This window comes from Osmia lignaria, chromosome 10, assembly GCF_051020975.1.
Source record: "Osmia lignaria lignaria isolate PbOS001 chromosome 10, iyOsmLign1, whole genome shotgun sequence".
Classification (NCBI taxonomy): Eukaryota; Metazoa; Arthropoda; class Insecta; order Hymenoptera; family Megachilidae; genus Osmia; species Osmia lignaria.
In genome coordinates, this window is record NC_135041.1 from 5,202,052 (window position 1) to 5,317,247 (window position 115,196).

General features: G+C 40.1%; 1 long non-coding RNA gene across 1 annotated transcript; it reads right to left on the reverse strand.

Annotated features, from left to right (window-relative positions):
- Positions 1–450: 450 nt before the first annotated feature.
- On the reverse strand, positions 451–95,109 carry LOC143305772 (uncharacterized). Its single transcript, XR_013062918.1, has 4 exons — positions 94,393–95,109; positions 57,499–57,592; positions 41,564–41,668; positions 451–1,143 (listed from the first exon to the last, which is right to left on the reverse strand). It is a non-coding gene; the product is annotated as an uncharacterized LOC143305772 (long non-coding RNA).
- Positions 95,110–115,196: the final 20,087 nt, after the last annotated feature.

The following is a 115,196-nucleotide window of genomic DNA, read 5'->3' on the forward strand; positions in this document are numbered from 1 at the left end:
ATTTAACGCTTCCATTACATAATATTAATTATGATCGATACGAATAATTAATGATTATATAACTGATAAGGTAGAGTATATCACGTCCTACAAATTTTTATTTACTAAAAATGTGTGACTTGGATATGTCTGAAAATTTGTAAATACATTAAGAAAATTAAAGAATAAACCCGAGGAGGCTTCTGTTTAATGAAGTTGCAAAGCATTTGCAGACGTAAAAGAAAACGTCGGCAAAGTACGAACGAGTTTTACTTAATATAATTAACGGATTTCCGTGGATCGTCTAACGAAGAAACTTTCCGCGTTTCAAAAGGCGTACATTCTTTTCAGCTGTAAACACACCGCGCCATTGAAACAACTCGTCGCGTTAATGAAACCGAGAGATATCGAGAGCTACGTCTTTGCACGTTCGTTACAAGTTTATTCTATCGATTTACAATATTCCCCCACGGTCGACGTTGTGTATGCAACGTGCCAATACGATTCGTTTTATTCACATTTCGACGATCGTCAACTTTCGTCGCGTATAAACATCACGGCAGGAACGAATGTTTGCTATGAGCAACGGAATATAAACGTTGCCTAAAAATTATTCATGGTCGACGATATTAAAAGTTGGCCGACGAACTCGCCGGGGAATCAATTGCCGAAAACGTCGATATTGGTTCGGGCTTGGAAACGGGATAAATGCTAGACTGTGGTCACAATGGGCCGAAAGACGTGGCAAATTGAAAAATCGCCTGTCGGTGAATATAACGCAAACGAGAGACAACCGTTCACGTGTACGTGAAAATGGACGAGCTTTCTCCAATAAATTTTCACAGATAAATTTTTCTTTCCAATATATATCGCGTTAATTGTCGATTTGTATTTGTACGGATTTTATTAAGTGAACGTTGTTGAAATTTTAAATGTTACTTACCTTATAGTTGCACGTTTCGTTATAAGTCGTAGTTGCTCGTAGACAATTTTCTTCCAAGTTTCACTTTTTCGTTGAAGTTTAACGAAGATTTCGCAGTCTTTTTTAAACGAAGCGTCTCTTCACTTCATGTCACGGTAATTGCTGTCACAGAACACTTTTTCCCGGGCAAAGTTGCATCTTCCTGATTTTCGACCGACAGCCTTCGTTCGGAGTTACCATGTCTGGAAAGAGAAAAGAGAAAGTTTTGAAGAGTGCTTTAACGAGCAGAGAATACGTACAGGGATTTAATAGTGAGTTAGTAAATAGATTTTAGAGCAGATAGAGAAAATAAATGTGTGGTGTATAATTTGAAAATTTGTTGAAAAGAAAAATGTTAGGTTACAACGTTAAAATAAAATATTTCATTTATGAATTTTAAATGTTCTATACCTTATGGGAAGAGAGTCCCATATGATTTTGTTTCTAAATTACTTTTAATATTAATATCGTCAAAATTAAGATTTCGAAAATTCCTGCTTCCACCATAGCGCCGTTTTCCCTGAGGAAGCCTACTTTCCTCGATGCTGTACACGATACGAGTAGTCTATTCTACACTCTAACAACTTAAAAAATTATTTCCCGTTTAAAAACGAGGAAGCAACAGAAACTTGGGCCATAGAACGAGAAAATTACTCGTTCGACGCGTTGCCAGCCATCGTGGTGGAAAAAGCGAAGGACGAAAAAGAGAGAAGGCAAAAGGGGACCGACGTAGACGAGGACGACCAAGGATCGAGGAAGTTCGAGTAAAAGTTGCGAACCCGAGGGAATGCTTGAGAAGCTTTATAACTTCGACAATCTTAAATCGACAGAACTACCATGTTGGACGGCGGCGAAGGGTGTCGGAGAGCGGGGTACGAATAAAACGTACGGAACGAGGGTGAACGGGATGCTGAGGACAAGCAGATAGAAGAGTGAAGGGGATGAGAACGAGAAAAGTAGCTACGTGTATTACTGGCGGTGATAGGAGCAGGGGTTGACAGGGCGACTACGCTTTGACACTGTCCGTTGTCTTTTTTTTATCACCTCCCGTACACTCGAGCGAACTGATTCGAGGGTCGTAGCCCATGGCAGACTTGTGTATCATTTAACAGCGAAATAACTAAATAATAAATAAACTGACAAACGAAGAATTATATAATTATTCTTTATCACCATAAAAATCCATCTTTATTTAAACTATTTCGCGTTAATTTTATTCGTAAAAAACAGATTTACGATTCGAATGGATTTAAACATAATACTGTCGATCTCTCGGCAGAGTTTGATTAGGTAATAACCCGCGAACGGTATTATTTTGATCATTCCACGGTACTCGGAACGAGATTATTAATGATTTCCGATAATACGTGTTTGTATTATAATTAATACACACGTGACAACTTTTGCAATTAATGGCGTTATACACTGATTGTGAAAAACGAGAATACTTTGAGCGGGAAACTGCTAATTAGCGGTACAGTAATGAAAACTGAAATAATACACTGAAATCTAATTAAATCATAGACAAAACACGCCACATTATAATTTTCTGTCTGACGTAGATAAAGTGTGTTTTAACCTCGAATATAATATAGTCAAATAATTAACACCTTGTCCTTTTTTAATTATATCCTAATGTATCCACGAGTACTTGTTAATCTTTTCTGCATAATTTTATAGAAAACACAATAAATTTAACGCAGCCACAATACTCGGTCTGCGGATTGAAAAAATTCCTTTTTTTTGCACTCAAGGAGTTTAACTTCCGCAAAGTTTCTCGAGCAGTTTGGGAACCGTTGGTTCGTGGGCTGTCTGGTCTCGAGCAACGCCATTAAAAGCGTACGTGCGAGCACACGCGTCCGTCTGAAACGCTGGAAAATAATGAATACTTAAACGGCGCGTGTGCTCCTAACCAAAGAACTAACTTTTTATCTGACGCGTCGTCAGTTGGCCGGGTAACAGGATCGCGCGTGAAAAAGGTGTCTGCCAAAGAAATCGACAGGCCGCGTTAATTTAATGAAAAATTCATGCTCGCGCGACGCGATCGTAGCGTTGTACCAACGCCCGCCTACCGTTCCTTCGCGAGCTCGAGAAGAAGCGGCGAGGAGTAACGAAAGGAGAGAAGAAAAAAAATAAAAGAAGCGAAAAGAAGAATGTGTGGAATTAATGACGGCGTTACACCCCCTTGTCTTCGCGTCGTCTACCTCCCTCGATTTTTCTGTGAACCCATGGTCGGCATTCCGCCGAAGGCGCAACGTATCGGTAGACAAAAGGGAGCTGTCTCGAATAACGTTAAAACATTGCAAGCAACCGGTGTAGATAACAATCGAAAGGAACGAGTGTGACGGGATTGCCGGCGGTCCCAGGGGTAGGGGAGGGGTGGAAAATACCTACGCACCCCTTACACACCGCCCGTTCTCGCCTGTCTCGAATCGAAGAGTCGCGTCGGGGGTCGCGATGCGGCCTAACCACCCTTCGTTCTCCTCTTCTCTCTCCGATCAACGACTCGTGCAGAGGCTGGTGCTTCCAACCCTCGAAAAAAAAAAAAAAAAAAAAACTCGGCTTGCATTTCAGTAAAGAGCCAACCCATCCGCGTGCATGGACAATGGGACCAGACGCCCTGCTAGACAGCCGACAACGCCCTTTCTTTTCGACACACGCGTGTCTGCGTTTATGCCAGGCTCAGCCGACAGGGAGTATACAGTGTCTTTTTCTCTTCCCTCGAACCTCTTCCGTTTCTCTCCCCTCGCTCCATCTCCGTCACTCATTTTCCTGAGACCTTTCGCTCTCCTCACGTGTGTCTGACTTCTTTTTTAAGAGAACTACACCTCCCTCGCTTCCTAGTCGCGTCGCGTGCTTCCCGACACGGCAGCGTGGAAAACAATTTTCTCTGCTGCGAGAAACACGGCCGAATGAGGGCTGGCTGGTACTCGTCCAGCCGTAAGCACAACATCGTCTGTATAAATTATATGAACCGTCGATTTCTCGCTTAATGACGCGAGCCACTGCTACCGTTACGAGTAATTAACGGGGCTCCCCGTGTAGGACCAGTTATCTCGCGGAGAATTCGTACGTAGCTACGTGTATACATATTTTAATCAAGCGGAAAAACGAGCCGGGGAAAAAGTTTATCCTTCAGGGAGGTTTGTCCCGGATGCTTTGGAACGTTATTAAAGCACCTGATGCGAAAATTGCACGGCTCGAATGAGATTTTTTTGGCGAAAGTCAACGGATAATCTTCAACGACGCGTGCAAACTGGTGCTCGACTATTCGCAGCGGATTTCTCCGAGACTGTTTAATAATTTCAACCATTGCAGCGACGGCGAGAAGGCAACGAGCGTTTACGAGTACGCTCGTGTTCGCTCGACGCTTCGATAAGAAACGAGGCTAAGACTGCGAGACCGTTATTCGAATTATAAACTCGTGTAACAATGAAACGTTACACTCTTGCCCTTTCTTTCGCTTTCTCGCTCTCCTTCTCTCCTCGTCGAATTTCAGCCCGAGGGGGAAGCCTCCATTCTTCCTCTTGCTACACCGGCTCAGCCAAGCCGTACGAATCAGCCGAGTGCATTTACCAAAGTACCCGCATTCACACCTTCCGCGTACAACGGGCGCTGAGCAACACGGGCTCAGACTACGAAACAGGAAGTCCCTGAATTCTTTTGTTTCCGAGTGGCGGCGCGCCTTCCTGGCGGTCTCGTAGCTGCTGGCTGCTCGTTAAAAAACGAAAAGGGTTCGCTCGTTTGTCCAACCTTTATTTTCATTTCATCCCCTTTCCCCCTTTTCATTCGATGGTCGCTCGTTTCGAAAATAATATGCTGCCGCTTAATAATAATATTATGTCTGGGATACGTGCACGTCGGGAACGGGAGAACCGAGCGAGACTTAAACAGCGCGAGGGTGGCTGACAAACAATCTCGACTGGACGTCGAGGATTTTAGGAGGGTGAAATTTCTCTTTATTTCTCAATGAAACAAAACTGTCGCTCGCCTTGTGCCTTATCCTTCTGCGCGGCCATCTATGCCACTTGTTCCCGCTTTTCCGGTCTGCAAATTTTCCTGCCGGAACGTTTTCTCTTTCGAACAATACTAGCCGAATCGCAAGACTCTTTTGTTTGAATATTTAGAAGAAGGCAATCGGTGGGTAACACCGATCGATTCGATTTAATAACAACAAGAAATCTTTGCAATCGTGCTTACTTCTTGTATACTTTCGAAGACAATGGTATTAATTTAAGTGGATTCGAATAACGAACGTAATTAAAACGTTGGCTCCGGGCTGGAGATTAAGTATTGCTAATGAACAAACTTACTAAAAGCTATAAAATACTTAATAACCTTTAATTAGCATGATAATTAAAGTTCTTAGTATCTTTGACGAGAAGGAAAGCTTCAGGCAATATTTGCTTGACTTCCATCGTCGATTTAGCTCCCTTTGTTCAATCCGGTATCAAACACATCGATCACATCGCGATTTCTGTGGAAACGAACACGAAACCGCTGGAGCACCTTCGAAAATTGCACCGTGAAATCGGTATAATGCAAAACAGGCAAAAGGAACCGCAAGAAAGGAAAGATATGCAGCCGAGTGTACCCGAATGCGAATTCGAAGATCGAGTGGAGGTCGTATAAGTACAACGAACGTCTATTCATCGGTTTCTTCCCACAGTAGACCCGCTCTCCGCTTTATAAGCGGCAGAGAAGAGGAGAAAACGCTGCCATTGTCGACGATTCCCGCAATGTAAAGTAATGAGTTGCTTGATTCAACACAAAGAGAGGGAAATAGTGAAACGTATGAAGGGTAAACACGACCTTGAAGAACCTTATGAAAATCATCCCTCCTTCTAATAAACCAATCAATTGTATTCATTGAGACTTCGATAATTGTCTTGAATTTCATTGAAAATTAATTCTGAAGTGTATATATAATAAGTAAAAAATAAAGTCTATGATATAACAAAAAGTATTATGCACTTTTTACATACGTATTTCTTTTCTCTCGACAAACAATAAGTAGAACGTTTGTAGAACCAGAGAAAGGACCTGGAGAATACCTCCTGGGAAATCGCATTTAAATGTTCCATCGCAACGCGTTGAATCGCCTACATATCTCTGAAGCGACTCCCTTACATTGCCAATTTTATCTTGGGGAGAAGGAAGAACTCAGCAGGTGCTAAATCTGGCGAATGCGGGGGGTAACTGGTGATGGTCATATTTTTTTAGCCAAGAATTGTGAAAGGACAATCGACGAATATAATATAATGTACAAGCACATATAATGTAGAAAAATAAATCATAAAAGATTTGAAAAGATTAATACTCTTTAATTCCAGAATGAATTCGATTATGGAGTTGTTAGAATGTTTTTAAAAAAATTAGAAGACACCAAATTGTGGAGTAATATTGCCAGGATCGTAAAAGTTGATAAGAATGATGTAACGACTGCGCTAAATGATATTACGGAACAAAGGGCGTAGAGGATATCGGTGGGGACCAATATCGAAGATATTTGTAAGCTGAGAATCGACGTCGAAGACATTAGAGACGTTGGTGTCGATACCGAAGGTACCAGGTTCATAGGGGCTGATATCTGGGTCGTAGAAACCAACACCAAGGACAATAGGGTGCTGGAGTCGATATCGAGGACACTAGAGGCAAGGAAGTTGATACCAAGAACACTAGCAGCAGTCTACGTCAACATCTGGATCGTGAACGTTGATACTGAGAAAATTTAACCCCGAGGGTAGATATCAGGAATTTCTATGTTAGAGAAAACAAATCTCGTGGAGATGTTTTACAGTTTCTGTCGTATGATGTTTAAGTAGAAAAGTTACCGTAGAGTGTCAACTAATTTCGATTAAGCGAAAAACCTCTGCATTATTAATGATACCGCACTTGAAGGCTATTGTTACCGGGGATCTATCACCAGGGATTTTGTGGTTCTCTGTCAGGCTATCTCTATAATACCCAAACACCCCTGCGTTCACCTCCTGCCGCCCCTTAACAACAGTTCAATTAGTTCCGACTTAACGGCTTTCAGTTCCGGTGACTCGTGACTGGAATCTTGGACAATTATTCGTTGGGCGGAAACTGGGTAGCATGAATTTTCACCCTCGATGAATAAATCCTTCCTGCGTGATAGGTAATTTTCCCTAAACGTAAGATTGACGATTCTGTATCATCATATTACACCCTTCAATTATTCTAACTAAAACTTCGCGTGTATCAATTGCTCAACGAAGAGAAAATTGTTCGTGACCTATCACCTATTTATCGATGAAACTTGTGATGCACAAAATTCATTTTATTAATTACAGCCAAGAAAAAAATGAATCATTGATTTTTATTTCCTTACGTTCTACACGATAATGAATAATACCTTTGTTGAAAATATTTCACAACGAATTAATCACGAGAGGCTGCGAACACACGCGTACACGAAACGCTTTGCACGCGAAAGGCAATAAACGAGTTATGTAACAAGCATCGTTCAGCTTTCGTTCGCGTGTAAAGAGGCGAGGTTTAAACCTACGAAAAGTTGAGCAGATTTGCGAGCGTTGAGGTTGCAGAGGCGATCTCGAACGCATCGGTTCGAGTGAAAGTAGCAAAAGGGAGATCAAAGGGCGGGAAGAAGATCGTAAAATCAGGCAGTCCGGAAAAGCCGGGATGCACTGGCGATAGCGGGGAGAGCTCGAACCGGCTTAATGTGTTTGCGCGAACAAATAGCTATCCGGAAGCGTCTAGGAAATGAAATACCGTTGCGTAGGTAAACGAGCTGACGGAGTTCTCACGAGTAAATAACTAACTTTCTTGGCTCGCGGAGCGCCTTAAACCGTCGCGAGCAGCTCGTTACGTGCTCGATGTCCTAGGCGTCGCGACGCGACGTACTCTTTGCACGAACGAGAAAGCTAATGCCCTGATTACGAACCGTCTACGACTTTGCTGACTAGAATCGTCAAGTAAGTTATAATCGCCGCGCGATGTTTGCACGATCCGATTTGCAAACAGCGTTAATTACCCGGGAGTAGCAGTCGCCCTTGTAACGAGGCCACCGTTTCTCGCCATTAAATGGAAACGTTCCCGACATCGATCGAACGAAACAAGTAAATATCATTTCGATCTACATCTTTCAAACGTTCCATAACTTTCCAAACATCGATGGATCGTTTATGCGCGATCTTTGAAAATGATTAAGGAAGACGAAGGCCGAGTTGTCTTTCCGGAAGAATATCTCTCGCGATGAGTATTTTATGAAGAAACTCGAAGCAGAGGCAAGAGAAGAGTGAACGAGAAAAGATTTTTCTAGTGGCAATAAAGGGACTTCACCCGGTCGAACAAGACAAAGATTTACGACGGGAACGTGATCTTATTTTGCCCGAGTCTCGCCGAAAAATTCTCTATAATGGAAAAAATGAAACGCGACCGGAGAAGCTTGTTATCGAGCGTAATCAAGTGAAACAACGTGCCTTCAAAATTAATAGCTCTATTTCTCGATCGAATATATTTAATCGCCACCTAATATATTTAATCAAAATACACGGTACGAAACTTGCCTGAAAATAGAATAAGAACGAAATTGAATAACGCGCAACTACTTCACGGAAATAACGAAATTCTCAAGAACAATAGAAGAATATAGTTCTGAAAGTGGCAACGAATCTGAGCGTATTAATATTTCATCGGGAAATCGCACGGGGAAACGTAATTCCCTCGTTCTCAGCTTTAGCGAGCAACTTTGAAAACTACTGAAGGTTTAATTTTAAACGTTTGAACGTGACAATACGCGGACGTCTGAGCGAGTAAACTCGTTGGCGAAGTTTTATTAAAATAGCTGAAATTTATGTCGGAATTTCAAGTATCCCCCGATTGAAAATAGATTCGCTGGTAACGAGAATATTGTTACTACAATCTTCGTGCAGCTGCTCGATTTTTCCCTCTCGTTGCTAAGAGGATCATCTTTCTCTTGTTCCTTGGCTCTTTATATCCTGACCGGTCTACAGTAATCCATTCTCAACGATTCGCTGGAGAAATCATAACTTAGAAACCTCAGTTTAATTTATCACCTTGCTCCCTGTCGCTTCCCGACTCTTCCCTCGAACCGTGAACGAATTACGCGGCAGCGAAAGTTTTTTTGAATCAATCAAAGATATTGTCCGGCGTGTGGCAAACGGATTTGTTAATTCAATGATTCTGTCCCGAGTGACGGCAGACGTTGGAAGTTTACCAGGGAGCGTCGTTCCAAGTTTTCGCCAGTTCGCCACCGATAAGAGGCAAGCGACTAAAATTGGATTCACAGTTTACAGACTGCATTTCCGTAGAACTTAACTTTTCCATTTAAGACAGCCACCTTTTCCTTTCGCAGCCTAATTCCCTTCTGAAAACATCCATCTTCCCGATGGAATTCGACTCCTTTTCCAAGCTTTTAGTATTCACTTTTTTGAGATAAAAGTCAACGAAAGTGACTGCGATGCAAATACCAAAGTAACTGCTTGATAAAACTACTCAGATCTGTAAGTTCTGAACTTCTGAAGTTTTGTTAATTATTATTAATACCTCTTGAAATAATTAACACTTGAATAGAGAAACCTCGGTTGATCGCGAGTCAAAATTACAACACATATACAAGGATATTAAAAGAACAGTTTGAAATTTAAAAATGAGGCTCTCTCCAGGGTCCGTCGTCTGAGGGTTAAACCTCTTCCATCAACTTTTTCTTAAAAGAAGCTGATATTCCTGGTACTCTGTCAATGAACAATGAGAAAAGTAAATCAACAGTCACTGAGACAGAACTCCGAAGAGATCCACTTTCTCTTCAGCAACCTTTATCTGCCATGATCACAAAGGACCACTGTAAATACTTTTTAAAAGAAGAAACGCGGAAGGGTAATCATATGACACGCGGCAAGATGAAAGGATCCGAGTACAATTGCTTCCAGGCAGAGATAAAAAAAGCTAATACGATATGAGATTCGACGTAGACACATGAACTTGCAAGCAGGGTAAGAGAAGACAGGATTGAACATTAGTCGAGGTGGTGCAGCGTCCATAGTGTCCGTGAAAGACGGGAAAAGAAGAGGACGAAGGGCTAAGAGGAGCCGGCTTATGGATTCTCTTCTTTCCCCTCCGAAACTTTCGTATAAAAGGTTGGGTGGTGTCAGGACAGTTAGGTCATCGACGTGACCCAAGAGTTCGCCTGGAATAACCTCCATTTGTACGGGGAATTACATCCGCGTAGGAAGAAGAAAAAAAAAAAATGTTCCGATGCTATCCTGACGCCAGGGGCGGAAAACAGCGACGGTTAAAGAATTACAAAAATAAAAAGTATGCAAATTATAAAGTTAAAAATTACACATTACTCGCGTAAAGGATTTAGTACTTTGACGGCTACATGTTTTGTGGAATGAATGGCTTTTGTAACTTTATATTTCTTTTGTGTCGAGGGAGAGATCATTGTGAGATTTTATAATGCGTTTCGCAAAGTCACCAGCTTTCAAATTGAAATTGGTACACAATGCAACGAATTGAAATGAAGTGAACAACGCTGGTATTAAAAGTTACATATCAAAGTGAAAAATTCGTGACGCCAGCTGTCAAAGGGTTAAATGTTGATGCTACGTGAAAAGCAAACGGAATATTAATTCACGTTTCGGTACATTTGTATATTTTCAAAGTTTCATATTACAAATGCTGTTTAAAAAATGTAAAGCACGGAAACGTGTTGTATTTTAGCACGAAAAATATTCCGCTGTATATTTAGAAGCAGTACAAACATTTAACAATACTGATACTGTCAGATTTTATATTTTCATACAGATGTATAGGATCGGGGGTGTAGTACTTTTTAAAAATTCAATTAAAATCGGATTTCTTTTTTTTTTTATTTTCCCACCGGTGTGTAACGGACTTAGCTGTTTTGTATTGCAGATGGATGTTATAAATCTCTACCCCTCTCTTTTGTACTGATTCATAAATGAGATTGCATACGTTTAAACAGATGAATATAAAATATTCCAAATTTCAGACATAGAGTTCAATAAAAATACTCGTATAAAAATGAGAAAGATTCTACGGCTTAAAATAAATCGAAATTGTAAAATAATTTTTTATCATCAATAAGCGAAGAAAATTTGCTTTTCATCAAATTTCATCGAGATCAGTGAACGGAAAGTTTGCAAGCTCCCAAAAAATCGCGTTACCATGTCTTCTATCAGAATTCAACAGGGTTGAAAAACGGCGACACGTATAGGAATTACAATTTGATTGATGGTTACAGAGTTTTCGCGGTGTTTGTAATATGCACGAAGCGAAAGAATTACAGGTCGTAACCTACGCGATATTCCAAACCACCGTAGAAGAGCGTTTACCCCTTCGGTCCTTACAACCCCTGTCTGCTGGCACCCCTAGTGTGATTTTTAATGACCGGCGTTAGGATCTTTGTCCGCGATGAAAGTAGTGACAAGGTAACCTCGCTCGTTGACTACGATTTATGAATGGAAAGAGAGATACGTACCGTTGGTATTTATAAAAACAGCAAGAATCGCGATCCACCGTGTACGCGGCCATAAAACGTTTATTTGCTCGGACAATACGCTAAGCAAACACGTCCATTCAGCAAACTTGCTTGCACGTTATCTGGCCGTCGTGTAACTACCGTTGTCCATCACGAGGGACAGTATTATTCGAACTGTTTCGAACGTCAATATCACAATCGTTGCTATTTTTTGTACAACGATCGTCGTGATTAATTACCAATCTATCACCGAACGAGTAAACTTTAAGGACGTTGTAGGTATAACGTGATTGGAAAGCGGTTGATTGCGGCTAGCTGTGTAAATTTACTCGATGCAAAAACCGATGAAAAAACTATGATTCGATGTTAAAGCGAACAAAACGGCAGAAAGTTAAAGTCAAAATGTCCAATATATCATTTTTCAAGATATTTGTTAATTCAGCTAAAGAGAGCAATACTGTGTAGCATAGTAATATAAAAAAGAGCAGATTCTTTTACCAGCCAATTTTTTATCGACAGCCCTTCAAAGACAGCTCGCAGATGCTGTCGACACAGTCATAAACAACTTCGACTACGATCCAGCCCCATTCGTCTTCCCAAACACAATTAGACCCTTTTCGGACCCGTTCAAACCTTTGATCTTCATATAACGTGATATATGAACTCCCGTGTCACGTGTATCGACGTTAATCGTTCCCCTTCGAATTCTCGCCGATAGAGAGAAAATATCGTCTCCCATGGCAACAGGGAGACTACACCACTTGGGAGGAAGGATCATCAAATCTTTTCTGACCAACATATGATTTAGAATTTAGATTTAATTTTGCAGCGTTTGAAAATTTCATGACATTATATAAGTGATAGGTTGTAACCCTCGGATGACGGACCATGGAGAGAGTCGTCCAGAATGGACCGCGGACCCTATAGTTCAATGAAGATTTAAATTGATGATGTTGGTTATCAATGATCCCCACGGCAATCAACGTGTTAACTAACGTTCGTTTGTAGCTCCAGTGTTCTTGGATGGATGTTGGAAACGTCGGCTAAGCCAACTGTCAGCTTCCAGTGACCAGGGAGTAAGAGCCATATTTTATAGTATCAATCATAGCGAGCAATAAACGGGTCGACGGGGGTGGGATCGGTGGGTTGCTAAGATACAGAAGCGGTTAATGGCACTATTACGTCTAGGCTGGGCAAACTCGAGCGAGGCAGAGGCCACGACGGGGTTGCGGGCTGATAGAAGGGGTGGCGGAAAGGGTGGACGGGTGGATGATGTCGTCGCAACGTGCTACCAGCTGTGACTTATGACGTATCACGACGAACGAACAACACCGTGCCCTGTTGGTGGGCTTCAAAACGGAGTCGCGCCCGTTCAATAAGCCATGATTTATCGAGAGACGCATTACGCGCGGGGTTTAAATTCTTTTTGCCGTAATAATGCGCCACCGGAATGCGTTCAGCCCGCTACGAAACGTCGCTATGAAGTCGCGAGCAGAGAAAATAGCCTGGCCGCGATGAAAGATTAATTCCGCCCGAATGTTGACTTTCATTCAACGTTCTACATTCCGATAATACGATTACGCGCGGTCAAATAAAGAACGAGTAAGTGGATGAATAATCAAACAGACTTCTGATTAAGAGGGATCGTTTTAGCGTGAATTAACTGAGGACTAGAGTATCTCTGATTATATTAATACTACAACTACCAGCATTGTGATTTTTTATTAAATTTATTTTAATATTAAATGATTAACGAATAAAAATAAATTTGAATTATTGCAATACGGAGAAGATTTTATTACTATTTAAATTCTAAGTGTTCATAATAATAAATAAGGTTATGCTAATAATAATAATTGATAAATAAAAGAAATTTTGATTTCTGTTAAAACACGATAAATTCAAGCAATCAAATGGCAGGACGTTTTATAATAAGGAAGCAAGATCGTATCGTGGCGCGTAGTGATTCGATTATTACAACCCTTAGAAGGCGAATCAAATTGCAGAAATAAATTCGTTCTAGGACGACCCCGTCTTTACGGAACTACGAACGAGGAGTGGAATAAAAACGGCAGCAATGCCAGAGAATATTATCGGCAGATTAAACCGCCGTTCATTTGCACGTCAGCTACTTGAAAAGTAATTATCTCGTTGTCATCGACAGACCACCATTGAGCCACGGGGAGACTCAACAGCTGCGAGGGTGAACCTCTTCATTATTTTCCAATACCTCCGCACTCGTGCCGCTATCTCGGAAAATATAAGTGCCGGTTTTATGCACAAATGAACGAGAAAGAATTTCGTGAAATTAACTGGACAATTATCTGTTATATGCTCATCTTCCCAGAAGCAAATCCCTTCGAGCGTGACTTCAAAATTTTGATACTAGATGCGAATGATCATTATAAAATTGTCGAAATACATATATTTTAGGGCACCATGAAAAATGAAAGATTGATCCTACACCTATGGTTCTTAATTAATGGAATGCGGATAATTTGTCCAATATACAGTATAATAATCTTAATATTGTTTGATAACCGTACAGTATTGAACATGGCAGATTTCTTCTTTTCTAGATTTCCACCCCTCACAGTAGACGGCCCCGAGGAGAATGACAACAAAGAGGAAGGATCCGATATACATATATGTATAGGCTTCTGACCCCCCAACCTGTGTATAATTTGAATTAACATTTACTTTATTATTCGTACTTAATATTTAATAATTAAAAATCATATTATTTTGTTTCTAAGTCACTTTTAATATGAATATAATATAATAGTAATATCAATGGTACTGGAATTCCTAAATTTATGAAAAGGTTGAGAATCGCTGATCTACATGAAATACTGTGATAATCTAATAACGGATAATGTATTAACAGAAATAAAGAAGGTTAATTGGTATCAATGAACTGCACTTGCATTAGTATTACTAATAGAGATACTTATTACAACGATGAATAGTCATAATTGTGGATAATCAATCAACTAATCAAAGTACCGTAAACGTAATTTCAAAACCGTTCTAGTAAATAAACGTGCTTCATATCACATTAATGGAACTAAATCCCTTTGAATTTCTGAATGAAGTAACTTGCATTTCGCACCTATCAGAGCTTGCAAACTAACCAGCTTTATGGAATGTCAATTAATTGCATTAATTGCGTGTTACCAAAGCAAATCTAACGGAATAAAATCTAATTTCAGAACATAATTGCTGAATCGATAAGGGTGATCAACCTAACAGGAAGAAGTCAATGTTTCACAGAATGGTATTTTTACAAAAGACTATCTGGCTGTTAATTTGAAAATATGAAGCGAACCAAGAGGCAGTAATAACGTTTTCTTTCAAACAACTCTCGTCGTTTTTCAGCCACGGTTGCAATAATCCCTCGGTAGAGATTATACGCTGTACGCTCGTGTAAATAGTAACGTTCTTACTGTTCCCAAACGACTCATAGTTTACTCTCGCCCTCCTTCGTCTTCCTGCTGTGTTTTAACTTCAACTCTCATGCTTTCTCATTTCTGGATAAACGCACGAAACCAGCGCTGTATTTCAACTGGTTGAATAATACGAATGCAACTTCCCTTTTGTAAATTCAATCTAGAGATAAATCGGATACTCCAAGTGAAAATCCGATTTACATTGATATTCGAATACACCAAACGTTTCACGTTTCATAACAACCATGGTCGGAACATGCACACTTCGAAGTTGTTCCTCGGTTAAATACCCTAACGGCCAAAACAGCTCCGTGCACACCACGCTGTTTTCATTCAAAACACCCTCGAATTGTATTTAGAAGAGCTTTCCTGTTTGAGCCGTGAAGATTGCCGGTCGTCCGATTATTATTAGCATGTTTAAATAGCGAGCAAGCGTCTGACTTCGCGCCAGGTGAAACGATAAGCCGATCATACGGCACTGACCACCTTAATAGAATGAGAAACTTCTGTCCGGATTCTCTCAGACGATTCATTACCAGATATGCATCAAAGTTGAATGAAATTGCTGGTAATCGAGTTAATTTAGCACGCTCGGATGCATGGTTTCGCGATGTAATACGGCCAAAAATCGCTGAGCGCCACGATAATGTAAATTAACAACGCGAACGGAGTAAAGCTGGTTCTCGCGTGATCGTTCAAGTTAAGCTACATCGTACACAGTTTGGTGATTACGGGGCTGAGTATTTGGAAACTCTGCATTCACATGGGTAGGTGAATTGGAATTCACCTAAAATTAAGTATCTCTCAGGGGAGGGGGGGACATAGAGAGCAACTGATAATTTTTAAAAATTTAACTAGGTTCTTCTGCTTCATGATATAGAAAATTAATTTAAATTCTTCTGTACTTTTAATTTCTTAAAATATTAAGAAGAAAAAGAAAATCAATATTATTTTACAAATGCATGAATCTAATCAGCAAAAACTGGATCGTTCGTTACTCGTGTAATCCATTCTTTTGAAATCAACATTGCGACATTAATGTGCTGTAAGTGTAATGAGTTTACACCGAGATACGATCAAATAATACGTTCCATGGTTTCTAAAGGCAACAAACGCGTTGCACTCGGACGCAATCGCGGACCTTTATGCGTCCACTGATGCGATTAGATGAAAAGGAATAGTTGTTTCGCTTTGGATCCCCTGCATACGAGGGACCAATCTCTTTATGGGGAAGTTTATCGTGCAAGCATGACGCGTAATGGCATTGCAAATTTTACAGAGATTGCAATTTAGGTACTGCTTTTGTTGGCGATATGTCCTCGTTGCTTTCCCAGCGGCATTAAACGCGGAAAACAAAATTGCAATTATAGCAACATGTCAAACATCGTGTTGTAACACGTATCGCAGTGACGTGAATTGTTTCAAATTGCAATTACAACCTGTCAAATGATGTATTGTAACAAGTAACGAAGTGACGAAAATTGTTTTAAATTGCAATTACAATAACACGTCAAATATGGTAATGCAATGTAGTTATTCAGGAAAAAATATTAATCAATCAAAAATTCTCTTTTTAATTAGGGTCAATTTAGTGATGTGATACACATGATGCGTGGAAATGATAAGCTAAAATCATCGAAAATGTGTCTGTTTGTAATTAATTATTTCAATATTAATTACAGCATTAATTCACATTACCGTGTATTTTCACAATTCCGCAGTTCCTGCAACTAATGTGGATTTAAACACATCGGTGTTTCATACATACTATCATATTATTATCAATACAACGAGAATGAAGTTTGGCTAAGAGCATTAAACACTCAATTATGTACAAACTCCTGAAAGCTCTTTCCACTTGATCGAATTACTTATCTCGTTACGCGAAATATAATTTTCCGTATTAAACTTTCATACAGTTCACACGATGGAAGTAAACATTAATACCTAAATATTGTTTGGCTTCGCTGCAAGCATTTTGTTGCGAGATATTATTATAGTTAATATGATTAAATTTCGAACTGTACTCGTAACTGTATGAAACATTGACTGAAACAACGTATCGTTATAAATAAATTTCTTAATTACAAAAGAGTTACAAAAGGTGCGACAATGTTATGTTTTATTGTGGTGCAAAAATGGAATGGAATGAAATGTGAAAAATACATCTAGTATGGAAGTATGACTTTGAAATTACATCCAGCGAGTTAAACTGAAAATTGAAACGATCCTTTCTGAGTGATTGCAATTAACGCATGCCGCACGTTAAGCGAACTTTTTCAATGCACCAGTGTTCGTATCCAAAATTTCACGTACGAATTAAAACGCATTCGAGTAAAATATCCAGAATCGTTGGCAGAGAAACGTGGAATTTAAAGGCACGATCGTCAGATTTTACAGAACGAATAAACGAGAAAAGCTTGTCTTTTCCTCAATCAGAAAGAAGGCGGCGGCAGAAGCAATTTGAAGCGAAATCGAAGCGAAGCCTTGATTACCAGCTTGACTAACGAGACTTCGTTCTTACTAGAAAACGGGAATGGCTGTTCGTTCGTACCTACCTATCTCCAGAGAATCGATTTAGCCGGCGTGCCCCGCCGATTCTCCGACAATGAAAGATCGATTTCACATTTGTAATCGGGCGAGCGCGACATCAGCCACCGCCATCGGCCCCCACACCTCGGGGATGTGAAAATAAAAAAAAAAAAAAAGAAACGAAGACCGAAACGACAGCGCGACCGAAACGAAGAATTGACAAAAGCCATTGTTAACTTGAACGTAATCGACGAAGCGAAAATTCGCGTCGATAGAGGAGAACAGAGGGTGACAGACAGAGAAGAAAGGACCGCGGAATGTATCGATATAATGGCTGATACACATTTTTATTTACTCTTGCGTTGAAAATCTGTATAATGACGTTTGAAAATTTTTCAAATAAATTGGGTCGATTTTTTCTTTCGCTTAATTTTTATTTCACTGCGCTCAACTGTTTTTATTGTTTAATATTTGTGATAAATGGTTTTCAGTCCCAATTTTCACTGATATTTGGATCCTTTTAACGTACATATGTATCAATTTAGAGAAAACACATGTAAATTTTTTCGGGTTCTATATTGCATCAGAATTGCATGAAAATTGGTGTGTGTCAAATGGATGACGGCCCTTGTGAGTTATACAAAGTGAATTCGATTAAACGATATACCAGGAAATATTTGTATCGAATGGTCCCATTTATTTCTTTTCATTACAAAAACGAATGTATGATTTCACCCTCGGAAAGCTTGTCATCGCGGCCAATATACTCGTCGACAATTTTATTTGCCACTGAAAGGTTCGTTGCTCCGATTATTGAACTGATTGGCAAGCAATAATGTTTATACCCATGATTCAAACGTGGCCTTAATTTTCTTCTTTTAGATGCTATATGAATAGAAAAATATCCACAGGGAGCAACAAAGGTTTTCAGCTTTCCATCATTCTTCTTCGATAATTTGTATTCGAGATCGATTCGACGCGATACATACTGCTACCTCGTTTATAACATATGTAGATAGGCGTGTATATCGATTACTTTGAACGATGGACCCGCGATATCGAAGTAAAAGGATTATGCATATCGACAGCAGCAATATTCGGTTACGGATATTTTGACCTCTGCGCACCGCGAAATCGTGAATAAACCTACCATAATAACGAAAGATACGAATAGACTAAAATTTGAGGTAACTTTTGGAAATGAAACAATTGATCAAAATATTTGTCCGAGGCTATGAAAAGCTACCCTTAACGTCAAATTAAGAATGCTATTTTTATCTAATAAATTTTAATTTAATATTCCGAACTCTAAATCGATCATTAGATGTATGAGTACATTTGAGTATAATACCTTACCAATTATTTGCAAACAACAAGAAGTGATATGAATATGATAGACGTAGAGCATAGAATAAAGAACGATTGAAACGTTGAAGGGACGGAAGAGAAAATAGCGCCAAGTAATGGAAAGTCCATGAACGTTAAAGCGATCGATGGAATAAATAACCGAGCTGTGCACAAAGGGCATATACACGGGCTGGCATGTCCTGCAGGAACACGCTGACGCAAGGACGTAGGACCAAAAGGTAGTTACAGCCGAGTATATTCTTCTTCCCTTTCCTACTTTTCGTATTCCATTCTCGGTCCGGGGTATGAAAAGCTTCGATGCACGCCGCCGGGATGGGGCCATTTAATACATAGGTACATATGTCAAGCAATAAGCAGAGTAGATATACTGAAATCTCATATTCGCCCCGAAGCATCTCCACCCTTTCCGCTACTAGAAAGGATACCATTTCAATAGATGCTACTCCTGCTCCTGCTCGCCCTTCACTGACAATCTCGTCCATGAGTATCGCCTGGATAGTGTAAAACCAAACGAAACCGTGGAACCATCATGTTTCATTCTTCGTTACCGTTATTTATATACTAATTATTTATATGCTTGTTCTTTATCATACGAGAAAAGCGATTAATCGAAATCGCTTGACAGAGCTTTGAATAATCATGATTGTACGAGATAGTGGAGTTAATGAGGTATTACACACTTAGAATATTTGCGAATATTTAATTGGAATTCAGACTAATTCCAAGGAAAAGAGAGGACACGTATCGCTATAGGCGCAATGCGACATTCCTGAATAAATACTATTGGTTATAGGAAAAGTTATTATTTAAATACATAGTACAAGAGTATCGTTTATAACTAGTTTCAAAGTCAGCAATTTTTGTTTAGAAGATACAAAACACCACCATGGACCAATCGCTATTGATAATGATTGCAAATTTGTCTTATAATTGTAAAAATAGAACCTACATTAAACAGTTAAAGAAAACTGATATTCTATGTAATTAGATAAAGATTTCACCTTGGTTTTACTATTGATACTAGAACAACCACATAGCTACCTTCAAACTGAGAATAAAACGCAAAAATGAATAAATAATGATGTTAAATAAATTAGCACGTATAATGATTTTTAATCTCAACAACAAAAGTAGCTTAATAATCTCTGTAATTAAAAAGAAAAAATCTGAAATCTATCATTCGTGGATTTAATTCTTTCGGTGTTAAAATTCCAGACAAAAGAACCTGTTTATTATAATCGTTCAATTTAAATCCACGCAGTTCGTTCTCAAAGTAAACGAAGGTGAAACGACTTAAGAGGGTCTTTTGCTTAATTAGAAATTTCCATACCTTGAGACCGTGTTCTGCAACGTGTCCCAGCTACCAGCGGCGTCACTCAATTATGCAACGTTTGTGAACCACTGACGGCGGTATGATTAATTAATTATGTAACCTAATCAAGGCAACGCGTTTACGCGCCAAGGGCTGGCCGATTGGTGTACACTATCGACGCAATATCAGGGGTTGCATACTGTTTAACGATGCTATCGTCGATATATCGATAACGTAGCACTGGCATAAACGTCGCGAAGCACGTTGCATCAAGAAACGCAAGCACGTTCGAAACTCCCGCCACCGGTGACCCGGTGTTTCTTACCGGCTGTCACGTGAACATCACACAGCCACTTGCATCCCTAATAAATCAACCTGACGTTGTTTCAACCCTTCCTACATGCATATCACGAGGAACCATTAATAAATAAAACTGAAACACCCCTGGTCAATCATGAAACACGTTAACCATCAACGTCAAAATCACTGAGGATCACGACGAGGAACATCAATTTCCCTTCCGTATCGTTTTTCCCGCACGGTGGCTTCATGCTCCATGAAATAACCACAGAGAATTTCCTTCTTCGCCTCCGCGTATCGCTGTCAATATTTAACCAACTGTTTGGTTACTTTCACAGAGTACCATAAATCACGCACTGAATTTCATTGAAGTTGATCAGAATGCACAGAATCGACGTTTTGTAAATCCAGAGAGTAAAGTGTTCCCAAGCATCCGGTGCTAACGACACTACACAACGCGACGCGTACACATGTGACCGCACCGAAACTGGGCCAATCAACCCGATCGCAATGATTAAAAAGGTTACACGAGATTTCGTACACCGACACTGGCTCCTCGAGCTGTCTCGAAAGATACACGAAAATGGGCGGACAAATTTCGCGGTGGATGAACGATTTTCGAGCGACAAGAGGGCAAACGACACGGAGAGAAAAGGCGCGGAAACCCTCCTCTCGCGAAACGGCCCGGTGACTGAATCGAGGTAGACGAGGGACGAGAGGCGAGGAAAACAGGCGAGTCAGTCAGAAGGGTGGGGGTTAACTGGAAAGGGTAGTTGAAGATACACCCTTGCCGAGCGCATGCGTACAACCCTCCTTATTTCTATATCTCTCCTCGTCTGTCTGTCCTAACTTTCGTTCTCCCTTTCACCGACGCGATCGCGTTCGTTTCCTCGCGTTCTCTCTCTCCCACTCCCTTTCGTCTTGCCGTTTTCCCGTGCCATATCTTTTCTCTCCCTTCCTCCACCCTCTCTCTCTCTCTCGCTTTTTATCTACCTTTCGTAGGCACACGGGGTTCCTTAGGCTCGCTACGTGCCTTTATTACTGCTCATTATTTCTCCGGAACGCTGTTAACCGTAACACTACGAAATGATAAATTAATTTGTTCTCGTAGCAACCGAGGCGGGAAAGTGTATCACGCCGATGAGGAGCCGGCGCACGTTTTCATAGACGGGGAAAGTTATAGGGTGTGCGGGGCAAATGCGTACCCGGGGCTCGATATTGCCGGCTAAAACTGAAATATTCCCTCCTATTTTTATGGACCACTGAATTTTACCATCGAACCATAATCTTCCGTTCGTGCAACGAGGCTCGTTTAGTTACGAGCGGAGGCTCTTAATGTATAATAGAATAGAATTTCCAAACTTGCGACTCGTCTTCGAAAGATACGGAAATATTACATAATTTCATGATATAAGAATATTACAAATTAGCACTTATGATATATCAATCTCAAATTTAATATTTGATGAAAATGACTTCTCTTGATATTCTTAATTCAGATTCTACTGAATTAAATTAAGGCTTACAAGTTGGTTTAGAAACATGTCAAAATATTTCTAAAATATTGTAATACACAATGTATACGTATTGTTCATAAATACAAACATCCTATCGATACTGACATAAGATACCAACACTGATTCTTTCCTCGAAAGAAAAACACACCCTTAAAGAATATCTTTGTTCTGTTTTTATTAACCGTAACGTCAACCTGGATAAATTCCACTCGAGTAACCTTCAAAGCAATCATTCCTCCACCTATTTTTACATCGCCGTAATAATAAAACTACTGCAGAAGCAATGATTAAGGCGGATCTTTAAAACACCCGATAACAAACTTTACTGTATTATTTTAATAACAGACAAGTGATAATATTGTTTAAACGTTCCAGTCGATATGAATTTATTATCGTCGAAATACGACGATAAACAACTGGACGCGTATAATCTTTATCGCGTATGATTAAATCCGGCCCTCTATCAATAAACGGCACCGATTGAATCAATTCATTTACGTTATTCGCAAATTCGGTTATTGATCAACTTGTGACTCGGTAAATTGCACGGTGTATACATCCGTGGTCCACGTACGCGCAGTTTGTAGCAACAACCGGCTCGTTACCAACATGTCTACTCAAAGCTGACAATAGAGCTTCGTTTGACAGCGCCACTCTATGTTCCTCACTGCCTCTCGTTCACCATACATATACTATATATATATATATATATATAGCGTGATAATCGTAATACAACGGATGAAAGACCGAATGCATAATGGTGACAGCGTTGAGAGCGTTAGTCGCGGTTGACGGAACGTAATGCGTGCTGTTCCGCTTAGTAATCGATGGCTTGCGAGGCGATCGCGTTATCACTTTTCGTTCTACACAATACCAAACCAGGATCCACCGCAAATGTAGGAAACTGACATGGCAATTCGCGCAACGAGACTTTATGGGGTTGCTGTTACCATTTTAAAATGGTGCTGAATATAAATTCGTTTGATATTCAAAGCGGACAAAACACCCTTATTTTTTATGCAATACAATACCGTGATTTGAAAAAATCTTAAAAAAATTTTAATTAAGAATACTAAATGTTCCTGATTAAATAGAGTTTCTATGAAAATGTTTCTAAAGCTAACTGTAGCTTTATCCTACGCGATTTGATCGGTGATGTCTTTCAGACAAAGCTGGGAAATACAAAATCATTTACGTTAATGAATCGCTGTTGTAGTGTACGTCCACACGTGAACACGTTTCGTGCAGATAATTCTAACATTAATTTATTATAGCTAGAAATAGATTTCCTCTCTGTAAATGTTTGAAGTTGTAAACGCTTCGAAATTTTGAAATAGAAGATATTTAGAAAAAATTTGATATATTGTGTAGGCGAGATACAAGCACTTCGTTTATTTGTTTCGCGTCTGGCGAGTGATCGGTATCAATCAAACTGGCGATACAGACGGAAGGCATACGAGACTGTACTACGCGTCGTGAAACGGGAGAATGAAAATTTTCTTCGTCTATTCCGAACGAATATCGTTCGGTACTACAGCAGAGAGATATCTTGGATTTTATTCCCGTCTTTCAATCTCTGCTCCGCTGTCGCTTTTGTACGGTTCGGTTGGAATACCGCTAGCCGTGATGAAGTCTGCAATTGGGAATAAAACCATTCCGGTAACCGGGTTCGCTCTGTAACGCGACAAACGTGTGCCGTTTCGACGACCGCGAAAAGTGAAGTACGCGAAACGAAGTAGGTAACTCGACTTTTAATTAAGCCCCCGTTCAATTACAAACGCTCAACCCCGTCTCCTCTATCTCCGATTGTCCGCTAGTTGCAACGACCGCAAGCACTCTTCATCGTTCCTCAACGAAATAACGCGGTTATCCTCTTGCATCGCGTCATCTATCTACCTGCAATATTCCCGTTATACCTACCTTACGGAACCATCTACTTCCACGTAACATTTATCGCTCGCAGTTTCGCGAAATTTCACCGGAAAATACTGTGATACCGTAATCGCGTTTTACGCGCGCAATTGAATTAACGTAACATTGAAACGATTAAATTTTCCGCGCTCCTTTCGCACAATTGTGCTACCTATTTCATTTGTACGTATCAATTTGAAGCTAACGTGTCTTCGGTTCATGATCCGCCAATTGGACGTAAATTTACCGTGTAAAAGTGAAACGATACACCCTCGTGAAGTAACCTTTACACTCGTCCAAGTGTATATTCATAAAGTTCGTATTCCTGTGGTAACCGCAAAGCTATCTGGATTCTGCACGATTTAATGCCGCTTGTCAGACAGTTTACGACTTCTGTTAACCGCAACGGACGGATGCCCTTTTTCCTGCTCCCTCGATCTTGCCCCGGACGCTGATTAGGTAAATAGCCTAAAGGTTCGACCCTTACGCCAACGTATCCGTCACTGTACACGCTCGTACAGAAGAGGAATGTGATTGCATATGTATTGGCGGAGAAGCTAGTAAACTGATAGCCCTCTTCCTTAGGGACGTATCAGCGTGGAAAAACATGCGATACCCGGAATGAATGCGGGATCCGGAATAGCGATTTCCAACTTTTGCGATTTCACCCTCTCCTTTCGTTCGTGAAATATGGACCAAAAGGACGGGATGATCTCTTTTTCTATTTTCTCAAATTATAATAAATCGTGTAGATTTTCAGACAATTTAAAGAAATTGTTATTCGAATTTTGATTTCGATTCTACCCAAGGTTCTACCTTGATTTCAAAGTAGCCATTACGCAGCAATCTCAATGTATATAACCATTATTTTAACCGGAAAGAAAGCAGAAGGTGGTGCAAATGCAATTACCCATAACGAGGACTGAGAACATATCAAGCCGGCTTCGTGGCCCATGAAACTCTATTTTTCCAACAAGAACCGAGGGAAAAAACTGCGCTCTCGTCTAAACTCGTCCCCGATGGTCCGACATCTTTCTTTCTCCAGTTCTCTCCCTTGGTCAAGCAGCAATTCCTGCCAACATCCCCTTTTTCCTAGCATCCCAGTCCTCGGTGTCGGTATTTATAGCATCGAGGAACCGCAGAACACCGGGAAAGCTGCTCAGCAGGGTTGAAACCACCCTGACCAAATCCACAAACCATTTCTTCTAGCATGCTACGTCCGTAAGTTTGGCTTCTTCAGGCCGCACACGCATTGCAGGCAACCGCCACACGGACACGGTATTGCGGTTAAAAGCCTTAATCGTTGTTTCCGCGTCTTTCCTCGATGAAGGAGAAGAATCGGTCTGCAACTTCTTCGAACCGTCCTTCTAAACACGGCTCCTTCTTTTCATCGAGCCTTCTTAATCTTGACGGGTGTTGAGTCGATGCCACGCGTTATGGCTCGTCCACTGTCATAGATCATCCAACTTCTTGCGGTACAAGCGCTGAAAAGTTTCTCCTGGCTGGAGCAGCTTTTTGGAACTTTCGAAAAGCCACGTCCTATCTTTGATAAATGTTACATGGTCGGTTTACACGCTTCGTGTCGCGAGCAACCTATACGCTGTCGCGATATCCGGTGGAAAAGAGAGGATTTTGGAACAAAAAAAAAAAAATAACGGTGGATCACCTCACTTTTGCGAGCAAACGAACCTCGAATTCCGAACCTCGTTTACGCGTTCCCGGAAGCGGATGATGCGGTTGTTTCCGAGAGATTTTTCAAATTGCTTTTCAATTTGGCTCGCGGTGAAAATTATTTTACCGCGCAACCTGCAATTTCGTGTTCTCCTCTCACTTTTCCTTGCTTTCCTTTTTCGTCCTTCGATTTTATTGCCTCCTTCTGTGCGCTTCTTTTTTTTAAGCGCGACAGAATTTCATCGATACACCGGATGCACAAGGTATCCACTTCTTTATCCAGAAAAGTCGTTTCCTCTGCCATCCCCACGAGAACCATTTCCTTTCCATTATTTTCACCGACATTCCACCGGTTAATATTGGAATCCCTCCAAGTATTTCACAATCCAAGCGGCATCTTCGATCCCGCGTCATCCATTTCCCGGCATCGATATAAACGACGCTTTTGCATATCCCTAATTGCACTTTCGTTGTACGGAAAAGTTGGAATTTCTTAATGAACCCATCCTATTATTAAAACACGCCGTGTTTTATGACACTACGTTAAACGCTATCATGGTAAAAAATCTACTTACGAAACGATCTCGGAAACGGGCACGCAAACATACCCGCATCCGCTGAAAAGAGGCAGCGAGGGAAATGCATTTATTCCGTCTTATTTAATACACGGATCCAATCTCTCTCGTTCGAAATACGTTCGCATAAACTTGGGGAAATTTAAAGGGTAGGAAAGAGTGGGCAAATAAATGCACACGGAAGGGAACGCTACGTTGAGAGTTTCTCCGCATAGCGTGCCACGGAATTATTTGCGCGAGAGCGACGAAAAATCATTCGGCTAGGCAAGGAATTTTTCCGGCTTTCCTTTTTTCTACCTCGAGACTCGATATTACCCCGGGGGCACACTTCACGAAGCAAGTTTGACGCAAGTAATACTTTATGTGTACGTAAGGCACATACGTCTGCGCGTCCTTTTAACGAGCTGAAAGTAGCCAAGATACGACGGCATGATACGCTTAGCGACGTATTGTAAGCCGACATTCATTCCAGCCGTGGGTGTACACGTAAGCGTAGTACACGCGAACGAACACGGGATGACGATAGCTAGTGGTAGTTGCAGACGTTTTCTCATACATACGCTCGCACATGATCGTGGCACCATGACAGCAACGCTCGGACTAACAGACCCTGGGCTATCGTAGGGCCACTCGAGACGGCTGTTAGCATGTTGACTTAACTACCTACAAGAATTAACAAGCCAGCCACTTTTTGTCTGGCTACTTATTTTTTTCTCCTTATCTTTTGTTTTTGCATCAGATTCAAGGGTGGATCTTAACACTAGAACTGGCAAACCAGTCAAAATGACTGGATTCAAGTTTCTTATTTTAAATTATAAATTTTATCAAGGTACTTTTCTTGAAACGTATGTTGGCTATTAAGAATGGATGTATATATTAATACGTTGAATGTCACTGTGTAAATGGGCATTTGTTATGGGATGTATGGAAGCTCTAATTAATAAGAATACAAATAGTTAATTTTCAAATTTCAAATTCCCAATTTTTCACTTTTTATTTTATATTATTTGCCAAACGCGATATTATTTAAAATAATGTTTCTCTACTGTCTTCTTTTAATTATTCAGGTATGTGTAATTTGAGGTACAGGTTACCGGTAACCCCCACGACATTCAACTATTTAATTTTCTACATTATTTTCAAATTAAAAATAAGTGTATATCACACGTCGGTAGTTCTAATGTTAATTACGAACTCTGTACACATGTGACGGACTGAATAATTCAACCGTGAATTATAATGAGTTATTTTGAAAAAAAGCTGTTCATTGTATCATGCCCTAAGTACATTCGAAACGCTCTTCTTCAACACCGAGGAAGCACACGTTTACGTCAGGGTCATAAAACACGTCGACGACGTGCATTAAGAATTGCCGTTGAAAAATGTCCGTACATAAACAGAGAGTCGACGAGCGAGCAAGTTTGCTTAAGTGTCCTCCCCCGCTGCTACCACGAGCTAAAGTTTCACGGACAAACGACGAAACCGATAAGTTCAGGCCTCGACTCATAAATTACGGGGCTGATTAAGGGTAACAAAGCTCCGTTCCTGCTTCCTCCATCCATTGTCAAGAGCCAGTATACGGCAGGAAAGTTTGCCGGTTGAAGAGAGTTGGTCGATAGTTTGGAGACAAAGCGTTACTTATAGGGCAACACTTTTTTTCCGAATACACAGAAGGGTAAGAGGAGCCGTGTTCAGGTGCACAATCCTTGGCGAACACGGGAAAAATGTTGAAGCTTGAAGCGGATGGGCCTGGGTTACCGATGTTCCCATTGGGACTCGTCGAACCGACGGAAAGATGGGAAACCTACTTTTCCAGAGGCTCGAATGTTTCCGCGTTCCCTGAGGGACAGTGATAAAAACCGAGAACCGTCAGCATTCGACAATGAAACTGCCTTAACTTCCAGCCTTTTTTTTCGACAAAGGGTCTCAGCACGGGCTGACGGAGACGAGCCGTCGACAACTCGTAAACTCCCGTCAATTGTCGACGATCGGTGAAACAAGGGAAAATGACGAGATCGAAAGTTGCCATTTTACTCGGGATCACCGATGCAAGAGAAAGAATGAAATGAAGAAAAATCCTCCCTGAATTCCGCCTTCATAAATTGGGTGTCTACTTTTCAAGGATCTCTGAACTGTGCATAGCAACTGTGCTACGGTATTTTCAGATACATTTCCGATAAAATCGTAACACGGACGTGCGAAACGATCGCGTTTCCCGCCGATATTGTGTGGCCGCGGTTCCTATCACAATTCGTTTAATCAACGAACAATGGGGGTTCGAAAACGAATTGTCATACAGCCAGAAGCGTGTTTGACGCTATCGAAACATTTCAGAATGGTAGCAGCAACGATCGTGTACTCGCCGCCAGAGCAAACATGACGGATTAGAGAGGCATTGTTGTAAGGAACCGAGGGATGAGAAGACCTCGTTCGTTTTCGCGCAACGGGAGAAAGTGAGCGAGAGAGAATCGAAGTGGATGGGTCAGGTAGTTTGGGATTTTGATTGAGGTCGGAAGTGCGTCGAAGGGATGAACCAATATCCATTGTTAGGTTTGTGAAAGTTTGGTAGCATAGCTTTGCCGATCACGGGTTACTTTGCGCGGTGCACAGTAGTCGCACGATTGTCAGCTTCGTTCGCGCATTTATTTGTCTCCCGAGCCCGTTCGTTGACTGGTAGAAAATTGCGTTGACGAGCGGAACAACACTGACTGCCTCCATCGATCAAGTGACAATGAAGCTTTTCGAATAAAATAATACGTCGTATATATATGTACGCGTATCTGTGCTAGTATGCAAACATGGAACTGATGTAAAACGTAATGGAAATTCTCTGCTTCGAAAGATGGGTTTTGGTTAAACAACCTATCTGTCATGATCAATATTTCATTGAAGTTAAATTTTCATTCGTATCGTCGTTTGCGTTCATCTCCGATAAATATCATTTAAGTGAAAACTGAAATTGAACGCTGCTGATATTACAACTCTATATTCGTGTCAACATTGTACAGGACATTTAAAATATTTCTTCTTTTTCATAATAAAATCGACTTCAATTTAGAAAATATTGGCTCTTTTTATTTTAACTTACTGTTAACCCTCCAGATATTTATTTTTACCAATTAAAATCAAATTTGATAGTTTTCAGGAGATTCATAACGTGAGTAAATAATACTCTATCATAGAAATACATTGAGTCTTTCTCTATTTGTGCAATTTTCCTATCTATGAGTCTATGTACATTGAAACGTATCGAAAATACTTAAATACATCATACAAGACCTTTAAAATTTTTTTCCTTTTTCACAATAAAATCGACCTCAATTTAGAAACTATTGACTCTTTTTATTTTAACTTACAATAAACTCTCCAGATATTTATTTTTCCCAATTAATCCTTTAATTATATCTTAAAGTACAGACTTCAATAAGTATCCCTGAATTTTTACAGATTTTTTGAAAACCAAGAACAGTAAGAAAATCAGCCACGAACTTAAATGATCTTGAATGCAGATCTCGTCACTAAAAACAAGGTTTCAGACGAAAGATTAACGCGTACCAAACTTTACACGACTCTCATCGAAGAATCTTTCAACTACCTTCGATCAATATCGAAGAGTTGTAACTTCTATAAAACTGATGCACGCGCTTCATCGTGAACGCAACAGTAATTAAACCGGCGTTCGTAGGTAAGTTTCATCAGAAGGTTAAAGGTAGAAAATCTCGACGAGCGCGAAGATACCACGGTATCTTATACAAACGCGTTTCTAAACTCACGCTACGCTAATATTCTTGTACACCGTACGTTTCAGCGTACACCGATAATCCTCAAGATAAATAGGTAATTAATCGTGGTTGCCTTCTATCACGCGACCTAGCGTTGCGCACGCATAATGCCTCGGGTCAAAGCACGCCGATCACCGCCCTCGTATAACGCAGCCACCCTATAAATAGGGAGGCGAGAAGTGTTTCTTGAAACAATATTAACGACACGAAGGAATCCGTGCCGCTTCTATGTCTCCGAGCGACTCCTACTCGCTTTGTTAGCCGCCGCTTTCAATCTGCTTCGATCGTGTTTTCTTTGTGTCACGCTCCACAGGTATCGTAATGCCATTGTCGAAAGGAAAACCAAGAGCAACGAGGAGCTACGACACGCTCTATCAGCTTCTTGCTGGCTATCGAAAATGTATGTACATACACGGTGTGATGCAACTAAAAAGTAAATGATTTTACAGGAAAAATGATCGTCGATGATAAATCTAACCCCCCTAATCGCTAGATCGAATTTGAAACGAACCGATTGAAATTGGGTCATAAGTTAAAACGCCATCTCGACTGCAATTCCGAAATAAATCCAGCCCGATTTAATTAAGTTCGGTCGTGTAAGGCGGTCGGTAGCCTCGATGGAGTAAAAAACAAAGGAGCGGAAAAGAAGCGTCCGAGAGGCAGGAAGAAAGAGGACGAGGCGGGATAAAAGTCTACGAAGGACCGTGAAGTTTTCCGATCGATTCGAGGGGCTCGCTTCCGTATTCCTTTGTGGAGAATGAAAGAAGTGCACCGTCGCCGAAAGCACTATTCTTGACTCGATATCGGTCCGTCTGAGAAAACGTTGGTCAGATGTAATCGGTGTAACAAGCACGAGTGCTCTCCACTCGATTTCAACGATTCGGAACGCTACAGAAATCTACCTGGCTGATTTATTTGGAAACATCGTTATCTCGCTCTGCTCACCTAGATTAATATTCGCTTATTTATTTATCTACACATTTCATCTCTATATACAACTGGAATTTTACCAGAACTCATTAATTAATTTACCATCAAAATACACATAAATCATTTTTCTATAAACAACGTTTCGTTTCCTTTCCTTGGAAAGAAAATTTAATTAAAGGGTAGAGGCATGCATTCAAGGTGATTAGCAACGAAAATTTTGAAACGCCCACTAGGTGTACAGCGTCGAACGCGCGAAAGCAAGCAGACAGATTTCAAGCTACGATAAACGACTATCAAGTGCTTAGTATCACGCTGGTAATTTATTGCAAACTGTAATGTTATGTTCGTGCGTGGAACTTCGAGTAAGTCTATATAATGTACCGTCACTTAATCATTATCAACAATTTTGAAATATATGCGCAACAATAACGTGCGTGTTTAGAACGTTTAATTTGAAACAAATTTGTACCTTCCTTCTCCATTGATCAATCGGTTGGTTTTCATTTCTAATTACGAAGCTACAGAAATGTTTTCAATCTACCAAACCTGATAACTAGATTTTCATTTGGAGAGCAAAATTGCTATGTTCTTAGAATTGCTATGTCAAAGAATGGTCCAAAATTCGGACGTTTCGGGGCCGTGAAAAATGACAATGCCGTGGAAATAATGAGCACAAGAAGGCACCGTTGTGAGATATAGTCGAGATCCACGCGCGCCTTCATCATTCCGCTCAATGACGCGTCAAACGCAATCAGAGTGGAGATTACCCCGACGAGGCCTGGGGCTTCTCACTTCCCATAACCATATCCCACCGATAATCCAACCAATTATTGTAGTTCGTGCGAGAGCACGAAGGAAGGCTGGATAGACGACGTCTGAAGCATTATTTCCGCTTTGTCGAGTACGTTGGTGTCTTCCTTTCGTGGCACTTAACACGAGATCAGTATGTGTGTGTGTGTGAGCATGTAGCCGTAGAAATTCATGGAGGGTATACGAATACATTATCGATCGGAAGTATACGACATTAATCAATTTATACACTTCGTTAAGGCGAGTATTGAATTATCGTCTCTGCAATCCTCGTTTCTACCCAATTCTCCGCTCTTCCTAGTACTCGTGTAGTTTTGTGTAATTAAATCTAACGACGTCTATCGCTGAAATACCTACTTTCCGTTATAGTTTTTCACGCTTTCTCTCGAATCGAATTGATTTGATTAAACTATGAAAAGAAATCAGCAAAACGAAATCCAATGAAAGCCAGAGTAAGAATTAAAGCGTACCTGTTTTAATTACCCGCCTTTAATCAACCCTTCCTATTCGTCTGTTTATTTAATTATTTTAAAACCTCGCTTTATAGAAAAAGTATGAATAGTGCAGTAGCTAAATGATACCCGGGACACTAAATCCGATGAAATATGTAATTATGTAATTGAAACAAAAGTTTCATTAATGCGACTAAAGATATCAAGTACTTTATTCTTTTAGATAAAAAATGTTAGTTGATTATTTCAACAAATTTCGCTGCTGTAATTGTACACCAGCTTTTCGTAATAAATATATATTTTAAATTAAAAAATGTCCTTTCTTCTACAACTGGAGATTCTAATAATTGGTCAGAAATTCGATTTTGTCCACGTGGTCGCATGACCACTTTGCCGAGATGTTTTTAATCCTGTGAAAGCGACTTAACTGAGTTATCCAAGCTGATTTCTCTTCCAGTAGCCTAATTGACCAAGCCGTTGGTTGATTGTGCCATTCTTCCTGGCTCGCCAATTGCACCCTCTAACCCGCTAGTTTCCCATTTGACCGTGTATCCACACTTAATCATATTTGTATTCTGCCCTCCGTTTCTGCGGACACTTAATGCCTCTCGTGATTTGTTTGCATTTAATTAGGAAAAGTGATTTTTGTCGCGAAGAAAATTCTACAATAAATTTTGTTTCCGTTTCCTATTTTAAGGACTTTAAAAAAATGAAATGATCGAAATTTCTAAATGAGAGAAATTATTAAAGCGCCTTTGTTGTCCTAAATTCGCAGAAGCAAAGTTATCGTTTCTCCCGATAACAACGTCGGTAGAGAGCAATTAATCGTTATCAAAGAAATTCTATTAACACGGTAGAAATATTGGAAGGATGACTTTGGATCAAAGGTTCGTTAGAGAAATTGAAGCAGCGTGTCGTTGCATCGATGCACCGTCTAGTATCTAAACTTTTCAGGTCATCCGAGCTATCTTGACCAGCTGAACGAATTCGTGTTGCGCAGACTAACGAACCGTGTGAAAAGATCTTTAAAGTCTATGGAAACTAACTGAGCCGAGCGAACGATTCAGCTTGAATTCGATTCAATCGTGGCTGGATTCGTGCGAGCAATATCGTTGCGGAGTTCGAATCGCGTTAACGATCGGTCTTCATGTCCTCGCTGCTGGTAACAACCGGATTGTTGGAACGAATCGATCGAACAGGGATCGTCTAATTAAATTGAACCTCTTCGCCCTACCTTTTCTTCGACATCTCGCACTCCCCTATCGCGGTAATTAAAAGGAACTTTCTATAATTTCTATCGTTGCCAGTTCGCGATCTCGGCATTGTCGTTCCTTCTTTTATATCTACTAAATTTCGGTTAATGGTGAATTTCTGAACGCGTTTAATGGCAGAAAATCCGCATCCAAATTTTTGTCAGAAGAAACTATTCTAATTTTAAAATTGATGCTGTATATTAAAAATTTGATTAACCTTCTCTCGCGATAGCAGAAGTATTGCCTCAAGAACGAACCAAAATAAACAAACGCAAAATAACTTTTCAGTAACCGCAATGGGTTCAGGTAAGTAGTTGTGCTATAATACTCGAGTATTATAGCACAAGCAACTTGCAAGATTGCTATACCAAGCGTTGTTGGAAATTAGAGCCAAGGTGTGTAGCTAGTCGCTACATTTGCCACGTCATGAGTTTGTGACGTTTCATTGTCTGCTGACTAGGAGGATGCAAAACCAAAGACAAACACGAACAATTATGAACATCTGTAGATGTAGATATTGGTTAGCTCGGTATGAAAATAAATAATTGAACATTTATCAAAGGAATCAAAATATGCGCTAGATTGCTGTTAAATTCAGAGTCCGGTGGTTACCCGTCACGTGGAAATTTAGAGGGAACCGCGTCTCTAATGTCTACGTTACAGCCAGCCCATTTACGTGACAAGTCTAATGTAACGTGGCCTCGCGCCACGTTCCATTACAGTAGCTAGAATTTCAACAGGCGCGAAATGTCTGCTGGTAATGGTACCTTTGACGATAATTGAAACTATCGTGGCTACCGTACGTTGAACAGGAGCATCGCGAACGGCTACAACGCCTTGAGCAAGTGGCAAGCAACGCGCGATTGCAGCTGGTCACATGGTAACTTAATTAGTCGCGAATCTAATTTGCAACCAGGCTATTCCTTATTCGTCTCGTTCAAACGATTTCGATGATACAAATTTACTCTCAGACGTTGCAATTCTGTCGAATCATTGTAATTTTAAGAGATCTAAAGAAAGGATCTCTTTGATGTTTGATTTGGAATGCTAGGATAAGATACGAGAAATCGATTCAAGAACAACGTAGTTTCATAATATCATCGCTGTTACATGAGACGCGATGCTTGGTAAGCAGATTTTCCTGTCTGAGCCACGGACTAGTATTGTTGCGTTATGGGGACGAAAATCGTTCCTCCACTTTTCTGGACATCAACGAATATTCTCTATTATCATGCAAATAGATTCTCTTTGAGACGTTTCAATGCCATATTAGTATCCGCATTTGGATGATCTGCTATCGTACCCTCGTCTCCTCAAAATGTTCCATAATGGAAACTAGACTCCACAGAATACACATGTTTTACATTTAAAACGAATATAACCTATTGAACTATCTAATCATTTATTAAGTGTACAAATTAACTCTGTGCTTTCTTTTTAATTGAACATTGATTTTGAAAAAGTCATGGTAACTTCAATTATTAAATTCTCATTTCAAATGGATTTAACCCATTAAGCTATCAATCTAATCATTTATAAAATGTTCAAATTAATTTTGTGCCTTCTTTTTTAATTAAACATTTATTTTCAAAAAGTTATGGTAACTTCAGTTACTGAATTCTAGTGCTAATTTTCAAATACACAGAAACTATTAAAATTTAAAATAAGTATTAGTGAAGAATGTCTAATGACACAGATATTCAATTAATTTATACACCTAATATGTAACAAATTATAAAAGATTATGGAATTAATTATTACCGAATTAAAATAAGTTGCACGTGTCTCGTAATTTTGGACGACAATGTACGTATAGTAGTATATCTTTTCGTTTCTCTCTACCTTGCCATTTTTCTCGCCACTTTCGCGATCCATCGTACGGTAGCGCAATCTCGCCGACATAATCGCGTGTAATCGCTCACGTGTAAAGTCCACGAGTAGCACATGCACGCATCGATGCACGCTACGCGGACATACCAATAGATATGGGAACCACAGACCGAGACGCTACTCGAAAACGCTATTCCATTCGATGGTTATTCATGCGCTGGTAAATCAGTAATCGAGCGTGCGCTGGAGAGCTGAAATATGAGAGTGTAATGCGCATAAAGAGGAATGGACTCCGAGCGATTTACTCCAGGCAACTGGCGCGCGTCTCGTGGAATCCACTTCGTTCAGAGATTTCTTTTCTTCGAACGAAATAACAAAATCCAAACCTTCCGGTTGATTATTCACCAATCAACTTTCAATCTGTTTGCTCTGTAACTATGTCGACCGAGTTAAAATGAATTTATTCAAAAATTGTTAGATAACTTTTAAGAATTCTACACCAACAGACTGTACTTTTAAGTAATATGAAGTTTAACCCATTTACATCGTACCAAATAATGGAGAATATGCCCTTATCTTAATTTATTTTTCTTATTAGGTATGTAAATTAATTCGGAGCCTTTAGTATTATGATTTCTCAATTACTGTTTTTAGTTTCAACATTTTCCCACGCTTCTGTGTATTTGAGAATATGATAACCATAAATATTACCTCAATAATTGGAATTACCATGATTTTTTAAAAATAAATGTTCAATTAAAAACGAAGAAAAGGTACAGAATTAATTAGTACACCCAATGAATTAAATTTACAATTATTTCAAAAAGTATTAAAAGTTTAATATTCCAGTGACTTTCGAAGCGATTTGATCAAATTTGTCATTATAATAACGAAACTTGAAACTATCCGAATTACAGTGAAATAAAAAAAAAACATTTTAAAGATTTTATCAGAAAATCTTGTAGCTTTGTAACGAACAATCTACGCGTCTTCCATGAGCTCATCAAAGGGGTGGTTAGAGTATACCGATATTTCATGACTTCTAAACTAATCGTCGCGATTATCGTGACGCGGTGTGCAACTATAGCAAACAAACCGGTGAAGCGTAAACTTTCGATGACTTTGGCTGCACGCTCGCGGCTCGTGTGATTACATTTTACACTTGGAGTGCACGTGAAACGCGATTAAATCCATCGTTGCCTCCTTCGCGGATTCCTACCAAGTTACACGTTTAATCGATTTCGAGTATAATTAACGAAAGGACGCATCTCCGTTGGATAATAATAAGACGGTAGCTGTTATACCTTTGATCCCAAACTGACTGACGCGACGGCTGGAACAATAACAAAGACACGATAGACAGCATCTAACGAGGAAATCTGCTAACGCTTGTACCTGTGCACCATGTTAATTAGCGTACCGGGTATCCTCTCATTTCTATCCCTACCTGTTTCCACAATTCCTAATTCCCATCTGCTCTAACTCCCCGTCGCGTAACCCACGTCCAATTAGCTCGACATTTGCGCGGCTTCTGCCTTGCATTCCAATGTAACAACGCTTATGATTCATGAAAAGATTTGGTAAGAATTTCAATCTATTAATACTTAGAAACTATAAACGAGCTGCTTTCATTCTTTTTACATTAGAAGAGGTATCAAAATAGAGATTTAAATTTAAACTCGAACAAACGCGCAACTCGAAGAGATTCTCTATGCAAATGAAGGACTTTAGGCTCGATATCTTCCAGTTAATTTCCTTTCGCGAGATATACGAACATGGCCGATTAAAAGGAGAAGAACCTAAAAAAGATTTTCGATGCGAGAACCGCATCGTTCCTAAGACTACGTACGAATCCAAAAAGGTTGCAGAAACTGCTGAAGGCTAGGAGGAAACAAGAAGAAAAGCGATGTACCAGTAGAAAACGTGGTGCACTTAACAGGCTGGCGCCAGGCCAACTGCAATCCCTGCGCAGGAACACTAAGCTTCCTGCATTTTAAACGCACCTGGACGACTTCCGCCATTAATAGATTATCCGACAACCGTTCGCCTTAGTCTTCTGCTGACTCGTCTTATTCCACCTGCGGTTTATCGAGAGAGGATTTAAGAAATACGACCATGACGGAGGTCCCAAAAATATTCAAATCAAGTGCATGCAGGACTTTGCCATTTTATCTTTTTCTTCCAATTTTAATATTCGAAATTGAGAACAGGAAATGTTTAAAGCTTTTAAAGTTACTTTTAATTTTGACATTTACTTCTTAACACGAAAGGTAAATCGAGCTTCCTGAAAGATGCAACGATATTCTTTGAGTCCCTTTGTGCTATCTCTGTTGTTCTATTGTTTATTTATGCTCTCGAATCAAGGGAAAGTAGTTAATGCAATATTAAAAGGTGAATAATCAGCGGAGTTATTTGCATCGAGAACATCAAGCGGTTTTTGCCTGTTGCTGCGCGAAACAGTCTGCATAAATTTTCGATGAACTGCCTCGCAACACATGCTTAGTAATGTCCGTTAAAAAATGACATGGCATCTCTCACCTGTTGCGTCGGAATAAGAACGTCCAGTGTTTTACTTAATCCTACAGCTAAAGAGCTCGAGGGAAGACCTTCGTGTTCAGAAACGCGGCCCGTTTAATAATATTACCCGCAATCTGCGAAGCAATGTATCATGCGCTTTGTCCTCGCCATCTGATTAGCCGGGAAACCATTTCTCAGTGCAGATACGATGGGTCGACGAACAGTGGCTCATTGTTTTGATGCAATTTCAGATACGCGAATCAGGTGAAATTTAAGATATATAAGTCGAAAAATCATCGAGGTTAACCATTGACCAGCGGAGACCGGGTCAATCGTGGCCCAGATTTATAAAATATATACAATGGTACTAACGTGAAGTTAAATATGTAATGTTTAAACAAAAAAGTTTCATATATTGGAAGGATAACGTAAAGGAACAGTGTAAAATACAGAAAATAAAAATTAGGTTTCTCTTCATAGTCTACCATTTGGAAATAAAATTAATTATAGGAATGTTTACCAAAGAGATTTTAAGTAACATATATTATACTATTTACGCAAAATATCAAATGAAAGGGTTATATTGAAAATTGAAACTATTCTGAAAATCTACACTGAAATATGAAGCTGTGAGAAATAATTCAAACCATACACGATCGTTTCCAACGTGTTAACAAGGTGTTAAATACTTCAGTGAAAACGGTCCGTTTGCTCTACAATTTCAATACCATATCCTACAATCAAAAGAATTTCTTTCCAGCTGAAACACTTGTCAAGCTTAATAGAAAAGTCGGATTAATCAATCGTAGTATCCGGCAGAAATTCAGCAGGCAAAAATATTTCACCGTTTCTTCTATTGCCCCGGATGAAACGAGCTCGTCAAGCCCTTGATTCCCGGGGAAATAGAATCCGTACGAATCAACCGGAATTGTTGATTCAGAATCACCGTACAATAGGATCTGATTCGCGAGATTGTGAACAGCATCACGTGCGCGGTTTTATTAAAAGAGATTCAGAAGCGTCACGTTAAAGCGACAAATCTCCCCGTTGGATAAACTTAAGCCGCGTATATTACGTGACAATCGAGCCACACCTGGTCCCAATCGGGCCGCTTCAATTCTCGCCCGCTTTTTTTCAGTCTGGGATAAAAGCAACCAAGCAAGAGACAGGAGCTTGCTTTATCGCGCTTCTTCTTCACCCTTCCTATCGTCTCTTCTTTTTCAACGTTCCTTTATGTCAACACGGAGCTTGCGCACCGGGAATCCGGTCCCTTACCACCCTTCAATCAGCCTCTTCCATATTTATGCGCGGACCGTCACTCCTCGCGGAGAAATTTTCTTCGAGTTCAAAACGGACTACATTATCATAATCTGTCGGAAGGTACGACACCGGCCAACGACTCGGTAGCTTTAACGTAATTATTAATCAGAATCCAAGATGATGACGCTGCGGGGAATACCGGTCCCCTTTCGAATCCTACTGTAATGCGATTTCGATTATGAAAAGCACGTGCTATTCCCGTGGCTATACGTGATTCAACCTCCAAATCTAATAGGAGAGTTAGATCGGCTTGATTGCATGCTTCGGTATTCTATTCTATTTTACAAGAAGAAGGATGTTAAAAAATGGCCACTTTTTCCGAAACCTTAAAAGTGTTTTCCAAGAAACAAAAATAGACTCCTTATTGACTTGCCAAAAAAAACTATGGGAAATGTCACGGCTGTAATTTGGAAAATTTGAAATCCATGAAACGCTTAACTTCAATTTAACGTCAGAAAATAATATTTAAAGAAGTTTTGTAATAACAGAGATTTCCGCGGAACAACTTGTACAGACACGACATTTTTCACGCGGATTTGTAGCCGTCGAAAAGCAGAGATTCGCTATTTGTTAAACCGTACAGTTGCTTCGAAGTTGTTCGTCGAAACGGTTCCAAGGAACGTTCCCAAGCTTCAATCGTGTTCGCATTTAATGCAATTTATGAAGTTTCACGGACGAGTTGTAGAATTTTATCTCGCGCACGTCCGTGCACTCCACGGTTCCTCGATTTTCTTCGCTTCGCTTCCTCTTCGACCCCCGCGTTCCCTCGCGCATCCTATTCCCACGTTCCTTCTGCTTACGTTCCGCAAAAACTTTACAGAATGCAATTATACCGTCCATTTTGCAACGTTACAGAACCGAGAAACGTGTTTCGTGAAAATAAATGAAATTCTTTCGCGTTAAGTTAAGGAACTTTCGCCTGGCTATAGATCAACGAAGTTTATTGCATATCAAGTAGCTCCTTTCGAAATGTATACCCGAAATACTATTTTTAATGAGAAATCTAAAAAATTTCAAACATTGCAACAATTTATCTTACCATTCCAAAAGTGAATCCACGTTTACTTTGGAAACGTCAAAGTAATTTGGCAAATTTATAGCAACAAAGTTCCTCGAACAGCTCATTATCGGATCAAAGAGACGAATACCCGTGTATCTATTTGGTAAGCACCGAGAAGATTAGTCGCTACGTCATCGTCGAGGTAACAACGCGACGACGCCGACCACTGCCTCGTTGCGTTCAACCCTTTCATTGTTATTATCTTAATACGATAGTGTAAGGTCTGGTACCGTCTGACCCGCTCTCGGTTTAACGAGATTAGCATAATACCGCGAAGCCCTTCTCAGAAGTCTGGGTCCTCCCTGCCTCTTTCGTCTTTACCCCCCTTCTTCGACGTTCAACTTGCCACAGCTTTATGTCTGACATGGACTTACCCCGAGCCGTTAGTCGAAGTTGCTGGTCGACGCGGATAGACGGATGGCCGCTCGGCTCGGGCTTCGTGCAACGACAGACATTCGCGCCGGAAAGCGGCCACAAAACACAGGAAGGCATGAACTGACATTAAACATTCCAACCTTTTTCGACTGCACAGGAAACTGCAGTTAAACCCCACTCGATGTTTAACTGCAGTTCTGAATTCTACCTGCCAAGTTTCACTACTAAGTTAGATAGTGTCGTTTCCGTTATGTCTGGATGATTTTTTATGAGAACAATCAAAATGAGGTTCGAGATAATCATTCTAGGGTTGCAGGTACTTCATCAGGGTCTGAGGACGCATCGATACCGATATAACTAGTTGTCTATTTCTGTGGGGTAATATTTGATATCATTGACGATGGGTAGATTCGTTCCATTCTACTCGAAGACAAGTTTTGTTATTATCTAGCACTCGGCCAATGTGATATCTACCCTCGTCACGTGTCGTCTTAATTCCTTCTGACCTATTCTAATCCTTCTTCATCCAACTGGATCGTGCTGACCCAATGATCGTGGCTAATCAAAAAACCTGTCAGGTTCTGGGTCCTCGGGTGTTCAAATTGGATAGTTTTCAGGAGATTCATAGGAGATCGTAGAAATATATTGAGCCTTCCTCTATTTGTGTAATTTTCCTATGTACGGATCTATGTGTATTGAAACACATGGAAAATACTTATCGTGGTATTATACGTAATTCAGTTAATCCGACCGATACCATACGAATAGTATCCGCGACATGACGCGATTTGAAACGTCCCCTCGACAAACCAGACGGCACGCGGCGTTGTTCCCCTGCGAACCTCTCTAAGCGAATACGTGGAAATAATGCATACAGAACGTGAGACAGAAATTCTGCGGCGACCGCATGAAATATATTCTCCGAGTGCCAGGCCATTCCATTGCCTAAATTATTCATGGCTTGCGGGACACTTTGCTAAAATTAGCATGCCGGCCATAATGTTAATGAATTTTTCAAAACACCGGGGGTAAAGCCGAGACAAGGCTTCAAAGTGCGTGGGCTCAGGTAGCTTGTGCGCGCGTGCGTAATTACATCCCCACGGTATCCGCGGATGAAAACTTTATGAGATTATTTAAGATTGCCTTTACCTTTTTATTAAAGAGCTCGATGCGTCCGTATTGATGGCTCGATCAAATATGGCAGGACAATATGTAAACTCACGTCGAAGTAGTTGCGCAGAGTGGTCAGAATACCTGTTGTAAGAGTGAACATACAGTTAGTTAAAGGAATAAATATAGTAAAGTAGAAATCTATGTTTAAATATGAATTAAAGTTGTAAGGAATTGAGGTAAGTTAAATAAAAATGCATGACAGAGGGAATAGAGTCTAAGTGCCGTGCGTCGCCGACCTTCCGGACGAATTTTTGGTACTTATAAAAGAACATCGTGCTAGAAAGACTCTGGCGATAGAGAAATACAATTTCTAAGTCGAAATTCTATTTCTCCAATAGCACTGAAAGCCCTAAATCTAACTAAATAGCAAAAAGTAGCTAGAGAAATAAGTTTGAATTAACTTGTACACGTATGAATTTAATACTAATGTTAATCTCGTTTATATTTCATCAACCCTCATGATCAACTTCCTAGCTAGATTAACAGGGACTAAATAAGCTTCGTTCTGCCCTTACGATGCCGTGCTTGGCGTTCTAATTAAAACATATAAAATAAGAAGAAAAATTAAGAAATACGCGTACAAGTTCCTCCTTTATGAGCACCGTAAAGTCTGCCTTCGCTGCTCCGGTACAATTAGAAACTGTCCGCGTTAACGACAAGGATGCACAGGACCCATTCATCAGTGGCGCGTTGAACAGGATTTCAGGGATAACGTGTGAAAGCTTCGAAATAAAGGGCCATGTTGAAATTTTCATCGTCGACTTGGAGGATATTCGCGGTTGCGCCCTGCGTCTTTTCAAACTTTTAACACCCACGGAACAACTTTATCCTTATTATCTTTCACGCGCTAAAAACCGTTCCTACTTCCGCTGTAATTTAACGTAATAATTGATCGAAGGATAATCGCTCGGTTAGACGGAATACAAAAGCATCACGGATCCTCTGTCGACTAAAAATTGTGCGGTACAAGATGAATCTCGGAACGAATAACAATAAATTGTGCTATCGCAAAATTCTAAACGATAACGTCCCGCACTTTAACGGGACTAAATTGCATTCGGTTAATTATGCTTGCCTCGTTTCGCAAAACACGTTCGAACTTACATGCCAGACGCAGAGAAAACGGAGTCCCGAAAGTTTGCCGGCGGTTGCTTGTAATATATGTACGTAAACTGGTGCGCACACTTTGTTAAGTTAATCGCGGACCTCCGACAATTTAACCCGCCATTAGCCTGTTTATTATAAGCAGCGACGAGGGGCATCTTAACCAGGTTCATTCGGAGTGAATTTTTCGAAAATCACACCAAACGTCTGCCGGTACTCGAGTCCTTCTGATTACCAGGATATTCGTGCCGACGAGAAAGCGAATAATAAACGAGACGTAGCGAAAGAACCGAGCAGGAAAAGGAGGAACGCGTTAATTACTGTTCATTCGTAATACTCGTTCGCGCGTTTACGATTCGAGTTCTCTTCAACTCGCTGGAGAACTCGCTTGGCTCGCAACGAATTTCTCTTCCTCTCCTCTCCCGTCAACCTACTCGCGAATTAGTATCCAGTAATGTGTTTTCCTTTTATTATTTCTACTTGGAATCGCAGTAATTTTGCCAATTAACCGTGCACCGTCGACCAATCAGCCGAGATCCAGCTAGAGAGTTTCGCAGCCGTGCCGTGAACGAAACTGCGAGAGATTTTATTTCGTTTCTTTTTACCGAAACTATTAAGGGCGCCGTACCAATCTAAATCGTCCCTCGTTTTCAGCGAGATTAAATTTCCGGGGTTAATCGTCCCGACGGACTCTTAATTCGTCGCCTTGATTCGTCGCTCGTCCAGAACGTGGAAAGCGTCTCTCTTCTTTCTCCGCTCTGCTCCGGTAACGAGAGCGAACTAGGACGTAAATAATTATATAAGCCGGCAGGACTGCTACTGAGAACGTTTAATAGAGATTTAAGCGACGAAACAGAAGGATTCTGAATTACTGTCTTCGAGTATTCGACACGCTTCATTACCGCCTTAAGACGTTAATGATTCCCATCGAGATACCGTCGTTCTTTTTATTTATCCGAGACAATCATTTTTGATCAAGTGAAAAAGTTCGATGAAAATTAACAGGTTGCAATTGAAAGAATTTCTTAAGAAGAAACTGCTTCGTCGAAATTTGCAGAGAAATAATTAACGTTTATTAAAGGGTAACTCTTTAATACGAAGAACGCGTTTAAAGTAAGAACAACTTCATAAACTGATTTATCCTGGTGGACTTTCTTTTTTATTATTTCCTCTGCTAACTCGGCAAGAAAATTTTATTCGATTTCGAAACGTATTTTCCTTCTACCTTTCGACGTTCCCATTTTCATTCAAGGAAAGTGGTCGCCGATAGACTCGCGAACACTCTCGATTCGCGTCCCGTGGAAATTTACTGATTCTCCGGTCGTCGAAAATCTTTCGAGCCCCATTTCGATATCCCATTTTCCCTTCCCGCCTCCTTCCTTCCGAGCTCTCAAATTTAACACATCATTTCACGTGCGAGTTCCACGAATAAAGATTGCCGGCGAAGAAATTTCCCTTCCTTTGACAGTGACAGTCGATTTAAGGATTCGCCATGGACGATCTAGACGCCGTCAGAGAACGAGGGGAGAAAGTTATCGAAGAAGAAACAGATACTTTTAAAGGAGGCCGGAGAAGAAGACTGAGCCCAACAATTTCCACCCCTTCTTCTCTCTGTTCGAAGCTGAAAAAAGAGAGAAGGAAAAGGGAATACACTCGATTTCAAGTGCCATTCAAACACTAACAAAAGCCGCTTCACGTGAAATTCTCCCAAACAAGTAGCCTAAGGTCACTTCAGCTATCCAACGTTCCTCGAGTGTCTAATATAGAATGATTTTCCTGATTGCTTCCACGTTTGGATACGACTATTGTACCTTGGAAAATAGAGAGAGGTCGTATACATAGAAAGGAAAAAAAATTGAAACGAACTTGCGCTTTGGGAAATGTACAAACTTCCCGTCATCGAATGCAATCGTAGTCGTCGAAACAGTCGATGGAGCGCGTTAACAAGAAAATCACTCTGTTTCAGGGAAAATTTCCGGTGAAAAATGCACGAGGTAGGTTGGGTAGAATAAATGAGAGGAAAGTTACGGGTGCACTGAAACACGTTCGATACTTCACGATGTCTGTGTTACGACACTTGCCCGAGAAATACCGAGGTTCCTAAGTGTTGAGCAAGTGGCGCGACATCGACTTCCACTTCTGTTCATTAATTATTTAGCCAGACCGGTACAACTGTCACGGAGAAGTCCACGAATGCCGCGAAAAATATGATACATTCAGACAGTAGTTTCGTTGCAACTTGAAGCAACCCATTCCGTCGGAAGACGAAAACAACCCCCGTAAACGACGATCGTTAACCTACTTTCCCTCTACGCCGCTCTGTTTTCCTATTCCGCAACAGCTGCCAAATCTGTTGTCGTTACACGAATTTTCCTCGCCTCCTTCCGCAACGCGACGAGATTATTCACAAACGTCTTATCGCAACGCGTCTGCTTATTAAAGTTTGACACTTCCGGTCTCACGGATATCTCATGACGAAAAGTAGTTTTATTTTTAATTACATTTAAACTTTTTCTCATATACTGTAAAAGTGGTAATTGGTATCTTAAATTTTGTATAATTGAATTATTTTAATGTAGGCAATTAACTTTATTTTTGTCAGGTAAAAGAATTCTTTCTAGGAAGACGGACCGATAGGGTGCGGTTATAATTATTAACTATTCACTTTCGCGAAGGATTTGGAGAGTTCCTTTATTTTAATTGTATCACCTCGCTTCGCACGTCAACTATTGTGTGTATGTTCGTCGATGATCTATAACCGTCTAGATCTATCGCCTAAATCTCTCGTCCTCGCTTGCGGCCGGGGGGGGGGGGGCACCTGAGAGAGGGAAAAGAGAGGAGGGAGACACCGCGATAGTAGACTAATTTACCTACATTAAGTAGCAAATTAAAAGATTCGCACTATATACAGTTATTTCCACTGGCACACGTCAGAATCGAGTGTCTGAAGGTGCTCAAAAAGAAACGAAAAAAAGAACGAATAAGGTAAAGTCTAGGAAATTTCTCGGTGCCACGATTCACCCCAAAAACGATCATTTCCCGTTGGACGGGTGGCAGACGCACAGGGCCGGTAATTTCCGTGAACGAAAGTGAAAATCGATCTGCCCGACGCGTCTGCGTGTTCATTGGCCCACTTTCCTTCTTTTTTATCCCCCCAAGTGTTTCTACCGCGAACGAGCCGGTTGACGTATCACGTGCCAAGGATATTCGACAAGGCGACACTGCCGGGGTGAAAAGTTGAAGAGCCACTTCAGCCTTGAAATCGTCTGTCTTGGTTTCTGAACGATGGATCGGACTGGACGCTCGATTTTCCTCGAACGTGTAGAAGTTGCGTCGACGTGATACAGTGAAAAGAGATTTAACCCCCTCTCCGTCATACGGTTTGGACCTGTTTTATAATGAAGACCGATGACGAACGGGGCTTGGCCCGGAATCGAGTGAAATGTCGGGGGTGGGCAAAGTGTGTCGGCGTAAGTCGGTTGGGATACGCTCAGGCCACTAGGCGAGCCCATTCATCCTGATTAGATGCGGTCTCCCACGGGGACAGGCCGAGAATCTCTCGGCAAACGTGCACGAGTTATTTGCAGACTGCTTGGGGAAAAAAAAAAAGAACCAGTCAACCTCCCTCGACCAGACGACTGCTACGACGTACAAAGGCTCGTCCACCAGTTATCGGTACGGCGATCAAACAAAATGGACAAGGTAATATTCGCAGGATTGTGCGCGTACCCGAGATTTCTTTCTGGCAGACTTTCAAGAGTGTCAACAGTCATTTATTTTTCCTATTTGCTAGATGGATAAGAAAACAACGAATCGTACTCGATTTTATTTAGAAATTATCCATCTATTAACCCTTTCACTATTGTTGCTACCTACAGTCACTTGAATTTACGTATAAACTAGATGCGTGAGCCCACTGCACTTTGACTGCATAAGGGTTCGATTTACAGAATATTCAGTCGAACGGATGAAATGCAAACGAACGATAGCGAATTATTGCACGATGAAATTTCATACTTCTAATTACGCATACTCCGGAATATCGACGTGAAATCGAAGCTTTGATATCCGTGATATTAATGCATCCTCCATAGAATTTATTTTTCCCTCTTTCGTTTATCTTGCATAAACGTTCCATCTGTGTTCGGGAATATTTATTAATTACCGGTGGAGATGGCCGAGGTGGATTAATCTCTCAATATCTCTTCGATCCATATCGTAAAGTATATTTGTTAACTGCATTAATATACAACTGACAGATCTATGGCTGGTATTTATCCAAAGCTGTGTGGATTTCATTTTGTACCGCTGTTCGAACTGTTCTTGGAGTATACAGAATACCAACAATTTTTCAAATCGTTCGAGCGCGACAGGTAAGCCCGAAGCGAAATATAAATTCTAGTTTTATCCTCGAAAATCTCCATTTCTTTGATGTTTACAAATATTTTTATAATTACACTTTAGAAATTAGGAAAGTATTTTTGCTAGGAGAACTTAAAGAAGAATCTATGCACCTCGAAGTTATAATTGGACTTTAATTTTTACACAAATCCCCTTTCTAAAATTTCACTTTTCAACTTCAACGTATCTCCCCTGCGACCGGTAGATCGAAACCAGAATTTAAACAAGAGTTGAACTTGTTACGCCGTTATTAAATGCCGTTGCTTCGTGTATTGTCACAATTTACCTCGCTGTTATCGCGTACGCGACGATATTTCGAAACAGGACGATATTCCAAAGTAACTTCGTGCACGCTTAAGTAGCGTTACCTTGAACGTCGATGGCACAAAAGGGCGTCGCCTTTGCGTCGTGTTCCTCCGCTGTGTTCTAGCAAGACCGCCGCCAGCCAACCCTTATCGTTCACCAGCTCGTGGCGGAAACTCTTGAAAAACAATAACGCTGTCGTTGACTCTGAATTTTCCGCGGTAGCGACTCGCCGTTATTTCGTTCCCGCGAACGTCGGGCAGGGCTCTAAGATTTTCGACCGTATTATTTCCCCAGCGGCATTTTCTCTACCTTCCTTATTCCGCGCACCGTCTTGAGGGAACCTCGTCACCGTGACGGAATTACGCGTCGCGACTTTTCCACTTGTTCGGTTAGGCTGGAACGAGAAAAGTAGCGAAGAGGCGAGGGGAGGATCATCGGCGGTGAAAAAGCGAGAACCGAACCGTCGCGGTCGGTGTTAACTTTCGACACTTTCAAGTTTGATGGGATTTTCCTTCTTTTTTACCGTCTCCTGAGATAACCGTGGTCGGCGAAAATAACGTCCTTCTATCGTCCCTGTATTACATAGCCAGACCTCATTTCCCTTTACATTTTACATATTACAGCCGTGTAAAACTTTCCACCTTCTTCTTACGGATAACCGGAGTAAGTGAATCTCCCGAGTGTCGTAATTGCGAGATGCACTATTATTTAGAAGTATCGGACACCTCCGCGTTATCGAAAGAATATAAAATTTCGAGCGAAACTATTATAATTATATTTATTATCAGCTGGGACGAATAGAAAATAAATACGACTATTGTCATCGTGACTTCTTGAAACTAGATTCCCATGTGTAACTGAATATTGAGAACATTCGATTGGACACGTCATGGTGAAGTGGCAACGTCGAATGGATTCTAATGGGAACCGGATTATTAGGGAGAACGTTGATGACTTCCGTGTCGAATGTGGTGGATGGTTCTGATTTATGGTAATGGCGATTGCCTTCGTGATACTTCATTTTGTACTGAGTTACAAATACGAGATGCTTGATCGATGTTTCCTAGCAGTAACGCGATATCTGATATCTTCGTATTAAATTCATATTTATTTTATAAACGTGTAAATTGAATAAACTTTCTCAGGGCACGAATTTGATTCATTTACCGTAGAAATTAATAAAGCATATTTCGTATAATAAGAGAAAAGTCATCGAGTGTCATTCAAAATATTGCCGAAGAATGATTACAGGTACAAATTTAATTAAAATCTGAAATAAATCGTTTGCGTGCGTCGAAAACACGAGCGAAGCCTCGAATGAAAAGTTTCGAATTGCACCGTTGATCATAAGCGGAGCATCGTTTGCATAAGTACGGCTCATAAATGCTAATTAAAAATGTACACGATACGTATGGACCATAAATGTGTCTGCCGCTTAATTTGCCGCCAACGAATTGCACCGATGCGATGCTCGCTCGCCGCAGTTCGAACCGATACCGATCTAATTTGCATACATACATTCCTAATATCGAACGGTGCGCTCTCATTTTAATCAAAGAACTACCCGTTCGATGCATCATGATTATAAACCGCACGCAAGAACAATGAAGAATTTGTACGCGTTTCGCACTTAGATTCGATTGATTAATCGAAATAATTAAAACGTGGGTGAATCAATATGTTATTGGCTAAATTGAATGATCGAACATTATCGAAATGAATTATTCAAACTGTACATTACGAATCAAGGGGATACGTGATTCGTTTTGAAAAACCATTTCATTTATTTGCACCCATATTTCATTTTATTTTAGAAGTACCATCGATGGATACCAATTTTTTTTGGAGCAAAATTCTTCCGCCACTTCAAATCTCATGGATGGGTATTTTATTTTTTCCCCATGCACCTATTCGAACGCATAGTGCGTTCGCAGTAAATCCAAGCACAAACGTATCGGCTGTAATCGTTTGTAACTTTCGGTGGCAAATTCCGGACCGATTTCGTGGAAGCAACGCGGCGGTACAGAAGTGCGTCCACGTTTCCGTCCGTCTTAAATTCGGTTTACTAGCTTCCGAAAGCTGGAGGCTCGCTCACGGAGGTAGAAACTTTCATCATTAAGTAAACGGTGGCTGGGATTTTCATGCTGATTCTCGTGCTTCCCAGCGTTTGCGTTTTCCTCTCGCAACCGCCTCATTTAAGATACCCTTCATCCAGCAAATCGTTGCGAGTAACTGATCTTCTCCCACGTTTATCTCCGAGTTTGAGAAACACTGCGAGTTAGAGCAGCTTCAATTATCTGCCTAAATACCTCTTTTATTAATATTCTCAAACGTTACACGGAATGGTTCATCCCAAGTTCGAGACTGTTGGCAAGGTTTTATCCGATTCCATGTACTTAAAGATTAATATTTACGTAACTTTATGCGCACCTTCAGTGTCGCGCAGTAATGCCATAGAAAATCCTATCAGCCACGATTTACCCCATTCCAATACGAAGACTCGTATTTATTCATCCGCGAAAGTTCCCATACGTCGATCGCTGATTCCTAGATGACCAGATTCTTCCTTTCCACCCTGGCGGCGATGGTGTTCGGCAGATCGTATTTTTCCCGAGATTTAGCGCTTCTCCTGGTCGTTTTTTAACGCGTGCCACACAGACGAACTGGCGCGCGATACACAGATACGGGCGGAACGAACAAAAGCGCTTTTTAAAACAAATTTATTGCTGTGCGTCGGGGGTCGCCGCGAACACGACGCTTACCGACCAGCATTCATCCCCCGCACCAGGCCAACCGCGCCGTCAGCCCGCTGCGACCCTCGTGACCCCCCTGATTGCCGTGACCCCTGTTTCGCGACCCCAGCCCAGGCACACAGTCTGGACATTTACGAGTGCGTCCCGGTGCATTTTTAAAACCGTTCCGCCGCGCCGTTGCAACGGAAACATTAGCCCCGTCGCTGTCAACGGCCGAGTATAATCCGGACGAGACTACATCACATAATCGGCGCCGGGGATAAATTTTTTTCCACCTACGCGAAGAGCGAAAAGCCGGCTGCGCCTGTCATTCCATAAAACGTAAATCCGATTAGCGGTCCGTTCGTTGACGAACGTTCCAACGATCGACGGTCATTCGGCTGTACGCGTCGTGTTTCCATCGATGCGCTCGTAAAGTAGGAATATGTAAAAAATAGAGTGGCGCATCCGCTTTTGCATACGGCTAGCTTATTCCCTGTGCCGTAATTATTACGTTACAACTTTCATTTATAATCTACGGGATAGCCCCGTATATAAAATCAGAAACGCAAAGGTATTTAATAAATAGTTTCAACGTGTTTTCTCGGTCACGAAGCGGTCGAGCGATTTCGGTGTTGCACAGGCACGGTGAAAAATCCACTCGTGCTCGTCAACGTGCACGAACGCTCGTTACCCGTGTACGTCTGGCTTCGTCTGCGAGAAGCCGCGAGCACAAATTGCGGAAACGGTAGACACGTTTGCAGGCTTGAGGCGGACGCTCCGTGCGAGCTCACCTTCCGGTCGACTGGACTCTCGTTTGCACCGGGGGCAGCAACAGTGCGCGAATAAAGGACACGTAATACAGCCGTCTTTGTGTATACGCCGGAACAGGTGGATTCTAACTGTCGCTCTGGGCACGAAGGAAAACGGGTATTAGACGTACCGCCCTCCCGCCCCTCGCCGAACCCCTTTCGAACCCTTGCCTTGTCCGTACAACCACCGACGCGAGAATTAGAGCGTGAACGTATCGTCTGTCTTGAGAGCCGAGTCGTTGATGAGCGAACGCGGACGTGGAATAACGTGTAAGCAGAAGCTGGCGAAACCGTCTGAAAGCAAACGGGAAACGAGCGCGTCGGAAACTGTCACGATTTCGACAAAGCACCTTGATTAACCCTTAAAAAAAACCGACCCAAGATAGTTTCGGTAGAAAAATTCTGCACGATTCGTCGTTTCAATTTGAGACCATTTCATTTTTCACATACTACGATCACTAGATTCGTCTGCTAATCTCTTCCGATTCCCAACGAGTGCAGATTCAACACAGTCGTAAAGATAATGCATTCCGGAGAGCAGAGGAATTCTGAAATACCGAGGGAAGGAATTAAAAGTACGAGCTGAATGCTGTAAAAGCTTTGAGAGCGAACAAATTGAAGAGCACCGCGGAGATAAAGGTAACGCGGTTACCGTGTCGTTTGCGAAACGAAATTAATGACCCCATTCGGATGAGTTATGCCATCGGGATGTTACGAGTGATCATCGTGTCATTTCCTTTGGCATCCCGGCAAAAAGTTCACGGTAATTAAGTCGAGCACAAGAACCGGAACAATGGGCACGCTCGCATGACATGACGTACTGGCACGGAAAGAAAAGGAGAAACTAGAAAGAGTGCAACGTCACAAGGATATATGAATTCTGCACATAACGTTTGCATTTCAATGCGGAAGCGCAGCGTAAGAACATTCTACGTTTCTCGGGAACAAGCCAGACCGCAGGGAAAAGAACTTTGTACATGTATATTGTTACAATATTTTTGATATTCCGCTACATTCTTTTCTTTCTTCCTTGATTCCGTACCAGGGAGAATTGAAGCATCAACGTGTTACGTGCCTTCAAGGACGACAACTGTGATCCACGTACATGTTACATAAAATATCATGTAGGAAAGTTATAGAATTAGTTAGAAATTTTTCGCATATTTTTCTTTTTCTAACAAATTAGAAAATACAGATATGTCCTATGGATGTCAAGAATTTGTCCGGAGAGTCAGCGACGCACGGTACTTTGGCACTGGATTTGGGAATTTGAGTATTTCAACCCTTGTTTTATCAAAGTAACAAAGTAGATGTAGAAAAATAAAAATATGGGAAAAATCTCTAAATCTCTACTTTGTTACTTTGGCAAAGCAAGGGTTGGAATACTCAAATTCCCAAATCCAGTGCTAAAGTACCTTGCGTCGACGACTCGCAAGATGCAAATTAGCAGTAGAAAGAAAATTCCAATTTTGTATTTTGCTAGTTTGGTATCTATAGAGAAGCATAATACAAGAAGCGATCCACCGATGGGAAATATTTCCAAGTCATTATATTATTTTAATGAAACAAGAATTCAATAATTACAAAAATAATAGGGTATACACAATTGAATTGGAAATACTATGTAGTAGAAACGTAACTTCACGAACAACAATTCAAGAATACAACAGGAGTGACACAGCATGTTAGCTAAAACAGTAATCCAGGTGATCTGAACGTGGCGAAGACGAAACGACAGAGGACGAAGAAACCTCCGGAGAAGCATGGAATTGTATGTTTCAAAAATACCTTTCGCCGAGGATACTTCGTGTAGGATTTGAAGACGAACAATTCGATCGTGAGATAAATTCGATATCGTTCACGGACCAAGGAAGTCGTTCGGAATTACGAAAATTGCATCAGGGAAAACATTTTGTGAAAATGTATCCGATGTTATATATTTTTATAACAAGAATTTTGATTCCAACTGGCTATTCGCCCTTACGTTTGTATTAGATAATAGAGACTTCGTTTAGATGCCACAGATAGCTACCCTCTTTTTATAGTGTCGTTTCTGAAGGCAAAGAAATTGGAGCGAACAGCTGCCACGTGTTGTTCGCCGCAAAGAATCGAAGAATCGTGGAACGGTGGACGGAAAGATGGCGGAACGACGGATTCTCATATGGATGAAAGATAGAAAAGGTTGGAAGAAGGGAGGAAAAATAAGGCACATTCAGCGGCGAAAAAAGAGAAGAGAATCTTCGTTCGTACGTGCCTCGCGTCCATCCATCACGGAGCCGACAACTTGCCTGCTCTGACCTGCCAGTTCTCCATCACTCCGCGTTTAGATTATCTTTACACCGTCTTCCCTCTATCACTACCTCGTCTGGAAAACTTATTTTTCGTTTTCTAATATTTCCCATCCGTATCGATACTTATTGAATCGATTTAAGGTACCGCAGTTGAACGGTTCTCCGGTAAATTATTGGGTACGGTTTGTTTTCTTTGCGCTGCGACGGTCCGATTCGTAAGAGGAAAGATATTAAACGTGTTTGCCGACGACGAAAGGAAGAGACGCAACAGACGTTGTTTCTCAAAATAATAGAAAGTAATGAGCGATCTTCGTGGTGATCGAAGAGACGAGAAAAAAATCCTCGTATTGTTTTATACGGTTCAACGAACGAAGGCTTTTATCAGTGCCGAATGAAATAGAAATTCGCTCGTCTTAAACAGATTTGAACGAAACGAAACAAATGTTATTTGAAAGCTTCGCTATCGCAGTTAATAAGGTTTCGTTCTTCTAAAGCGCGATTATTAAAGATGTAATTTTGTTCGTAAATGGGAGACTCGTTATTCTCGAAAATTTTCTAGACACAAAATCGTCGGTCTGCCTTATCAGCTGTTTCCTTAAAAGTCGTTATCAACGACCGTACGGATTTTAATTAATTCTACGTTCTCGTGTATCCTTCGTGTTTCTCTGATACCCGCGCTCGCTACATCCGCGCTCGGTTGTTTCAATTAAACAGGCCTCTTTTGCGTACGTAACATTTGCGTTCCGACTTAATTGCATTCTTTCATTCTTTCGCTTTGCTTCTATCATTCCACCTGTGGTTTCGTGCGTCGAATTATGAGGAAAAAGCCTGAAAGAGGCTGAGAGAGCCGGCCAGGTTTAGCCGTGGAAAAAGAAGAGAGCAGTCATAGGACGGCGAGGTTGTTTGTTCATACGGCGAGGATACGCGTTTCCGAGCCGAGGCCCTTGTGGACCGTACAAATAGGGTGGAATGATGGATATGATAAGCTGTCCAGATAGCGTACGAGGGTTGTTTTCAATACATCAACCCTGGTTAACCTTCCGGCGAGATGCGGACGAGAGGAGTCTATGAAGAAGATGCAGGCGAAAAATATGAAAAGAAGAACAAGAAAATTGGATGGGTGTACCGTGAACACTGTCAATTAAGATTAACCGCTAAACACGGTCTAGCAGATTGCAGGATTCCTATCTTTTTAAAGAAATATTCAAAATGGAAGAAAATCTGAAGTAGATAGGGATGTATGGGTACCTGAAAATTCGGAGTGGACGGGAATATTTTCGGATTCGGGCGGGACCACGAAAAAGGTATAGCCAGGTAAGGTAGGTAAAAATATGGAAACAAATCGCGTTTCTTCAGATTATTTGTTCGATTTTTCATTTTTTACAACTAGGATTTGCAAAGAATTTTTTCAGAATTTCCGGATGTTATTAAATAGGAGAAATGGAGCACGATCTGGCGTCTCTTTTGCGCCCCCTCACTGCACCCCTGGTTAAGATAAAGGGTTGAAAATTGGTGTACAATATTTTCTTTTGACATGCTATCAAATGACGCATTCTGAATTTAATTTGGTTCTAGGGCCATTTTGCCTACCTTACCCGGCTGTACCCTTTGCCTAGAACATAAATTGGTTCGGGTATTCGTAATTTCGGAAATTTTGAGTCTCAAGTCGAATTCGGGTCCTGAATTGATATTCGGATCCTATAATTACAGATACCCAAATGAAATGCGCTAGATGAATTTCTGAGGTGAGATACTTGCACACCCCTACAAGAGAAGTTTAAATATTTAGCTTTCAAGATACGAAACACATAGGAAAGTCTAAAAATTTTGTCGAGAGATTCAATTCAAAGCCAGCAATCCGGGTCTGAGAATCCTGAAGGTAACGAAAGTCATATGGATATCCTGCGTCAAGGTCCGCGCATCTCACTCGATCCCGAAGGAAGAGTTTCTCGCGCGGTTCACTCGTATGCAAATTCTGTCAGGTATAGAAGAGAGCCGGTCGTGCACCGCAACGAACAAACAAAGAGGATGCGTCGCATCAGCCGTCTGGAAGAATTTCTACTATTCTCCCAGCTCTTATATACCTTCCTTTCTCTTTCTGCTTTTCATTCCCTGCCTCTCCGCAGCGTTACACCTCCGAAGATCCGTCGCGTCGTCGGGAAACAGATACGTCAAGAAGAAAGTCAGAATCTTATTTCCCGGGATGCTCCTTTTCCGAGCCTTTTCTTCTACCTTTCGCCTTTACTTCCACCCTGAAACCACCCTCCGCCGGACTTACCCTTACCTCGCCTCTATCTCGCATCACCGACGATGGAATAGAGTATCAAAACTGGAAGACGAAGGACAGAGAGCCGACGGTTGACAGTCTTTGCGGTATAGGATCACGTATAGCCAGGATCGCAGACGTCTCGTGAGAATTCCGTTTCCGAAATAAGGAAAAGAGGATCGTTTTTCACGCTCGAACGGTAAGCGGAACGAAAGGTAGACTTGAAACGAGCCCAGACTGAAAATTCTTCCAAGGAATTCTGCTATAAAATTACAGAAATAGCCGGAATAGCAAAAATAAAATCGTTATGAAATTCATATTTTATCGTTCAACAACCAAGTAGATGCTAACGATTAACGAAAACTGCTTTTGCTATGATAACGTGTAATTAAGTTCCAATTTAAATGAATTATAAACAGAAAGGGTTCCTTCAAACGAAACTGATGATCGTCGAGAAAATTTATCTTCTGCTTTGCATTCTTTACGCTTCGCGTTAAAGAGTAATTTAACGTTATTGGAGGCTGGCGAAAAAATTCATCGTAAACTCGATAATTGTGGCAGTTAACGAGGAATTTTTAAAGAGCGATTTTATTCTACCGGAATATTTAATTAAGCGAAATTTCAGGGCTCTTGCAGCGAGCTCGGTGTATTAAACAAAATTACATCTCTTAGCCGTGGCGCATAAAGCTGTTTTAAATAAGCCAGCTCGTATTAAAAGATACCGCCTGTTTCTTTACGCTCGCCCGTGGAAGACGATGTAATCGTAATTTAACTTTCCTGTAAAATTCAGAGCCTAGGTAAAATCGAAACCTCTTCGTTACAAGCGAACGCAACACTGTCGTTGCATTTTTTCTTTTTACCGTAAAAACAGTAATTCAAAGGTTGTATTCGTGACGTTTGATTTATTTTGAAATTACCTCCGGGTAAAACACAGAGTATGAAAAAATTAGTACGATCTTTATAAACGAAAACAAAATTTGGACAGCTTGATGAAGTTAAATAAATTCAACGTCAATTAGTGCTATTTATATGAAGAATTTGATACTGAGATTTTCTAAATTATTTGTTACGATTTTATGATATTTAAAAATATAATTACGAAAGAACAGCGAGGCAAATTTTAAATAATGGGAATTATTTTAATAATATCTTTAAAGAGATCTCTTTGAAGGGTTTAGTAATTTTACTAAATCTTTTTTGTTTGTAGAAAAAATAGCATTAAATTTTATAACGAGTTTTTCCGTAAAAACAAAAAAAGCATTGTTAAAAGCAAAAAGGAATTATTTTAAATTAATTCCACAAACTTTGTTGCAGCTCAAACATTTAACATATTTTTAATTTAACGTCAATTATTAATTAAGTGAGACCATTGAATAAAGCCATTCATTAATTAATAATGAATTTATCTACCTCCGTATCATTAATTATTATAATTCTGATTAATTTTAAATGTAATTTCCACGAATCCATCACAAATAATTTAATATTATCCAATTATCGATGAACATATAACTTGCAATATTTCTTGAGATAATTCTGTTTTTCATTTACAACTTCTTTTGATATATTAGTTCCATTATAATAAGAATGAAATAAATTCAAATTCCACGATTTATCAATCAATCAATCAATCAATCCTCGATCACCTCTTGACTCCAATTCATCAGAAGCACGGAACATGAGTCACGAATTAAACGATCCTGAATAATAGAATGAATCGTCAAAGCTAATTAATAGATCGAATTTACTGCAGTGCTGGTTGCTCGAACGGCACGTAACACATTTCACGAAGGTCTCCCATAGACAAGACGCTGTTCCGTATATCTGATCACGCATTAATCCAGGACAAGCCGCAAGAGCGGCAGCAATTCGGCAACTTAATTAAACCAATTAATATTGCGAGCGACCGGAATGACGAGCGATCGGTATCAGGCAAACGCTTCCGATATCTGAGAACCGTTACATCCGCAGGTTTGTTGAAGGATTATAGATAGCTTACCCGTAGTTACATACGTGTATCAACGTAATGGATGTACAGGTAAGACTTGCCCCGTTGCCATAATCGCGCAGGAACGTGATGAATAGCGTTTAACCTGTGTCAGAAATTAATAGGCATGAGCGACAAATGTTTTACTACACTTAATATGTTAATCGTTTACAAATATAAATTAGGGGTGAATGAAATTCTGTGGAAGTTTAACCTTTGAACAGCGAAGCCTGGGTCAATCGTGACCCAGTTAAATATGTAAAGTCAAAGGAAAGCCAAAGTTAAACACATAATTTTTAAACGAAAGGCTTTCATATGATGGAAAAATAATTTTCAAAGGAACAGTATGAAATTTAGAAAATGAAAATGATATGGAATATATAATTAAATTAAAATTGAGACTCTCTCTATGGTCCGCTGTCCGAGGGTTCACTTATCGATATGAAAGCAAGGTGGTATCTGAAAAAGTTTTCTGATATTTCAAAGTAATAACCCTAACCATTTTCCAAATGTAAATAGTGGTTTTTTATTGTTACAAACGTCAATGTTACGATTATCGCGAAATTCACCATCCGCTATCGATCCGCAAATTGTCGGTGTTACTTTTTTCCTGGCCAGACGAAACGATCGGGCAACAACGAGGACCCGAAGCAGGTTTAATTGCCGCTCGCCAATTGCCCACGCATCGGCAGGAATAAAATCCTCTTGTTTTAATTAGTTCTAGGTAACGATTTCTGCTCGAACAACACTCTCGAAACCGTAAACAAATTAATAATGTTACACGGTACAAATTAATCTTTAAATTATATAAAAACCCTACTCGTACCATCGTTATCGAATTAGTCTTAATGAAATAATAAAAAATTGTAAAAATTATACAATGTTACAAATTATGCGTGCACTTTAATGGACTTCGCGGAACAAATTATCGATTAAGCGAAGTACGATTAAACGATCGTGTAACTTTGTACGGGTCCTGGCTGAGCGTTTAGCGGATCAATTCATTTCACCGCTGGCAATTATCGAGTCAAGCCCCGATGCACAACTCTCGACTCCGGTTCTTGCGTGAACCAGGGCAGCACGACGCGGCGCGGCGCAAACAAACCTATTCCGCAATTCATCGAAAAGTGTACTTGCAACGAGCCGATAAGATCGATGCCAATCGATTACCGATGCGGTAGTCTGCGCGCCAGAGACTACGAATTTATCGTCTGTTCAGAAATCGATAAAAAAAGGTCCAGACATCGAAAAAATAAAATCACGCCGCGTGATGGACGGACGTTCGAATAGAAGCGTATAATCCAGTGGTAGTCGTGGAAATTCACCGCATCTTTCAATATCCGGCTTAACATCACGAGTTTTCTGTTCGTGTTACGTAAATTTGAAATTATCGGCTACAGCATTTCGAAAAGCCAACCGCACGCTACCCGACCTATGTTTAACTGATTATCATCGCTGATATTTTTCTTTCATTTCTATCAACGTGGCTGTACAAACTTGTACAAATATTTTCGATGATAAAATATACAATATCCACGTCTCTATATAAAAATTTCAAATCGACATCACGAAATGTTTATTGTAGATAAAGTTTGATAAGGGGAAAATAAAAAAGTTGAGAATAGACGAATTTTTATACCGTAACAGTTGGAAACGAGAAATTCTTTCGCGACATAAATCATTTCCTCGGAAAATGTTGGGAAAATTATAAAAACTCCGGTTGGATGGAAAAATATGACCATACATAGTTATAACTCATTTAGTTGCAAATTTTCAGTCTCATTTCCTGCGGGACGCGTATAAATCCAATGTTACATCTAACAAATCAAGACAACATATTTAGAATTCGCAAAATGTGTGAAATATGGAAAATAAAATGAAACATTTGTTAATATCAGAGAAAATATTACACATAAACGTGTTTATAAACATCTACTGTGTAATTAAAGGCAAAGCCATATTTAACTTCATTTTTTATAATTCTCTTTGCATTTCCTTTGAAGTGTCTATGGGTCTGAGTTTAAATACAATTAGTCATTTAAGTCTGTAATGTGTTACATGACAAAATTAACAGGCAAAAGTACGTGGATCATCGGACGTTTTGCAATTTCGTCTGTTTACCCAACGAACGCAATAAGCCCATTCGGTATCGCGACTCGGAAACGAGCGATTAATAAATATCCGCGCGTAATTAATTGGATTGCGATCAGACAGGACGAACGTGCGTTATTAAATTTTCACCGTGACTCGCCGGTAGATCGTCGTGGATCGTTCTCTGGTAATTTCGTCGGACGCGTGTACGCTTGCTAATTTACGAGCTTCAATGTCGTATTAATGTATTTCTTTCATGACACGGTGCCGGACTATAATTGCATAGTTAACGTAACAGACGTTTGCCGGGGCACAAAGACCGAGAGTGTAGAAAGCAAACACCGCGAACAATCGTTTCAGCCGTTCCATTCGAAATCCATGCAATTCACTGCGTATTTCCAACTTCATCAGGAAGCAAAAACACCCCTGTCGATTGTTTCGTTATTCTAAAACAGTTTCTATCAATTCTATGCCGCAGACGTTAAATTTACCAGGCACGTTTCAATAAAACTTAAGGAAACTGACTATTCTTGATATTCAAATATTGATAGAATTAATTGTATCTTAAATCTTCCCTTTTATCTCCATTTGATGTAATGACACTATTAATTTAAACTGGGAATTCGATTAAATGCACGACTGAGGTTGAGTTGTTTTATACACAGCGACGTAAATACTTGACATCCCCTGTTTGTATCACTGTCGTAACTTACAATTAGTCGAATGACCCATGCACGATAAAACTGCTTGGCAAGGCCGAGGTAATCAGGGCCCTGACCAATGCGAGTCCACGTGAAACAAAGGGCAAAAGATGGAAAAGAAGAAGGAAAGGGGTCTACGACCCACACCCTTCTAATTCTATGTTGCGTGTTATTAAAGGGCCATTAAAACTCCGTGCATCTACTAATTACCTGCACGCAGTCTTTGCGCCCGTACGGTTTAATCAATATTCGGCTTTGTTGCGTCTACGAAAGGAGCGTGAATGATATTCGTCCCGAGGCCTCCTATCGGAGCCACCGTTGTAAATGAGAATTTCTCGTTCGTCCTGTACAATGGAACGAAACAAATGGAGAAAATGTGCACTGGTTGAGGGCGGGGGAAAAAAAAAGGCGAAAGTCAGGAAAAACGGGCGGACCGCACGTGAATTTTTGCAATTCCGATGTCGTCGACGTAGCAGGGCCAGCAATAGCAGCCCTCGTTTTGTCTGCGGTAACGACAAGTGCAGTAACACGACGTTCCCCGAGTGTCCTCCACTTTTCTCCCCTTTTCTAATCGTTGCCCGTTGAATTGCGCGAACCTCGTTAAATCATCGACGAAAGGAGTTACAAATTTTATAGAATCACGAATCAAATGAAATTGAAAATACAGAATAATCATAGAAGCTTTAGGTGCTTCTAAATGTTCGAAAAGAGAGAGAGAGAACTCGGGAAACAAATGGGAAACGTGCTTGAAAACCGATAAAGGAGGTAATGGAATATGGCTGATCGCGATAAATTAACTTCTATCGATTGAATACTTTCGCGATCGAGTGCAACCGATAACGAGCTGTCGGAACGTTTCACCGTCAGCCAGTTAACAAAAGGCTTCCACTAGGATCGTGCAGGAATTACCCGACTGATGGATCAAATCGTCGTCGGGAACGAATCCTGAACTCGCGTACCGATCGCGTCGCGTTTTCCCTTTTTACTATTTCTCCTATGGAAAAGAGGCGTCTCTTGATAATTTAATACTTCAATTTCACAGATCGATCGAGTCCGATACGACGCGACGAGCCGGCAAACATGAAAAAGAATTTCAATCTCCAAGCCTGGTCTCGTTCGAAGCCTATCCCGTCATTAGAGAAGATTACATCTTGCTATCAAATTACGTTCCGTTTTATGTGCACGATGCATTCTCGATGATTCGAGGATAAGCTACATCGAACGGGCTGCCGCCATGATGCTTCGTTACGTGTCAGACGGCGAAACGGAACGGAGCAAAGAAGAAGAAAAAAAAAAGGAAGAATCAGAGAAAAAACGGGAAATTGCTTCATTCCCGTAATTTCCATATATCTTTCACCGATAAACGCGTACCTATCGAGAGAATGAGCCACGATGCCATCGACAAACGAGAGCGAAGCTTTCTTTATCTAGGCCAATGAAAGGAAGGGTTTAGTCTTTCGAGGAAAGTCGATAGTTCGATAAGTCTCACGGCAACGGGAGTGCTTTACGAAACCTTAGCACGCAATCATAAGCCCTTCCTTTTTTTTCCCGCGCTCTCGCCCGGATGCCGAGGAAGCAAACTTTTATGACGTTCGATCGATCGGGGCCAATCAGTACGTCCTTTGATGTAACGCCATCTTATTTATGCAGATACTGAAAGTTCGTAGCCTCGATCGATTCATCGGCACGACGAATAATATATTCAGATATAAACCCTCTTAGCTCCGCAAGCTACAGGTGCACCTCGAGTGCTTCTTTGACATAATTTCCTAAATAACTTTTTTCAATTAACCAAGATGATTTAACATTTGACTTATTAAAAAATAGACAAATTGGTAAAGCAATCATCCAAGGAGTAAAACAATTTGTAATTTTTCGAAATTACATTATGAAGCAGTTATTAATTACCGTACCAGCGTAGAACGACAACTGTCTGACTAATAAGGGGACTACTTCCCTGAGCGTCTGACCAATGCAGACTACTACTGCTGCCGCTTTACCAATTCTTGCACCTTCCATACTTTTTATATTAGAAAAGTGAATCCGTAAATTGTTAACGTGTAATAAAGCCGATTTATTATTATCCTTGTTATTATTAAATATATTTTCTTCTATTTAATAAATGCTATTAATAAAAGCTATTGTTCTACAAGGGTTTTCTTATCTGATATTTCGTAAAAGAATTCCGTAAACCATATCGTCCATCATTCTTTTTCTCTCACAGCGATAAAACACAATTGGAAGGTGAACAAATAATCCACGACCCATAACGATATCATCAGACGGAACGAGAAAAATGATGGGAGATAAATCCTTTCGGATTGCGTAATGGAAGGGAAACATTTAAAAACAAGGTATAATCCGATGATTAACGCAAGGCCATTTCATACAGCAATGGCGGCGAAGACGAACGATAAAGTTTCGCGAAAAGATCGTGGTGTAATTTCAATGTGTATCCCGTTATTCGCCATTATTTCGTCGGCAGGAAACGAAATACGTTAAACGACGCTTGGCGCGGATGAACTCGTAAAACGGCGAGCTGTTACGCGCCGAAGAAACGTCACTTTTGAATACATTTGAATCTCATCTGAGAACGTAGAATACCTATAACTGTCACGAACGAATGCGTTTATGCTAATACGATTTAGCGAACTGCAGAGAATTTTGATCGTTGCGTCAGTTTCCAGAACTTTTCGTTTCTGCATCGCATTACGGGACGAGCTAAAAATCCATCTATTCAAAGAACAACCGTATTTACAGCTTAAAAACTCATCAATAAGAAACGTATACTGTTCCAGAACGAATAATTCAAAGCGTCACGTCGCGTGGGTACGTTTTCTCTGCGAGCGTTATGCGAAACGAAATTCTCCCCTTGCAGAGGAAATAAGTATAGAAAAAAAAAAGAAGGGAAAAAGAAATGAAGCGAAAGAAAAATAGACGAAGGGGTAAGAGTAACGAAAAACACGGAATAGGAGGGCTCGTCATTAAATTCAAATATTCGCAAGCGGCGAAGCTTGAATGCTGCTGCTCGTCGGGAATTAACTTGGTCCTCTGAAGTGTTATCGAGCGTCGCGTGTGCCACGCCATCTCGAAAAGCGGAGCTTCCCGAGCTTTTTATCTGTAGTAGTAGAAAGTTAGGGCGATGATGATGGCGGTGACGGCGTCGACTGCGACGGTGGTGGTAGCTGATATCGGCGGTGAATGCTGGTGCTAGCGGCGTTGGAATTTTCCTTGCTTCCATCACCGTGGGAAAAAGCAAAGAGCAAAAGCAAACAGGGACAGTCTACCACCCCCCCGGCGTAGCCCCATCTGTCCCCTCGTTCCTTCCAGACAGAGAAAGAGAGAGTACCCCTTTACCTCTCCTTCCTGTTTTTCCCGCCCCTGGCGCATCGGAATCTGTGCCAATGGATGCTGCCGCGTCTCGCTGCTCCTATTCACCAGGAACGGGCGGAAAATGTGAAAAATTCCTATTAAGGGATTCCAATAGGGTACCGCGGCTACCCGGGCACATAAAACATAATATTATTTCCGGAAAGCGGCGCCGCGAGAATTCAATTTAACCGCACCGCACATAATATAATACTCTTGTTCGGTGAAAGCCTATCGCCACCTCTACTTTCTTGTCACTTTTTCGTACGCTTCTTAGCTTCTTCCCATATTATCCTACCCTAGACAGTTTTTGTTTTTTTCCTTTCGTTCGAACCCCGTCTCGAAACGATAGAGGGCCACTGATTGGTCGTACAAGAAGCAGGAAGAATCGGCTCGTCTTTTATCCGAAAAAGGATTCAATCGGTGCGAGCGCAAACGGTAGCAGAGCAGAGGGCCGTTTAATGCCAACCGAGCCTCTCTCGATTGCTCGACTCCTCTCTTCCATCCCATCCTCTTCTTCCCATTGCTGTTCAACGCTCACGGATTGCTCTCACCCCTTTCTCTTTCGTGCACTCGAGAATTTCCGGGTGTTGGCCGATCGGTCGATCTCCAGTCGGAAAGCCTGTTCACCGTAGGTTCGCTGCACTGCGGAATCCTGATATCCGGCGCAGCCGTTCTCGCCGCTGTATGCATGTGTGCATCCGTGACCGTGTGTCGTTACCTTTAACGGACATGACGTCCGCTTAGAACCGGAGGTAGATTTGACATTCACCGACCAAACGGCCACCATGTGCGGTCAATGCGGCGTATACGGCACCGAATCGCGGCCTCTCCGTTAAATAACACGCGCCTAATAATTTCCAAATTACCTAGCTAATTTCCGAATTTAATCGACGCACCACGTGTTCTTGCATCGTTTTCCGGATCTGTGTCTTGCTTTATTTACAGATTTAATTATTATCTTGGCGATCCAGGTTTTTCCTTTTTTTTCATTCGAAATCTCATCAAGTTCCGTCATCTGGAGGACGATAAAGTTTAAAGATACACGGTGATCTTACCGACCTGTAACTATTCTCGTGACGCTCCGTAAATTTCGATCCGGGCATAAAGTCTCGAACGGCTTAACTGCTCAAAGACCACATTATGTATTATTTAGGTATCTGGAGGCCAGGCGAACCAATGAGGAACCGGTAAGTTCGAGAGCCAGGCAAACGTACTACTGGGAATCGAAGCCATTAACCTTGCTTCGAAACGACCCTGCGGCTTACGCGCCACTAAATAATTTCGAAGCACATCTAAGGGCCCCGTGGATCAGTAGCGAGGTTATCAAGAGAAGAATCTTTGAAACGTTCAAGGGTGGCCTTCCTTTTGGGGATATTGTCGCACCCTCGCTGCTAATCTTTCATTTTACCGTCCCATTTGCTCCGTCGATTCGCGCCGTGTGGAGAACACCTAACGAACTCGACGAAAACCCCCAAGGATCTCTATTTCAACGTAACCGACAACTTGCGTACGATCGCTTCAGACAGATCTTGTAAAACTTGTTACAAAACTTTTCCTTTTCCCGCTGTACGAATAATCTTGTGTCTCTAAATACGTTACTTTTGACTTGATAAATTATAAGGGATTTTATCCTTGTAACGAAAATGCTCGAGATAAATAATAGCAGTCATATTTCTTTACACTCGACTTTCACAATTTTTTTTAACCCTCGAATGGCGGACCATGGAAAGAGCCACAATTTTAATATTACTTCCATTTTCTAAATTTTTTACACTACTTTTTTAAAAATTATTCTTCAGATGTATGAACACCTTCGTTTATAAATTATATATTTAATTTTAAATTAATATACTTGTATATTTGGGTCACGACTGACCCGGGCACCGCTGTTCGAAGGTTAAATAATTTACAACGTATCCTCTTTTTAATGTAACAAAATTCAAATCAATTCATAAAATAATATTTTAAAATAAATTCTTTAAAATTTCGCGAAATTCCGTTTTCAATATTTTCCATTTTCCTTCCAATCACGAGGAGATAAAGCGCGCGCGAACAGCCAAACATTTAATTTTCTCTTACCCTGATTTCAGCCCATTAAAAACCCCTTTATCCGCATTCCGTCTGCTTATCGGATAAATCCTTAGCTCGTGCAGAAGCGTGAGATTGTCTGCAGTCAGTATGCAGGCCAAGTGCCAAGACGGCCGTGATTCAGGACTGGGAGAGCAAGTAGAAGAAACAAAACTATCCCGAGGGTAAATGTATACAGGAGAACGAGGTAACGATGTATCAGGACGGAAGACGTATTCTAGTCTATTATTTTCAACAGAGGAGTCGTTCTTTTCTCGTCTTGCATTGTACTTTGCTTTCTAGTTTTATCTTGCTCGCAGTAACTGCGCTTTATCTCGTCCGATTTCTTCATTTCACAGTTTCTCGTCACTGTCTGACACGTTTGCCGCTGTTTTTATCTGAATCGTTCCATTTTTCTTTGTCCTTTTGTTCAATGGAATCGACGTTTCCCAATTTTGTACCAATTTTGTACCAATTTTTAAATGAACAGTATAGTTTCTATTAAAATAACACAACAAATTAACGCGTTCCTCTATTACGTGTACCATTACTTTCTACAAATTGTTCATTTCCTCGTAAAACTTTCTAACGCCGGACGAACAACGGAATGGTTCGTTGAAAGTACGAAGGAACCTGTATAAGCGCGCAGACCGAGTGTAATGGAACTTTTACAGGGTGCCCTTTGTCTGAATTTCCTTCCATCGTGTGAAGCGGCTACACAATAAGCAAGCGCGAGCTTAGTACATGGAGAAAAGTTGGCGGACAATTTGATGTAAGATTTCCCGGGTCAACTGGCCGGTAAACTGCGAGAACACGGCGAAACTTATAATGAAGTTTTTTGAATTTCGTTACACCTACGTACTAACTTACCAGCACGACACCGGTTAAGAGAGATCATCAAGAATGTTGACTGGATTGATGTAAGAAAAAGAAAAATTGTAGAAGTTCGCTTCAATTACCAAACTGTTGGTAAAACTTCGTTTTCCCGCGGGATGAAAAAATTTTTAGCGGTGAGAGAAATTGTTGTTGAAATATTCATGCAACGAGTAGCTTAGAATCGTTCTTTTAAGCTGGCTGAATAATCGAAAAAATGTGGAACCGTGTGAAAAAGGAAATATCGTCTTTTAATCCTTCGCGACGAGCACGAAGCGTTTCTGACCATTAAGCGGCCGGCACTTTGTAAACGTGAAAACGTGACGTAACACGAAATTTCACTGAATATTGCATGCGAACTTTTTACAAATTTAACGCGACCGGACAGAATGAATTTTTTAAATATCCACTTTCGTACAGAACTCGATTCACAGCTTCTTAAGCGTGACGCATTCATACGCGCTTTTCATAAGGAACGAAATAGCCTTTCTGTCTGTAGTTACTATACTCTTTGGTATCCAGTGAATGTACTTTATGCAGCCTTTCAACGAGCATCAAGGCGACTGTCTAAAGAGAATTTTCGTCAAACGAAGAGATTTTAATATAAGCAGAGCACACACTTCGCATACTTGCGAATTACCAACTTCTAAACCTCTTTGTTCCCATCAAAACTGAATTGTCTTAAAGATCGTCCTCTTTACAGTGAAACAGTGTGTTGTATACTTTTTTCAAGTTGATGCAATTTTAATTTTTAATTTAATTTTCACTTGCTACCTTATGTGATTAATATAGCCCCCAAGACAGCAAAGGTTATAATTACAACTAAGAACTAGAAATATACAGGAAATTACCAGCAGTCTTAATAGGTCTTAATAGGTCTTAATAGGTCCAATGTTGGATTTAGGTTACAATAAATCCCTTAAATGGTTTAAAGGATAATCTCTTTACCAACGGCGATAACAGTATTCACTGGTTTCAACTTTTTACTTAAATCCAGCAAACTTTCGCCTGCAATTAATTGCATCTAATTGAAAACGAGTTGCCAATTATTGGTATTCATTGGTCGTTTCTCGAAGAATAATTGCAAATCGTTTTCATTCACAACCGAGGAATCGATGTCCCGATAAAAGTAGCCCGAGGAAAATTGCGAAAACATGAAATATTATTAAGAGAATGACCGAAAAATACGGGTACCTATCTAGAAGTTCATCGATGACCTTTTACCTTGTGGCCAGATTTGACGAAGAAAGTGGATCGCCCGAAGCAGCTTTTACTTGACCAGAAAGAAATATCGACTTCCGATAGAAAGGAAATCGTGCTCAGAGGATCTTTCACCACGATATAAACGACTTCAACTTTTACCCGGAGCCTATTGAAACGAAACGATTTGACTTTTCTCAACATTTGTTGTCCGATTCTCCTAACTATACATCAATTTTATGCAACATTTTTACTATGCCGCGGAGCAATTCCAATTTGAGAACTGGTAATTTTTCTATATAAAATAAAGTATAATAATGTCAGACTATCGATCTAAATTTTCTTTTATCACCTTTATGGAAAAGATTGTTCACTGCTTTTCCTATGAAACTATCAGTCGACATTTCCCTAATTTTCCTCCGACGCTCCTAACGGGGCATTAGAATTTCAATTTCTATAGAAAGTTAGAGACGACAACGCAAGGAGGTAACGATTTCAATAAGTGAAATACATCAGAATCCGAGCTCCGTGGCACACGCTGGCGATCTACCGCTTTTCGACTCCTCCTCCGCCTTTTCGTGTTTTACAATTACGGTAGTTTTATGAGTTTCAGCCGCACCCGCTCCCTCTAGACTTCTGCCAACTTGTGATTGCGCAAGTTTCTGGTTTATGAGCGCGATCTGCCGGCTTATCTCTCGGCGATTCTCCTTTCGCGATGATTACGCGCGCATCTCTACGTTTACTGTTTACGTAAATCGAACTGTTCAAATTCGACTCCCGTAAACGTAAGACTTTATCAATAATAAAAAAAAAAACGAAAATTTCGATCCATGCGAGTACTGTATTTACTAAAAGAGAATTGTCATCCTTAGTAACGAAAGGGTTGAATCAATATCAACGTTCAATACGTACTCGAACTTATCGCTCCCCACTGATTCCTCCCCGACAGTCTAGACGCGAGACGATTGTGTCTCGCGTATTTTTTTATTCCCTCGGTCGTTTCCGCCGGAAGTAGCTCGCGAATGCAACGAACAGCTTTGTTTAGCCAACCGCCGAATCTTTCAAGCTCAGCCGACAAATTGCTCGACGCCGATCGCGCGTTCTTTGTTCCACGATGATCCCGACGTCGGCCAGCACTAACGAAGCGGTGGCATAATGAGGTGTGACACGAGAAGGTGGTAGGTAGGCAGCCGCTCGAGAGAAGGAGAACGAGGGCGGTGGAGGGCTGCTTCAGACACCCCAACCAGCTACGCAGACGTCTGATGGGGTTCGACGGTGAGCTCCGCGGATTTCCATTCTGCCGCACCCCCGTCCTGGCGAGGCCACAACAAGGCAAAACATACCGGGCGACGTGTACTCACGTGTGCTCACGTGTGCTCACCTACACTCCTCACTGCGTAAACAAGATTGTGCATTCGTACACGCGTCAGCAGCGACGGGTCTTCGATGCAACGCACGCGAGCTTTCGATCGAATTAGTCTGTCGAATGTCTGCGCTTCTCTTTAACAACACCGGATGCTCGACGAATTTTTGGTACGATTGAAAATCAACTCGACGATCGAGGAATATCGAAACTCTGATTTCAGAGATATATAATATAATTTCGTAAAATATCAAAGGAGAATCAGAAATGTAAATAAGATAAAGGAAGATGTCTTTGTTTGCAAATTTACAGGAGAATTGCCTGTTTATATTTTTCGTTTTGACGCAAAGTTTGTCTATGCACCTCGTTGCCGCGAGAAACTCCGGGAATTTCGGAAATTTCCTAAACTTGGAAAATTCCTGAGTACACGGTAGGAAACTTTGACCGTAGGTAGGAAGCATCTTGTTCCCATCGCTGGGTAGAAGTGCAATTCACTCGAGAGAGCGGTTCTTAAACAGCTCGTTCGCACACAGAAACGAGGAACCGCTGCCTCGATGACGCGCCGCGCCGCGCCGTTCACATTCTCCTAGGCTGTGCAGGAAACACACGAGGAAGCCCCAAGGGTCCAAAACGACTCGACTCGACTCGACTCTACTCTACTCGACACGCCGCGGCTTTACCACACTCTGCATCGATACCTTTCGATAACATCAACCTTCCGCCACCCTCGGTGTTACTCACCGCTACCACTTGTCTCGCCCTCTTTCTCGCAAATCCTTTATCCCTCTGTCGCGACCCAACTGATAAGCCCGACTGATACGTGATCGATACAATCTTAGGCTGTCGCGTTTAATTACACCAACGAACTTGCGTATCTTCCTTTCAATATCCATCCTTCTTCTACTAATCGATGTCACTGCTCAGTCGAGCGTAACAATTTATAACCCAAAACATCGGCTTCTCGCTTTCACGGACCTCTCACTTTGCGGGCGACTTCAAACAAAAAAGAGGGGATAGAGATTTGCTTATTTCAAGCCGGAAAATTGTTGCTTATTACGGATCAAGACTGTATTGAAAGGAAAGAGTTCGAAGACGGGAAATTGTAGTTACATGGTGAATCCCAGATCGAAAGGAAAGTTCAAAAGAAATGAACCTCCGAAAGGCGAAGCAACGGACATTTTCTCATCGAACGAAATTGCCGCTCCCGGAATTCTTCGATCCGTGTTTGCAGACGTTGCTACGACCACCTGAGACAAAGGTGCATCTTCAGAAAATGCGAACACTGCTGTTTTGTCCATCTTCGTCCAACTTTTGTCCATATCCGTAAACCCGATTTGATGTTTGCATCGGAAGCTCTTTCGCTTTCTTGAAATCGTAAAACGGACGCGTGGACCGACAGAAAGGAGAAACGTGTTTCTAGGAATTCTTCAGCAAATTGAGACTGAACATTTTTCCCGTTTCGGTGACAAACGTTTTTCAACAGTCTGGCAGGATAAACGAACGGTAAGAATGGTGCACGCGAAACAGAAGTTTTCCATGTCTGCCAACTCCATTTAAGAGTCGAATGGGTCTGGCAACCTGTATTTAAGATTGCACCCATAATAGCGGCCGTTACATGAAATTTACAACGGCACCAAACATCGTTTCAATTCTAAATCTCGTTACGCGGCTCGTATTCAGCCTCTCTGTTACGCTGTTTAAATCTCGTGGAAAAAAAAAGCGACGGGACATCACGGGGTAACGCGATTCGAAAGTTTAGATTCGACGGTGTTTTTCACGGTTCGGGCATTGAATAAATTCGTGGGAGGAAACAAAAAAGTGATAACCGCGGTTTGCCGACCAGCTAGTTTTCAATCCCTTTCACAAGAGATAAACGCAAAAATTGCGAAAAACACCGGTCAAACGCGATTAATAAAAGTGGAAAGCCATTGCGGCTAGGCCGGAAATACAGAGAATCCAATCCTTTCGGTTTACCACGTTTCCGCGTGGCGCAAAACAAGGATTTTGAATTGCGAGTTTCAGCAGGCCAGCTGAGCGTGACAAGAGCGAGAGTTTGCATTTGTCCCGGGATCGTGGACACGCGGCCAGAGAACGAAATGTCTATCGGTCGCTAATAAAATTGACGATACCGCGTCTCGTAAAATCAAGCCCACCGTACAGTTTTACGAGCGGCCAAAATAATTGGCAACTGTAAAGGGACAGATCGATCCTGGACGTGGTAGGCTGTAACGAGGCCGGTCTCATGGAACCCCATGACCGATCTATTGTACTGTGTTCACAGTATTGTCACGTTTTTACATTGATATTGGTTCGCTCGATTCGACCACGATTGGTTTTAATTTGAAATTCCCAAGCATTTTTCGGAATGATGTTGTTCCATTGAAATTCGAAATGTTAATCACTCGCAAAACGAACCGAAATTAAATTACATTGTGGAGGAAAGTGTAGAGGCAACAGTGATAGACGTTTACAATCTAAATCTATTTAAGAAAATTTATCGTTTTTATACTAAATTTCTTAAATAAATGTTTCAATAAATTATTCTAAAGCATAGTCTAAGTTAATTTCAATCTTTTCTGTAAAAAATCCCTAATATTGAAAAGGGATCCAACTCTGTAACACTTTTCCTAAACTATCATTTTTGGCACTTTTTGAATTCTAAAATGCTTTTCACTATAATTTTTACGTGAATTCTATTAAGCCATATTTTTAGAAAACTAAAACCTATCTTAAAGAATCTTTTACTGTTGAATAATTAATTTTTATGTTATAAAAAAAATCAATTGGAATTTTTTCACTTTCCTCTATCACAGGATAGATTTAAAATAATTTTTTTTATCCTAACTATACAATTTTAATACAGACATACCGACTACAATTCATTTTTCCTCTTGTCCCACAATCGTGTCTAGAAAATTCGAGTATTTTCACGTTTGTAATACATTTACAACGAGCCGGAAATCGTGGACCGGTGCTCTGCTATTACACGTTCGTACGTGTGTTAATTAAAAATTTCCAACCTTCTGAATTTTTCCCCCGTTGCGCTATTCTTCACGTTCTTTCATTGTTACTTTTCAAACCGTCGAGGTGACATTTATAAATCGGTAATTTAATTCATCGGACGATGTGAAGGTGATTTCGTCCCGGTCCCTGAGAGGCGAGGCCAGTAATGAGACACTTTAATTAACGCACCTTTCCCCACTGGCTGCGACGCTTTATCCCACCGAAATGTCGATAGCTTTTGATCTCGTTGCTCGTTGCTTGTCCGGGAATCAATATCTCGCTATCGTTAAATCGATCAAATATATTGAACCCTGTCAAAAGTTATTCTCTCGTGATTGAAATAAGAGTTCATTTCTCGCTATCTGAATAATAAACTTTAATTTGTAATGAGGTTCGTTTCGATATCAAGGTTCATTAAATGCTTAATTAAAAATTGGTCTGAATAAATCAAAGACCTCTATAATACAATTAAAATGTTTCAAATTTCTGTAGTATAATATAAATTATATATTGTTTTGAAATGTTTCAGAATTCAATGAAATAATAGAAAATTAAGTAAATTTTCAAATAATTGTTCGACTATCTGTGCTTATAAATTTCGTCTTTCCGGACTAGCCTTTGAATTTTTATTTTTACTGCAAGAAGGTTTGAACTTAGGAACTGTAATAAATTTTTTTAAAACCTGGCGCAACATAAAACCAGACCCAGTTTGACGGCTGCATTAGTGAAAAAGAGCAAACTCGACAATCTCATATACTCTAATCAATTTCAATAAAACGAACAAGGAAATAAAATCAATTCACGAAACAAAATACAACCCAACAGGTGCTAAACGTCTGAACAGAACGAGCTAATTTTTAAAGCTATTCGCACAATAAATTTCACATTACGAGTCCCGTTATGACGGCTGACGACGTTGAGCCGTTACGAGCAGTTTTCGAGCCAGCAACGAGCTGTAGACACAGGTAGATGGACTTGTTCACGCGATATATGTCAGCTATAACAACGGAAACGATCGCATTACGATAACCGTTTGTACGACTGCTGTACTCTAATATGGTATTTACCGTATAGAATCAACTGTCGACCAACTTTTATTGTCGTTCAAGGATTGTAAAATAGAGAATCTATGTATTATCAAAAATTAAAAAAAAAAAATTTTTTTTTAAATGAAAAAATGTGAGTTCTAAGTAAATATTAAAGATTAAATAACAAAATTAATTGTTCGGAAATTTTAAAATTTCTGAAATTTGGTAAATTGATAAATTAGAAGCAAAGTATGTATTATTGAAGGAGAAACAGATTGCTACGAAGAGCTTTTAATTCCCTTTTGTGATCCGCTAGATTACCACGAACGAAGGCCGCTGACGCTAGTCCGAACAGCGTGATTTAGTACTGCGTTATTAGCTAACACCAAATTAGTACATAATTAGTAGTTACGGGCCGGCGATATTAAACTGCAATCTACTTGACGAAGTAAATTTGCTGATGCCAACCGTACGGCATGTTTAAACGTAATCGTATAATCACGAGTAAACAACGGCTGAATTTGAGTAGTTAAACAACGGACGCTCCCTTTGTTCGTAGACGCAAATTCGAAAATTAAGAACATTATCGATTCGTTCGTGAATGCATCGAGTTCGAATTTCACGTTTACACGTTTCTCTCTTTGGAAAAATGAAATATCTCGATCTGTTCAATTTCACGGAACAAAGAGCAATTATCCGCATTCCGCGTGATCGCCACGATATCAATACAAGTACATACACATTTCATTTCCTTCAAGTTTTTTGAAAATATTCTATAATGTATATATGTATAGTACAATTTTTTAAATACTTCCCTTATTTGATATTCTAGAAATATTTAAAATTGATTCTTTTTGGGGTTGAAAAATCTTTTACTCCATTCCTATAATTATTTAATGACAGATGATTGAAAAATTTTAATTCACGTTGCAAATAATAGATTCTCAAGTTTTATCTATTTTAAGTCGCTTTAGGGTGATGCACACTTACGATTAAATCTTCCCTAGGCAAGCAGGAATTCTCAAAATCCTAATTCTGACAATATTAACATTAAATGTAATTTAGAAAAAAAAAGATATAACATAAAATTTAGTACATAACTGAGAAATATGAATAATAAATATATGATAGGGCCAGACCCTAATATAATATGGAATCATTTACCCTACATTGTAATTCTCCTCGCAGATACCTAGGGGGAAGGACGAGAACCCGAGGCGAAACCATTTTTCTTGAAGAAGTCTGATTTGATCGCGAGTGTATACCGTCACCGAAACTCGGTCATCGGGGTTGATGCATCGTGAAGTAGGCGAATGCGATACCAACCACCATCAATGGTCAACTCCAACCACTGTGAGAAATTTGTAGACCAGAAAGAATCGATACTCTTGCCTCGCACGGTTCTATACACTCTGAGTTACGACGTCTGATCGTTTCACCCTTAACCCCCCCTTTCTTCGTTTCTCTACTATCTATCCTTGCCTACCCTTTACCACGATCCTCTTCTCTTCGTCTCTCAGAGACCCACCTCTACCGCTGCTATTCCTAGAAATGATAGTCACGGAAAATCCGGGTCGCGCGTAAATTTCCGGAATCTTAGCTGATTTATTGCCGTTCGAAATATAGGTTGCCAGTAGGGAGGATTCCAGTTTGCCCCGCGCTCCGTTCGTGGCACAGTTTACTTTTAACTTTTCACCACCGCTTCCGATACGGCTAGCAACTGGCCGTCGCTCGGTTTTCAACCATCCATCGACTCGATTTTCCGCTACGTTTTATACGATACGCTTTCATTAAGCGCAGTGTATCGATATTTTCCTGAAAACGTTCAAAGACCGAACCATAGCTGTGGTTATATAACTTGCAACGGTTTAAACGTGTATTTTTTCATTTGAAACGTGATTGTTGAATTATTAATTGAAAAATGAGTTTCATTAAGAAATGATTAAATATCGAATTTCATTAGTTATATAAATAATTCGAATTTTTCTAATTATTGATAGTGCACCCATACCCTCGACTATTAATTATAAGGATTAATCATCTAAAAAGGGTTAAATATCGTTGTTGATCACGGAAATGGTACGTCGAAGCAGGAAGGGCAAGCGATTTCTATCCAAGGTGTGCCAGTGTTTTTGCAAGGGGTGGAATCTGGCGCTGGAAGCGGTGCCGTAGGTGTAAAGGGTAAGTCTACGAGGCGTAGACCTGGCTAAGGATTTGTTACGCAAACATCATCCTGACGTTACGATAACAAATCACTACGTGTTGACTTGCAGCAGTAGCGAAAGGTCGGACTCCAGCGCCACGAATTCCCTCTGTTTCTGTTTTCCTTTCAGCACGAATCAGATTTCCGGATTTCAAATAAAGCCTTTTGACAATATGCCAATAACTGTTTCCATTTTCCTTTTTTCCTCGCGCGTTTTCATATTTATACTCGCTCTTTCCAATACAGTTTGTTGTTCGTATTCGTTCATTGAAACTGGATCTCGTATTTTCTACTTCGAGCATAGTTTTATTCTTTTTCGTCTATTTTTTTTTAAGCAGCTTTCCAGCTGATATTATTTCATAAATGTAAACAGGTATTCAACTGTTTCATAATTCATTTCCTCAGACGATAACAGAAATTATACTAGATAATTTGTCCATGAAGGAAAAATACGTTGAAACGAGAAAATACCGCTTTAATTGCTCCGTCTGTTTCCTCCTTAACATCGGTCTGCTTGTTCCCAGGTAATTGAAGCGAAAAGAGCGAAAAAAGAAACGATTCGATATGAATTCCAACTCTTCCTCCTAGTTGTTTTTAGCACGAATTCGCGGTGAAATGGCCGATCTTCTTTTGTAACGCGAATTACCACCACCACGAAATGTCGCACTTCCTTACAACCTTTTACCGTTGTAAGGAGAATAAATTGAATGAACACTGCATTATAAGTATGTTTAATTCGTAGATATGTAATACAAATATCTATGATTTGTGTATGTTAAGACCTCAGAGGTATCTCAAAACAGATCTATGAAGCTATGTCGGAGCGTATCTATTGAATCGTGAAAGCTGACTGTTCGTATGCAAGTTCTGTCTGAGACCCTACGAGAAGTGACTACGAGTCTCGATGTCTCGTTCCAAATTTGTATTCTCCCTTCTCCCTCTCCTGAGCCCTACGAACGGTCAGCAAGGAGCTGCAGAGAGGTAGTCCAACGAGGGAGGTGTTGATGAAAAGTGACCAATTAGCAAACGTTTGGAGTTTAACTGATGGGCATAGGCTGAACGGTTTAGCAAATCACCTCGCTGGACATTTCCGATGTAAGCTAGCCGAAAACCCAGCAGCCGTGATGCACTGGGAGTCGTATAGTTAGATAGGATCGGTTGTACCCCAGGTATCGGTTGTGTGTCAAATGCGAGCGACTGTGGGCTCTAATGGTCCGGGTGACCGTTGGTACCTGGGACCGACATCTTGACTGCGCAGACACATGCATCACAGGGGGTCCGTTTAACACAGAAGAGGAAGTTTCAATTAAAGTAGAGTGAATGGCAAGACCTCGTAAAAGATTGTAAACTGCTCGTCGTGAGCATTTGTACCTGGACCGTTGGTACCTGGGACCGACATCTTGATTGCGCAGACACATGCATCACAGGGGGTCCGTTTAAGACACGGAAGAGGAAGTTTGAATTAAAGTAGAGTGAATGGCAAGACCCCGTAAAAGATTGTAAACTGCTCGTCGTGAGCATTTGTGGACAATGCAAATGCCGAATAAACGTTCTGACTTTACGGGCCTTGTCCTGTGGAAGGTCTGTTTAATGTTGGACCTTTTGAAGCTTCATAGTAATTATTTCGATACGTGACAAAATACCACTCCGACCAGCTTAAGAAGTTTCTAGCAATTTGGCAATGTGCTATTGAACATGACTGACCGTGCTTCTAAATTGGTGCAGTAAAATCATTGGTTCATGAATTTATCGTTATTACCATCTTTACAAGGTACAAAACGGACGATGTCTTACGATGAGTTTATTGTTCTCGATAGTTAATACCGTACGAATGTTGAAAGCATGAGACTGCTATTATAATTCCGCAATCGATATACTACGCCGCGTAACACTAGTAACATCTTCTACAAACCTTTTGATATTACAAATAAACAATGGTATCGATTAATCGACGACCACGTACATCGCGAAAATTCATCTTCCATTTTCTCAGGATTGACAAATTTCATGATGGAAAAGGATGATCGGATGCCAGGGACGTGTCACTAGCGGCGACATTTCATTCGACGAATTCGATTTATCGGCGGTGACGATAATCGAGGTCGAAAGGTGGAAAGTTCGTGGTAAATGTGGATCGGCACCTGTCGATCTTACGTAAAAAACGGAAAGTTTCGGGACCGTGGACGGAGTCCACGCACGTATTTCATCAAAAAGGTAGAGCCGGAAACGGGTCAATGCGGGGTGGACGGTAGCTCTTCGGAACTTTACAACGGAACGCCATCGGGTCGAGATAAATGTACTTCGAGTTGAATAAGCCCTTATTCGGGCTATCGAAGACGGCTACGTGTTATTAAGCTTGACTTTATCGCGAGCATTCGACGCGATTTAGATGGACGCGCCGCGATAATGTCCAGGATTTGCCTACCTACCCGCTGCCAGAAGAATCGATTCACTCTACTTAAGAGGAGATCGCCATACGTATTGAAAAGCTCTGCCTATTCCTGGTTAGGTAATCCTATTTCCATAATGCCAAGGGATGCGACAATACGCCAGCGAATGCGTTTACAGAGACGAGCCTTGAATTTTAGGGTCCTTCTCAGTGGAGCTGCTGAAACTTCTCAGGTTGGAAATAGGGTGAGCCTGACCTCTTCTAAACTTCTACGATTCTAAAGTTCTGAAATTCTAAAATTCTAAAATCCTAAATCATAAAATTTTCAAATTTTCTAAGGGGCCTAGCCCACCCTAAAAGAAAATCATCCTTCTAAAATTCTAAAGTTCTGAAATTCTAAAATTTAAAAATTTTCTAAAGAACCTAGCTCATCCTAAAAGAAAATCACCCTTCTGAAATTCTAAAATTCTGAAACTCAGAAATTTGAAAATTTTAAAATCCTATAAGTCTAATATTTTCTAAGAAATCTGGCTCAGCCCAAAAGAAGGTCCAAGTTATAGTAAATAGCATTAATTAAAATAAATATGGAGGGTAATGGTCCCTTGCGGAAAGTTAGCGAGAGAAAAGTTATCATGAATCTACTGTAACAAGAATTTTATTTATTTATTTGCATGGATAAAAAAGTAACCCTCTAAAAGATTACCAAGTACCTCGTGTTTTAAGGATAAAAATCGAGTTTGAAGACACGCTGCAAATTGCAGACACTTTTTATCCGCAGTGAAAAAAATTTACATAAGAAAGCTGACGAGAACGATACAACTGCGATCACGGTACTCTGTAACCACCTTTCCCTATCGACAGGAACAAATAAAGCATCGGCTCAACCTACTCTCGACCTGAAGAGAGAATTGGCAGCTCCCAATCGACCTCTGACTTTGATCGATCACCAGCAACACCACTCTTATATGTATTCGACCTATTAAATTCCAATAATTCTCTCCACTTATCAACAATGCTCTTTCTCGTTAACCTTAACAGCCGATACAAATCACGCACGCAATAAAATATTCATGTGAAATGTTCGCAAAGAAATTATTAAAAGAAAAAAAAAGATTCATGAAAATTTATAATGCAAAGTTTAAATAATCTGAAGTTTCTTGAAATATCATTTCATTTAACAAAGTATTTTTCTAACGCACTTTATTATACTGACAGTCTAATGGCGATTCTGTTTGGAAATAAAAATGTACAATTTAATTCTTTTAACATTGCACCATTTATTTGATTAGCATCGTGCACGGATTCTGGTTATTACGTGGAGAAAGAAAAAGGAAAACATGTTTCAGACGTTTCATTGTTACGCCTCCTCGAGTATTAATTAAATCCCGTGGCCAGGTTGACGCGTAATTAATTTTCGAATATAAATTACCATCGTGTCCTGTTCGCAGATAGAGGCATTTACATCAACCCGTTCAAGGTTCCGTACCGTTGTATTATCCGACTCAAAGAAATGTAAAGTAATACATACAAGATAACGTCGCGTTGAACCTGGTTACATATCGTTATTCCGTGACACGCCACATCGTGTTAAACCTGGTATTTTGCACGAATTAGCGTGTTCTCTTCCCGATAATGCGTATACAATCTTGGCTTGTTAGTTTCACGTGATCGATGCTATTCGCTGATCGAGAAACGCAATTGAGAAATTAAAATGGTAAACGATGTAAAATGCTGTAATACTTGGGAGTTATCAGGAATTCTGCCCTGTCTGCACGAAACATTCTCATTTTAATATTAATTGTTTTAAAAATAGAATGAAGAAAAGAGGGATTTTTATTTAAGATTTTTAATATGTTAATATAACTATAGTAAAAGAGAAAATCATAATTTTTAGGGACGACTCGTCTTGAGACTCGAAACTTAATTCAGGAGCTGACACTGCATTTGGAATTCGAAAAAATTCCCGACCCGATTCCGACCGAAATTTTCGGGTACCCGCACATCCTAATAATTTCGAAGATATTAACTTTGCTCCCTATTAAAAATTGCCACTTCTCGTATTTGCATCGTATACCATTTGAACTCTTCAATTATGAAACTCTGAACGCTAATTAGCATCGACCATAGAATCATTAAAAATCGCTTGATCCACTTTTTCTCGCGTTTTCTCATAAAACGCTGAAGCTGTTTTATACGTGGAAATAAAGGAATTCAATTCCTCTCGTGCCAATAAATCCGAACAACTCCATTGATTTTCATCGAAACGCAATCACAACTCTCGAAACGTATTGTCGAGCTGCAGATATCGTTTCCAATGATCGAAAGGGATGACTCTCAATATATTCCGCTCATCGATTCGACAATGTCGCATTCTTCTCTGCGGCACAAGAGGAATTGCCGTTGCAACGGCTGCCCATTTTCCTTATTCATCTGGCAACAGAACATTTCTCATGTAGGTACCGCAGCGACCGAGTGAATAAGTCCAATGATCGACAAGTGAATAGAGAACAATGCAACCACATTTTTTGCTGCATTTTGCTGCTCGATGCACTCTTTCTCTTATTTCTCTTTCCCACACTTCGACATAAAACACCCTTTTTCTTAGCTAAAATTATTTAGAACGAACAAAGGCTACACGTCAACTGATTATATTAACACTTTAACGATAAAGAACGTTCAAACGATTGAAAGTAGACATTAGATAGCTATAATACGATCTTATAAACGTCTGTAGCCCATCATGTTTATAGCCATAATACTGAAACAGTCTGTACGTAGCTCCAAGGAATAGCAAGCTCGAGTATTCAACGCTTTACACGAGAACGCTTTTATCGAAGTCGTGAACGCGTTAAGGGGACAGTATACGGTTCGTTCACAGCCCCTTTTCCTCCCCCGTGGTGTCTCGCAGAACACAAGATCACCGGTGCAGGGAGCGACAGTTGCATCACAACGCTCATTACGCGAAGCGGGGTTAAGTACAAGGTATTTATGTGACAATGGGTTCGACTAGCATTATCTGCTTAGGATTGAGATGTTTGTCTTGCATCTGACGTTGCGTCTTACTTGCCGAAGATAGGAAGCCGCCAGAGCACTCGAGCGCAGGTTTGCCAGCACGGGCGCTGCATGTGACGTCTAACGTAACACCAATAACTCACCGAGTGCACCCTGGTCTCAGAAGAAGGAACTCACCCCTTTTCCTTCCAACTTCTCTCTTTCCCTCTCATTTCAGCTTCCTTCGCCGCCAGCCCTCGCCTACCACCATCACCTCGAGACTCCTTCAGAATAACCCTAGGCACCGTCAAGTTTGCGAAGGGATGAACGAGAAATTACAAGGAGGTTCGGTTAAATTCCTTCTTCCACCCTTTCGTTACCCTCCTCTTTCAAACCCCTCCTCACCGACGCGTCTGGTCGGTCTGTCTGTACTCGTTCTCTTCGTTTCTCTTTCGTCCGAGGCTGCCCCCCTAAGATCTTCCCGGACACCAATCCCGACGGGATCGGTAATTACTGGGAACGAGACTCCGATCATTAATTTATCTTCAATTTCGAACGTTATAATTCTCGGTTAAATTTATGGATTCGCGAACGCGTTATCTCGATGGCTGGTCAAGATAAAAGAAAGAGAGACGAATGGTAGATTGAGGAGACATTTTATCATGAATAGTGGAAGAAGTCCTATAGATTTCCTCGCTTGATATGGAATATGCGAGGATGCGACTCGCGGTGCACCAGGGAATATCGATGCCCCGTCGCTTTAGATATTTTCCAACAGGAGGAACGGGGCTGGAATAATGGGATCGGTGGGCTTTAATTTAACCTGATTTCCTCCCCAAAATATCCGCATTACCCTAGAAAAAACTAATAACAAACTTCGTTTCCCTTCAACGCGATGGATAAATTATACTCAAGAATATTTACGAACTTTTCGATCCTAGTCGAAAGTTTTTCATCAAAATCAAAGCAATTTTTCGTCAAATTTCGATGGAAAAAATATATATTTAACCATAAATAATTCCAATGTGTTATAGTAAAATGCATCAGTACGGTGTTCAGACAAATTCGAGCCGTTTTCTTCGATACGTTGCTGCTACAGCGAAGCTGATTCCTAAACGTGCAAGGAATCAATGCATTTCTCATATCGATGCGAAAACGTTCTTCCGTCGACAGCGTGAAAAATACGCTCTCTTTGTGCAAGCTAGACAGTGCTTTTATCGGTGCTACAGTTTATTCGATTGGAATAGTTCGTAAGGAACGCGTTCAGTTGTTAGACCGGCTGCGCTGGCTCAAATATATAACGTTATATTCTCCGACGTGTATCGCTTTGCTTTTCCCCTTGCAAATCAGATCATAAGAATTTCCATCAATTTTCTATTCCTTCCTATATAACTTCGTGAAAAATAAAGAACCCTACTTCAATTCTTGGTTCGCAATAAATCAAGTGGAACAGGTACATACACTGTTAAGTAGTACGAGTCAACCATATCCGTGACATATCGTTATTTTCGAACGTTCTTTCGCGAAAACGCCTCTAAACCAGTATGTTAAATTAATTTTAATAAATGAGTAAATTGTAAAAGCATGATATAAAAATAATGGCGAATAAGTTATGAGCAGTTAATCCTTTTCACGTGAAATCGATTGGATTGAATGGAACGTTTAATGAATGAACGTTTAAAGGTACGAGTTTTAACAGAACGTGAAATGGATTTTGTTTCAATTGAGCAACGAACGACGGCTGCAGGATTAAATGGAAGAAAAGAGAAAACCTTGGACAACGAAATTTACATCGTGTCCATCGGATCCCCAGCGTTAATGCGAGAGAGAATCGCTGCTAATTACCAGCCCGTTAACGCAAATGCAGCGTCGGTTAATCCGCGTTACGAGGATTACGCGAAGCAGAAATCGTCCGCGCCAGTTTTCGTCAGTTTTTACAAGCGGCTGTAGCAGATGCTCGCGTCCCGACGCTCTAATTATTCACGTGCAAACATCGACGCTGTTCGCTAGCATCGAAACCGCTTTATTTCGCGTACCAGTTGTCCTTCGTGTCAAATTAATCTCATTATAATAATAAATTATAAAAATTTCCTTACCGAAATCGAGATTTTCTGATATCTGTCTTCAATGAATTTTCTTGAAATTTTTGTCTTGTTATAATTTAAAAAGATAATTATATTTGATAATGTTCTTCAAGTACCGTGACTGAGAAATCTGGAGATCTGTAATATTTTCTACGTAAAGTAAGAACCTTATCAGCTCGAAGAAACGGAAAGATCTACATGACAGTCGGCAGAGTATAAAGAAGCGCTAACCAGCTGAAGATATTTTCTCGCGAAAGGTCGTGAAAGTGTTTAATCTTGATGAAAGATACGATTTACTCGAAGCCGTGCTTACTTTACGAGTTTCTTCATAATACTAAATCCTAACATTCCCTTTTTTTTTTTACGAAAAAGGTATTACATGGCTCGTAGAAAGACGGGAAAACTTGAGCTTCAACCTTTCATTTATTTTACAGCAAATAAGTATAATCCAAGGATCAAACAGTTTCATTTTTATTAGAGGTATGCAAAAATTTCCATCGTTTCTGAGATAATCTTCGTCATTAATAATGGAATATTTTCAATAAAAATATTCTGTGTTTGTCAATAAGAAAAGTCAGAAAAATAATAATGATTCTCCAATTGTTATCTGAATTAATTAAACGAGGAACATGTAAAACGAGAAATATGGGTCATCGATTTTCATTTTTGTGTCACTTTTTATACTCGTTAACCAAAATTGATACAATAAAATAAAACGCGTTTCTCTAAAATATATCATACTATTATTTAACGAGAACGATGAAAAATTTGCATACATCCATCTACTTTTTCAAACTACCGTACACCGTGAATTCTTTTCGCGAATTGTAATTATAACTTGAAGTAACTTCAATCGAAAGTACCTTTACGTTCGTGGAAGTAATTCAGTAGCGACGTGCTGCTCCAATTTCGTTCCCTTTAATGAGAGTGGATACAGAGAGGCAGACACGGCAGATTAACGTAACGTCGCAGATAAATCGAGTAAAAAAGGGAAATGAAAGTGTTCCACTTTACAAGGAGTTAACAATTTGCGCTACGTCGTCGTCGTGCGAGGAAATACGTAGAGCTCGTTTAAAAATCTTTGATGCCTGCCGTGAAGGAAGTAGGTCGGTGCCTCGGGGCAAAAACCGAGGAGAATTAAGCTCTCGCTTCCTTTGCTACACCATTTTTCTACCCTCTTGCTCGTTCTTCCATTCCGAACTTGTGTATACTCGCAACTTGCCTCGTGGCGTCCATTTTGCGCTTCGGTATTCGAATTTCCATCACCGTTTCGCGTTCTATTTTAACTCTCGAACGGCGGACCACGGAGAGAGACCCAATTTTAATTTACTTTTGTATTTCTTATTACTTTCATTTTCTGAAAAGATCCTTTCAAAGTTGTACATTTAACTTTAGATTAATATCCTTGTATATGTTTTATAAATTTAGGTCACGATTAACCCAAATTCCACTATTCAAGAGATAAATGATGCAGTTTATTCTCATCTAAGTTTGTTTCGCTTTAAAAATTTTTAACTTTTAAACACATTTTTTATGAGTATGATATTTTGAATAGGAATTAAAAATATCTGAAGGCAATACATAATGGATACGTTTGATTTGTGTTAATTGGAAGTAATCTATAAACTGATAACAAAAACGGGCCAGTTTCATCTAGGGACAAGGATCGGGGCCATTTTATCTGACCACGCCTTGTTACTTCCTGGATCGTTTCCCCATTAAGTTACGAGCCGCTAATCGTTATATCTTTCTGCCCCTATTCTCTCTGTTTCGTTCCTTAAAACCAGATCGATTCAGTGAGTCAGCTAACTATGTAGTGGCTAATCACGCGAAGGAAGTAGAAACGTCAAGAGGCGGCTAGACGTGTACATTAGCAACTCTCCTAGACCTCAATTAAATTCATATTTACAATTTAACTAGTGATTACAGTATCGCAATACACTGTTGGAATCACGACCAAAAGAAAAACGGCGAGAGCTAATAAAAGCGAGACACGCAGCTTATAAAACGGTATTAATTATTTATACCACTTTGAAAAAATAATATTTCAATCTTTCTTTTTATTATTCCCCAAGGTAATGTTCTTCGTTAAATTATTTCACAAAAATTTATAGCCATCATTTACTAATTCTATGCTGGCCTCTTCGAGCCCTTCCTTTACCATAACATAAATTTCCAAGGCTTTCGAAGATATAAAACGCGAATCGCGCATTTTCTGTATTAATGGTCGAAATAATTTCTCCGGTTGGAAAATAGAGCAGTCCAACAATTTCCAATAGCCTGGATACTCTCGAGAAATACGGCTTTCTATTCGTAATAAGTCGTCGTAAGCCCTTTCTGATCGATCGAACGAACGCAATATCGTAGCGGTGTTTAAAGAATAGGAAGCCGTATTATTTTTCATGGAGAAACTTCTCCGTGGAGACTTGTATCTACATCGGTTGATCGTTGAAACACGCCATAGCACTGCTTTAATCATACGCACCGGCTCACAAAGGATCTCGGTCTGAGCCCTTTGATCATCAACATTGAGCCCTTAAATCATCATGGAAATACATACAAGAGTACCGTGTCTCCATAGCTACGAACCTTCGACGGAATCGAATTAGTACCATTACGAGAAACGATGTTGCGAATTTGATCAATCATTTCGTGCGACGAGAAACAGAATCAATCGAGAGCACAACAGTGCGATAAAGTTCTCTCGAGCTGACGATTCTCGTTAGCTCTACATATAAATCAATGTCTAGCTGCGATCTATTGAATTCATTATTACTTTCGAAATACGAAGATTTCAAAAGCGAAATTTCAATTTGAAAGGAATAAAAAGCTGTGCAATAGAGACGAAATCGAGAACATTCGTTTCGAGAAACGAAAGGTGTACAGTGAAATTTCAAAAGTTATAAAATCATGTATTTAAACAGAAGCTAAATATCAACCACATGAATTTTGAGAATCGATAAGTCCTCGTTCGATGGCACAGATTTGTGATCGGAAGTGGAGTTCAATCATTAATAGCCGGAGAGCAAATGATAAGTTTTAATACAGCGATCATCAGCTTTTTCTTCGTTCGAGTTTTCTTAAGATCTTGCGGGATATAAAGGTAAGCACTTCCATGGATCGTCATAATTCGGGATTAAAACGGTGATTCAAAGCGATTGGAATCGATCCGATCGTAAACTACACCCTCGCACGACTCGCCTTTTCATTTTTTACCAAAGAGTTCCCTACGTATAATCCCCTAAACGATTTAACTCCCCCCGCAAGTCCCGTTCCTCGTTTAACTCGCGATAGATTTCGTTATCGAAGATAAAACGAGGTTTAATGGTTGAACTCGATCAAAGGCAACCATCGACTGTCTTTCCGGTCATAAATCTGTACCCTCAAATTTCGTTTCTCAATCTGCCATACCTGCTATTTCGAGACATTTCTCTCCTCAAATTGTGAATATACGAACATTTAGTAGTATTTTGATATTTGACAAATCCTATCTATTGTTTTCAAAATATTTTTTAACTTCTATTTCTAATTATTAGGTGCACAAATTAATTCAGTGCCTTTAGTACTACGCCTTCTTAATTACTATTTTAAAAGTTTGATAACTATTTTAAAAGTTTGATAATAACAATAAAAATAACTTCAATAATTGGAGTAACTACAGTTTTTTTAAATAAATCTTCAATTGAAAAAAAGAAAAGGTACAAAATTGATTTGTAGACCTAACAGATAAGTGAAAGAATTTCTATTAATTAAGATGATGTCGTGAAATGAGATCATGTATTCACGGAAGGTGTTAATCAAGACGAAGGATGCTGAATTTTCATCGACTATGAAAAAGAGACAACTCCAAAGGGTGATATCGATATTTCACTAACCAGGTCATACCAGAAAACTGATGCAGCTTACTCTGATGCGTGTTATAGCGGTCCATTAGGAAGATTCAATGCTATTCGGAGGGCAATGGAAGGAAAGAGGAATCAAAGCAGAAAGGATAGCGAAACTCCATCACGATTGAAGGTGGCGAGGCCAAAATCGATAAGAATCGGACTTGCCGGCTCGATGGGGCTACAACGGTTAACTTGGACTGAGAGAAACGAGAAGGATATGGCCGGCTAGGATATTCCCTTGAGTTAGCCACAACGAAATACGATAACATCTTAACTGCCTTAGGCTCTAGGCATTGGCTCTTTGAACCCCACCGGTGGGCCATTCGAGCTTCCAAAGAAATTGTTGCTTCACTACGGAATTGTCTTTCAACCACGTACAACTTATTTAAAAGAGGACTATCTTAGTTCAAATGTCCTATCTACTATCTTTTCATTCTTCAAGATACTTTGCAATAGAGTGGATGAATCATTCTTTGCCATGTTAATATTTAGAGAATTGTACAAATAATTAAGGTTCTTATTGAATGCTTGGAATAAATTAATAGTTGGTTCTAATGAAGTAAGCAAAGGTGCTAAACCCTATTTCAATCGAGGACAATTTTGGAAAAAGGATCTATAGATCTATGTGCCCTTTTTCTGTAAATTGTTTTTAACTAACTATCATGGAGTTCTATTTTATATGGCAATAATAATATTTTTTTCAGAGCCATTCAATTAACAATTCAAACATGGCAATATATTAGAAGGAATAAAATTGAAATTTATAATACAATTTACTCAAAAATATTCTCAATTCCATGTTCGATTTTAAGTAATATAGCAGCTTTATTGATTTCAATTACCGTGGTTGTAGATTCACCGAAAACATACAACACAAATCCTGACCGAACTCATCCTTTCTCGTCAGTTTTTCCGCTCGTATTTTCGCGATATCGAAACCGTCACGTAGTATGCTGTCACGAAAACCCGTCATCCGGTGGGAACAGAAAGTAGGAAAAGGGAAGCGACGAATCGGGAAGAGGAGAAAATTTATCGCGCAACATCTTTGCAGCTATCGAGTACGAGCTTTATGATACAGGAATTGTCGAACGCCGAGGGAAAGGGTAAATTTCCTGTTCGCGAGAGATGGTACATGCACGTCGTGACTTCCTGTTACACTGTTGGAAAATAGAACAAACTCGTTGGGTGATTCGTCGAACGAGAAGAACAAACACCGTCTCACAGGTCATGAGCTACACGAATTGGTTTGCTTCTGTACGAAAAAAAAAGCGAAGACACACAAAAATCAAGGAACAGGAAGAAAATTTGATCAAGCAAAAAGAAAAGTGTACATTTCTATTTATTTTGTTTATAATTAAAAAAAATTTTAATTATTTGAACCTGGAACTCCGAAAGTTTGTCTAGCACGTCAATTTTTAGTATTCCAAAACTTCCAATTCAAAAAGAAAAAATTGGTACACATTTTAATAAATAAATGAATGAACTCTTGATTGTGTGTAATAAGAAACAAGGGTAGAAAATATAATTTTACCTTGAAACAGGAAAATGAAGAGTACTAAGAAAGAAAAATAGAAAGAAGACATGTAACATACGTTATATCGAAGTATCTTTTCCTATATTTTTAATTCTAAGTTTCAAAGAGAAATAAAAGAGTCCTTAACAAGTTCGAAGAACCCCTGATAGATGTGTTTAATTAAATCTATTGCAAGAAACTCAAAACTAAAAATGTTCAAAGAAGAATCATCTAAAATATCAGAAAAATTGTATTTTCGTACTGTAATTGAATATCGACGGAAAGGGGAACTTCGTGTTATTATGTGAATTTCTTGGAAACGTTACACCGTACGTATTTCTCCTTGTTTACTTGGTAACTTCATTGTAATTAAAGGGGAAACAGAACAGTGTAGTCATTCTCTTGGCGAAGCAAGATTTATTGTTCAACACAGTGAGATTTCGAAATCCCAAGAACGGAACTTAATGAAATAATCTTTCTTCATTTAATCTTAAGAAAGCAAAGAAATCAAATTTAATGGCCACATACGTATATATACGCTATTTTTTTTAATATTTCAAAATTCTAATACCATGAAACACAGAAATATCAATATCTTTCAATATTATCTATTACGGTTAAAAAATAAATTCATGCATCATGTGATTAAAGATAGTCTACCTCCAACTAAAAGCAAACAAAAATTTAAAAAAAGAACTGTCTTAACAAAATCATATTGCGAGGATCGTTTAATTAAAACATCGAAAAAGTTTGGAGAAGAAAAATGTATCGGACCAACCTTCGGCATTAGCAGTCCCCCTCGAACATCGATCATTTATTAACCGAAGGGTTGTTCGGAAAGCGATGGTTTCAAGTAAGATTCATGGCTGAAGAAAGTGAACTCTCAAAGGAAATACCGTGAAGAAGTGCAAAGCTACTCGGGTAAAACCGTCAGGTGGAAAAGTATCAACGCAGTCACGTAACCGGCGTTGCAACGGAAGCACGGGCTTCCATTGGATACGAAACGGGGGCGAGGGGGATGAAAGAAAAAAAGAAATGGAAAAAATTGGCGAGAAAAGAAGGAACATCGACAACGCATTCCGTACGCAACGTTCCTGTCGACGCTATAGTCGTTTCTTCTGAAAGTTTCATGAGGTTCGCGCCGATCGAGGGAAGCTTTTTATTCGCTCGGAACGCTTTGCATTTTTACGACAGGCGTAAGGTTACGTGTCGAGCCCTTCGCCGAGATCTTTGAGGTCTCCATGCGTGTTACAAGAAGCTGAACTCGACCGTCCCGCGTGTCAATATCACCTGCGAGTATGCTCGGCGGACACATTTTGGAAATGAAGTCTGGAGACCCGAATATAATAGGATAAAATTACAGAAATATTATACTGTTGAATGTAAGAAGGACCTCAGGGCACTCAGTCCCTTTTTTGGCTAAATAAAGTGCATAAGTGAATTTCATACAAGCATGGTAAGCCCTAGGGAAAAGGGAAGATAACATTAAATTTTATAATATTTAATAATTACAAACTATGTTATTTTGTTCCTAAATCACTTTTAACACTACTGATGATGCCCGAGTCTGTTCATCCTCACTGTTGTAGACTCGATGAGTACTTTGTTTTATTTACGTTAGAGCGATAGCTGAGCTACTGTGTCTTTCATCAGTATTTACTGCGATTTCAAAGCTAGAAAAACGTATGCTTAGTATAAGACGAAGAAATAGAAAGAAATTTAGTTTCATTGTAAGAAAATTGTTATTTGTATTCGATCTCTATTTACTAGGAAAAGAAATCAATCCCTACAAGCAAAACAAAAATTTTACTTGGGTCCAAACAGACCCAGGTATCGTTGTTCAAGTGCTAATAATGATATCGTCAAAATTAAGGTTTTGAGAATTTCTGCTTCCCCAAGAACGCCATTTTTCCTAAGGGATCCTAATATGTTCGATACTGTACATACATGTATTGAAGTTTATCATTTGATAAATTATGAAGCACATGATTGCTATAGTAAACGGAAGCAAGAAGTATCCTGCGACAAACGATACAAAGCAATATCGTGAAACGATAGTGGAAGAGAGCAGAGAAAGAGGTCCGTTGGTAGCTGTTCTTTTCACTGGACGCAGGTTAAATTTCAATTTTCCAGAGAACCGTTGAAAGCCAAGTTTCAAGATAACTAACTTTCCTTTTAGTTTTTCTATAACCGATATCTATGTTACGAACAGAAGATAGTTGAATATTTAATAAAAGCCTGAAATCCTCTTCGCGGCTCTTCTTTAATCTTTAATCTATTCGCTGACTCCGTAGGAAAGCTTGCGGCTCCCTCGTATTCCTGGAATTCTTCCAATCTTCCTGGAATATTTTCCTCCCAACCCTGTACTTTCTAACTAACTTTATTTCTTGGCCTTAGCTCTTCACCGTGCCGACCTTGAATATCCAGATCCTATTCTTATTCTTATTCGCACCTCCTCCCTCCTCTTTTCTCTCTTCACATTCAACGGGGAAAGAACGATGGAACTTGCGATAAGTCGATCCGTCAGGTGCGACCCGAAAAGAAAGCTTTCAATGGAAACGTCTTGGGCTAAGAACGCAGATTCCCGGACCTCTCGGGGATCGACGAACTTTTCGCAACGCGAACACCTCCTCCTGTCTCTCCTTTTCGTCCAACTTCGTGGAACTCGTTTCCTTTCCAACAGTCACCCGCAAACACGAAAGAGAATCCCGAGAAACCTCGAGTTCTCCTTCTTCCTCGGCTTTCTGTCCAAAACACGAACACACACCTTTCAAACTGCGCGATTCTTAACGAGCATTTCGCATTCCTATCACTGTATCATTACGATCGCGAAAAGAGAAATTATTATTACAGGAAATATTAACCCTTGTACACTCCGCGAGCAAATCAGGTTTCTCTAAGAAAAATAGCAAGGGAAGCAGGAATTTTCAAAATCCTAATTTTAACGATATTAATATCAAAAGTAATTTAGAAGAAAATAATATAATTTTTAATTATAAGGTATATAACCGAGGAAAATAATATTTAATCCAAAGAAATGATAGAAAATTTAGTAGAATATTTTTAAAAAGGGTAGTCGAGAGATCGAAGCCACAGGATGTTTGTATAAAGGACATTTTCTCGCTACAAAGGAAGATTTTCGGCAAAAGGAAAAGGTACGATCGAATAAGTCGACAAATTTCAGATGCGAATATAGAAGGGAGAAGCAATCGCGTCGTTGGGTGATAAGGTACAAAGAAACGAGACGGAGAAAGGGATGAGATAGAGAATCTACATCAGTTCTCACGAAAGGTATATCGATATATCTTGGATCCTAAGGTGTTTTCCTCGGGTATAAACGGCTTCTCTTGTGTGAATCGTGCATACATTCGGGCCGGCTCGTAAAATCCTGAAAAATTTATCGCTTACTACTTCCGCAACGTAAAACGTCTACGGCCCGATCCGATGTGTTCCGCTCTCGACGAAACTCTCGAGAAACGGAAACGAACGATGCATATTTAAAAGCTCGATCATCCCTTTCGATTTGAATTCTGATAGAATGATCGGGACGGAATCGGGATGAAATTTTCAATGTATAAGGTATCATGGTGGCCGGTAACAAATACAATATGCATATCGTATTCCCGTCAGCATACGTTTAAATACACCTTATACATATGCATATTTTCACAATTACATTTCCTGTTATTTAATACACGAGTTTAATTTCATTCGAATGTAATTTAAATATCAACGTTATTTACTGACAATTCGAATCAATATTAATACTTCATATTTTATATTAACGCAAATACGTGATATATCAGCTTAATAATCTGTTTTCATTAACCCAACTTTGCAAAGTCCATTGTTAAATAAAAAAATATTACAAAAGCTGGAATTCATCGTGTTTCAACAATGAAATTATAACATTTATAATATCTAGAGGAAATCTAAATATAATACAAAACAAAGCTTTCATACGTGATTTAAATGGTTTCGAAATTTTCGAATGCAGTTATCTCTTGATAACTTCGAACCATTGGTCATTGCATTCTATCGCGTACGAGTACATATTCATTTCTAATTACCGTTATGCCGTGCACGAAATATCTATTGAAACGTTTGGTTATCTCGTGGGACGATTCACTTCGAATATCGCTATACAAGGACGGTCCTCGCATTCGGATACCGTGCACGCACGAGGGATGATACCATGGCTACGTCGAAAACAATAAAGATGCCATGCTTCAGGAAGGGTGCATAAGAGGAGCAGGACGAAGAGGAGGAGGAGTAGCATGAATAGGTGGGGAAGTCTCCCAACATTCGTAATTTCGATGACGCGATAATGCTGACCACCCTGCCAGCCGAAACAATTTATAAGTCCCTATCTGGACAGGTCACTTTAAATTATGAAGCTCTTTATTACGCTGCCACACTGGAAGACGCCTAAACGCGCTGAGTCGTTGTTCGCGAAATCGACTATACCCCCACCCCCATCGTCTATGCTTGCGTACGCGAAATTTAGGTGTTGCACGAGAGCGATCCTGGAAATTGATCGTACAACGATCGTTTAATATCGTGCACGCTAGCCAGCGAAACCAAATTGTCGAATCCAAGTGGAAACTCTCGAATGATTTATGCTGAACGTGCCTAAGCTTTTCTAGCACAACTCATTGGAAATAGAATGAATGATAGATGGATCGAAATTTCTGGTAAATGTTTCTGTACTTTCTACAGCAATATATTTTGACCATATGCTGTTATTTCAATCGACAATTTAATTAATAATTAATTATTATGAATGGTATTGATTTTAACCAGAAATACGAATATGAATATGATAATCGTGTGATGTATAGTAGCTCTTCAATTATTGAATTTTAACAATCTATTTTTTTTATAGAATACTATACTATAGTATACTATAGATTACTTTAACTGAAGCACTGTGTCAAGGTAAAAGGTGTTAATGAGAGTGGCAAGTGGCTCAAGATAACAAACCCTTAAGAAAGACCTTGCCGGCCTAATGGATCAATTAACCCCGTCCACTCTCTCAATCACTGTCAATGAGAAGTCATTACCGCTAAAACCTAATAATTATCAGGCAATATTCGTAGCACGAGGTGACGCCTTTGACTCGCAGACAAGCCTCGGTTATACGATGAAAGGACCATGGTACAGAGAGTGGCACATTCGTAGTGTCGTCAACATTAGCGAACCGTGAAAATTAAATTCCATAAAAACGACATTCTCGCCCGAAGCAACGGCGACGTTCATCGATTCGTCCATTATCCGAATTTCAATTAGCTGATCCCCCTATGGTGCTGAGCTATGGTAATGACGCTACCTGCATGACCCGAAGGTATAGAAAAAAAAAAGGAAAAATAAAACGCTGTGGCTCCGCATGGCGCTGAAAAATGAACGCTTTGTACGCCGTAGACTCGTTAATAATTTCAGGGGGAAAAAATATTTTACGAAATTGCGCGCGTTTAATTAATTGAGAATTGCGGACGACGGCGATAAAGGGCGGCTACGTTTACCCGTGGCTCGTTTTCACGCAGTATCGAAAATCCATCGTAAATACAATATCAAACGGGATATATAATATGACAAAATTAACGTTTTATTTCGAAATTAACAATCATATATTTGAACTTGATCGGACAACAATATATACCTACTTTTCCTATTATGATTTCCTCAAGAGTTCTTTGGCTCAGAACCAGGGTCAATGTATTTACTACACAATGAATATTTTATTTATTTAACCCTAATCCACCGTTCAAATTTTTATTATATTATTTTATTCATATGCACATACTCTTCAATTATTAATTAAACTCATTGTCAGTAGATTTTACATGTGTAGAATTTTTTTGTAATTAATGCGAACCATAATGGGAATAAATATAACCATTTAGCTTTTCAATTTAATTCTTAAATTAGCTACCTAATAACACTAGTGCAATATTAGTGATATTTAAAATTGTCTTTTCTTATTTGTTACAAATTATTTCATTGCATTAAATTGTATGGTACCGGTTACTCTTACCACCACCCCCATAACAGTAAACATTTTGAGGTTACGCATAAAATATTCTTATAACTAAAAATAATATTTCCTCAAATAAATGGAGATTTAAATATTATTCGACTTACCGTTGACGCGTTGAACGATGTCCTGGAACAATGATCCTTGTAATCCTTTTACGTCGTAGTAATCTCTGAAGTTCCCGTCGTAGTTTGGTATTACACCCTAAGTTTCATTAATTCACACACGCTTCGGGATATTATTGGATTCGAGTTGGAGAGTTTCTATAGATGGCACAACAAGCAGCTTTAGAAACATACACCATCAATTATCCATAAATTAAATAACACGTCGTTCGATCGTTTACATTGTCGGAATTAACAGTTAGAAACTTCGCAGGCTGCGTTCGGGACCGTAACTCACTGCGCTGACAGTTTGTGCAAGGGAAATATCCCTAGATCGCGGTCAATAATGGCGCGCGTGAAGAAGACTATGCGATCAAACCTGACAATCAATTGATTTAATAATTCACAGTTTTTGACACGAGCTGAGATATTCTACCACATCGTCTGTCACAATTTTACGTAAACACATATTTCACAAGTTTTAGGGTACTGTTTAATCATTTCAATCGCAAAATTATGCGCGGTATTCGCGCCAAAGTGATGACAACTAGTCGCGATGAATTAACGAAAAACTCGCGTAACCCGAGCGACGACACACTTTATAAACGATACGGTGATTAGAAATCTGTATGTCACGATTAAATTCACAGGTAGACGCTGATACTTGTCACACGAAACGAATCGAACGATGGAACACGAAGAGATGCAAAACATCCGCACGCTTCCCGACGACTGGTAGGGCGGTCGACCGTCTGCTACTCTTCAGACGCCAGCGCGCATGCGGCATAAACAAACCGTAACGATACCCTTACCGACCGATTCAGTACAATAGATTTAGTACGATAGGTGTACTTACTACTTCAATACGATAAACGAAAGCTGATCAGAATTGTTATTACCTATAGTAAATTGATTATTATTGAATCTAGAAATTTCAATTGTAATTAAATTCTAAAATTCAAAGTGAAACACTTCGAAAACAATTAATTTCCCAATTGATTACTGACTTTGAACGGTATAATCTTTCTTTTTCCAGCATTCCATGTGGTAGAAATTCTGTAACAAAAAGAATTGAACGTTTACAACATTTTTCATCGATTTAAACAATGTAAAACGAATTACTGTTCTTCTGATGTTGAATGGCGAACGAAAGAATGGACCGTGAGCGATTTTGAATATTCTGCAAAATCTCGGAAACATTCGATAACGAATTCCCATTCCGAATGTTGCATTGTTACGTCTGCGTTTCGCGACGGCTGCGAAATCGTTGGAATATTTTGCGTCACAGGGATTCTTTTTACTTTTTTCGATCGTCTACCTCGTGACTGGGAAACGAAGAAAATACCAGGAAAAAATCCATATTTTTCGAGGATGAAGAAGTATTTTCGTGATACGAGATACGTAAACCATAACCAAGGTTAGTATATCGTCGATTATTTAAATTTATATATTAGCCAGTATTTTAATTTCAACGTTTCCTTATCGCTTGGCCTGGTTACTCTACTGAAAGGCATAATTCAGTTGGCTATCTCGGTTAGCCCTAAGTCCGACAACGTTTTCCTTCTGCCTAATGATTTAACGTTAACTGGAATTCCGTCGGTTTAACGTGCGTTCGACTAACCTTTCCACCCTGCTGGGATGAGCTTTATCGTGCCAACACGCTCATAATAAGAGCATAGCGTGATAGATGAATCATAACAATTGTTACCTTGTTGCTCTCGGTTCGTACGCGTTCACGCTTTCATCATCGATCTCCTGTTTTCCTGCGATCTCTTACTGAATTGACCAAGTAATTCTACTTTATTCTCTACTGTAACTGTTTGAAAATACAATAAATATTTGGAAGACGGTGAATTTAAATCAGTACTTAACTTAGGGTACAGATCAGCTTAAAAATAAAAATGTAAGACGCTCGTAGCTTTCAGTTTGCAAGAATTCCCTATTTCAAAGACAGTTGTCGCTGAAACTGTAATACGATTTGCGATATAGTAATTTCAGTGAAATTTGTAATTGAACCGAACAGACGGAGTTCCATCGGCTGGCAAATGAACGTGCGATGATTCGATCTGTTTATTCCATCTCGAATTTACGTAATTAAAATATCGATTACGTTAGCTCGTGATTGGTTGCTTAACAAATACTCGGAATAAAACGGGTTACTACTGTGCGACCTAGATTAAATAAACGTCGAAATACTTTAGAGAACGGTAAAGGAAAATTTACGCAGATATGGTAAACAGGGTGAAAATTGGTAAATGTCTACAATTAGAGCTCCAACGAGAAATCAATTAAAAAGAGGTAAATTCTATGTATTTTTGCCCCCCGAATCCAAAACTGTTGATAAAATTTAGGGGTCCCTTACAGTTCGTTAACTCCTGTTCTCATTTGTTCATATTTCATAACTAGCCAGAAAATTTCATGGTTCCCAATCGATAAAATGGTTCACAATATATTTTAAAAAATGGAACAGATGCATAGCCGATGTTGAAAATTCCAAAATTGAATTAAAATTGGTGCTCTCTTCATGGTCCGCCGCGGTATATACGTATAACACGGAGGTTATACGAAAATCTGAATGTTCAATCGATTAAATTTGAGTTTCTGACGATAAAAGAATATCTGACGCTTACTTTATTATAAAGTTTCCTTAAAATTGTTTGAATGATGTTTCCTGTTACCCAAATCCGAGCAGTACATACACGTCGAATTTACGGCAGTCGGATTAGGATGCAAATTCGGTGCGCTTGAATTTCATAGTTTCGACAGCTGTAACAACCGAATAGATTCGTTGTGACGTCGTAATCATTGCCGTTCTCTAGTACCGTCTGTTCCTGATAAGCGAGTTATTTAGTCGGCCCAGAGCCGCTGCTAAGTAACGGATTAATCCAATTTAGCCGCGATACCGACGTCGAGGTTGCCTCGTGGTTTCGAATAAAAGCTGGAATTATCGAAGACGCAACGTAGGAAGAGCAACTTTCGACTTCCCTGTAACCACCGGTTTAAACAAGTTAGGGAACATCAAAGGGGATCTGTTTACAGGGGAGAATGGAACGTCTCTTGTGAAATAATTGACTCTTTGTCGCGTGGAAAACTTTGGACAATTAGCAGCTTACTTATAGACTGCCAATATAAAGAGAAAAAGATTAACTAAAATTACTTTATACATTGATTTTTAACTTTGACAGTATCTAATTGAAAATGCTTCTAAAGTCTTAGAAACTTAAGAACCGTAAACATAGTCGTCCTCAAGAGAGCGTAACAGGTAAATAAGTTGCACGCCCTTGGGATCCATCGTTTCGCAAGAGTAATAATCTAAAGTTCTCTAAAGTTCTTGGTGTCTCGGTACAGAGAAAAAAATAGATTTCCCGGCTCAACACTTTGCAACAAAGATAAGAAATTTGATTAATTTTTATAATACAAAAATTGGCAACATTGCTTATAAAATCTTTGAAATATTTTTCTATATAAAATGTAATATAAAATTACAGGAGTCCTAGATTCCTTGAAACGTATTGTGATTAAAATGTTAAGATCTAAAATATGTAAGGTTACTTAAAAATTTGAAAAATATGGAAACCCTTAATTAATTCAACAATCTAGCCTTCTTTTCTTATAATTCTATAAGATTACCCAAACGTTGGCACGTAAAGCCAGCGATCAATGTCGCTTTAGTGGTCTAAGCGGGTTCATAACATTAGCATTTGTAAGCAGAAGTTCAGCTACCATTTCCTGGTGTTCTGCGTGTAACCGTGTGAAAATTGATATCGGCCACAAGCAACTTCGGTATCTTACAAGCGTTCAACTAGGCGTATGCATGTTCTCGTGCCAGCCCCGTCGAAATAATCGTCTCTAAGCAGGTATTATCGCTTCCATGACGGCGCTAGCATGTCGCAATTTTTTCCTTCCAGGCAGGTTAACGTGTTCGCGATCTTCACACGCTCGCGAGCACCTATCTTTGCCATGGATCTTCGACGTTCTCGTTGCAGCATCGCGTGATGGAAATTATGCTTACCCTGTTTCCGAAGAGTCAGCCCGTACGCTCCGATCTATCTCCGGAAAACGATACTACCCTGTAGCTCATTAACTACCTTCGACTTTTCTCCTGTAGGTAACTATATCTTTAGGTTACGATGATATCACCTATAATATTTCTATTGATATTGATTTCACAGACATTGGTTTTCTTTTCTTTAGGCAAGTTTTCATATCGTTTGTTTCTTTTTCATAAATATTTTGATATTTGTTTCTTCAGTGAAGAATTCCTCATATCTTGAACAGGTAGTACTTATAATTTTTTCTTTACGTTGCTTAATTACCGATAATTGTGACTTTAAAAGGATATATTTATTTCTTTTTGCGATAAAAAGCAATTGAGAAAGCATAAATCATTTTCTTTTTCCGTTCATTCATACCAATCATTGTCAGGGTAATAGGATATTATTATAACATTTCCTGATTATAAGAAGGCTATCCCGAACCTATAACAATCCTCAGACGAGATACATAAGAACGTTCCCGGAGGGGTGGTCGTACATGCGAATGAAAAGCTGGTCTTTGTAGAATCCTGGTACCGAAACGTCGAGCAAAACACTATCTACGCGTGACTGTCGTCGGTTGGTACTCGAGGTTTTTCTAAAAGGTGCGGTGAAGCGCCATAAGCGGCTTAAGAACGTGGTACGTAACGGTAAACGGGTTAAAGCTCGCGATGCTAGACGACTTTCGCGGTGCAGCGAACTCTCCTCACGTTCTCGTGGCACGAGTACAACCCTTAGCATGCAAGCGTAGCAAGCAACTCCTCCCGACGGCGAAGAGGGAGGAGTACACGAGCCGCTCGTATATTTTGCTAGCGCCAGCTTTCGTGCCGTTACGTTACCCCATTCGTGCTCGGTCGTGGTTGCGAAGCTGGGTAGCTGGTGGTTCCAACAGAAAATACCTCTTTCCCTGTCTCTGACCGGACAGAATGCACACGAGCTGCTCTTCTTATCCCACCCAGCAATCTATTCGCGTTGGCCTACTTTCTTGCACGTCCTTGCGCGCTATCTTCCTTTCACCCTTTATCTTTGCTTCTACCTACGCTCGCAACCTTTTCACTTTTCATCGTTGCTTCAACCTCCGCCGTTTGTATTGTTCTTCGTACAGTAGTCGTCGGCCACGGTGATGACTGGGCGTTGTTTCTTGCGCCTCGTATCATCAACCTCGTGCTATTATCTGTTCTAGTGTTACGTCCATCCAGAATACACCTTTAGTATACTCGAATGTTTTATGTTGTTTCTTCGTACAGCTTTTTATCGTGTAAAAGCATCCAGTTGTTTGAATTCTTATTCCTTTCCATCAGATTTTGTTGCGAATAATTTTCTTTCTTATGTTGCTGCAAAATTACCAATTTTTATTTCTAAGATACCTCAAAGGAGGTACTAAATTTAAGTACGAATGTGACAGTTCTAATTAAATGATCCGATATCTACTATTTTACCTAAGATATTCGTGATACTGCAATGGAGTTATGTAGATTACACGGAGCGTGATTTTTACAGGAAATGGTAAAGAATAGCATCTTCCGATAACTACCCTTCCCTACCCGATAGGCGGATGATTGTTCTCCGTGCTTGGAATTCAAATTTCAATAGAGTTTCAAAGGCGGATGGAGGAGAGAGGAACTACCATCATTATTCGTCGAAAGAATTCTACTGTACGGAACGGATAACTTGCAACAAAAGCAAATAAATGCGATGAAATGGTTCTATTTCCAGCATCCGTGTAAAGTTCTTTCTAGCGATTGCTTCCTTGAATAGATTGTTCTGCATACGAGTTGCATTCTTCTTCTGAACAGTATATATTTGTTCAGGATGTCACAGTTGCCTCTGTCGCATTTTTCTAGCGATCTTATGGTACGTTTATTGCACACATTCAGTGTATTTTTATTCAACAGGAAGAATTGTTTATCGTTCTTTATGCAGAAGAAGCTAGTTATGCATTAATTAAACATTAAGAAGATCCAGAGTTATGTTTAGGGAAATGATGCATGAAATATCATCGTATGAAATACTCGGTGGCATGTAATTCCACGTGTATTAATTCAGAAGGTATCAAAATTCTAACGGCCTGTAAATTCTTATCGCGCGCACAACTTACATTCTTATCAGAGATACCATTTATTCACGTTGGCCCATTTCCTCCTCTCGCCTCTTCTCTCGTTGTCTTGATGTTATTTCATGTGTATCTCTATGGTCATATACGTAACATCGCTCCAAGCTTTATTTCGCTTTTTTTCTGAAATGATTCTATCACAAGCAATCTGGGACATTGCAAGTGGAATGGGATACGTAGGTGGTCAGACGAGAGATTTATCTCCTTGGATACAATTTATTTCATTTGACAAAAAAATTGATAATTCAATATTTTCAACCCTCAGCATGACCTTACCCTATAAATTTTAATTTAGTCCTTTTTTAAAAGTGACTAACTAAGTGATCAAATAATTTCGTATCTCCATAACGTTTCTTCTCATTTCATGAAATTATGCAAATAATAATATGTAAATAAGGCGATGTAATGGTAATGGTGCTTCAGAAATAAATGCGATTACAGAATGAGAGTTTCTCCAAATATTGGCTAACAAGTACATCTGGATTACAGCTACCTCTGGCCAGTCAAAGTGTATGTCGACAAAGTTCTTGTTGCGAGGGGCGCAATTTATTCACACTGGCCCAGTTCTTCTTCTTCCATTTACTCTCGTGCTTCTCTCCCTGTTGCTGGAACTAGTTTCATTGAGTCTATACGTTCTACGTCCCCTCTTTTCCGTACAACCCCGTGGCACTTCGTTTTTCACGTCTGCAACGCTTAGGTGCAATCTTCCGTTAGAATTTTAATGAAGCACCGTACACTTAATAGAGCAGGGAGGATTATTAAACTAAGGAAAGCAAATCATCGTCGATTTTTTTTTCTTTCTTTGTACCAACATTCCTTGCATGCTGAAAAAAATGGCTATGCAGATGTACAGGATGGAAGCATTTATATTTTTCATGAAATTCTTTCATTTTTTCGTGTCTTATTTATTCCAAGCTAATTTTCGTATAATTATTCTGAAGCTTCTCTATGATTCTGTTTATTATAACAGAGTATATGATTTTATTAGAGTTATAATTCCGTAAGTTATTGTTTCAAAGTTATCGATTTGATGAAAGTAAATCTTTAATATTCTTATTGGAAGTTGTGAAACTTTTTCGTGGCAGTGAATATCGTTTCTTGTTCTTGTCAAATCCAAGTGCCTTCAGAATATTTCAGGACGGGATGAACGAAAGGAAGACGATCAAAGTCGTGTCTGTTAAGTTTCACGATGGAGTCAATTAAAAGTTCTTGAAACTTGCTACCTTTTCGTCGTGCATACGAATCCTTGTCAGTCTAGCACGCGGGAATTTTTCACTCCGCCGGATATTACATTTTAACCTGCGGACGAAGAAATCCGTACGAACGCGAACCGTGTTTGTGGCGTTTCGATTAAACATTTCGTACCTGATCAAACGAGTTCAAACGACGCTCCTAATTAAATATATATATATATATATATAAAATTAAAAAAGAAATCAAAATCTCAAGACCAGTATTATAATTTTCCAATTTTTTAATCATAAATTAACAGCACATTTAGATTATTACAGAATTGTTAAAACGATTTATTTCTCTCGAAACGTGATAACCATACTCCCTCAGATCTGTTCAACCAAAATTCACCAGCATCCATTTACAAGCTGGAAATTCCATCTTAACAGGAAATACAGTTGCAGACGCAGGAAAGACGAATCTACGGAAGAGCCCCGATACTCGGCGCAAAGGGAAACGAAACGAGCGTAAGAGTCAGTCGAGGGGTGAAGGGAGTAAAACGAAATATCCGACGAATTTAATAATTTTCCCATCCGCGTCGCGTCGACTAGACTGGTCGCTTTTACCAACGATCCTCCTTTTCGTCTCTGCGGTTTGACCGGTCTTCCTTCAGTGAAATGAACATTGTGGGTACAAATTACAGTAGTTACATTTAGACAGTTAATATCAAATGTCTTCGTTTTATTATTAATTTTTATTCGAATAATGATATATTATTATTTATTCATTAATATACCTAGTTTTCTGCTCAGTTATCCCTTGATGGTCTAACCAACCTAAAGTGATGAGCTCGAGTCATCAACTTGGTCGACGTTGGTAAGTGTTTCAAGTCGAAACCAACAAGATACAACATGCCGGTCTACGTATCTTCCACTCGAGCCCTTTAACGTCAAGAACACGGAGTACACGTGTTTAACCTGTACAGCTAAAGGCAAACGCGTGAATGCGAGTTCACCGGTATGCATACTCGCGTTAAGGGTTTGCGGTACTCGAGAACCGGCAACCTCCACTTACCGGATGTATCAAGCGCAGCAATCTCATTACCTACCCTTCGGCATATATAATAATTAAACAGGGGGTCGATTCGTTAAAATCGCCGCATTTACCGTTATTATTCGTCGACGAAAAGTACCCGTGGTTCGAGTGCGGGGTCGGTAAACGAGGCGAATTACTCTCGTCGCCGTGTCGCCAATTATGCAACGAAACACTGTGCCCGAAGGTTTCGAGCCTTTGTAAATGTACGCCGGTTATTAGAAGCGGGAATAATGAGACAGAGTGTCGGCGGTTATTTAGATCAAGCGTTTCTTCGCTCGCAGTTAATTTCACGCGTAGCTTTCACCTCGCATTTCCTCTTTTCACACTCGTACGCGATGCTCCGAAGGATCTCCACATTTTTCAAGAGCCATCGATGAAAAAGAGATGGAACTGCTTTCATTCACTTGAAAGTGCTTCTTATTAAATAGCAATATAAGAAAAAGAGTGTTTCGAGTATTTCTACACAGGTTTTGCTGAAAATATTTCACTTTTCACCTACGGTACCTACAATTGATAGATCCAAACTAGAATTTGAATTTCGATTCATGGAAACGCCTGGTGAATAAAGAGACCATAGCAATAGCCTCGACCATAGAACGTTGTAGTATGCTAATTTCCTTGCTAGCCTCAACACCGAGAGCATCAACCGTGCACGCCAACGCCGTTCCGACTAATTAAATGCCTAGCAATTCCATTACATAAATCCTAAGAACGTAAGTGAACGTAATGAGCATGCAAAAATGAGTCCGAGTAGCGATGAATTATTCAATTAACCATCCGGTCCTTCTATCCGATAAGATCGTAAGAGTGGACAATTTCGTCTACGGACAAACGCATCATCCCCGTCTCTGCGTACGCTCGTGCACGTCGGCTACCAGGTAAAGTCCTTAATTAAAGCTTTCCCCCGGTGGGTGAAATCGCTCAAGAGTCGGATTAGTCCCGTGAAATCCCCATTAAACTTAAAATGAATTTCGAGCGGCTGCTGGATACTCAGGGGGCAACTATACGCGACAGACGTCTACCTACATGTCTACACACACTTGCGCGTGTTGATCGCGGTCTATGTTTATGTGTATAAACACGCGCGTGTAACGCGTATAAAGGCTCTACGAAACGATGTTTGTACTCGTCTATACCTTCTAACCGAAAGCCCTAAATAAAACCGTGGATATCTGTATGCGGTGAGCGTTGCTACTGTCGTTCGCGCTGATTGCCGTGTCCTGCTACAGTCGCGTTGCTCGAAGGGGGTGACAGAGGGGATGAACGGATGGCTGGACCCGGTGTTTTCAGGGGGGAATGGTTTGTATGTTCCTGCCAGCCGATTCGGGGGTGGTTTGCAAACAAACCGCGTTCTGTTATTTGATTCTGTCCACCCACAACGCCATTTCGCGACCTGCCGCCAACTTTTCCAAGCGGAGTCCACCGACCGCGAATAATGACAAGTCCACGCCTATTTCGGATTGATTCACGATCATTAACTGCGATTTAATGATCTCAATTAGTAGTCTGTGTCTCGTCGCTCGTTTACTTTAACGACGTCTCAAGAAATCTTCCGTATCTTGAATTTATTCGCAGATTTACCGGCACGATAGGGTATTTGAATTAACAATGACACGCGCACGCTTAGAGACGGCAGATTCAGTTTATTATAGGCGCGGCCGCGAAGCTCTAATCGTAAAAGCGAACGTTAAACCAGCTCTCGACAAAATTGTGCCTTTCATGACCGTCGCTGTATAAATTTTATATATATATTTTTTTTTTTGCGTTCACTCGTAAAAGATTCGCAAAGTCCTACTCTCTATCGATTGTACAGTGTTTTTTTTTTACAGTGCTCATAAATTTAATAGAATTTTTCATACGCATCTACGCTGGTGTCATGTCTGTTGACACTATTCCATTGATTATTTGTGTAAGAAAATTTGAAACTTTTAAGAGAAGGACGGAATTTTTCTGATAAATAAAGCGAAATCAAGTGACGATATTGCAAACGATGCAGATTTTGCATTTCAATAACTGTGGCAAGCAGTCCCTAGCGGAAGGCTGACTGCAATCTCATTTATCTTCAGACGGTATGCAAACTGCGCCTAAGGCTAATAAGGTGTTATTAATGTCGTCATGCCACAGCCATCTAACAGCCTCCTAACTTTCCAAACTATTCTCACCCGATGCGTTACTCGGCATATTCCTACTCCATTTGCTTGATTTTCTTGAACAACATTGCCCGTACTTCTCCACTGTTCGGATAGAATATCGTTGTTTTATCACAGACGATCGCGAAACCCTGAGGACCTATGCTTTATATAAATTGAGTTCGCCGAACCGACTCTGCGATACGAATTTATATACAACTCGGTGGATTAAACCTCGCTTCATTTCAATTACTACATACTGGGTTTCAATTTATTTTTGAGCAAATTTTTCGTAGTATGTATTAGTTTTAAACGAAATTTAAATAGGACACGGATTTAATTAATCCTCTATTCATTCGTGTAACTTTGAAGTAACGTGCAAAATTTTTGTCGCTAATTAATAATCCTTTTTTCCTCTGTTTTTTTTCCACTGTGCATCATTTTTATTTACACATGCAGACTTTTGATCATTTCCCATATTCGGGGCTGTAGGAGAGAAAATTTTTGGGAAACGGGAATTTAATATATATTTCCACGAAATTGCTAGCAAAACAGCTCAGAGATAGGAAATGAAGACGAGCGTAACGTAATGTTCACAAAACAATTGAACGCCTAAACAAATCACACACGAAGAGTTAGTAAGAGGACAATTATCAAGAGTCTATTGTAAAGGGTGCTACAATCAAAGTGGACATATGGCATGCTATGGTAAACAATTTATCCTTTGTTCTCCATTTTGATTTTATTTTGTTTATATACGTTAACAGAAACTACACTATACACTTATATCGCACAATAAAGTGTTACGTAGATTATATAAACTTCGGTGTTCCGCGAACAACGCTTTTCCTTCTGATATAACTGCAAGCGGCACACCATAAGATGCATTCATAAGAAAGAACACTTTAGGTAACTCGATAACTGGTTGCACCTGACAGATGAAGAGACTCGAGTTCTCACCCTTCGAGCAGCCCCCTCAAATACAAACTTAAGTTTCAAGAATAAGAAACTTTCCAGATGTCACTTTGAGTCGTTTCTCGCCTTCTTCCGCCAGCTGAACCCTTTTCATCCTGCTACACGCTCGGAAGTTTTAAGCTTAATTGCCAATTTACATTCGCGAGAGGATGTATCTTCGTTTTTCCTACATTATAAGTAGTTTTCAACTTGTAGAAGGTAATTTAAGAATGTCAGAAAATTTTCTACTTTAACAAATAGGACAATCTCCATCTATTTTTCAAATTTTACGAGCTCACCCCTCGGCAATATTTTACTTTCGAAACATAAACGTAACGCTAAAGAAAATTAGTCGTAAGACGTTAATTCGCGAAAGAATGCCGAAAGACGAGGGCGACGCTGCTGTTTCGCGAGGCAAAACTTTTTTAATTAGGGAAGTATCCCCAATACGCACCTGCCTAATTAGAAAGGTTACAAGATTCAACGCGTCGCGACGCGCCACATCAAGCGAGCTTAATTAAAGGGTTCGGACATCCGTGTCGGAAAACTTGTCCACCCCCCTCCGACTACTGTTATCGTAGCCCCTACTTCTATGGGAACATAAGTCGTCCAGTAAATTCCTCTTTACGATGCCATCCTCGATTTTCTTCGGATAAGGGAAGGATGTGCTGTTCTTTCTCCTTCGTTTCTTCACTGCCGGCGTAAAAATACTCTTGCGCACTTCCATCCGTTTTCAAGGTGTTCCGGGGGAGAGAAATATCGTGCCAGAGACATTGCTGACGAGTTATTACATATTACATGAGAGAACCTTGTTTCTTCATGAAATATTTGCTGCGACACTTTCATTGTCAAGGTCTCTCGTAATACGATTCCAATTAACGTGGTTTCGCCAAGAGGCCAATGAAAATGAAACTAAAATAGAGTCATTTGAAACTGATTTTTCATCTTTATCGATAAACATAATTTTTTCAAGAATTTGTGATTTAAATCTTTTTTTATTTTATTTACAAGTATAATAACAGCTATTATGGAGTTTACCCTGTTAAAGGGTCATTTTTATATAAGAAAAGTGGAATTTTTTTTATCCATATTATACGTTCTTTTTATACTGGAATGACCTCGAAGACAATTGGGTAGGAAAGTTCCTCTGTTCGAAATGGCACCCGGACCACCTTTATCCACAATTCTGAGATGGACTTCCTACGGGGTGCTCGGCTGTACCGTACAACCCAGCCATAAAATACATCTCTGGGGCGCGCTCGTCGGCGGAATCCAAACGGCGCATTTGCGCAATGGGACGTGCAACCAGTGCACGAAGAGTGGCTGGTGCATGTATACAGGGTGTACCGCAATACATAATATAATCGAATAAGTTCCTGGTTTTACCCTAACAAATAACTCCAAAATAATCCCTTTTTCAGTGTCTATTTAAAATAATAATTTAAACAAAAAAATTAATGCTTTTAGTATATTATTGAATTTATCATCTTTTCTATCATAAGGAAATTTTTTCATAATAATATATAAAAATTTTCAAACGAAACTTTTCCTGCAACGAAGCCACATGCAAGAAAATTTTCTTGTATATTTTCTCGTTCAGAATCACCACCCTTTCGTGAGACACCCCGTAAGTGGAAAGAGTACAGACGATCCGAACTGCTCGACCAGAAGCAAACGCACCGTATAAGAGAGCCGAAGGTTCCTCCCGCGCGCAGAACCGTACGCCATGTTCCATTTATGGGATTGCATGAAAAATTCTGCACGCATATTGCGGGATGTTTCGTTTCCTTTTGCCGGGCCAGCCTTGTTATCGTCGGTCGGCCGTCTCTAAACCGATTGCTCGCACGCATTCACTCGTGCACGCGCCTCTATCCATGTGTATAAAGCAACCCCCATAGGGTACGCGTACCAACCATTCCATCTGAAATGATATAGAAAACCGTGGCGTCTGAATTCGGATTTCTTTTTCGTCCCTTTGAAGCCTGAAGTACTTACACCGCGATGATGCTCGAGAACCGGAAGCTTACAATCTTTCGACAGAGGGTAGAATACTTCTGTATAGAAAAAATATCGAGAAATTAATTTTGAAAATTTTATCGAGGATTTAAAATAAATTTTCCTGAATTTTCTTATTTGTACAGCAATCATCGGTTTCGTCAGAAATGTAATAACTTTTAGAATTTCAATAAACAGTTTTGCTTTGTGGCTCGCGTTCAACTGTTTTCTACTTTTCGTTTCCTATCTCTGGTGCGTGTAACCCCTAGCGAACTCTCGGCATTCCATCATGCTTGGTTTCACGCCCAAGTACCTCGGCTTCCTTCCCTTCGCTAACATCCAACCAATTTAGTCATACAAATAGCATCGTTCGATCAAACGCGTCATTAAATAAAATAATGAAGCTAATATCGTGACGAGATTAACTACGAACCGTTGATTCTTGCACCTCGAATCTCATCGAAATTACAATATATTCGATCATTTTCGTGCCCATTGTACGATTGGTTGGTGTTCCGCGTTGTATCCGGGAAATTGAAATAATCCATAATCAAATTAATGAAACAGGCCGTTTAGCATAATGTAATATCACGGATATTGTGGGTATTATAATATTGCATTGTACCGAAGATAATCCGTGTTGAAGTATCTTACCAATAAATCGTAGTCTGGATTAAAGTCTCGTTACGGATTGATTTACGGCGTGAATTAAATCGAACGTGTGTTTGTGACACAGATTTTTCCCCGCAAATATCTGAAAGCGATACGAAAATGTGTGTCAAGCTGTTCGTACCGGGGAAATATAAAATGGTGAAATGCATTTGTACGATTCGTTATCGAATTATCGACGAACCGACCTGGATCGAACCGAATAACAGTTAACCTTCTAACCATTGAGTGGGTGACTGTCGATCAGCTTTTCCGACGATCAGTTACGTTTGTATCAATGTTGCTGACATAAAACGTCGATGGTGTAACATCGTAATACCCGGTGAATGGACTATACACAACGTCGAGCTGCAATTCACGCATCTCATGGATTCAACGATCCACGAATCCCTTTGTCCCCTGATTGATAGATGAAGGCAACGCAAATAGGGTCGCTGGTAATGCTGTCGCTACGCAGCACGGTGCACTTGAAAGTGCTATTTCAATTTCATACCCACACCATCGATCGTTCAAAGTGACCATGCAATTCGATGCCCAAAGCTCTACGGTTATCCTTCTCTCGCGTGAACAAGAGAGAGAAAGATCTCACGACAAGACAAACGATCATTACTCGGTCGGGAATAATCGACGTACGATGGATCGGGAAATTTTCGAATGAACTATACCTATGTACGAGGAAATGTTATAAAAACTCTCGAGAGTAATTTAATATTATTTAAAATTGTTAATTTACAAATTTTAATTAATTCCACGAAATTATGCATATTTCATTTTTTTTTCTCCAGCTATGCTCATTTGAATTTTAATGAAGCTTCGCGGTTGAAATTATGGAAACGTCAGTCGAGCTCATCGAAAAATATTTATTTGCACGATTCATTGGGGCAAAATGCGAGATGATCAATCGTATCACAATTTATACATGATGCTTTCTACATGAGAGCATCGAGGGACCGTGTGCCGCATTATGTTCTCTCATTGTGTCGTTCCACCCCTCGTCTATACTCTACGAATAATCCTCGACAACATAACCCCATTAATAATCGCCATAAATATTCATTCGTTCGTTGATTTACGGGGTTGACCGAGGCTACGCGTACGGTAATGTAGTGTTTCTCCTAAAAAAGGGAAAGAAAAATGTTAATAACGCCGTGGCGGAATGTTTGCGTCTCTGCAACCCCCAAACAACCATTATATTTTACATTTTAAAAGAAACAAGAAGAGAGGGTAAATGTTGAACGAGGGTTGCGTACAACCCTCCTTGCCCTACGTTCCTTCGATAATCGTACCGCCTTTGCTGTTTTTTTTTTTTTTTTTAATAACCATTTCCGTGGAATAAGACCTTTAGAACGGCCGAAACGCAATGTTCGCTTGTAATACCTTTTGCGAGCCTTCGACCAATCCTGTAATGTAGTAGGGTCGTTTAGAGCCGCCCTAAATCTTAATTACGACTAACTTTAATACCCCTAGTTTTTAATACGTTTCAACGTTGGATAATAACTTTGTTTACCTTCAATCTACGTTTAGAAGCTATTCGCATGGATACCCCATTGTTTTTCAACGAACTATTTTATTATCAAATCTTCTCGTGTTTTTTCATTTCTTTGCAGCTTGATATTTTAATTTAAATTGTATCATAAATTGTTTTCGATTTTTGTCAGGATTTTTCATGAGCAAATACATTATTTTTCCAATTTCACCTTTCACTTATATCTCTCCCCTGATGAGATACAAAGCTAAACTTGGCACAAATTGTTTTTTCTTGATAAGAAATCGAATGATCCATCGTAATTACCATCGCGATTTTTTAGTTAACTTTATGATGTTTTTCTATTATTAATTTATAAATTCAAATTTAACTACAAAATTCTCATTATAATTTTGGTTGATATCGTGTCACGTTAAGTTAGTAGGATTATTTTGATCAGTATTATCTGCATCGCAGCGAGCAACGAATCGTCGATATAATATGCCGGATTATACTATGTATTCGATCGTAAAATAGAAATAACCCGTTAATTTGTGGCGATCAGCAAAATTGTAGGGACACTTTGGCGGCTACAGTCGCGTCGAGCGGAATTTCGTATATTTGCGCTAACACCATCTATCAAACACGAACAAAGCGGCACGTGAATTGTTCGATCCAGGAAATTTTTGGACCACGGCTGGTTTCGACGCAGCTCGTTATTCTTCCTGCTCCTCATACCAAGCGTATTGTTATTAATGTCATTCGCGTGTGCTACGCCTGCCTCTATGGAAATTACCATCATGGATCATCGTTATCGAAAAATCAGATAGTCGGCTTCGATTCCATCTAATTGCAAACTAGCGGACGAGCAATGATATGAAATCGAGATCTCAAATCCACTATTCCAAAATGTACCTGTAGCTCATCTCCATTGTCGGAAAAATGATTTTGAAAATATTGCATCTCAAGTTAGACCCATCGCGTACATATTTAATTTTGAAAATCTTTACTTCTCCTCTTCGGTTTCGCTCTTCGAAGATCAATTTGTCAAGTTTACCCACGTACGATAGACCCTCGACAAGTTGACTGCTCCTAATACGAAGTTGCGTAAGTTCTTGAGCGTACTTCCCACTTTGCCACTCCTGAAACCAAGGTAAATGGAGGATGTATCTATAATTCAATTACGTATTCCCCTATCGAGAGTTTCCAACTTGAATTCGTTTCCAAATAATATAATTTTAAACTCTTCTCGTTTTCATTTCCCCCTGATCGCCAAGTCACTCTCATTTGATTGCCTAATTTTTTTTTCTTTATCTTTATAAAATTTTTTTAACGAAGGATTAATTGTCCACACAAATCTTCGAGCGTGTAAAGTTCTGCTGACCGCGTGTTCCCATAGCCGCGATCTAATTTCACGGAACGATCGACGAGAAATTTATCCCGCAGCCACGGAGGATAAATTATAGAAGGGAAACGAACGCAGACAATTTTCCCGGGATGGATGCGACATGGAAACGAGCGTGTACGATGTTACGGTTATATGTAGCTCCGTATTAAAAGTGTCAGCCCCGTCGTCGAGGAACCACGGGGGTGGGGTTGAAAATGATGGGCGCAAGGCGGATCAGAAGGAAGTCCATAACTCGAAATATCTAGGCGAGGATATAACGGAAATTTAAAGCTACTTCACGGCCGCGAAGGTGCCAGCGTATATTTTAAATTTTATCGCGGCTGCGTCCAAAATATATACACCGCCCCATTGGACCGACACCCGGAAAAGTTATTCCTACTTTTGACATCCCGCCGTCTGGTTGATCGTTAAGAAATGTCCGAAAGTGCAAAGTGAATTGTAAATGAGAAACATTTCTTAACACTGTCGTTCTTTCTTTGTCATTTCGTGCTTGTAATAATCACGTCGTATCGAATTAAATGTAGTTATATCGAGGTTACGTTCATACTTAAAGCTGCTACATAATGTCGTTGTTCGTCTAAGTGGGTAGAAGATCTTGATACGGTGATCGTACCGGAAGACAGATAATCTGTGGCGCCCTTCGTTAACCCAGTATGTCGTAATAGGACGCTTCGGGTAATGAGATCCTAAGTACCGTTACTCGATAGTTCAGACGAGCGTCGTTTGCCATAAGGGTTGTTAGCATCGTTTGATTATCGTCCTTCGACGCAACCTCAAACTTACCCATTTCCTGTTCCATAAAAACGTAATTTTACGTCGAAGAGTGTAGTGCGCTTTGACGAATAATCTTGCATAGGTAATCAATTATTTGTTAAAAGATTATTCTCCAAAATTTAAATACCAGATAAAAGAGATAAACATAGTGTTTGAAATTAATTAATTAGTGAATAGTAATATAAAAAGCTTTCTGCTTCTAGAAATTATACTTTTATGTTCATCAAGTGATCCATGAAATAAATTCGAAATTAATTACACAACCCAAGGCGATTCCAGTAATGGGGGAAAAAGGAAAAGGATTGGCAATTTGACGAGGTGAGAATAAGATTCTTTTCTTTTCTGGCCTCCTTTGAAGGAGAACGAGGTCCTTTAACGGTTTCCCTAACAGGTGATTTCGCCTTTTCGAAGGATTCAATCTCTTTCAACCAAGGCTCCGTAGACCGCGCTAACGTTCATTTCCGTTGGATCCTCGTCACCTTTACTACCCTTTCTCCCCCGTTCTATCTCTTTCAACGTTCCGTGGCCGCAACTTTTATTAATTATATAACGATCGAACCACGGTAAGAGCCCGAATAACACCGAGGAAAGCGCCATTGTCTGGTGAATGCTTGATAGCAACGCCTGATCTTAAGCAGATTAAGCCGTGCTTGTACACGCTCTGCTGCGATCTCGAATTAATATTAGACGAAGCTGAAAGTACACGGTTTACGCAAACATCTTGCACACCGGTCCATGTTTGCCGTCCGTGCAATCGACGGTTAAGGTCGGTTTCTTGTAAATGAAATTCTCTGTTTACACACAACACGTGCTGATAAGGTGAAATCTGCACTATCATGAAAATACTGGAATAAATATGGATTTATTGTTGATATTTTCTTTGTCTTTCTCTTATAATCTTTGAACAGTGTTATCTGGGCCAAATGGAACACCGACTTACAAAACGTACACTTAATTGGTATATTAATTATACTTAATTTTTAAAGGAACAATGCAAAGTTAAGAAAATGAAAATAATATGAAATACATAATTAAAATCGGGGCCCTCTCCATGGTCCGCCATCCGAAGAGTTCTTTCAAAGTAACAACCATGTTCGCCATATCTAATCGCTGTTCCCCCAATTAGAAAGAGCAAGATTATTCACACAACACTGGATTCTCAATCCGAACACTTATCGCATCGAGGAGTTGGCGAAGCACTCGCGGCTCCATGACGTAGCTCGTTTTCCTACGGGGCACTCGAATAGGGATGCGTCGTTGCACCCCACGACACGAGCCAGCCGAAAGACGACGAGTATCCTCAAACACGAGGCTTAGAGAAAATGTCCCAGAAGGAGGGCTGGGCCTGGTGAAAAAAAAGGAGTCGTCGGCGGTCCAAAGAGAAGGTGCGTGATGCCCTTGATGAGGGTGTGAATAAGTATGTCTCAAGTGGCTCGAGTGGCTGTGCTATCAGTCCGGCTTAGCGCCATGGGCGAAAATTAATCTCCCGCGAGTGTATCTCTTTAACGCTTGTATCCACCTCGTGTGTATACAACCGCGCGCCTTTGTTGTTGATGATTTTCACGAAAAGTTTCTGACCGAAAGCAGAACATAAGGCTCCGGAATTAACGAAAATGTCAGGACAAGGATAATAAGTGTCCCGTTTCTGATATATAATGTTCAGAATAAATGTCCTAAATTGAATCGATAAATCTGTCGGCGAAACAATGCGCTGCAAATGAATTTTCGAGGCTAGTAAGGCAGAAAATCGCTCGCAGCCTTGGAACAAGGGGTAATTATTTCTCACTCGATGCCACCGTCAAGTAGTACGAACTCGTGATCTACAAGCCGGTGGACAGATCCAGGATTCCATTACACGGCAGGCCTCTAATTGTCCTCGCAATTCAAATGGACTGATGTACGTACCCTAAAATAGGAGTGCAGGACGTGAAATTGATTAACTGGTTAGACAACGTACATCGTGCCACTCTAAAGCGCACGTAAACCCGTGTGTAACTACATGCATCGCGTTCCTGTTCAATCCTGTTCCATTATACGTTCCAACAGCTCCTTATCCTCGTCTGTTATTTCAAATTCGAATCCCACTATTTTTTTACAAAATCAACATCCGAAAATTGTCAAAATTTTCATTTACACGCGTGATTGACTTTCTAATTACAAAATTTATTAACAGATAAATGTACACCGATATGAATTCCATATTCACGCACAATGATACGGTCAGCTTATAACTGCAGGATAATCTGATCGATTTAGGGGATATCCGTTAAAGCTCCTTCTAATTCAGAGTACGATCAGCACATTTCTGGATTACGTTAGCCAACATCCTGGCAAATGAAATATTCGTGGACTCGATTTTATCCCGCGTGTCGGAGATCGTTCAATACCGAGTGATGTAGATTCTTGAAAAGCGTCGTAAACGCGACATAGACAGGGCAAAAAGTCGGTGTCACACATGACGCGAAAGGAAAGTCATGGGTTCGTGTTGATTTAGGACCGGTAAGCGACAAATTCTGGGAATGTAGGCTAACCCTTACGGTACACGCGTTGTAAGATCAATATTTTTTGTCCCGATAATCCGCAATGTTTTCCCATGCATCATGACTTAGTGGTCTTAAAAGAAAAGATGAAACAAGTTGCTTCGAATCGAACACAGAAAATTTCCGAAATCTGCTCGTAAACTTTCGAAGAAAAGTAACATCGGCGAAATGAAAAAGGAGACATTCATTTTGCATATTTCAATTTCCATCAGGTTCCAAGGCTGTTTTATCGCCGACTACGGGAAGCTTTTTTATGGGGGACAATCGGCGCGAAACATCTGCGGCACAGCTGTAAGGATTTATATAGACGGGGCAGTTTAATTCGTTCCACGTTTAAGCATCACACGGAAATAGATGTCATTCTTGTCGATACTAGGTGTCCTCGTTGTCGATCAATAACGTTATTCCCGGCGGAGAATGTACGCGGGCTCAATTCGAGATAAAGCGGGATAGAAATC